We start from the raw sequence: 121,323 nt of genomic DNA, 5'->3' as shown, positions 1-121,323 counted from the left end.
TATGTGAATATTAATTGACAATATTAACTTTAATATGATGGAAGGATCATTTTTGAATCAATTTAAAAAGATGATGAACTAAAATAAACTTTAAAAAAATAAAAGACCAAAGATCAAATTAAATAAAATAAATAAGATAAAAAAACTAAATAGATCACAATAAAATATCAGTAAACTATAAGATTACTTTAAGATAAACATTAAGTTATTTTATAATAATTATAACTAAAAATACCTCTATAATTAACATATAGATTAGCCTAATAAGCTGCAAAAAAAAAAACTTTTTAAATAAAAACCTTAAAGGATATCTGGGCAATTTATTTTAGCCTTCTTATTACAAAAATTTCAGCCGAATAAATTTTAAAATCAACGAAATAAATAACAAAATGATCAAAAGTAACGTAGAATGAAAATCACTGATACAAAGCCTAAAAATTAAAGGAAACCGTCGGTATAGCATCAAATTAAATTTTAAAGAGCCTTTTGAGTAAAATTACAATCATCTCGTTCACTATTTTCCTACTTTCCCTTCATAAACACTAGGGAACAGCTAATTAGCAAGAACAAGTTTCCTACACCAGCGCAGACAAAAATAATATCTGTTGCAAAAATTTGCATTTGAAGCTCTTCAGGTAGGTCATAGCCTGTATACAGGTTCAATTCCAAGGAGATAAAAGCATTGTCTCATCACAGTCACTGTTGCTTCACATAGCAAGAGTCTACTAGTCTCCTCAGGCGACCCCACAACCTGCCAAAGGTAAAACAAGTTGAATTTCATGGCTTCAATCTAACATCATTCTTTCCCGTTTCACTGAACATTGCACCTAGGATTCTATGACACCCAACAAGAAGTAATATTTGAGAAAGTTTTAAGGCGAAGAGAGAAATTTCAGCTGATAACCCACCATCAGGTATTTATAATCAAAATAGTAATCTATCTTTAACATCTTTCGCAGTAAATACAACAGTTATGCTACTTGGCGATTTTATGCATACCACTACAACAAAACAGGAATAGGAAGTGCATAGAAAACAGCATAAAGTTATGACTTTAGAAGTATACCTGGCAATTAGTATAAAATTTTTTTGTAAAGATTTCTGTCAAATTATAGAGGTATTCACACAGCACATTGGGCAACAAATTGGTCAACGACTCCTCAAAAACCTGAAAGAATAAAACAACACAGCCGAAATATCTTCGTAAGTATCTTCTGGATTATAAAACAATATACAGAAATGTCAAGATAGCATAGCCAAAAATATCCAAAGTCTTTTATTTAAAGAAAATGGAGTTCCAGTAACAAAATTCAAAACATTACTAGCATGCAAGCGTCTAAAGCTCAAGAATAACTTGTGCTATTCACATTTCCTACCTCAGGAAATTGTATCAAATGAAGCCCCAATGCACGTTCATCTTCATGATTCAACACTATATTCCCATTCTGTCACGCAAAGTTGTTGAAAATGAAACATGTATTAAGGAATGTGCACAAGTTGATGATACTCGATATTCAGTTGACTGACTATATATACAAAGTCATGAAAATTATAATAGATGAGAACAAAATTGACTAGCAACAAGTCAACCCTAGCAGAGTGTAAACAAAGACAACTCTTATTTTGTATTGTCAAATTAAGGACAAGTTAGAAAAACAATTGAATCGAATATTAGATTATTATGACATTTAATAAAGTAGTAAATCATCATCCGGGGAAGAAAAATAACTTACTTTCTTTATTTCTTCTATATCTTTACCAGATTTCCTCATAATAGAACAGATCCTAGCATGCGCATACTGCAAATAAACAGCAGTATTTCCCTGTTTCATGACAACTTTGGATCAGCAAGTTTAGATGGGGATGAAAAGAGAGTTCAACAATAGCAAACAGAAGTCTCAACATTTCTTCTTAGCAGTTCCAACACCCATTGTTAATAAGGTGCTAACAGTTATAGTTGTAGTTAAAAAAGGCTCCTATTTCTTAGGGTGAAGGATACACTCTAGACGGAGATGTGCAACCGATAACCAGTGAAGAAAACATCCAAGGATGTGACTTCAACATATTAACGGTCAGTTATCAATCCAATATTTTATTTTTATCAAAATTATAACACAGTGCTATTTACCATCCATGGTTACCAACCACACATTAATCTCAAAGTTACCCTATACTTCATCTGATGCTTGTTACACGGGAAATAAAAGTGGCACAGCAGCCATAAATAATTGTCAATGATCTAAAAACTTCTTTACTGAACTATGCTAGCATACACTGAATGCACCTTATCATTAAGCATCTGATCAAAGCTGAATGTGTAATTCGTTAATCTGTTGATCCTCAAGTCAGCATACCTGCAAACACAAATTAAAGACACTATCATAAGGACCTGAAAGCCTACAACTCATGTTGCATTCCCATTACAGGCAAAAGTAAACTCCAAGTGAAAGATTTGTCAAGTCAAAGAAAAGCGATATGTAGAATATTAAGTTAACTATAAGCGCACCTCATAGCTGTCAAACAAAAATATAATACCCGGACTAGAATTTAGCAGGAAAATTCACAGAATCACAGAATGGTAAAAACCCAATAAACTCATATATTTAGTTCTGATTTATTTGATTTAGCACTTACCACATACAACCAGAAAACACAAATTGAAATTAGTATGCATTAACAGGATTCAGACATTAGTTCAGAATTTAAAGCACCATATATACTATACAACAGCTTAAGAAAATCCATCAACAGGAAATTATTAGCTGATACATCTCCATAAATTAACACAAGATAATACAACTACAATGAAACAACCAATGACACAGCAGGGGAGAAAGGATTGAGTTAAAGAAGCTTACTTAACAGCCCCGTAACCAACTGCTTCTGCTGTCTTTTCGATCTCTTCCTCAGACCAATCTTTAACAGCATCTAAAAGTGCATATGATTTCAAAGATTAATCATCTAAGTGTCTAGAATCTCAAAAAATGGGATTCGAAAGAACACACACTCATACAATATAGTCAAGCAAAAACTTCCTTTCGTTCATGCTTGCATGCAGACAAGAAAGAAGTAAAAATTGCAGTAGGTGACTAGGCAACTAGTACTTTACCACGCTCGAGGAGGGAAGCTTTACAACGCCTTTTGGCTTCATCAAGCAACTCAACCAATCTAACAGTTTCACTGCTGCGTGTCCGAAATCGTTTTCCATCTTCCCCAAGAACAAGACCAAAACCAATATGAGTACATTTGGGGAACTCATTTTCATGATTTGGCAGCCATCCTGCACGCCTAAAGGCCTGAAAGAAGATTTGAGGGAATGTCTAACATATTTTATCTCATCAGAAAAATGCAAAGTAGCATCAGAAATACATCATGGTCCATGAGCTTTCTCTTTTAGAAAATTGAAAAAATAATGGCAACTTAACAACAACAAATTGAAACATGTCATGGGAATAATGCACAGTAGCACCAGGAATATGTCATGGTTCAAGACTTTTCTCTTATAGAATATTGGAAAAAAAATGAAATGAACAGCAAAAGTATTAGGACAGAAAATAATTAGCCAAGGATGCTATATCCTATCAACAAAAGAAAGAGACATCAATAATCAAGGGCAACTCACTACTGAAAAAAGCAAGTAGAAAGAGCTCTGGTTACAAGAAAAAATCGTGGTAGCCAAGAGAAACCATAAAAACCAAGAACTGAGATATACCTTAAAAACCATATCAAAGTGTTGCCACTGCCCAACATCTGTAACGTATATATTCCACTCAACATTTTCCACATTTAGACGATTCCTACATGATTCAAGTAACTCAGATAATCATTACAGTTTATTTTCTGCAGTCAACGTATTTCCAGTTCCATATTCATATTACCCGCAGTTGTTATATACAGAAAGTTTACATGAAAGGCAGAGTATACAGAGATTCAAAAGATAAGTAAATTTGACATATGCATGTTTGGAACAGATTAATAATGGGGATCAAACATTCTCTCACCATGTCTAATACGTAAAATACGCAGAAGCTGTTTATATAGCTTCTGATGGATGTAGATCGGTTTTGATTAAACAAGGAAGCAAACATGCTGATGAACGATAACCAATTTTGACCACTCAAGTGATCCAGCAACTTTAACAGTATGTGTGTGTTTGTTAAAAAACTGAAAGTGCAAACTAACCAAAGTGCTGCTAGATCAGTTGAAGAATAGTTGTAGCCACCATCTCTTTTCACAGCAATAATTGGTATATTTACACCCTCAACAAATATCACACGAGCACCATCATCTTCTTCAATCAGTCCTAAATTATCCAATCTCTCCAAAGTTTGAGGGATTAAATCATTATAGTAGCTCTCTCCCTGTAACCAAATATATTATCATTCAGTACTCAGTAAAATGACACAATTATTCAATCAAACAAAAACATATAATTACAACAAAAATCTATTTATTCAATCTACACTAATTTATTGTTACACTTTATGCACGTCATCACATAATCAGCTCAAAAACAATGCTTTTTAAGCTGAAAGGTTGATAATTTTGGCTACAAATGTCAAGGCCAGTAAATGAATTGTGTTTCCTACAAAATTCTCATCTCAATCTTAGTTGACAATAAAATTGGAACAGAAAATCTAAGTTATCAAGCAGCTTCTCAGAGAAAAAATTATTCATTTTTCTTAGGCTAGTTTGAGAACAGACACAAGACTTAATAGAAACTAGAAAGAATATGGGAGATCTGGTCAAAAGACAGAAATCTAATCCAGAAAATACTAACCATGAATAGAGTTGGTAGTGCTGTAGTGCTTATATGACTCATTAAAAAATAAAATAAATATTAAAAATAAAAAAGCTTAGAATATCCCCCCCCCCCCCCCCCCGGGGAAAGCAATAGACACAGTTGAACTCAGTCAGTAAAAAAAGGAAACTAGAAGCCTTACCCTTGCTTCCAATCGAACTCCAAGACGTTGATAGACCTTTTCAAATTCAGCCTGACTAATATCACAAATTTGCTGCCATGCCCTGTGATACTTTTCTTCTCCACTCTGAAGCCAAAATTAATACATATATTAAATTTAAAACCAAGTTCGTTAAGATATTACGAACAAAGGAGGAAAAAAAGGAAAGCTCTCAATATAATTTACCTGGAGCCGGACCACTGACTGTTGTGCCCTCAACTTAAATTCAGGATCATTATCAAACCTCACTTTGGAGGCTTTATAGAATGCCTAAAAATGCACCATCTCTCACAAATTTCAGAATCACTAATGATAATTCACTTATCCAGTGAAACAAAAAGCTTCATAATAGAAATATATTTGACAAAAACAACCAAGTTAAAAACTAAGTGACAGTTGACGAGAATATTGTCCCTCAAGACCTATAAGCATTTCCATTTCAAGGTTGATGGTTCATCAGTTATAAGAATTGACAAAGAACAACATTAATAATAAAACATAACCCAAACAATTGTTCTAACTTCACTCCTTTGCTAATTAGCTTCTTTCTACTTTTAATTAAAAGAAAGGTGACTGACTATAGAGGTATAGAACTGATTTCAATCAGCAGATCCATTATGCCCAAAGTTTATTCACAAACAGAGCATAGAATAACCATTTAAAGCAATACATGCAGATAAAACAGATCACTTCTTTTTCAGGCACCGATTATTTTTCTTTCACGCTGTTGCATGTCTGAAAATAAAACCTTGTATTTCCTAGTTACGGTAAATGGCTATTATAGCAAATTAATTTCTAGATTGTCAAATAGAAATTCAAATGGTGACTGCCAAGCTTATATTTGAACTGTTAATTATATTTTGCATCAAATTGCAAGATTCATAGACAGTGAAAAAATACTTCAAAAATATCATAAAGATAATATATAGTGTTCAATGTAATAAATACTAATTTTAAACTAGAACTAGAAATAGATAAAGCAACCTAACCATAAGTCTTCTAAAACAAAATTACTAGACATATATGATATTATAATACAAACTGATGGGTAGTTGAATCATATCAAATTGTAGGATTCGAATCGTGAACCATACGATTCTAATAACTATGTTTGGATTGCATAGTTTTTACTTCCATTTTGAAATTAGAAATTAATTCAACAACTGAACTCAAAAAAGAATGCCAGGTCTGAATAAAGAAATATCAAGAAAACAATGTAGGATTAAACATCTAAATAAAAATAAGAATAAGAATAAATGGAGACAGTTCAATTCATCTATTTTCTCACCTGAAGATCCCCAATAGCTGCTTCATTAAAATCTTCTGGGTTTGGATAAGTGTCAAAGAGGTGTGCTATTAGCATCCCAAACTGTAAACAAATGCATGGACTTTGAGCCATATGATACCAATATCAAAATGAAAATTGTTTTATGATTCAAGCAAATATGTCACACAAACAACCCTATAAAAATCAATGTATATTCCATATTTAGCAACTAATTGAAATAGTTCAATATCTAAATTATTTTCTTTAGACAGAGAGAGAGCAGTGCTTTAGGACATTAATTTCTTAAAGCTACACAAGAGAGCATAGTATTACAGAACACATCTTAGAAATTGGTCTTAGGGCCCAACTCAACTTCACAAAACCAGCTTATAAGGTGAGGACTTTCCAAGTTTTATAAGCTCTATTTAAGTCATATCTCTAGTCAATGTGGGACTAAAAACCACCCTTGGGGCTGCAAATAAGGCAGCCCCCAAAGAGGCACAACTAAGGTGGACTAGGGGCAATTAAGGCATCTTTACAACACTCCCTCTCACACCCAAGGCTAATGGCCAGGAGCATGGCAATTGGGGGAGGCCAAACAATGGATCTAGATTCTAGGATAGGCTATGATACAATCTTAGTAACTAGTATTAGGCCTAACCAAACCTCACAAAACCAGATTGTAAGGTGAGGGCTGTCCAAGCTTATAAGCTCTGTTTAAGTCATATCTCTAGTCGATGCAAACTAAACAACACCCTTCAGGCTGCAACTAAGGCAGCCCCCAAAGAAGCAGCAACTAAGGTGGCTATCCAACAACACATATCATACCTTCATCAAATTAGGAAGGATGTAATACATGTTCTTGCTCATGAAGACAATTAGAAAAGCAACTTACATCAGCCACTGTCCCAAACATAATTAGTGTCAAGCCTAGTAATGCTAACATACATAATTATGTTAAATTACTGTTGCAAATATGCTACTCAATGCCACAAATTATATGAAGGGATCTACTTTTCAGTGTATGTCAAAGATTTAGTCACAACAAGTCACATAAACCATTTAACCTTGGATTAAACATGCAGGATTTTCATATTCACAGCACAGATAGCATTACTTTAGAAGATAATTCTACCTGAGTCCCCCAGTCACCAAGATGATTTCTGCGGATAAGAGTTTCCACACGTGAAAATTCAAACATGCGAGCTAATGTGTCCCCAATAATGGTAGATCTCAGGTGTCCAACATGCATTTCCTTTGCTATGTTAGGTGAGGAAAAATCAACCAGAACTGTCTTCACGGGAAGTCGAGGTGCCCACTTATCAATACCATCAATCAGCAACCTCTCTAACCTCTGCAGGAGGGATTTTTTTGTTAAGTACTAACAGAGAGTGGTGAATAAACTAATAATAAAAAAATGAGAATCTTATAGCACCCTTGCAATCAATGAACACAATGTTTCAGACACACCCGCTCCCCCAAACAATAAAAACAGACTTAAATAATGTCTACATACCATTTCTAACTAAAGATTATAAGATAGAAAATGCAATCACCTGCGCTATCCACTTCTTCGACAAGACAATATTCACAAACCCAGGACCAGCTACAGAGCATGATTCTATCATTTCAGACTGCGGAAGATGGTTAAGTATGGCCTACACAAACAAAAACACACATTTATGATCATTTTCCAAAAAAAAAAATCAAAATCAATAATTAGTAAGGTGAAATGCAAAAAAGTAAGGGAATTAATTTTGTCTCACTATATATACCTGTCCAACTGCCTGGGGACCCCTGAATCCTGTCTGCTTCCCTTTCATCTTAGCAAATAGACCCATTGCATTATTACTGCACCACCATACATGAAAATGTCCACTAGTTAGCATCTTAACTTTACCAACACAAGGCGCAACTAAATTAAAACCCTAAATGCATATCGCAATTCACACATAACTAACCATTGATAATCAGCGAATTTAATACCAGCTTTGTTGGCAGCGCAAGGATCAATAGAAGGCACAACATCGGGTTCATCAGGCACGGTTATCCGGAGAGACTCCTCAAACTCCTTCGCCAACTGCTTCTTAACACTAGCTGGACAATCTACTTCCTGCAAAATCATATCATTCCAAACAAACAAACAAACGCGTAAGCTAATTAAGAAAAAATCAAAACAACAACAACAATAAAAAGAAAAACAATTGCAAATTAGTTGGTTAGTTTGGAGATGGAAGAAGCTGAGTGAACTTACAACATACGCCATGGAAATGGAAATGGAAACGGATTGTGGTTCTTAAATAGCAACGTTCGGTGAATCTATTTGCACAAAAAATGATAAGAATCGAACGAATCGACGTTGTGTTAAAAAGTAAGGAAATGAAGAGGAAGAGAGAGGTGAGTTTACAGAAAACGAACCAGAAGCAGAGAAGAGTGAGTGTGTTGTGTTGAGGGAGAAGAAAAAGAAATGATGGGAGCGCGATAACGGCGCAACTGTGAGCGTTTTTTTTTTAACTTCCAAAACAGCCCTAACCCTAACGAACACTGTTGCCGGTGGCCGGTGGCTGTTGACGTGGACCAATATTCAGGCCCACCATTGAGAGGGACTTTTAATAACACCCTTCTTCTTTTTTTCTTACAACTATAACACATTAACACACTTCTTTATTATTAATAATAATAATTAATTAATTAAAATTTGAAAACTATTATATAATTTATCTAGTATTATTCTAAGGGTAAGATTCTCATACAATTTTTTTCAAAAAATAAAAAAAAATTGTGTTTAATTGCATCACTGTAACTAATAAAACATGTATGAATATAAAGTATATATATATATATATATATATATATATATATATATATATATATAATCTTATCCTAATTCTTACATTTACATCAACTAAAAATTATGTAATTATATTTTGTAATAATTAATTTATCATTTAAATTTTGATTTCTATTGGATAAAAAAAATAAGAGAGAGAAAGATAACATCAATGAAATGAAAGACCAAATAAATTTATTATTATTTTAATTATTGATCTCTAAGTAGGGTATTGGGAGGTTGAGTTATGTTAATTTTGTTAAATTTATGATTCAACTTAATTAAAATTGTCTAAATTAAATTGGGTTGAATTTGGATAATTTTATTGTGAAGCCTAGACTAAATTAATCCGATCATAAATAGATTGGTTTGATTGAATTAATAGGAACTGAATATTCAATATTTTTAAATTTTTCTAAAACTATATTTGAAATAAGGATGAAAAATGTATATAAATTACTTTCAAGTTAATTACTTTGACACTTATGTGATGTTATATCAATATTTAATGATCACTAATGTTTGATTTTTTAATTTAAAAGTATATATAAATAATGGTCTTAATATTTTTTATCTCTTAAATTTAGTCTAGTGTTATTTTTATCTCTTAAATTTAAATTTATTTTTTACTCCTAGAACTTTTAAAAGTGCTCTTTTTAGTGTCTCCTCTAATGAAAATATTTTGCATCCAAACTGGAAAACAACCATCAAGAGAGACTAAAAAGAATAATTTTCTAATTTAAGAAACTAAAAAAATAAATTTAAATTTAAGGGATAAAAAACAAAAATAACCCACTTTTGAGAGACCAAAAATATATTTAATAATAATAATTTTAATAACATGTCAAATCAATAGGTTGAATTCATAATTTAAAAATTAAAACTATTATAAAAAAATATCTTATTCAACTCGTACATAAACATGTTGAGTTGAGATGAGTTCAATCAAAACACTCAAAAAAGCTATTTCAAAGTCTATTAGGTCGATTTAAGTCAAATCAGTTTACAGTTATTTGTACCTAGGGGTGCCAATAAATCAAATTAACTCAAAAATAATTGAAAACTCGATTTGATAATTAACTCGTTAAGAACTTAATTCATGAATCAAATGAGTTGAACTTGAACTAAAAATCGAGATTGTTAAATAAATGAGCCGAATTTGAGTTGTGTGGTTCAACTCGTTTGCTTCGTGAATTCTCTCTCTCTCTCTCTCTCTCTCTCTCTCTCTCTCTCTCTCTCTCTCTCTCTCTCTCTCTCTCTATATATATATATATATATATATATATATATATAACGTAATTGATTGAGTTTTCTATTATTTTATATATGTAGGATGGGATAGTTTTTTTTTTTTTTGTAGACTTTAGTTGTAATTATATTTTTTTATTGTCACACGTTGTGGCCCTACAAGGCTAATAGAATACCTTGAGTTTTGCCTTCTTAATCAGATTAAACAATCGTTTTATCTAAAATCTACTAATAAATTAAGAAAATGAAATGTATATGATTTAAATTTTTTTACCATTGATTCATGTGATTTGAGCTGGACCAAGTTGTTTGTGAGTTTTAATAGAATCAAGTTCAAGCTGGAAAAAATGGTCATGTCGAATTTTGAGCTGAGCTAAATATTAACGAGCCGAGTTAAACTAAATTGAACTCAGATGAGCTTGACTTATTTTCAGCCTTAGGATGTACCCATGAACACCCCTTATCTTTAAATATATATTTTATTATTATTTTTCTTTTCATACTTTTTGTAATTATTTATCAAAGGCATTAATTTAAAACTTTTAAACTAATTAAAAATATTTATTAGTGTTGGATTAGTTGGGAATCTATAAGGGGTGAGTTGAATAGATTATTTTCAAAACTTTCACCTAATCATTATTTAGATTCAATTAAAATTAAACCCCTTGTGAAATCAATTTTTTTTCAAAAGATTTGTTGTAAAAGATTAACAACACAATGAATCAATGAATTCAAAAATCTTAGAAAACAAAATTTTATGGCCCACACATGTTAATTTCAATATCAAGATTTATCCACAAAACTAAGGATTTGACAAAGAGAGAATCACACACATATTTTATAGTCCTTAAGAGGAACTACATTTAGTTGTTTTAATTATACTATTAAAGAACTAAAGTACAAATATCATACACAAGCAATTCCTTAACAATTTACTTTTTCCTTGAACCTTGCAAGTGAAATTCCAAAACCTTGTTGAACCCTACAATACGAAATTTCAAGAGTTAAAACCCTATCAATTCAAAATTCATTGGTAATCCTAATCAAGATTAAAACCCTATCAATCCTAACTCAAAATTGCTCGATAGCGTCAAACACCAATGGATCCTTATCCACTGGAGTTTGACGCTATCAAGCATTTTTGTCGGTGGCTTGTACATTGGCGACGCCAACGAAGTGAGGAAGCTATATGAGAGCGACGAATTGCACGAGCTGATCATACGATTGCCAAGAGTCCTAAATTGATTGTTGACATGCTTTTCTTGCCAGTCATGACAGATAATGAAACTATAGGTGTGAAAAACTTTTTGACTTATAGAGGGTTAGTGTTACTTGATCAAAATAAACTTAATAAGAAATGAATATTGTTGATGCCTAATACTATTTTTATTTACTTAAAAAATGTGATGGGAGATTCTTTTCCCATATCTACTTGAACACGGAGAAAGTCATGTTTATTGATTGTCATGTTTAGTATAGTCATTTTTCCTTTTTGTCTTTTCTTTTTCTTGGCAGGTGTGTACAACTTCAACCATTTAAATTATTTATCTATTTTCTTATTTTTTATTTGCACACCTGGTTACAACATTTTTTTAATACTAAAGTTCATGTCCTCCCAAGTCCCAAGTATATAAAGATTTAAAATTTTATTGTTATTTGTGATGATGATATACAATATGCATATGATAGGATGAAATACAATATGGTGTCACTTTATATGTTTTCCAGCTATTTACTCACTGTTACCGTAACTGTGGGTGATCCCTTCATAACTTAATGACGATAATATTTCCTGTTTTCTTCAGGTTTGCATCCTCATTTCAATATTCTGATGCTTATGTGGATGAAAGGGACGTAGAACTCTTGGTAAACGGAAAACCAGGATTGTTGTTGCAGTTGATGAATTATGTACCCAAGAGATGAGAGAATACACAGATATCTTTCAACGTAAGGGATAAGATGGGAGGAAGACTCCTCAAAGTTTCCACGTAAGGGGCACATATATAAAAACCATGGTGCACCCTCATCCATTATCAGTATTCACTCACTCTTACAAGAAAAGAAACTAAAGATAGAGCATTAAGTGCATTCAATCATGACATTTTGATACAAAAGTAAGTTTAGTTAGTCTAAGTTAAAGATTAATTAATTTATCCTTTAAAAATGGATTAATTCATTTAAAGCGTAAAATTATTAGAGTGAAATTTATTTGTTCTAAATATGATTATTTTAGTTAATTCACAATTGATTATTATTTTTACCACAATATTTTGATTAACTCCCCTGTATAAAAACCTTGACATGGGACACTGGGACGGAGTGCATGAGTCATAACTGGTTCGTCGTTCATGAGTAGTATTCAAATCACTCCTTTTAAATCTGGGATCACAATCGATTAAATAAATTTAGCGGCAACAAAATTTAGATGCAGTTTTTTTAAGCCAATTTGACTTCCCATCATGGCTTTTGTGTTCATGTTTCATTTTTGACAAATGGTAACCCATCCAAATCATTAAAGGAATTATTTTTTTTTATTGAGATCGTTAAATCATATTATTCAGACTTTTTTTATGTTCTCCTAATCTCTATATTAAATAGTTTTTTTAAATTCTTTAATTTCTCAATATTTTTTTGTTTTTTATATAATCTTCTAAACAAACTAAAAAATCGTCTAATTTTTCTTTATTTATACTTATTTTTCATCTTTTTTATAATCCTTCTCTTCCCCCACTCCAAAACTAAAGATACTTACTAGTCATGATCTTAGGTGTTTAATTTAAAGAATAAAAATAAAAAAATAAAAAAATAAAAATTTAAATTAAAGTAGAACATAAAAAAATATGAATCTCATAAAAAAATACATTTTTTCCAATATTATTTCTCTTGTAAGTTTTATTTAATATAAAAAAATTTAAATATATTTTTTCGTTCTTATAATTTAATATTTTTTATTGTTTTCTTTTTAATAATTTATTTTATTTTAATCCTTGTAAAATATATTTTATTATTTTTTATCCTGTATTTTAGATAATATTTTTTTTCTGTTTAAAATATTTTTTTACACTTCAAAACGATTTAAAACACTTTAAAAATATCGCATCCTATAGAGACTGAATAAAAAAAACAACACTAAATTACTTTGAAAAAAAACATATTTAAGTTCAAAAAAATTATAAATAGTTTTGGATACGAGTGCACTTCCAACTCCAAGACGATATATGTACAAGTGCCATGCTACTACCAAATACCGCAGATAGATCAGATCTATAACAATCAATCACAGAAAACGCTTCTTCTCCGATTCGCTTCACATTATTGAACACGAAAAAACACGTTTCGCCAATTACTACTATTTACAGACCTGGCCACCGGAAACCACCGCGTTCACACGGTGGCGATCTCCACCGGATCCTCGAAGTTCGGGTCCTTGGCGTCCATAGCACCGTGCGGCATCTCAACTTGCTCGTAGCCGTGGCCGATCCACGTGAACTTCCCGCCGTGGCCTCCCTTCTTCGGCGATCCGCTCAGCCCCGTCGCCGACTTCCGAGTCTCCGGCGACAGCTTTCCGTTCGCCTTGTGGCTCTTTCCGGCGTCCTTCATTCTTCTTCTTCTTTGCTCTCACAGTGAGTTAGTGAGTAAACTGTGTGCGACTCCAAAACCGCGCTGGTGAGGGCTTTTATATAAAGGAGGTGAGGGTAATTTAGGGATTCACGCAAACAATTTTAAAAATACTTTTTCTGCCTTGTAACGTACGTTGAATCTCTGGGTGCGTGCGTGTTGGAATGCGATTGGAAAGTTGCGATCGGATAAGAACGGTGGGCAAAGATTGTGTGCGGTAAGGTGCATGGAAGGTTGTGCAGCAAAACTGCAAAATTGGCCTCGTAATCTGCATTATTACCCGGTTGGGCCGGTCCATTGAAAGTTTTTTTTTCTTTGTTTAACCAAAAATGTTTCCAATTCATGTTTTTTTTTTCTTAAATATATTTTTAATCTTTTAAATTTAGATCATATTTTTTTAGTCTTTTAAATTTAAAGAAATTGTTATATTTACTTTTCTTTTCTAAGTAAATAGAAGAGTATGTTTTTTGAAAAACAAATTAGAAAAGAGAGTAAATAAAAATTAATGAATATAACATCTGTCAATTTAAATCTGTTTTTTTTTTACTCTTCCAAACTTATAAAATATCCTTTTTCCTTATGCCATTACTAAACAAGGAATAACAAATTCATATTATATGATAATTTTTAACTGGCAAAATTATTTGTTCATCAGTAAAGGGCTTTTTAACCTTCATACCAAATCTACCAATCATAGTAACTTTAGACCACCTCCTCTCATCCAACAAACACCACATTACACATTAGCAAACATTATGATCTTGAGCATTTTTTGCTGCATTAATGAGAATTAGCTTCATCAGTTCCTGCCTACACCTCCATTGGCACCATAACAAAAACCAAAGTATCCAATAGAGTAATAACATTAATTAAATAAAAATAAAAAATAACCCACAAACAGAAACAAAGTAACACAAAATGCGTCGTTGGAAACACCGTGACGAAAAATTGTGACAAACTCTTGTGCTTTTAGTTTTTAATTTTGTTATAAATGATTCTGTGGGTTAAAAAATTGTTAGAAATCTTATTTTAAAATCCAAATTTAAAATTAAAATTTTAACAGCTAAAATGTAAACTCATTATTTCTTACTTGACATATGCTAACGCCATGAGGAAAAAGAAGTGCAAAGAGCTGCTTTTTTTTTTAATTTAAAGGACTAAGAAATATAATTAAATTTAAAGGACAAAAAAATATGATTCAAATTTGAAATATTAAAAATATATTAAAGTATTTTTTATATGCATATTTTTAGTGTGCTTTAAAATAAATGTTAATAAAATTGATTTTGATTAAATTTGATTTTGAAATGATGTGATTTATATTTGAATGTTTTATTATAAAATTAAGTTAAAAATAAGATTCAATTCTAACACATAAATTGTTCATCTCATAATTAATTATAAATTCTTGTTAAACATATAAAATTATATTTAAAATTAAATCTAAACTCAGAATTTTTTTTCTAACACCAAATTAAACACGCACTTAACCTGTAATAACATAAAAAACCTTTCTTTTTCTCATGACTTTCAGCTGTGATACCATCCTTCTAAAAAAAATTAAATTAAATTATTAACTAATATAAAATGAAATGCATTTGGAAATGTAAAAAATTGGTGCAATTTTTGTTAATATAAAATGGTCTGTACTCTGTTGAGTGGTGGTGGCCCACTGGTTATCTTCAACGGGGGTGAGCACACAGCACACAAAAACGGCTAAAACCATAACAAGAATGGTGTTTGGCTCAAAAAAAAAGAAGAAGAAGAAATGTTAGGGTTAGGATGCTTAAACCTCAATCGATTCTCTCACTTCCCATCCCCTCCCTCTCTACCATCCTCTCGTTCCGGTCAGTTTCTCTCGTTTTCTTCAATATCTACTTCAACGCCTTAACTCAATTCACTAACACGGCCTGGTTTTTTTTTGAACGACAGATTTACTTAAGGTTGCGTCTCGTAGATTCGCTTTATCAGTGACTAAAACGCAGCAATCTCCAGTCACTAAGCCACAATCCACCTCCACCGCTATAATTGCAAGTTCATTAATAAGTTCTCGTTCCTATTTATTTGATTTGATTTGATTTCATTGTTTTTTTTATTTTTTTTTATTTTTTTAGCTGCAAATGTTAGTTGTTAGCTTGTTAGTTTTTGTTATCGGGGGATTCAAACCCATGCCGTATCCCTCCCTCCCTCCCTTCACCCTTTATCACCAAGCCAACCTTATATCTCCCTCATTGTTTTCTTTGTGATAAAATGGTGTTGTGTTGTGTTCTGTTTGGAATGATATTAGGAAATAGATAACCCGGCCAGTGTCAAAAGGCAATTGGCGCAGCTGTTTGACTTGTCTCTGAGGGCAACTGTGCCCGATGAGCCAGATGTTGTGCCGTTAATTGATGCTTGTGCTGTTAAAGGTGGCGTCAAATTTGGTGATTATCAATGGTTAGTTCACTCTTCTTTTTTTTCTCTCCTTGTTGCATGTATTTGAATTTTGAAGTGAATTTCAGGTTTTGATTGGGTTTTGCATTGTTCAAAACTGATATTGTTATGTATATGTGCAAACTGAAACTAAGAGTTTTACTTGGTGCAGTAATAATGCAATGGGTATATGGTCTAAGATGAAGGGAAAGCAGACAGGATTTAGGGGTCCCCCAGCAATTGGTCAGGTATGATCACAACTAATTCACTCACTTTTGTGGCATTTTCACCACCTATGTGTGCTCTTTTTTTATTCCTCTTTATAATTATTTATTTGTGATTAGAGTTTGGTTTGTTGTTGTTAGATGGTCATCTGTATGTTTTTTGTATGTGTAGGCTATCGTTAACAATCTTCCTCCATCTGAAATGATAGATTCGTGCTCTGTAGCTGGTCCTGGATTTGTCAATGTTGTATTGTCAAAGAAGTGGATAGCTGAGGTGATGGCATTTTCTATCTTATAATTTTAAATTAGAAATACTATGTACATAGTGTGTAAGTCTTTATTTATTTATTTTTTTAATTTTCAATGGGGGTGGGGGTCGGGTCTGAGTCATAGTGTTCATTGATTGGAAGGGTGAATATGTGAAAGTTAAGGTTTTCACTTTGTTTGGATGTTGAACTTGTTAAAACATTTGTTAGTACTTAAAAGCAAGAGAATTCCTACTGCAGAGCTTACAGAGAATGCTAATTGATGGTATCAATTCATGGGCACCTCGACTTCCAGTCAAGAGGGCTTTGATTGATTTTTCCTCACCTAATATAGCAAAGGAAATGCATGTTGGCCACCTGAGATCTACCATTATCGGTGATACATTAGCTCGTATGCTTGAATTTTCACGTGTAGAGTGTGTAATCCGTAGAAATCATGTTGGTGACTGGGGAACACAGGTATAATTTAGTTCTAATATTGTGCTGTTTTTGTGCCATGAGTTTGAAAATAGTGCATGTTTAATCTGATGATAAATTATTTATGCCATTGCTCGTCACTACATCTTAGGTCAAAGCTAGGTTTCTTCATATAAGGCACAACTTTGGGTAATTCATATGCAACAGTCATTTAACTTGTCAAGCTTATGTCGTTAGCATATCTGCATGGCTTGAGAAAATTGCTGATATAAGTTGCTATATAATTCTTTTAATGATCAAGTACATTTGCATCTCACTGTGTGTCCTCTGATATTCGTCTTTGTTGTGTAACCTTGAAAAATTGATGTCCTAAGACACTGCTCCCCCCTCCCTTCCAATAAGGAAAATACTTTAGATATTGCATTATTTCAATTACTCATCAAATTAGCAATGTACATTGATTTCTTATAGGGATATCCTTATGACATATTTGCTTGAATGATAAAACATTCCATTAGGAAAGTTCTCATTTTAATATTGGTAATATAAAGCTCAAAGTACATGCATTTGTTTTGTAGTTTGGGATGCTGATTACAAACCTCTTTGAAAAATTTCCAAACCCAGATGATGTTAGTGAAGCAGACATTGGAGATCTTCAGGTGAGAAAATATATTAAAATAAATTTCATTTCAATTTTTCTTATTTAGGTGTTTATTTTGTTGTTATTTCTTCATTCTGATCTGAAAGACATTGTTGTTGGGTAAAATATGTTTAGTCCCTCAACTATTCAAGTTTTTGTTTTTAGTCCCTCTACTAAAAGTCTTGGTCCTTGAACTATTTTCCATTTGTGTTTTGGTCCCTGCCGTCAAGTTCTCCCATTAAATGATGACATGGCTACTGATTTGTGGCAGTTTTTTTTTTTGAGGGGGTTAAAAACCTCTAGAAATTATTTGGCAGATTTATTTAAAATTTGATTAACCATTTTCTGGCGGTGAAAAACCGCCAGAGACTGCTTTTTTTTTTTTTCCTTTTCAAAACCAGGGTGCTCAAAGTTTCAATAAGGAATTAAGGATACAAAAATCATTATGGTGCTCAAATTAGATTTCAGTGAGAACACAAATTTTGTTTTTTTATTTATAAAAGAAAATAAACATAAACAACCAAATATCATTATGAACTTGACGATCCTATCTTATTAACTTCAATTGGATATTAGGAGAAATTTTCTTCTTTCTCACTTCATGCCTTGCGCCTTGTGAAAAATTTAATCCAAAGAGACTTAATATAAGAACTAAGCGTTCAATGATCTTTAAGTTTTAAACAAATTGAGAGCAAAACGAACCAGCCAAATTGTATTGGCAATAATACTTATGAACACAGTATAACTTACCAAAACCTTATGAAAATATTTAGTGAAAAATATCATAATGAATAAGAACTTATGAATACAGACATCTTTTGCACTTTGGTCTCTGCAACATACGCAAACTCATCACAGGCAGAGGCTATGACGACGGGATGGGATTATCGGCGGCATCAGGGTGGAGTTTCTCAGTGGCGGTTAGGATTATCTCCCCAAACACGTGATGCCTCCTCCAATTCGTAACCCGGAGCACGTCCTCCACAAGACGCAGTGGCTGGCTATATTCGCTCTCTTCGGTGCTTGTTCACTCTTTGCACCACCTCACTGTCAGATCTGAGTGTGTTACGACCCTGTTTGATGTTGTTGGAGTCAGATCTGAGTGTGTGCTGTCACATATGCTCATCGGTGAGGTGACACAGGCGGTGGTCAGATCTGAGTGTGTGCGAGATGAGCGGCAACGATGTTCAGATCTGAGTACGTGCGAGATAGGCAGTGATGATGTTGTTCAGATCTGAGTTTGTGCGAGATGGCAGCGGCAACATTGTTGAGATCCGAGTGCGTGCGAGATGAGAGTGTGTTCCCTCTTTTTTTCAATTTCTATTTTTGATGTTTATAACTACCTTGGTAAGTGGTTTAAATTCTTCTTCCGTATTAGATTTCTTATTGTTTTGATTGTTTTTGGTGATTGTTGTTGATTCATCTGGTAGATGATACTTTTGCCATATTTTTTTTAAATAAAATAAAGTAATTTCTGGCGGTTTTTAGTTCCCAGAAAAAAATTGTCACAAATCAGTCGCCACATCATCATTTAACGGGAGAACTTGATGGTAGGGACCAAAACACAAATGGAAAAATAGTTTAGGGATCAAGACCAATCAACTTTTAGTTGAGGGACTAAAAACATATTTTATCCTTGTTTTTAATTTATTTGCTGCATGCTCATTGTAATTTGTAATTGTATTCATTTCATAATGGAAGTAAAAACTATGAATTCAAAGTTATATATAAATTATTTTGCTACAAATACCATTAAACCTAGCTAGGAATATAAATTGCTATTTTCCCTTGACAAAAACCCAAAAAAGGAGCAAATGATTTTCTCTACATGTAGTGTGCAAATAGTTGTTTCATGTTTTGTTGGTTAAATAAATTTTTTACATAATAGATTTGCTATCTGAAATAAGTTCCATTCTTCTATTGTCACCCTTTTTTTTAATGTAGAAAGAAGAAATAAATGGGATGCCAGAGATGTGGATACAAGCTTCAGAAGCACATAGCCTTCATTTAAGTAGAAGTGAAACAAAGAATATCAAATGTAAGTTTAGTAGGAGACCCACTAATTCTAGCTTAGGGGTGAAAATTAGAGACATTATCATTCCACATGCCACACAATTTTAGTATCTTGGCCTGCCATACAAAATGATGAGGGAATATAAGATGTAAACCGTAGGATTCAATCGGGGTGGGTTGAAGGGAGGAGTTTTTTGGGTTTTGTTTGTGATAAAAAGTACTGCTAAAGTGAGAACGAAAATTTTACCACATAGTTAAAAGACATGTGATACTGTATGGGATTAAATGCTGGGCAATAAAGAGCCAACAAGAAAATAAGCTCAACGTTGAACGAATAAGAATGTTATGAACTTACAATGGATGAGTGGGTGCACTAGACAACTTAGAATTAGGATGGATGCATTTAAGAGAAAGTTGGGGTAACACCTATTGTAGGAAAGATAGTAGAATCTTGCCTTAGGTAGTTTGTGCTTGTGTAGAAAATACCTTTAAAAGCTCTTGTAAAGGGAGCAGATCAAATGGAGGAAAGTCCAATAGTTAGAGGTAGAAGGGACCAAGAAAAACTATTAAGAATGATTTAGATTTAAATGGTTTGTCATTAGACATGATCCACATCAATCGATGCATGTAGCTGATCCCACTTAGTGGGAGAAAGTTTTTTTTCTTCTTTTTTTCCTATGTTGTTGTTCAATAGAAAGAAGCTAAGGAGTGAAGTTAGAAATAAGTATTTAGGTTATGTTTGGTTATGAATATTGTTTTTTATTAACTTTTATAAATGATCCATCAACTGTGAAATGGCAATGTGTACTGGTCATGAGGGATAATGATCTCATTAATTGTCACTTAGTTTCTCCATATAATGATGATGAAGCATTTGTTTTTACTGAAAAAGTTATTATTGAACTCATGTTGGTGCATTTTAAGGCATTCTATAAGGCTTCAAAAGTGAGGTTTGATAGTGATCCTGAGTTTAAGTTGAGGGCACAGCAGGCAGTTGTCCGCCTCCAGGTAAAACATATGTTAAGATTTTTCTCTTTTTGCCTCCTATTGACTAGATATTGGGGAACTTGGATTTTAAATTTTATGTATGTCTTGATTTTGATTTCAGAGTGGAGAAATCAAGTATCGCAAGGCATGGAAACAAATTTGTGATGTTAGTAGGGCTGAATTTGATAAAGTCTATCAACGCCTTGGAGTTCAATTGGAGGAAAGGGTAAGGGTTCTAGTTTCCTTTTTCACTGGCTCTTTGGAGTTTAAGTTGTTTAACAATGATGTCTATTCTTTTGTACCTTCCAGAAGGAATCTCTAAGACTTCTTTCAATGCATTGCTAGACCACTAAAAATTCTATGAAAGTATGCATGCTTAATATTTGTTGAGTTTGTTAGTGACTCTTGCAGTTGCTGTGCTTTTTATTCAATTCACAATGTAGCTTAGATTCTGTCTTTTAACCAGATCTGCCATAATCTGTCTAGTAAAACTTGTCTTTTTTTTGTTCTTCTATGACCAAATGTTTGATTGGTTTGATCAAATTGCCTTAGGATTTGGGAACCTTTGTAATTTCTCTTTGGCAACTTTGGTTTTTTGTTGGAATTATATTATCATAAGGATTTTGTGCAAAACATGACTCCTCCGTATGCTTGATTGATTTCCAGGCTTTAGCCTTTGGAGTGACAATTATCAATATCACAGATGAAAGGGCTTGTTTTCTGGCTGTCTGTCTTTTATACTATGTGTGCATACAGTTTATCGATAAATTGATTGAGCATATGTAATTTATATTGCAGTAATTAGAGGTGGTTTTACTTGAATGAGTAACCGTGATGTTTTTTTGAAGTGTACTGAATGGTGATGTATTTGGTCTCAGGGAGAGAGCTTCTATAATCCATATATTCCTGGGGTTCTGGAGAAACTAGATAATTTAGGACTGATTGAAGAGAGTGATGGCGCGCGTGTGATTTATGTTGAGGGTGTAGACATACCACTTATTGCTGTGAAAAGAGATGGTGGATACAACTATTTTACAACTGATCTAGCATCACTTTGGTTAGTTTTACTCTTTCAGTTTTTATGGACATACTTTGGAAAATCCTGTTAGAGTTGCTGGCTCACTTGAGTACCAAACTTGTTATCAATTATTATGTAAAATTTATTCATATTGGATGTTTATATACTCTGCTTTTCATGTAAAATTTGGGATACCTATTTTTATTTGTCTGCATTTTTTTCCAAGTATGGAACTGGAAAAATGAGGAAAACAGACTGTTTTGTTTATCTGAACTACTTGAACCATGTAGGTATCGTCTAAATGAAGAAAAACTTGAGTGGATTGTATATGTTACAGATATTGGGCAGCAGCAACACTTTGATATGCTATTTAAGGTATATCTCAAATTATGATTTTCATGGTATGTTATGGTTACTGCATCAAATTGTGTCAGAACCCTTTTCTACTTGTTTTTTCCAGTAGCAATTTGTCCTTGTACGTTGTGTATTGACTTGTCTTTGTTTTTCTGATATTTATGTCCAAAAATCTTTTTCATATTATTTCTTCAATTTTTAAAAGAGAAAGTCATGGACTATGATATATTACTTGAGCTGCTGTTGCCAATATTCCAGTGAATTAAAATGTCAAACTTCCCATTTTCCTTTTCAGGCCTATAGGCGTGCAGGTTGGTTACCAAAGGATGAGAATGCATATCCAAAATGTACTCATATAGGTTTTGGTCTTGTTCTTGGGGAAGATGGAAAACGATTTCGGACTCGCAGCAGTGAGGTTGTTCGATTGGTTGATTTACTTGATGAAGCTAAAAGGCGCTGTAAAATTGCCATTCTTGAACGTGGTGAAGCTCCTGTGCTCTTTTTACTTCTTCCTTGTCTGCATGCAAACATCCATGAATGAAATTTCTGTGTGATTAAGATTTATTAATGTTGCCTATTTTAAATTTCATTTAGTGAGATTCTAGGCACTAGACAATTAATTTTCCAGATCCTATGTTCTTTTAGATACAGCTAAAGATTGGTCTGAGGAGGAGATCGAGAAAACATCCGAGGCAATTGGTTATGGGGCCGTTAAGTAAGCTCCTTTAACTCACCTAGTAAAGGCCATAGATGTTGGACACTTTGTAACTGTTTTGGTGCTTCTCGAACTGTCATTAATATATGCTTTTGCTGATTTAAATAAAAAGTAAGCTCCTTTAACTCAATATTTCCCCCTACTTTAAGAAAAATCAACATTTTGTTCTGTCATGCTAAGTTGTATTTTGCTTCTCTTTGGGCATATTCTTGTGTTAATATAGACAGGTGATTTGGCTAACAAATTCCTGTTAACTGAATATTAAAAGCTGTTATATACTGGGTATTTTATATTCTGAGCCAATAATCCTATTGATATATTTTACCTTTTATCTTTTACTGAGGTTTTTGATTAAATATGATGACTGTGAGCAGTGAATACAATAAATTGCATTGAAGTAAAGCATATGACTTTGGCTAGGTTGTTAACATTTTTGTGGTTTTAGTAACATATGGTTTTGCTTTGACTTGATAAACCTTTCACTTGCAGTTTGCTTGAGCAGTTATACCTGTGTTGGGAACACTAAATGAGTTGTAGGCTTGTATTGTTGCCATTTATATTCATATCCATTTGTGTTTGCAGGTATGCTGATTTGAAGATCAACAGATTAACAAATTACACATTCAACTTTGATCAGATGCTTAATGATAAGGTGCGTTCTCTGTATACAAATTTTGAGTGTATGATTGTGAGGTTTCAGTAAAGAAGCTAGTATAGACCATTATCTATGGGTCCTGTCCTGCTTTTATTTTCCCCCTTAACAAATATCCTCTGAAGTGTACAGTAACTTCCAAGAGTAGTCTGGTTGATATGTGATAACCATGGATAGAAAATATCATCGTTCTTGATTTTGATAAAAACTTGGTAATAAACTATTGATTTGTGAGAATCAACTACCTTTGGTGTTTTCTTTAGTTCTTATGACTTGCAATTGACTCTCTAAAGCGAAACTATCCCTTCAAGGAGCCCGATCCTTTTTCTTTTTTAAAGTTTCAACTACACCACTAACTGTTTGCTGTTTGCTTTTATTAACAATTGCTGCTAAAACAGCTAAAATGCGCCTATGAAAGTCATGTTGTCTATTGTAGAACTCTTAATCCCCCAACAAAACTAACTGTTCTGAAGTTATTTTCGTCTTACTTTCCCGAGTTTGTTGTGAAACAGGGGAATACTGCTGTTTATTTGCTGTATGCACATGCTAGGATCTGTTCCATTATCAGGAAATCTGGTAAAGACATAGAAGAAGTAAAGAGAGTAAGTTTAGCTTCTTTTCTCCCTGGATGATGATGAAAACTGGTTTATTAAATGTTTATTTTTAAAAAGTATTTGATTTAATTATTTGTGTCATATGCTTAATTTTTTTTTATTTTTTTTGTCAGCTCATATGCTTAATTTTACTATATGAGATACAAGATTTGATGCCTAGGTTTATAATGTACCTTGGTTGGCTTGATAAGTATTTGATTTAATTATTTTTGTGTCATATGCTTAATTTTTTTATTTTTTTTGTCAGCTCATATGCTTAATTTTACTATACGAGATACAAGATTTGATGCCTAGGTTTATAATGTACCTTGGTTGGCTTGATGCTAGTCATTTCAGCACTGATATTTTATAAATGTGATATGACTCAATGGTCCATGTGTTTATAATCATCAGTCAGCTAAATATTGTCTTTTGCCCATTTCTTACTGTCTACATGTTTATCAACTTTTTGACAGAACGGGAAAATAGTGTTGGATCATGAAGATGAACGTGCATTGGGGCTTCATTTGCTACAATTTCCTGAGGTAGGATATGTTCTTGAGCTTTATACCTTTGTATACTAGTAATAATTTAGGCTTTGTTACCGGGGTGCCATTTTCTTTAAACAAAAGACTGAGATATCTAGATTACAGCGGTTGGGATTCCTGCATATTGGAGTGTTTTCTAATCCAAAAGATGCTTACCTCGTGGGCTATTTGTACTGTTCTATTTTTCAGGTTTATGAGGAGGCATGCACCTATTTGTTGCCCAATTTCTTGTGTGAATACCTTTACAATTTGGCAGAAATCTTTACAAAAAAATTTTATGCTAATTGTCAGGTATACTTCTAAAGCCATTAACTTATGCTATACATTTACATTTCTATGCTTTTCCCGTTCCTATTTCCTAGTAACGAGAGTATACATAAAACTGTCAAGATCAAGAGTGGTACATGTTAAAAACAACGCACTATATATATCCTAAAGAATTCCTAGGTAAGATTCGGTGAAAGAATAATGTTTAGATGAAACCACGCAGTTTAACTTCTTACCCTTGGCAGGTTGTGGGGTCGCCTGAGGAAACTAGTAGACTCTTGCTATGTGAAGCGACGGTGACTGTGATGAGACACTGCTTTTATCTCCTTGGAATTGAACCTGTATACAGGCTATGACATATAAGAGCTTCATATGCAAATTATTTATCAGATTTTTTTGGGATATACAAGTATAGGAAACTTCACAATGAAAATTGTTCAGGCAAATTCGATCACCTCTTCCCCTCTTCCATTTTGTTAATTGTATTTGAGTTGTAAAAGATCCCCTCTTCCATTTTGTTAATTGTATTTGAGTTGTAACTTTTACGAAGGAAAGTAAATAATTTATAGCAATATTGTTGACAAGGTCCCATGAAATTTATTTAGATGAGTTATATTTTGCTTTACTTGTGTTCCAAGAGAAATTACTAGAAAATGGACGTTATGGAGTCCATTGTACATTTGTACTAAAGAAAAATGCAACTGTACCTGTTCTTTTGTACTCTTAATCTCAAAAGTAACAGGACTCTTTTTGTTGTTTGGAATTATGTTTTGAGGAGTGAATGTGATTACTTTCTGCGTGTTTTGTTTCTTACTGTTTTTTCCTTTTCCTTATTTATTTATTTCATTGTTCAGTAGTAAGGCATCCTTTATTGTATCATATGCCTCCACTCTGTGTTACATCTATCCCTTACACTTAAATTGTTATATGTAGAGCGTTGGGTAAGAATATTTTCAAGTGAATCCATTGTATAAATACAGGTCGGAGTAAGGAAATTTGGGTTTGGGTAGCTGAATACAAAGATAATGATTTGTGGGCAATGGATGAACAAAACATGTTCACATAAAAATTAATTAGTCTCTTGCCACTAGCTATGAATCAATTTTACAAAACCCTTTGTCATTCTCAAGAAACTCAACAAAATACGACAACATATGGTGATTGATTTAAGTGTTTATTTTTGTTTTTATTTTTTATTTTCATTTTTAAAATTTTCAGATTTAAATAACATGTATCAAGAAAAAAATATTTTAAGGTGTGACTGCATTTTCATTTCTTTAGAAAATGAAAATAGGAAAACATTGATCTGTTATTTTTAATTTTGGATCTGTTTTTGAAAATATTTCAAAGAATATGTTTTCTAAATTTTAAACAAATTTATTTTCACTCTTATTTTTCTGTTTTCTTTAAAAATAAAAATAGGAAACAATCAAAATCAAGAGTCAGTCTAAAGTTTTCATTTTCGACACCTCAAATCAAGTTACTTCGTTTTTACTCAAGGCCTACTGTTGGATTGAACAATTACAGCGATCAAATGAACTCATGCGGTACTAAGTAGAAGATTAATTACCCTACGCGTAAAAAAAAAATACATATAAAATGAGAAGACAATAAAAGTTTGGGATGACCATACCCCTCTTCTTGATTAAGATAGTTTCAACCATGTAAATGGAACATAGAAAAGGAAAATGAATAGATCAATCGTGTTTTGTAAAAGTCAATATACCACCTTCTACACTATGTATATCAACTAAATAATTACTTTAAAAATCAAACATACCATCAATTTTGATCAATAATGTATAATAATCTTTACTAATCAGCAAATCTACGTGACAGATCATCATGCTTAAATCGCTTAGTTATTTCTTGTTCCAAATTTCTTGATGAGAGAAGTTTAATTTATCCTATCCAACTTGTTCAAATGCACTTCAGTTTTAAATTTTAAAGAACTTATCAATATACCTTACTATTAGGCTTAAAAATTGGATAAAAGGACTACAACATAAACATGGAATGGTTTAAAAATCGTATCATATGTTTTTAGAATCTGAGAACCAAAGTACACGTAATTCAAATTTAAGTGATAATATATTGGAGTTTTCCCCTAAATTTATGAAAAAGTATGTGCAAGTAACTGATAAAGTATACATCTTACGGAAAAGAGAAAACCTAAAATTTGATCTCAAAAAGGATTTGGTGTCACATGAATCAAGGCAATAACTTGGGATCATTGAGTCAGAGTAGTAATGACTGTAAAAGGCAAGGATCATACCACCATGGAAAACAAACCAATAATGAATCTCAAATATGTAGCTAACTGATCATATATGGCTTTGACTCAATAAGCTGAAGCTGCAGGACTCAAAATTTTCCGGATTTTGTACATGAAATAAGCAATAACTCTTTAACATTTTGAATTTCAAAAGTTCTTTTGTTGAACTGCAATGGAATATCTAGACCCTCCTAGGAAACTTCCTCTTTTGCTTAGTACAGATGCAAAAGACCCTCTTGAAGTTTTCTTTGATATTGTAGACTTTGGACTGCACAATAGTCTCTGACTATCCAAGCCTCCCCCAAAACTTTTGCATGATTTCATTCTCTTACTATAAGGTGTGCCTTTCTTGGGAAGATCTTCTATGCTCTCCACCCTTGCTAAAGAAGTGAAAGACTGGGCCTTCCCTTGATAGAACATAGATAACCCTCTCCTGCACAGGTCAAATATAAACTACTTAACACAACATCTTATAATAAGTATATAACAATTCTGAACATTGATAATAGATGATGATGATTTGTGTGTAATTTTTTTTTTTTTCTATAGAGAAAACAAGTATCCTCCTTCATAGGAAACAATCTTGTTCCACCTGATCTACACCTCGATCGATGGTACATGTATGTGTTTGGTTAAAGGAAATTGAATAAAATTCAGAAAGGCATGGGGGATTAATTGCTTACTTAATAGGGAGGTGGCTCATGAGGCCTGATAATTCAAACAAAGGTCCATTTGAATGTGTTGGTGAATTAGAAGATGTTGAAGATGAAGCGTCCTCGGCCAACTCTGATGAAGAAGAAGAGCAAATAGAATCTTCTGAGTTGAATCCAATGGATGATGAATCGTTGCTATCTTCTACACCATCTTCCTTAATTACCCAATTAGTGTTCCCAACTCTATCACCATCCATGATTCTCTTCACATCCATCCCCAGATAAAAATTCTGTGCCTTCTGATTCATGTATGCTAAGAAGAAAATAAGAAAACGAATGACACCCAACAAGATACGGAGCAGTTATGTTCAACCGATAAAATGTTGGGTCATATATATATATATATAGATGTAAGAAGATTTGGATAACATTGACCAATTTTATTATTTTTCAATAATATTGAGTTAGGTTTTACTAATTAATGTATATAAAATTGTCACAATCAGATCACGTTATACATGGTGTGAAATTGATAACTTGTATGAGACAGGTAGGATAGAGGATAAGGTCTAAAATTTGTAGACATCCATTTCATTCCATGTTGTGACTCACCGTTTAATATTATTATTATTTTTGGAGGGAAAAACTGAGGTCCACATCTCGCCAAGTTTGCTTCATAAAGCCATGACAGATAAGTATATTCCCACCTTTTAATGCGTCTCTATCTACCCGCAAAAATGCAAAAGAAATTCGACTATGCTTTCATTTTCAACACTTTATTAATATATTTTATCATATTATAAATTTTATAATATTTATATATTTTTTTTCTCTCACCAAGTATTTAATAGCATTTAGAGTGTTAATTTATCTTTTTCCAACGGTAAAATTATGATTGCAGTTAATCTATTCCTGGTAAAAAGTGTTATCTATAGAATGTTTCCGTTAAAAGATCCACATTTTGTACGATATAAAAGCATGGCAGTTCGTGGGACAGATTTATTTGTGTTTTTATTTGGCATGAGATTTTGATAAAATTAATTTTATGATCATGAATTCGAATTTAATTTCATTAAGACTCAATAGTATTTGAAATAAGATTGTATTATTAATTTGACTCGTTGACACAATAGAAATCTTAATATTTATATACTTAAATCGTGTTAAAGAATCTATTTTAGTTTATTTAACAGAATGTCGTGAATGATGTAAATTACTTTTATGATACTCTATATTCTCATGAATAAAAAAAAAATACTTAAATGGTAAACTTAATGATTTTTTTTTCAGAAGTAAACTTAATGAAATATATATTAACAATTAAGATATATTTTATAATATATATTTTGTAATAAATATAATATTATGTTAAATAAGACATTACTTACATTTATTAAGACAATCAATTGTATTATCAACAGTTATTATTTATTTTTTATTTAAAAAAAAACACATATATGACATTAGATTAAATTGAGAGATGATTCAAATTATATCTTGAATCTGTCCTTAAAATATACCTGATTTCATTTTTTAAACCCAGATCCCTCAATAATTCTTTCGAACTTGGTAGATTAGTGGATCGGAACTGGACTGTCATGAAACCCCCAATAAAAAGCAGGCAATTGCTTCCTGAAATTTTGTTTTATTTTTATCTTGTCAATGTTAATTAGTACATATAAATTGATAGAGAACTATGCTGGTATTTTCAAGCTAGAAACAGTTTAATTTTAAAAATAATTGATTCATAATACATATAACTAAAATGGTTTATAATTATATTTACCGCATTCATTCTTCTATCTGCATAATTAAGACTTCTGTATTTTCTAAACCAAATTTGTGAATGATAATGCTGGGACCTTAGTGCAAACTATATTGAATTGACGAGTTATTTAAAAGTGTTATTTCTTTTTCAAAACTTGTTGTGTTATGTTGCTTGCTAAGATATTCCACCCACGTGGACAAACCTTATAGATGGATTGGAATACGTCGACGTTTTGCAATTGGTTTGAAGATGTTGCCCCCATCATCCAAACATTAATCATGCATTCATGCATGTTTCTCTATCAAATCATGCCCTCATCGGTATTGGTCATATAATCTTCATCTCTAAATCAAAGAAAGAATAAGGAAAGGGGAGGAAGGGGGTGTTTTACAATATTTTTGAGAAAAAAAAAAGAATTTGAAAATTGTTAGCAATATTTGTCATACATATTTTTTATTAAGTAAAACTATAGGAGTCTTATTCTCTTTTTAGAGTATGTCTGAGACAACTTATAATTCTCTATTTCAGTTGTTTTTATAGGAAAAAATATATTTAAAAAGAAACTAATGTATTTGAGATATCAATTGAAATTTGTTAAGAATTTTTTTTATTGAAAAATAAGCTATGTTCATACATTTGAAAATTCGAAACTTGAAATTATTTCTCATTTCTTTTTCTTTTACATCATTTCTCAATTCTTCTCAAAATACGTTATTTCCCAATAGTGTCAAAATTTTCTAATACTAACTCTTTTTTCCCATTCCCATAACTTACTGTGAAAAGCTGTTTTTCTTTTTCACCTAACAAGATTAATTATCTTAAAGTTACTTTTCAACAAGCATAAACAAAAATTAATTTGAACTATAATTGATTATAATAAGCAATTATTTAAAAATGTCTTCACACAGCTATTCTAAATACATTCTTAGTGGGTTTTATTACCAACTAATAGACCTACACGAATTATTATTTTTTATGAAGAGATACATGGATCTAAACCAATAAATAAATGTCCGAATCCTTTTGTAACTAATGACAAGACAAAATCTATTGTTATATTAGAATGAGCTGTATTGGTACGATGAGAAGGATATGAAGATAAGGAGATTGACATAGTCACAAGTCACGAGTGATGTTTGGATATGGGCAATTAGATTGCCACCACATGCTTCTACATCGTATGGTTTTGGATGACACTTGCGAGTAGGCCACATACTATATTCACTATATATAGTGTTTAATTGAAATAAATAAATAAATAAACAAACATGAAATAAAATAAAGGTTTTGCAAAATCTTATTCTTATCTGTGTCCACGAGTGATTGGATTATGACGCTGTTTTAATCCATTGATTCAATAAACTCCAACTGATATATTCAATGGAAACGTTTGGTCCCCTCATTGATTGTCACCATTAATCCCATCCATTGAGTTTCTCTTTCCTTCCAAAAGTTCACAAGCAGAGAAGACAATATTAATTAGCATTATTTTATATTTTTGACCCCATTCATTATAGTAGGAAAAAAAAGAGCTTGTCACCTCACTCTAAACTTCGTCCCTCATGTTTTTAAATATAAGAAAAAAAATGTCTTGAATGTTACTTTAAAAATATAGGTTCTCATAGTTGTTGACTTAATAATTTTTTTTAAAAAAAAGAAAAAAAGGAGAGATTGTGAGTTTTAAATTTCTCTCAAAGGTAAAAATTCACAAATTAATATTTAATATTGTTTTTTTTAAAATTAAATATAAAATATTATTAATCACTGCTCTTAAGACGTCGATAAAAAATTAAAAAGAGAAATTTTTTATTAGAAATTATATGAAAGCATATTTTAAAATTATAAGAGAACACGTTTTTATTGCATTTCAACAAAAACTTTTTCCTATTTACTTCCTTAATCATTTGCCATAAATATAAATCAATTTTAGTTTATTTAATGAGACTATTTTTAAAATATCCTTTATTTTATAGATATTTTAATTTTAATATTTTTTATTTTTGATATCAAATTTCAATGAAAAATAGTTTAAAGTAACTTATTTTTTTTATAAATGCTAACCAATGCTAAGAGGGTTAAGAGAAACTAAAAACTTAATCATTTATTAGGAGATTTTTTGTTGTTGTTTTGCTTCTTTTTGTTAGTGATTTTCATAATAAATATTTTTCTGAATCCTTAACTAGTAAAAATACCTATTAACAAGATTCTTTATTTTTTAATTGATATTGATGTAATTAAGTGTTGATAACCAACTATTCTGCAAATTTTTAAAAAAATAAATTTAGTATAAAATTATGATTTCTGTCAAAATTTCTTAGGATGCTATATATTAAACATTTTTAGTTTTATTTTATTTTAATTATAACTAAAAGACTCGTTGAACCTTAAAGCTGGACTGGGTCATAAAAATTTAAAATCCAAAAGAAATTCTGGTTGGACTGACCCAATTTCACACTCTTATTCTAAATTTCTAATTGCAATCAGGAATTCTCATGGCAAGTCGATGCGAAGCCTTGTACTATACAACAAATAAAATAGACACAGACCCAATTCAACGAGATACTAATCACCAAGCATTTTAATTACAATTTTTTTTTTTGTTAACCAACTATTCTTTCGCGAAAAGTGAAAGATTAATTCCGAGATTCAGAGTTTCAACTACAATTAATGTTTCACAACAAAATCCATAGTTTGTAAGAAAGATATCGAGCTTCGAATTCAAGGTAATTAATGCTTGATAATAAACAATTAATCATTTTAATTTCCTAGTATATTTAGTTGATCACCGAATTATCATTATTTCGTTGGCAATTAAGCCACATCATTAGAAGAAATTTTAGAAGAGTGTATTTCACAAGATATTTTAAGTAGATCTTAACTTTTTTATTAATTGAAAATGTGTTTGTTTGACTATTTGATAAATACATTTTTTTATTAGTTTTTAGTGTTTTTTTAGACACTATTTGAAGTAATTTTTTTAAAATGGTAGCTTTTAGTTTTTTATATTTATTCTTTTTTTGTTATTGAATATTTATTAGATGTCTTCTTTAATCTTTTTTATTTAAGGTAAAATTTTATTATTTTTATTTTTAATGTAATTTTATATTTTTTAGCTATTCCAAGAGATAATTTTGTCAAACACTTTTTATATAATAAGATAGTTTTCTAGCTTTCACCTACCATTTAGTTTTGCCATAAATAGTATATGATTATATTTGATAAAATATTTTAGTTAATTTTTAAATTTTTTTACTAGCTGAAAACTTGTTTAATTGCTCGACAAACAAATTTTTTTAATAACTTTTAGTATTTTTTGAAGTATTATTAAAGTAGTATTTTTTTAAAACACTAGTTTTTAACTTTTTATATTTTATTTTTCTTTTATTCTTAATATATTTATCAAATTTTTTGGTTACACTTTTTAAATAAATCATAATTTTATACTTTTCAACTATTTTAATAATTAGTTTTTATCACGTACTTATAACTTAAATAACTAGTTTTACAATCTCTAGCTTTCATTTATATAATTTTGCTAAACATATATAATCTAAAGAGTTAGCTAGAAGTTAGTTTATTAAATTATAAATATTCAATAAAATTAACGGTTAAAATAATTGAAAAGTATAAAATAACATAAAAATAATAAAATTATGATTTATTTTAAAAATATAATTAAAAAAATTAATAAATATATTAAGGATAAAAAAAGAAAACATAAAAAATTATAAACTAGTATTTTTAAAAATCCTATTTTAAATAACATTTCATAAAACGTTAGAAACCATTGAAAAAAAAATTTATTTACTGACTGTCAAACGAGTTTTTTAGCTAATAAGAGAAATTATCAATTGAAATATTTTGTCTAATATAATTATAGGTTACGCCCAAATGAAGGTCCTCATTAGCAGGTTATTAAAAAGAAATTTTAAGAGGATTTAAAATCATGTGTTTGATAAAAAAGCTCATTTACCATCAAGATAAAGGGAATAACATTCAAAACAGTGACAAGAATTCTATGAGAGTATTCCTACATTGTAAGATTGTATATAATCAGAATAAAGTAATTTAAATTGCGTCCACTTAGATTTGTTTTATCATTTTTTTTTTCAATTTGATTGATTATTGTAAATGGATTTATTGATCACTTTTTTTTGTTGATTTCAAGAAAAAGTTATATTGATCCTAGGAATAATAATATAAAGAAAAATGTTTATGTATATCCTTTTCATGAAGAAAAAATGTGATTTACAAGTTAAGCAACGTAGAAAACACCATTCAATCATCAGGGCAATGAAATTTAAAAATTCAAAAGACGAAGAACTGTTAAATTCTCATATGCTTATTGTCTGCAACAACTCCCAACATGGGGTTGAAAAGATGCAGATCATAATTGTAAATAAAAAGATCTTAAAAGATCTTGGTCTACAGACCCTGATCAACAAGGTAATCTCCCAACCTCTCAACAATCATGTTGCATTGTCCAGGAGTAACAGGTTCATCATATATGCCGAAAACTAATGCTTGACCAGTTTTCTTTATGGTGATACCTCCAGATCCCTGTCCATCAAGCATATATAGGAGTCAGATATTTTAAAACAAAACAAACATAGGAAAACTACATTTACATATACATTTACATATTAAGGGAAAACCATCTAGCAGAATGTTAGGAACTTAACAAATTATACTTATAAGTAACTCAAAATTGGAGATATAATGTTGGTATAGTGATTGTGGATTCAAATTTTTCTGCAACAAAAACTAACAACTCAATAGAAAAAAGTACGCAAAATTAAATCATAATATTGTGAGGACTAGCTTCCAAGGGAAAGAAAATAACACAAATAATTATGCACCATAGCTAATGGTTACTACAATATTATTGAGTTGTCCAACTACATTCTGTTTTTGTTTTTCTCATATCATTTATATAAAAAGAGGAGAAAAGGAATACGTGCATGAGAAAGAAGTTGTAACAGGAACCATCCAAAGTTACAGTTTAATAATGAGTAATAACAAAAATTAGAAATAAAAAGGTGCCACTCCTGTGGTAAATAGGTCTGAAATTGAATAATCACTTATTCATTAAGAAGATAGACAAATTTTCATATAGTGGCCTACAAGTGGCCCTATATATGTAGTGGTTCATCATTCGTAAACATAAGTAATTTGTGTCTTTCTCTCGTAACATACACCATATTATAAGGAAAAGAAGAAATCAAAATCTGAGTATGCTGAACGGTTTTACCAAGTTTAGTTGTAACTTAGTATAGCGGAAGAAAGAAGCTTTAAATTTGTTGTTCACATAATATTCTTGGGAGCTTTGGAGGATAGGTAAAAGGAAAAAGAGAGTCATCAATGTTCATGGATGAGATCACATGAAACATGTTTCATATTGCACTAGGCTGTACTAATTCATAAAAAAACAACTTTGGTTTGCACAAAAAACCACCTCAAGAAGAATTTGCATTAATTAAAGCCAAAATATAAGAACATTGATCAATTTGCCTTACACCGTTATACAAGTTACTGCAAAACTACAAGTGTGTATTTGAGTTGGTTTACAATAACCGTAAAATACTTATTGTACTAGGTATAAGGTGGACTATGGATCACATGATAAACATTGGAGCCAGTTAAAAACCAAATTTTCAAAGATTATTATTTATTACAAGATTCATCTTAAACAAATTTTTTCAATGAGTCTTGTATTGGAAGGAGCAACAAGGATAATACATTTCGCAATTTTTATTCATGAAAAAAGGAGAAAAGGAAGATTAAAAAAGACATTGGATTATTGGAATAATGTGTTAAAAAGAAATCTCATGGAAAATAATATTTATAAAAATTTGTTCTTTCAATAAATCAAATCATATTATGTGATTCATATTGACGTTCTCACCTAATCAAATAAGGCTTTTATTACTTCTATTACTACATTGTTGTCGAATTTCATGAAAGAGTTTTAAAATATAAAGAAAATATTTATTTTTTCAAATAAACCAATACAAATATGTTAATAATAACATCACCTTCTGTGTAAGATTGATTAGTTTAATTATGAGTACGATAAGTTAGGAGTTGATTATACCTTCTTCCCACGAATGACGGCTCCTGGCTCTCCTTGTATTACCATGTATTTGGTGCCTCCAAGGTGGAGGCCAGTAGGAGCAAGATGACCAGGTTCATCAAAATCTTTCATGATACCATTGATCTCATCAGACTTAATCTGAAAATAAACACAAAACACAAATCTCACATTCACATGAAAGCAACACGTAACTCATGACTAATCAGTATATACAAACAATTCTTCGAGATATAAGATGGGTCTAATTTTTTTAAAAAAAAGAGAGAAATCATAAATTCAAATCATTCTACTAACAAAAATTAATAACACTAACAATTAACCGATAAAAAACAAAAAACATTCTCACATTATTATCCTCAATTGAATTCCATTCAAAGAAAGAGGTTTTTGACATGATTGCATATGAAAATAATGTGAAGTCAGACCTGAGGGAAGGAAGAACTCTGAGCCCAGACGGAGCCGTCGTGGCCGATGATGGCAGAGGAGGAGAGGTGGTGTCCTGTGCCATCGATATCGCACATCAAGTGGTCATCTACGTAAGTTTGCCACGACATATTTTCTTAATATTTCAATCTCTTCTTCTTCTTCTTCTTATTCTTGGATCCTTGTGGTGTAATTGTGTTGTGTGGGTTTGGAATTAATGTACGTACTAGTTTTAAATGCATGGCATGCGGTGATGCGGAATTGCTAATGAGATGACCGTCCATTTTGCTCTCCATTCAATTCCTTCCATTCAACTTCTCCTTCACTTTAGGACCCATTTTCCCCTCTCTCTTCTTTTCCTTCCCTTCCCCCCAAATAGAAAACGCCCATCCCATGCATATCTTACACTCATCACTCACCCACAACAATTCATTCCTATTTTTGTCTACTATAATATGCATGCCTAGTGAATTCATAACTTACTTTATGAATATATAAACCTTCTAGAATACAAATATTTGTAAACTCACTATCACTTTCCACAATTTATAGGATAATAATGCAACCTATTAGAATCAACTAAGTGGTGAGACTTAAATTATAAGTAGAAAGTTTTATATTCTCATTTTTATTTTATATTTTTTTTGCCGGATGTATTTGAATTTTTTTGTTTGACACCTAATTAATATTTCTTCATTGGATTGATCCATTTTGGGATGAAGAGAAAAGTATTTATATTTTTTAAATTTTAACTGAAAAACTTCACAATATCTATAACAAAAGAAATGTATTTTCATTTCGAAGAAACTCTCGACTAAAATATTAAATGAAATGATAAATGGACTTGATTATAAATGAGAGAAATCTTAAAAAATCCATATAAATTGAAACTTATGAAACTAAAACCGTAAAATCGCAATATTTAAAAAATTGAAAAAAGCAATTGAGCCAAAAATATATATTCATTTGTCAACATCGTAACAACATTACCTAGACATCCATAACACACCATACTAAAACATTTTTGTAAAATGAAGACTTCTCTTCTACTTAAAACAGTTTGTTTAAAGGTAATTTGTGTGTATCACTAGTGGTGCCAATTTAATCTCACATTTACAATATGAATAATAATTTAATAAGAAAAATTATGAAAATTTTAAAATTATCTAAATACATGATAAAAATATACTTTAAAATAAGAAATTACTTATTTCTTCCCGTTGAATAATTATTTTGTCCAACTTACAAACTATCTTTAGAAGAGTCTAATTACAACTTGATGTATAGGCTAGTCTAGTTCACATAACCCATAAATAAAATTAAAATAAGTTGGGCTAAATTGGTCTATGAAATGAGCCAAACCGTGGTTGTCTTGCTTCGGCTTGTGGGTTGGTGGATGGGGTTGCTATTGTTCCCAAGCAAATTGCTATTACCCCTACCACCATTCTAAAATATTAAATTTATCTTCACTCACAATGCACAATGAAATCATGTTAATGAATTTACGTACTAACTTGTCTTTGTACTATTTGTTAATTTTTCCCTCGCAATCCAATATAACATGTTTTTTTTCTTATTTTTGATTTTTGAATCACAATTACAAACTCATGCTCCTTTCCAAGACATCGAGCCCAATTTCACAAACCATCACACTCTCTAAAAACTTAAAAGAATCAAAAAAATTATTTAACAACAAAACACAAGACTTCACAAAACACAGACCTATAAAAATCATGAAACCTTGACTTTGATCATCCATATTTAATCATCCAGTTGGTATTGTAACCTCTTCATTTATACATGTATTCCAATCCATTAACTTACACAATCAACACAAAAAAATTAGTTATTTACAAAAAAAAATTGTTTGCTACATAATTTGTGGTCCAATGAAATCACAATTATGTAATGTAACAAGTTTTATTACTCAACATAATGGTTATTTTGTTGTGTTAAAATTTATACAATACAACGAAATCATAATTTCATTGTATAGTAATTTATGTAATACAACAAAATTATAATTTTGTTGTGTTATAATTTTTATTGTACAATGAAATCATGATTCTATTATCTTAACAAAAGTGGAAAAAAAAATATTTTCAATAGCGTAAGTGAAGAGAGGGGAGAGAGGAAAAGAGGAAATGAATGAATTAAGAGAAAGAGAAAATGATAAAAAAAATGAAGAAAGGGAAGGGGTAAAGAGTGGTAGTGGGAAAGGATGGAGTAAAAATGCTCAAAGGGTATTTTGATCTTTGCTTTTGGTTGATAAGGACCAAAAATAATTTTGTAGGGACCAATAGTATCACCTTTGATGAATTAGTATGCAAATCCAAATAAAAATATTTTAAAACTATAAAAAAAAAGGTAAACAACATTAAAAACTGAAATTTTATAAAGAAAATTGTTTAAATGAAAAATACTTATATTATCTCGCATGAGATATAATACTATTTGTTTATATAAGAAATCATAATTTGTGGTTCCAAGCTTCTGAAACAGTTTTTTTTTTTTTTAATATTACAATAAACTACGTATCTAAGAAGAAGAAAAGAAGAAATAAAAAGAGTAAAATAATTGTCGAGTGGCACCTTAATCTTATATTATTGAAGATAAACCTATCCTTTTGTGACATGAGAAGTAGCATGAGGAACGCTTCCCTAAGATATTTTTTAACACAATTTTTATTAATTAAAAATTATTAAAAATTATAAAATTAAAAGAGATGTTCATTAAATAAGACGGGAATTGTGTCTAGCGAAAATAATTAGTTTTTCACAATGACAAATCAAAGTTTGAATTTTTACTAAAAGATGTGTTCATATTAAATGTTCACTCATGTTTCAAACACTAAAGGAAGACATCCATAAAAACAAAATAAAAAAAAACATAAAATTGAATTTAGATTCTTTAAGTAATCTCTCAAAAATTCAAATCTTCCAGACAAAAAATGATAATTGAAAAAATAGACTTCACCAAAGATGATCTATTATTTTCTTTAGTAAAGATTAATGGTGAACTAAACCGATAATAATTCACACAAATAATGAAAAATAATAACCATCACATCATTATTGTTTCAAACTTGCGAAAAAAGGAATTCAGCATGCTATAAAAGCGTCAAGAGATATTTATGTGCATAAACTTGATGATTACACTTATTTAAATGTATCCAATTATATACATATAATTTCAATTTAATTCGAACTAGTACTGCTATATAAATGTACAACTCATTAGGGGTTCTTAATTACGACTTCTAACTAATGATGGTTTTAAAATATCATAGTAATGGTTGTGGTGTATGGGCATGCAATGGATTCAGTGCAAAGCTTAGTGTTAATGGTCATTGATTAATTTGATGCAAAGTAAAGAAACAGGGATGGGGGGGTCCACAGGGAAGCGTTGTGTTGCAAATTAACATCAATGTTGACCAAAGACCAAATACAAAATCACAACCCAAATGGGCCTGTCTGCCCACCAGCTTCTCCTTCATGTTTTGATGCTGGGAATGTATTAACATATGCTATGAATGAATGTACGGCACATCGATGCCAACCTGGATTCACGTATACTAAGCAAAGAGCCAAACTGTAATTGTTTATCAGACACCCAATGTATTATTCAACAAATATAATAAAATTTATGATTTGACAGAAAAAAGATTAAGATAAATAAAAAGTGTTAGTTAATTAAGTGTTTAAAATGAAAAATAATTTATATATTATTACTCAGACCAAAAATATCACTATTCATTCAATTGGTTGAAGAAATATGACCCAAAGGTGGGGCGGGGCCATTCTCATTCCTGCATCTTCCCATTCCTCTAATTAATTTCAAAACTTCATTTGGCAAAATCCAGTTGCTCCTTGAATAAATAATTTCATTATTATTTGTTAACGGGAGAAATTAAATCTCCTATCTTTTTCTTCTTTTCTTCTTCTTTAACCACTAAGTGATATATGATCATGTTTGGATAAAACTTACAAATGATATTTTTTTTAAATTTAAAAATTTCAATACTTACTAATTTTCTTGTATATATTTATTATTTGTTGCAATTGATCAAAAGTATGGTGGAGGCTGAGGTTGTGTAGGGAAGGGGGACCGGGCAACTTCGTCCCTGCGTTCTGCTTGCATTGGCTCCACAAGCTTTGATGATAACAAAAAAAAAATGTAAAGTATTATATGAATCAATCTGTCATATAGAAATACTGATCTATTTGTATACAAAATTTATATAAAAAATTCTCGTCCTCATTAAATGTACCTCCCCCTCTTTTATTTGATACAAAATGTGATTATTATCAAAAAATGGGGCAGTAGCGATAGCTTTCCAACTCTCACAAGCTGGATTTAGAAACCAACTTTCCAACTTACTCAGAGGACTAGTTTATTTGAACAATTAGAAAAAACAAGTGGAGATATATGATTCAAATTCTGGACTATAATATTTATATTAGTTATTTATATAGGTAGATTGAATATAAGTGATTTAATTTAATAATCTAATGTAATATATTTTAATGTTATTTGATATTTTATATGATTTGTTCAAATTTCAACCCAACTAACATATATTTAAAACAATGACTTAACTATTTGGTAATTGTATGTGTTAAAATTTGTTGATTTACCTTTTTATATATGCAATTGAATATATATATATATATATATATATATATATATATCATATGCTTCTTATAGTACGGTAGCTAGGTTAAAAACACTCCTCATATGCTTTTTGCTCAGAATTTTATTTCTATGTATTATTAGTGTAAAAATTTTACATTATCAAAATGTGAATGAATTAGTAATCAAGATATTATAACTTTGAAATAGTTATTGTAAAATAGTCACCGCATTGCTACATAGCGCATCTTTAAAAATTTAAGGGAAAAGTATCTTAATTCATAATATCATATATTTTTTATGCTTATAATATCATATGTTTAAAGTTCTAAGATTTGCAATGTCTTAATTATGTCATATGCTGATATGCATCAAAATGAAACGAAAAAGTTGGGAAAAGCCAAATCCATTTTTGCCTTATTCTTATCTATTATTTATATCAAATTAAAAGTTTAAAACATATTCATGTTAAAAATATGTATGTAATATATGAGAAGTCTAAGCGAGGGGCCCTTGTAATTCATGATTGTATTATTTTGTGTATAAAACGAGTAAAAATTAAAATGAATAGTTTATAAATTAATATAAATACTAAAATATATGGATTATACCAATATAAAAGACCAAACAAGTAATTAAATGTTTTTTTTTTCTTTTCATTCCCTATTACAATATTGATTTCATTTATTAATTTAATTTCTTTTTCTTCTTTTTGTTTTTACTCTGTCTCTATCCCTTTCATCACAACATCAATTATAATTATAAATCCACAGCATCATATGAATCTCAGCAAGTCCCCCACCATGTGTCATCGTGTTCTCATTCACAATTTCCCGCTAATAATAAACCTTGGAATGTTCCTACCCCAATAAACACAAAAACCACACCCTGTTAAGTTAGACTATATAGAAAAACTGATATGATTTGATATAAAAAGCAAGAGATACAAAAACAAATAAGAATATTAACTCAGTGTTTGAAATTTATTAGTGTTAAAAACATTAGGACTCGACTATATAAACAGATACTGAGAAAGCAGTGAAACTGTAACATCTTAGTCGTCCTATACATAGAGAAGAAGTAGTACGTAGTAGATGCTTTCGAAACCCTACTCTAACAAAAACCAAGACATTTAGTTTCATCACCACTGTTGAGAAACTTGGAGAAGATTTTCACCAATGGATCCCTGTCCCTTCGTGCGTCTCATGGTAGACTCTTTAGCTCTCAACCTTCCCTCCGCCACCAAACCGCCACCTGTCTCCGGCGTCCACCCTTCCTCTACCCCATGCTTCTGCCAAATCCGCATCACCAATTTCCCCTCTCAAACCGCGCTTCTTCCACTCTCTTCTTCCTCCTCCGGCGACGCCAACCCCGAAGCCGCAACCTCCGCCCCGGGCTTCCACCTCGACTCCGCCGCGCTCCGTCGCCTCTCCGCCAAACCTCTCACCCTCCGCCTCGCCGTCTACTCCGGCAGCACCGCCCGCGCCTGCGGCATCTCCTCCGCCAAACTCCTCGGCCGCCTCAACCTCACCCTCGACCTCTCCGCCGCGCTCTCCCGCCCCAACACCTTCCACTCCGGCTGGCTCAACCTGAGAAAGAACAGAACCGGCTTCGAACCGGAGCACAAGCCTGCGCCTCGGGTTCACATTGTGGTCCGGTCCGAACCGGACCCGCGGTTCGTGTTCCAGTTCGGTGGCGAACCGGAGTGTAGCCCGGTGGTTTTCCAGATTCAGGAGAATAATATCAGACAGCCTGTCTTTAGTTGCAAGTTCAGTGCGGATCGTAACTCTAGATCCAGGTCAGTGTCTTCGCAACAACTTTTCTTCTTGTTAAACTATTCTATGCTGCATTTTTTTCTTTAATTCGTTAGAATAAAAAATATCAAAAATTTATATTAATTCATAGACTTGTTGAAATAATTGAGCTAAATCTCATTACCGTAAATTTAGGTCTAGTTAGTGTAGTTTTCAATCACTCTATCTGATTCTGATACTCTCACTTCCTCAATCAACCACTCTACTACATATACTCCTTTATTTTCACCTTTTTTTTTTCCATATACATTCATTTTTCTAAAAAATATACTATGTGCTACTTTCTACGTAGTATGGCAGAGAGACACAGAGATTACACACATCTGAAATAATGAATTTACTTCTTTTTTTTTTAAATTAAAATCATGTTTTGATTAAATATTAGGACATTAACTTTGGATTTAATTACCATGTTTTGAGAGAGAGCATATAGTTTTTTTTACATTGATCAAACTTGTATACAATTTCTTTCTTTATGTATTTTTTGTTATTGTTCTACTATTGAATAGAAGTTTTGACTTTTATTAAACTTTTATTATATAAATTCTAATTATAATTGAAAAACTACACAAAAAATAATTAAGAAACTGCAGGTAAGTTTTGACTTATTTACATTCTCATTTAAGCATTTTATTCCGTTTAATTAATTGGTATTTTATTATTTAGGATTGAATATATATATATATATATATATATATAGGTAATGTTTAGTTTCCTTTGAGTCGTTTATTTTAGAAAATGCGTTACATATAGTCTTTGTCCTTCCAAAATTTTCGTCTTCTATTAGTCTTTTATTTATAGAATAAGAACAGCATAGGATGATGCGTTTTCGTTAATAAGAGATTAAAAGAAGATTTATTTCTAGAAACTAAAAAGAAAGTTTACCTTGTTTATTTGTGACTAAAAAGATAAGTATGAACTGTGACAAAGAGTAATAATGGTGGGAATCTTTTTATTAATAATATAGACAACTCGTAATAATAGGTGAAATGTAAATTTATATAAAAAATAATTGACATAAATAATAACGATCTATGATTTGTGTTTTCTAATTAACTAATCATGAATTCAACTTTAATTTCATGCCAATATAATTTGATATCAATATTATGGTGAGAAAAAAAAATACTATGTACTAAAGAAATACCAAAGTTTTGTGAAGCAAGAATTTATTGGTGTGGGTTGGCAAAGTTACTGGTGGGGCTAATATGTTTGGTCAGTTATAGTCATGAATTAAGGTGAGGGTTTAGGCATGTGTGCTGGCTTGTCGATATCATCCTTGTAGTTGGTACCTAACCATCAATCAGCACATGCTTAGTCCAGCTCACAATTCCTTTTCATGCCTTCACTCTCGTGACGTCGTGGCTTAGTTTAGTTGTTATCCTTTTCTGTCCATTTTCATTTGCTTATTGGTATCATCGGCACTTTGTTTCTGTCTATTTCTCGTGAAACAAACATGCAAAACGCCAATGGTACAACGAAAGTTTCATTTTCATGCTTGGCAAACTGCCCTTCACACTTCAATTTCCACATTCTTAACACCTTTTTTGTCACTCTCCTGCTCACAACTTTAATTCATTTTTTTATTTATAAATATTAATTATTAATTTATTAGTTTTTTTAATAAGGAAAAATCCATCTTTTTTTTTTCTTTCCTAATCATTCAACCAAATTTATATCTCTAACATTAATTTACTTAACCACTTTGCTGGTTTCTGAGTATTCATTCTTTCAGTTACTTTGTCTTTAGCAGTTTTTTTTAATACTTTAATAAGATAAACGTAAAATCATCGGCAACTAATTTAATTTAATCATAGATAATTACGAGGAATTAATTAACAACACCTATAAATGTTTGCCAAGTTCAAATTAAGCTATCTTTGCATGTGCTGTGGTATCTGGCTGCATTGCATACCCAGGTTTGGTCAAACAGACAGGCCGAGATTTTCTAAACTGTGAAACTTACCTGCCCTGGATTCCCTCCCATGTGCCAGTATCTGCCTGCAGTCGCAATATCTCTTACAATTTATTATCCTACCACGTTTGACATTTTTCATTAGGTTGTTTCCTGTTATACTAACTGAATTAATGAATATTTTTTTTATCATATGCTTTTCAAATATTTAATTATTCCTCTTATATCTGAGAATCAATACTTTCATCTTCACATATTTGTATATGCATGATAGGTATTTTTGATACTAATATCAGTGGATATGCTTCACTGATATGTATCTATAAAGTATCTTAGTCTTTAAAAAGGTTATAAAAAATTTAATACGATTAAATATAAGATATAAAAGTCTGTATAATATAGAGACATGAAAGCATTTTTCGTTGATGAACCAACAAGAGAAACTGTCCTCCTTTCTGGATGATTTCAAGAAGGAAATAGGATTGATACTATTCCTTTTTATAGACAATAAGAAGTGATTTATAATGTCAATGACTTAAAAAAGATTATTTTGCTTTTAGTAATCTCCAAGAAGTATGACTTTAATTTGGATTTGTAAAATTACAATTATATAGTTATTATGTTTTATAATCTTGTCTTTTCAATATTTTTATATGATTGATTGAAATTTGTTAAAAAAATATCATCAATTTGATAGATTTCATTTATCATTTAAAAATTATCTCTCTTAATTTATTTATGATAATGTGGCTAGTATTTCTCTTTTTTTTTTAGAGCAACCTATGATTCGCATCTATGCATGATAGGCTCTTATTCATGATTTGTTTTTCTTTTTACTTAATGAAAATTCAGGTGTCTACCCTCAGATTTTGCCAACAACCCCAGTAGATGGAGGAGAACCTTGAAGGGTATTAGAGAGCGTCATGGGAGGGAGAGAAAGGGTTGGATGATAATGATCCATGATCTCTCTGGCTCACCCGTTGCAGCTGCCTCCATGATAACCCCATTTGTCCCTTCCCCTGGTTCAGACAGAGTATCAAGATCAAACCCAGGTGCATGGCTCATTCTTCGCCCCAACAATGGTGCCTCTGTGAGTAGCTGGAAGCCATGGGGCCGTCTCGAAGCGTGGCGAGAACGAGGCCCTGTCGATGGCTTGGGCTACAAGTTTGAGCTCGTCACTGAGAATGGACCTGCCAATGGGATACCAATTGCTGAGGCCACAATGAATGTGAAAAAGGGTGGCCAGTTCTGCATTGACTACAAAGTGATGAGGGATTCTGGATTGGGTTCAAGGTTGAAAGGAAAAGGGTTTGTGATGGGTTCCACAGTGGAAGGTGAAGGCAAAGTTAGCAAGCCTGTTGTGCAAGTTGGTGCACAGCATGTGACATGCATGGCTGATGCTGCTTTGTTCATTGCACTTTCTGCTGCCATTGATCTTAGCATGGATGCATGCAAGCTCTTCTCGCATAAACTAAGGAAAGAGCTTTGCCATGAAGAACAACAAGTTTCCTTTCCCTAAAAACCTGCTAGAAGAATTGAATTGTTGTCCTTAGTTAAATTACAAGTTAGTTATCATCTGCTGCAGTGATAGCCAATGCGTTCCTAGCTTGATGGATAGTGGGAACTCTGGTTTGAGCATAGAGACAGACTTGCAATTAATTATCAAGTCTTTGCAGCTGCTATGGCGGATTCAGTTTTGTGAATGTTGTCAGGAAATTAATCAGAGTTGCTAGTTTTGTTGATTCTACCTTTTTCTGGTTGGATTTTCTAAACAGCAGAAATTAGAGGGGTGATTTTAGCAGCATTTTTTGTACTGAACATGTACAGAGTACAGACAAACCACAGGCAAATGTATGTTTATATATTTTTATTTTTTTATATATTTATTAATTTTTTTTATGTCTTTATGATGATGTTTGGTTCTGCATCTTGTGCCAATTGACGACTTTTACTTTTGTTTGTGTGTTTGGATAATCTTTAAAATTATGATAAATGAGGTGAGTTTATTTTAATTTTGATTAAATTTTTGTTTTTAAAATTATGATAAAATCAATTATGATAAAAAAACATTATGATACAACTCAAGTAAGTAGGAATACCTTCTGCCTCTATCAAAATTAATTTTATAAAATTAATTTCGTTCAAAATGAATTTTATCACCATGTGTTCGACTAGACGCTGCTCTCCAACGTAGATTAATTTTTTCTTTAACATGACCACAACCAAGTATATATGTAGATTATTTAATCTGTATTTTTAATACACTTAAATATTTTTTTTTATTTCTAATACATATTAATTTTTGTGGTGATTTTTTAATAAATTTTTTATTTTGCGTTAAGTACCTATTAAAATAATAATTTTATTTTTAATTTTTAATATTTTATTTTAATCTCCTATAAATTAATTAATTTTATTTTAATCTCGATTAATTACAGAAAAAAATCACCTTTTAAATATTTGTTTCAAAGATTCTACTACTTTTTCGGACCCGAAGTGATATCAATTCTTTTTAATATTAATTTGCATTTTCATTATCGTCTATAATTAATTGTTTCCTGCGCGAAAACCAGATATGTTCAATAAGACTTCCTTTGATGATTTGATGGACTTGCGTACAGACCCATGTCCAGTTTGCCGGCCAGTTTGAGATTGTATAACGAACTTCTCGGATTGGGTTTCAAGATATTTATCTTAACTGGAAAGAAGGAGCATCAAAGAGGTTTTACGGAGAAAAATCTTCAACCTGTCGGGTACACAAAATGGGAGAGGCTCATATTAGGGTACACAAATTATTAATTCTTGGATTATATTAGTCTAAAAAAATATAAGGAATAAGAGTCGATTTACCCTGAGTTTGGTGATATTCTCAAACGAATAAAGTTCCATTTGAGTTTATGTCCGGACTACAAAGTCTATTTTGTTGGAATCATTTCTTAGATTAAACAATTACTCATATTAGTATAGTTTATTTTTTTTAATCGGTAAATATTAGTGATAACGGTTAAATATGAGTTATTTTTATAATGAAAATAGATTAAAAATATATTTAAGAATAATTATTTAGCAGTTATTCATGCTTAATTGTTAAGAATTGATGTTTTTTCTATTCATGACTTGCAATTATAAAAGGGAGGGATTAAGAGACTTAAAGCTCAAGAAAACAACAAACATTGAAAAAGATCCAGCCCAATACGCGCATAATGCGGAGAGTGTGCTCAGTGTGAAAACAAGCACTGGTGCTAAGCGAGGGAGAGGCGAGCTAAGCGCGAATACAGGCACCTGCGCTAAGCGCGACTACGCAACCCAAATGTACCCCCAACAACTATAAAAAGAGAGACAAGTCAAGGAGAAAAGACACTTCTCAAAGCACTCTAATACACACTCAAAGCCTGGGAACTCTCTCTTAGAAAATTCTCTCTTCTCTCTCATCATTTTCTATTCCCTTTTTTCATCTCTTTTCCTCCATCAGTTCTTATACCCCTCTTCTAGTGTAAGACCCCTTATGGCTATGAGAGGCTAAACCCTTAGGGTCTGATAAGCCTAAAAAGCCAAAAAATGTATTGTATACTTCATATTTATCAATGTCACAAGTGTTTTCTTTCCTATTATCCTTTCTTACTTTTAATTTCATGCATCATTCATCTTTCCATTATTTTAGGGGTTAGGTGCTCGAGAGAGAGTAATCCTTAATAGGAACGCAAGGAAGGTTTTGCATGCATCAATTTTAGGAATTAGTCGCTCGATAAATGGTAATTTCTAATAGAACTAAAAGAAAGATGTATCTTAATAAAATCATTACTAGACATAGAGTGATTGCATTATGTCCATGCATCAAAGCAAGCATCTAGAATTAGAATTTCATGCATTTTATCTATTAAATCTTTGCAAAGACATTTGGAAGATAGATAGGTAAAATAGGTTTGTCATCATGAGACATCAGGAGCAAATAATCTAATAGATGTGGGTAGGATAAATTCACCTGATTGATAAAGAAAAATAAAAAAAATAATACATCTTAGACAAATAAAACATGCTAGATCCTAACATTCTTATCTCATTGAATTCTCTATTGTTTTTTTTTGTTTTCTATTAATAGTTATTATTTTATATCCTGTTCTTTTAAATTTATCTTTTATACATCATATTATCTTTTCTTCTTATAAATTGAAAATTATACAACACAAGTACAAAACAAAGTTCCCCTAACAATCGACACTTCAATGTTTGAGTCTTTACTACTTGGACATTTGGTACACTTGTCAAACGGTTAACAATTAATTTGTTAAAAATGTCCATTGAGAGGTTACAAATGAAATGTTGATTTCATAGGATACTTTTTAGAGAGAAAAACTAGTTGTTGTATACTAAATGCTAGCATGAGTAAAGAATCTACTTAGGATGTTAGGATCTTGTTACTAAGGAATCTCTAGGTATATATATGTAAGCACTCTTTAAAGGGATAGTTTGGTGAGCCTTCTACTCTATTTTACTTCAACCAAATCACCTTTCTTTCCATCCTATTTATCTTCTTTTATCTTCTCACCTATTCTCTTCCATTCTCTCCTCACAAACAAACAATACCTATGAGGATGATTTGGTTGAAGAGAGAAAATTACTATTCAAGAAGAATTTTTCACAAAATAGCATAGGTTCTACTTCTCTTTCTCTTTACTTTAATTCAAATATTTCTTTTCAATTATCTTTTATTACTTTCTCTTCTACACAACCAACACACACTAAATCATGACAGGTCTTGATGTGAAGTTCACCTTAACTTTAGTCTTTTGAGCATGTTTTCTATTATTGGGGGAAGAATTAATTGACAAATTACAAATTTCGTAGGCTCCAGTTTTTATTTTAAAAGTCTCACTCAATGATTGTCTAATTTTTAATAAGTTTTAACCATTAATATAAAGTGTGTTATTAACAATCCTCTCTCTATATAAGAAGCATATCAACTATATAATGTTTAAATTTATCAATTTTCTTCAGATTGTTCCAATAAGTGGTGATATGTTACTTTAGCTTTTTTGTCTTTCAGGCTTACTACATAAAAAGTGGTTTGACGCTTAATTATTTGATAAAATAATTTAGATGGATGATAATTGTTCTGAATAAATATTTATTTTGGAAGTATGTATGTATATGTTACTTTTACAGTTGAAGAAGAAATAGGAGTAAATTGGTTTTGTAAGTTATCCTGAAAATTTATTGAAATTAGTTAAAAATAGTTTATGAACGTATTATAAACCATTTTCATAAACTTTTTTTTTTAAAATAAGTCTAAATAACTGCAAATAAACTTTTCTAAATGTATCTTTGGTTTGTGATTTAAAACAGCTTATCATTGATGTTGCAGTGAGAATCTTTAGTTGAAAAGCTGCTTTTGGACAAAAGTTCTGATGGGAGTTAAAAGTTAATCAAATCCAAATACATACCAAAGGAACCAAATCCTAATCAAGTCATTGTCGTTGATGTGTAACACTGTCTTGATGTAACTAGCCCTTAAGAAAAGGAAATCTGAGTGTAACTGTATAGAAGATGGGTTTCTACAATTGTAATTGTTAAGGGTTGTGTTGTTTTGACGGATTGATTTCGTTGCCTAAAGTCTGAAATAAATAGTATCAGAATTAGGTAGGGGAGTTTATCAAATATCAATGGCTCTCACATCTATGGAAATCGGGTGATTAATGAATAGATTCTATTATGCGGTTGTTATTACTACTTGGAAGTTAATTTTAGCAGGATGGCACGTCTTCTTTATTTCAATTGCCAAAATGAATGAAACGCAAAAAGGTAAACGGACCTCACAATCACAATGGTCAAAATCTAAAATTGTTTTTTCTCAACACAGTAATTGTATATGTGAGTTTCTTGGTTTAAGTTGATTATGGTTTTCTTTTTCTAACTTTGGACTCTGCAGATTTGAGATCTTCAATGAGACTTCCTTTGATAATTGGGTGGACTTAGCTGCAGCCCCAGCTTTGCCAGCTAGTTTGAGTTTGTATAACGAGCTTAAGGAATTGGGCTTCAAGATATTCCTCTTAACTGGGAGAAGTGAATTTCAAAGGAATGCCACAGGGGCAAACCTTCTGAGTTCAGGGTACAGAGATTGGGAGAGGCTCATCTTAAGGTACATAAATTATTGGTTCTTGGAAATATAGATGTCTTGTTCTGTTTTTTTTTTTTTTTTGTTAGCAGGAGGGATCGAACCCGCGACCTTTTCTCCTTGCTTTCTCTCTTAACCATCCAACTCACCTTATATCTCCCATGTCTTGTTCTGTTAAATAATTTTCACCTGAAATTCCTTCTTAATGAAACAGGGTCTTCTGATCAAGGCAAACCGGCCACTACTTACAATTCTGAGAAGAGAGCAGAGTTGGAGAATGAAGGCTACAGGATCCATGGGAACTCTGGGGATCAGTGGAGTGATTTGGGGGGTTATGCAGTGGCTGCACGGTCTTTTAAACTCCCAAACCCAACGTACTATATTCCTTAACATAGAAATGGCTTCTCAGAAATCTGTATTCTTTTTCACAATTGCCTGTTGTATTACCTGCCCATGATTTTTCATGGTAAGATCACGCTTGTTACAACAGGGATTCTTAGTGACACTAGTTTCTAATGTGTTGCATGTTACATTAAACTTTGAGGAATAATTCTTTTTTTTCTGTTTTGTGTGTGTACAATGATGATGCTGAAATTTGAAACTAGAACCTTATACAAATTATTCAAACACTCCACTAGGCTAGCCTTGGTGGGGTCTTTGAGGAATAATTCTAAATCTTTTCTAAACAACAGTTTCATACTGTCTCACTAAACTGAAAAAGTATAGAATATTTTTTATAAGAGTTGATAAAAAAATATAATAAGAAGATTTAATACATTACTTTATTTTGTGCTTTAGCAGGTTTCACCAAATATCACTAAATAGTTTAAACTATTAGGTTGTTCAAACAACGGCATCTCTAGTGCAATCTATGCAATATGCATATTTAGGTATAACCTTGTGATGATTATCTTTTAAGTATTAACCAAGCCACAGTGGCAATCTCATGTTATCCTCACTTGTATAATTGAAGTTGGATTGGGACAGGTGGACCTCTCGAAGTAATTTAGATATAACCTTGTGATGTAACCCAGTGCATTACAGTGGGGTCAAATTTAACTGTTAAGAAGCTATCACGTAGGGCCTTATCGAATGCGATTAGTGAAGTTGTTGAATGGAATAATTGGAGAACCCGTGATAAAGCAGTACAAATTAAAGTAACCAAAATCAAACAAACATGTCACGAGAAACATAAACTACTGCACTATCCATCCATCTTTTATGATGCGGGTCGAGGTAGATTACTAGAAGCATAGCATATAATTTACACAGCTATATAATAACAATTTATTATATATTATTATGTATGGTAAATTAACTTTCAAAATAATTATTTTAAAATAATTTAAATAATAATTTGTGATTAAATGACAAATATAAAACTATTTTACATTTATGAGTATATAATCTTTTTTCTCATAAAATGTGGCATGTGTATTACCCGTGCACGCCAAGTATATATAATCATGAATATGCACAAGGAGTCTTTGAAAAATGAAATTAGCAGAATTGTGAATTAAGATTGGTAGCAGTAATTAATGGAACAGCTATGACCAACCTGTAATAATGCAACTAATAATAACCATCAAGGAGGAGATGGTGAAGTGGGATCAATGTGCTTAGACTTACTTACAGCCATTGAACCACAAACAAGAGGCCTTGGTGTGGGGATTCTGAGACAACTAAGACTTCCACCTGGGATGCCAGAGCACTCAGGTGGAGGTCTCTGCATGTCCCTATCAGGAATGCAGTTTAGTGAGAAATCAAAACCAACATTCCTAAAGAAAAGCCTTGAGCATTGCTGGCTGAACCCAGAAAAGAAATTGTAAGCAACAGTTAGATTTGCAAGGCTTCTCAAAGAGCACACTACATCTGATAATTCCCCAGAGAGCTTGTTATGAGCCAAATTGAGAACTTCTATGTCTTGCAGGCATGACAGTGTGTCTGGCAAATGACCCATGAGTGAGTTGAAGCTCACATCCAGAACTTGCATCTCTGTGAATAGCCCAACTCCCTCAGGAATGCAGCCAGTTAACTGGTTATTGAGGAACAGAATCTCCTTTATTTTAGAACCCATGAAGCCCAAACTTGCTGGGATGCTACCACTCAACTTGTTGTTGGCTAAGTTTATCACTGAGGCTGGGGAACTGCCCAAGTTTTGGGGGATTTCACCTTCAAACTGGTTGTTATTGAGGAATAATGCATCAAGGTTCTTGCTGAAAAGTTCCTGAGGGAGGGGCCCAGAAAAGTAGTTGAATCTGAGGTCCAAGTAGATGAGGCCTGGCATGTACAAAGTAGCAGCAGGGAAAGGACCTGAGAGTTGGTTGTTGCTGAGGTCTAACTCTTCCAGAAAAACCAGGTCTCTGAATGTATCAGGAACAGTGCCTGTGAATCTGTTACTGTTGAGGTGGAGAAGAGACAAATCACTGAGTAGAGAGAGCTCCTTCACAAGGGTTCCTTTCAGATTTGCATGGTTGAGATCTATGCCTGCTACAACTGGGAATGCTGATGCAACCATTTCATCTTGAGGGTTTGCACAGAAGACTCCTTTGTAAGCACACACATTAGGACCAACCCAACTTGATAAAATCTTAAGAGGGTCCTCAGTGATTGCAGATTTCCATGCCTGAAGTGCTGTGTAAGCTCCTTCAAGATTTGGCACTGAGGATCTAGGTGGCTCTGGGCTGTTAATCCCTCCACCAACCCAAACCACTCCACCACTGCCACCATCACCACCACCATTCCCATTGCCAACACCAACACCAACACCAACACCTACACCAACTCCACCACCAACACTGAAGGCAGCTTTTGTTGTACTTGAGTGGAGAATGAGGAGGAGAAAAGCTAGAATGCAGCTATTCTCCATTTTTAGCTGAAGATAGATACCAAAATGCTTATTCAAAAGGGTGTATACTTCTTAGCTAAGCTTGTCCAAAATCTAAATAAGGTTGCTGCATTGAAGAGAGAGAGTGGTGGACTGGTGGGGTTGATTTACCCTTGAATGTTCCCTAACTTTTTCCCCATTTTCTTTTAAGTTTATGTAATTGAGTTTGTTTGAGGCATACCTTTGTACAACTTTTTCTGTACAGATGTTGACTTCCTTTGAATGTAAATTTCTGTGTCAGAACAGTGTGGTGAGGTGAGAAGGTATGACTAATCACTAATCACCACAACTTTTATGGTGCTTATTATTAGTGGCTACAGACATACAAACGATCTTTCAGGTGTTGTGGTCTTATTTACAAAGCCAAACAACAATAAATAGATAATTAACAATAGATAGGTACGATATTTTTTAACAATAGATACGTACCTTGATTTTGACCACAACGTCAAGAATTTGTAAGTGTTTGTGCCTGCAACGAGACCATAATTGTGGTTGAATCGGCTGTATTTGTTTGCGATTTCTCACAATTTCAAGAAACATGACAAAATCATGATCACGACCACAGTTTAAAACCTTGGATAGATACCCCCCATCTTAGATTTATATACTTGAACTTGGTTTTTCTTATTAAAAAGGAATTGTGTTAATTTAATACTGTTGGAAGTGAGTAAGGTGAAAAAACAGGATAATTAATGGTGAAGGTTGCACATGCTATCTAAACAAGATTGAGCACTTTAATCATATTAGTGAAAGCTGTTTGACACTTCCTTAGCTCCAGAAAGCACAATAAAAAAGGCCAAGTTGAGTGTACAGGGCATATAGCTTAGTTGACACACTTTCGTTCTTTTGGAAACCCTCTAACATTTAAGAAAATTGATCCTGTGAATCTCATTTTGTACCAAGCAATAAGGAGAAAATAAAAAGATGAAAAATAGAAAGTACTTTTAACCGAGGGGCTGGTAGAGGGAAATTAATTTGTGATGAATGGTTGCCTGTTGGTAGCTACTAGCTACTAATTGTCCGTGCCTGCTCCATTGGTTCATTAGAATTTTAAAAAAAAAACTCTTATTAATTTTCATTTATATTAGAATATCCTTCATAATCAAACTATTCCTAATAAATACTACTGCTAACTCGCTATTGCTATTCCCACGTAATAATGAAAAATTAACCAGATCAAAAAGATATGGACATGACTTAAATACATTTTCGTGATTGAGAAGATAATTTGAAGGGTCACAAAAGGAGTAACAATTAGTCTATTGAAACAAACAGCCAAATTAAACATTTCCTAATTGAGAAAGTCTAAATCTTGGAGAAAAGTTGAATAATAAAAATAGTTTGATTAAAAGGCACATTGAACATCATGAGGCATACATTACAGGGTACAAAAACTTTCCCAACAGTGGACGAATTTTGTGAGTAAAGTAGTGCCTTCCAAATTTATACTACTATTGAACTGCAATTTCTAAAGTTCAACAAAAGTTAGTGACTTTCAGTGTTCAGTTCCCTTCCTTATCTAAATAATGAGGACATGCTCCAGCAACCAATCATTAGACTGAGCAAGTTTGGTTTGAAAAACTGAGGGGAGAGAAAGCTAGCGCACGCCATTTCATCAAAAGCAACTAGCTTCCGAGTTCTATGGCTGGTCATGAACATTTGTTCCAATTATATAACTAAGAAAAAGGGAAAAGAAAATCCCCAAAAGATAATGGACAAAAGGGAGAGATTCCTCTTGTTCAGTTCTTCTACAACATAAGTGGAACTCGTTGAAATTTTAATGCATAGCCACCAGAACTTCAGTATACTTTATAATGGTATAGTGCTATTCACATATTCAAATGGAGAGAGTTAACCAGTCTACCACATGGACATAAATTTGGCATTCGTCACTTGAAAAAACATCCCTCAAGAATCAAGATTTGGTCAAAGTTAGTCTCTATTTTAAAAATAATTATTTTGATTCTTATATCTTTCAAAATGTGGTGGTGGATTTCATCCCTAATTAAATCAAAATGTAGTATAGGGTCAAAAATAAAATAAACCATATTTTAGAAATACAAAGACTAAAACTACCGTTTTTAAAATGTAGGATTTTTTTTAAAGGATTTAAAATGTAGTATAGATTCCTCTTGAGAGTGTAAAAAATAACTTATCCATAAAACTTTTTTCTACTTGAACATAAGTAAGCAATAAATCCGAGCCTATTCAAGTAAAAAATAAACTGAGAAAGTGACACTCTACGGTCAGAGTCTACACAATATGTAGTTGAGTGATATGATAGGTCTTACAAACTAAGCATTAAGTAATTCCAAAATTGTGAAGCTATTGAACTAAAACTTTTTCAAAGCATCGAGGGTTATTTATTGCCAAATGCAAATAAATGGCCAAGGCATAATAATATTAGACCAGTCTATGTGCATTATATATAGGCTATCTGTTACATTCTTCACATTCTTTGTTTCAGGCTTCAAGATCTATTTTAATTAACACTTTTCAATTAATTGCAAGTTGCATGTGCTATCACCAATATCAATAGGGTTATCCGGTTAGGTGTGGTGTGGTCACGTGTAATTATTGCAACATGGGTTTGATTTAGGCCCCATCTTGAATCCTTCTGGGGTTGTTGCTGCATAAATGTTTATGTTCCTTTGCCTTTACTTCTCTATCTATGCTCATCATCAAGATACTGGTGTCCAGCATGTATCCTCGTTGGATTAGGACTTAGCGAGAGAAAATGGTACATGAAAATCTCTTGTGATTATGAAATTGCAAATTTCTGAGTTAAGAAACCATCGAGTACGAAAAGGAGAAGAAAGAACTATGTGTGTATGTATGAGATTTACTAACGCGCGTATTTTAATTAGAGTATGTTAACAAGTTACTGTACCGTACCGGTTGATATATTTTAAGAAATTAAAATTTGTTATTAATGTACTATCTCAACTGAAAAACATGTGTGTATAATATAAATTCAGTTGACTCTTAACTGGAATACGTTAACAAGTTATAAAAATTATATATTTTAAGATAAATCATTACGTTTTAATAAAATGACTAATAATGAAGATAAAGATTTTCTCTTTATCTTTATCATTTATTTTCTTAAAATTTAATATTATAACATGTAACTAATCTTAATTGTTAGATTTAAGAACTCGTAATTAAAAAAAATGTTACCTTTTATTAGTTATCCATACTTATCCATATGGAGATCATGATAATAAAGTTGAAAATTCATAATTATAGGAAGAAGAAGGTGATTTTGAAATTGATTTCTTTAAGCAAAAAATAATAATTAAAACAAATAAAGTGTTGTGCCAGTAAAACATAAGCTTAAATATAATTTTGGTATTTTTATTTTTAAAAATATGTAACTTTAATTTCTCTATTTTAAAATAGAGATATTTAGTCTTTTCATTTTTAAAATTCTATAATTTTAGTCATCTTATTTTAAGATAGAGACATTTAATTCTTCAATTATATAAAATCCACGGTTTTAATCTTTCTATCAGATTTAAAGTGTTAATCGGTAAGAAATTAACTTGATGTGATTTAAATTTATATAATAATGTAACACAAGAATTTGTTTAATCTAAGTCATAGTCAATGTTAATATCTTAATAATCAATTATTTCAGTTTGAGTGAATGATTAAAATTACAGATTTTACAAAAAGTAAGAGACTAAATATCTCTGTTTTAAAATAAAAACTAAAATTATAGATTTTAAAAAATAGAAGAATTAAAATTACATTTAAACCTACAAAATACGAGAAATATGTTGCTTTTGCACTCAACATGACATAGAACATTGATGAATAAAAACCAAGTTTATTCCATAAAGACAATTAATCGTAAAGAAGCATCACGGTGGATTTTGCCATGAAAGATGAACTTGAATCCTACCACAAGAATTAAACTTAGGAGGTTGTTAGAAAAACTTGATAAGAAGACTCTGGGTTGGAAATAGATCTTTAATGGTATCACAGTTTCCTTATGTATATATAAGATACACAATAAAATTATAATTTTATTTTGTATTATTTTAATTTTTAACAGGATAGAAACTTAGTTTTGTTATGTATTTTTACACGATAAAAATATGTTTTTGTCATGTTAGGGGTCGGGGTACATCCTCCATACCAGTGGCCAATCCCCATAAAATAATAAATTGATACTAATTTTATGCACTTTACACTTTTAAATTTGTAGAAGCTTAGGACTTTTGTTTTTTATTTATTATTATTATGAGATTGTGTATTTTGTATAAATTTTATAATATTTTTTGTCTGTGAAAATATTATAGACTACATTTGTGTCTCCACTAATGAAATTTTCTAAATCCGTCATTGTTCCATAAACAATGGAATTGTGTTTCTTTTGTACAATATAATGAAAAAACTCGAACCTGTGACTTTTGCGTGATTAACATGACGTTTTAACCAACTAAGCTACTAAGTCAATTATGTTATAAAATAATTAATGTCACTATATATAACACTAAAATTTATAATGTATATTTAATGTACATGTAAATTTACATAATAAATTTTGTGACAATTAATTTTGATCTAATAATTAATTTGTTTACATATATAAATTTTTATGAAACCTAGATTTTTATTTAAAATTTATATATGTAAAAAAAATACATTATTAGATCAAAATTAATTATAATAAAACCAAAAAATACATTAGCATATTTATGTTAATAATGTATTTTTTTACAATTTATATATGTAAAAAAATTAATTATTAGATAAAAATTAATCGTTACAAAATTTATTACGTAAACTTACATGTGCATTAAATATATATTATAAATTTTAGTATTATATATAATAACATTAATTATTTTATAACATAATTGGTCTATTAGCTTAGTTGGTTAGAGTATCGTACTAATAACACAAAAGTCATAGGTTTAAGTCCTGCGTGGGTCATTAATTTATGGATTCACAATTCGTATTAGCTTTATGTAAGGGTAATATTGGAATTGTCCATCTTATGCTGGGTGCACAAAGCAATTACGTTGTTTTTGTCCATATGTACGTATTGCTTCTTTTTGGGCCAATTCTATGACTTGTTTCAGAAATGCTTCAGATTTTGCTTATCTGGGCCTGGCCAGGAAATGCTCGTACGTATTATGCGACAAGTAGCCCTGATATGGGACTGTAAAATAAAAGTCGGTTTGAATCCATTTTTTTTTATATAGCGAAATTTAGGTACTTATTTTTCTAGCAAAACAAAAACCATTATCTCATAATATATATTATTAAAAAATTATTCATTGATGGCATGGACTACTTTATGATATCAGAAGTTATTGATAAATTTACAAAGTTATTAATTTAATGACAAATTTTACATGCTAACAATTTATCTCAGTTATGCAATTTATATATAGATTCATCTTAACTATACTACTTATAATTTTATCATTTTGTGTGCATTTATTTTATTTCTTTTTAATGAAATGAAATAAATAGTTTGTCATTACATATATACCTGTTTGTATATAAATAAATATAGCTAAACCAATTCATTTTATTTCTCAATCAAATTCTGAAAATGGAGAATTTAAAACCTTACATGGAATGGTGCAATTGGCATTTAGTGGCAACTACACTTTTTCATCATACAAATAGAACTCAAATATTAGAAGGTTTATAACAATTTATACATACTGTTAACCGGCCAATTGAGTTAGAACTCTATTGACAACTACGCTAGTGCTGAATAAGATTGTTCATATATAACATTTCCAAAAATATGTGCATTTGTTTATATATATAATAAACAATAGTTGGAGGGAAATGGAAGTAGTGAAATCAAATTAAAACCCCAAAGTGGTAGGGTCTTGAAAATGGAAGCAGGCCCAAAGCTGGGCCCATGTGGAAGAATCCAAAAAAGTTGGACAACAACCATGTTGTTATATTCCTCTTTGCACAACCACCATTTCACCTGCGAGTTCTTTATGGGACCATATCTCTGGCACACCAAGAAAACTAACCCTAACACTCACTGCTATTACCGTTCTCTCCATATATCCTCCCTTGCAAAAGCATCCAAAATCTTCCATAAAGTGAAAGAAACTGAATATCACCTTTTTAGGCCTCCTTTAAATTTTAAATGGCATGTGGAAAGAGACACTTCATCTTGCTAATTTCATGTCACCAACCCATGCCACCATCTCTCTTTTCTTTCTATTCTTGTTTAATTTATTTATATTATTAGAACATGCACACAAATCTAATTGCTTAATCCTATGGATCAATCTGAGAAACAGTGACAAGATTCTCTTACACATTATACCCTAGTGTACTTAATAAATTAATGAAATGCATATATATGATTATTATAAAGGTTCTTGCTAATTAGTGATATTAAGATATTGGTTAAAGAACTAAAAAAAATTATTATGAAATTATAGAATGTAAAAAAATTTATAGATGATACAATTTTGTGTATTTTAATAAAATATTTTATCCTTTTAATTTTTTAATCAATATTTTAAAGACCCTAATTAACATTTTTCTATTGTAAATATCTCAATACATATCTCTCTCACACACAAACCCCAATGCTTAGAGAAGGTAGGAGTTCTGGGATGATAAGTAGTTATTTAAAAAGAGCACAGAAATAAAAGCATCTAAAAAGTTTATTCTTGTCTTCTTATTCCCTCTTTATTCCCTTCAGAAATTACAATGAAGTTGCCCCCTCTTCATCTTGACTTTAGCTTTATCATGCATGTCCCATGAAAGAAAAGATAGCATTAACATGCACGTTACTCTCTCTCTCTCTCTCTGATGGGATTAGTTCATCTTTTCTCTGTAACACTGCAGGAAAAGATCGAACCTAACGCAGAATAAAGTAATAAAGAGGTGTCTGTCTCCTAGTATCACTCTCTTTCTAAAAAATTAAATGAGGAATCAAATAAAGAATCTCACCAAATAAACGTAGCTTGTATTGTTGTATTCAAAATCAAACTCAAAAAATATTTCAATCGATCAAGAAATTTGAACTACGGTTCCCTCGTTCTCTATAACAGATACAAATTTGTCGATAGATTCCTATCGAATGAAGTAATTAAAGTGAAACTTCCAAAATCATTTTAAATTAAAAGTGAATAGTATTAAACACACACACCTATACATATTTCATGTACATATATATTACATAACGTTACAGTTCAAAGAAGAGATCGTTGGTCAATTTAAGGGGACCCGCATCAAAATCTAAAAGATCTTCTTGAACTTCATCTCCTAAAGTAAGCTTTCTTTCTACTGGGAAGACATCAGCACCAGTAAAGCTTCGAGAGAGATTTAGTGCAGCTTACTGTACGTAGCTGTGGTGTGAAAAAAAAAATATGGTAACGGATGTGCATGAGATCAGATAAATGCAGAATCCAGACTAAATTAATTGGTTGCTACCATCCGGCATAAACAATTCAATTTGAGTGAGATAAGATTATTTGTTTTAAAATTCTACTTTTAAGTATTTAATGTATAGTTATATATTCAACACTCAAACTGAAAATTGTTAGTTAGGTTAAAACAACATTCTGCCTCAAATGATTCACTTGTAATTCCTCTTAATTCAAGAGTAATATTTTCTTACTTATAATACTATAAGCATATACATTTTGTTAAGTTATGAATGCTATGTAATTATTTAATTAATATAATTGTATACTCAACACTGAAATTATAAAGATTTTTAGTTAAACTAAAGCATCATCAGATAATTCACACCTTTAGTAATTCCTCTTAATTCAATAGTAATATTTTCTTGCTTGCGTTTTTATAATACTTTAATCACTTTAAATACCAAGTAATTTTAAAATATATCGATAGTTCTATATTTTTATTAGGCTATATATCTTAAATCTCGAGTAAAGTGGATTTAAACACCTTGAGACCTTGAATTAATTAGTTGTTTTTTCCCTATCCTCTCCCCCATTTACTAGATTTTATCTATTTTCATTATGTATATATAATTTTGTGACTTCTGATTTAATGTAAAGTGGAGTAATTAATTAACTGATCAGGCCACTAGAGTAACTTAACCTGTGTTCTTGCCCCGCGCCTGAGGTTCCACGTAAAGTTCTCGGTAATATACATTTTTAAAAGAGAAAGCGAAAGCTACATGATTCCCCTCTAGTTAAACCTTTCAAAAATGTGAAAAGAAGTAGAAAGTGAGGCGTAATGGCAAACTCTTTTGGACATTTCATTTTTCTATATGAATATAATTATATATAAATATAAAGAACAATTAATATTTTAGTGTAACAACAAAGTGATGAGTATCTACAGCACAAGTAACAAGGTGGTTTGCAGTTTGCACAAACTCATTGGTATATTTCAGGTATAAAAAACAAGAAAAGTGAAATTATACAAACATTTCAAAACAATAAAATAATAAGAATTATAGGAGGGATATGGTATAGTTATCAAAATAGTGATGATTTTCATGCGGTGGGATACATTTACTTTGGGTCTTTGGTTCTCCCACTCCATGTGTCAGAAGTGACAGCAGCCTTTTCTTGGGGGTTTTCTTTTCTTTTCTTTTCTTTCTCTTTGATTTACATTCTTCTACCTTTTGTTCTTTCTTTCCAGCTTGTCCCATTGCACACTGTATAGTTTCAGTGAGAGTCACCAAAGTTTTATAAAATGGCCACCATATATAGGAAAAGAAAGAAAAAAGAGAGCAAACTATGGATATTATTTCTTGGCCTTTTGTTGAAAGAAAACTTGAGGGAGGCTTCAAGCATTAATGATGATGACTATGATGCTGTCTATATGGTTTTTGTTTTTTCCCCTACAATCTCTCTCTCTCTCTCTCTTTTACTTTTTTTCGTTGGGTTCACCCTCTTCTACCCATGATGATCCTGGTTGTCAGGGTCTGGCCAATAAGAAGAGTACTTCAACCATTCAGCTTCTTGTGCATTTGTGATGGATGACTCCTGTAAGGGAATTGAATGTTAATGAAAATATTAGGGTTAGGGTTTCTAGAATATAATTTAATGATAATCTTAAACAACAAAGAGACACTATTACTATCATAATTCCAACTAATCTCCACGTAAAAATTGTTGAGTGTTATTTAATTTATTCTAACAAATTGAAATATTCAATTACATGTCTATATGACAAAACTATAAACACTATCACATAGAGATTGACTTGAACTATAATTAATGAAAATGGAAATTAACTGGTAGATGTCTTTCCACCTCGATCATGGTCAAAAGTGTCAAACGTCAATGGGCGTTTTTCCTAACATGGCCCGTAATAAAATAAAATAAAGTCTTTTTCTCTTTTCTAACCTTAATTAACTTGTTTATGACAATAAGGAAAAAAGAAAGATAAAACTATAGAATATTAGAAGTAGTTTAATGAGAAGAAAAAATGGTGTTAGTAGAAGTTTCTATCTCTTGTACACAATTGAAAAATGAAATAAAGAAAAGGTATTTTTCCTTTAAACTTCCTTGCGGCATCGATCGATGACCCACATTTTTGTTGTACTATTTTTTTTTTTTTTACCTCTATGCAATGGAAGAAAAACGTAGCCTCAAAATATAAAAAAGCAAACAAAAAAATGTTTTCGTTTTTTTTCTTTTTATTTCTTTTTCATTTCCGTGCCCTCTTTTTTCTTTTCTCTAGGCATTATGACACACAAAGTTCATATAATTCCGAGTCAAAAAGTTCTTTCTTACCTCTTTGATTTCAGTTGAAGTGCAACCCATTATGAGTTCCTCCAAACCAGACGCAGACCTTCCTCCAAGCTTATGATGTTGTTGCTGCTGTTGCTGCCAAGTGGACAAATACCATAGATGCATTTCCAAGGTCAACAATCAAATTCAAAACACACATCTTAATCATCGTGTTGAACAATATTCAAAAAGTGAAAAGACAGTTTCATGCTTGTGATTTATCAAACACTCACAAAAGCTTGCCTAGTTATTGAGTCTGACTCATGCACAATACCATGCAGACTCACTCCTTTGGATTTTCACATGCCAAGTGACTCGTCTGTTTTTTTTTTCTTTCACTACTCACCTTTCCTTTCCTTTTATTATTATTATTATTATTATTATTATTATTATTATTATTATTATTATTATTATAAGTCATACAAGGTGATAAACGTTTTTTTTAATCCTCCCATATAAACCTTTTAGGGAGCATATACAAAATTTAGCTTATTATCAAAGCAATTTAATTATAACCTTATATACTTCTTTAAAACTTTTTAAATAAAATTAACTCAAAAACTTATTATAATAAGTTCATTTTAACTATTCTTCTATTATGACTACTATTTGGGTTACTAGCTATAGTAGCTATCGATTATGAAAATTAAAAAGGAGGAAAATTATAATCATATATATAATCATGATTAAGAAGTGGGATTTGAGTTGTGATTACCTGAAAATTTTCATTTTGGAGCATTATTCTAGAGACATGGTAAGAGTTGTCATCGAGAATGATGGAAGTGTGGTGGAGGGGAGGAGGAGAGATAATGGTAGAGATGGGATGTGACGGCCTACTAATATGAAAAGCTGAGTTTGAAATTTGATGATGATGAGCATGTTGTTGTAGTTGATGATGATGAGGAGTTACTTGTGCTAGGTGCCGTTCATGCACTTCTTCACATGAACCTGATGCTTGCATTACTTCTCTTGCTGTTGAAGCCTCTCCTATTCCAACCTGCATTCTCTACCATCATATCATATTCAACTGTTAAACTGTGATATATATCTTCCTTAAAAATAAAAAATAAAAAATAAAAAAAATTGTGCATAAACGGATGAAAGTTTTTTTTAACTGTTATCTAATCACAAACTAACATGTGATAAATTTGTTATTTTATAGGATAAAATATTTTTATCCTGTAAGTTAGTGTTATTTTATGTTTGATTCTAGTGAGGTTATTTTTTTAATTTTAGTTTTTATATATTGGTGTTTTTTCAATTTTATTTTTTATTCATTTTAATTCTTGTAAGTTTATATTCTTTTTAATTTTAATTCTTTTAAATAATAATTTTTTATTTATATATGATCTCCATAAGTTTTTGTTTATAAAGATCAAAATTAAAAAAAAATTCAAATTTATGAAAACTTAAAATAAACAAAATATTTTATTATGATCAAATTTTTAAAAAAATTAATTTACTGAAATTAAAATCAGAAAAATAAACTTACATGAATCAATGGAAACTAAGCTAATTAAGAAAAAAGAATATATTAAATATCACCCAATCTTCTTAACTAGCTAGATACCTAGTCAACTATATATCAACCTCATCTTTTTCTTTTTTTTCTCGGTCTGTGAATGTACCTATTTTAGCTTTAACTTTGCTGCGTTCGTTCTATTTAGTCGTGTGGGTGTTACCTTTCAGCGGTAGGTAAACAAGCACTGGTTGGTTGAAACTGATTTATAATTAAGTCTTGCCCGTACACTTTCATGCGGTGTGTGCAAGCAATATGGTGTTATATCAGCAGCTACCTTAACCCTTTCATGTCCTAATTAATTTCACTTTTTGGTGCAAAAGCAAAACTCTCAATTTTACCAAAAGAATGTTCAGATACAGTGAATTGTGTTTCCTTTTGGTCAGCTATATAAGTGAAACATCACGTTCAATTCATTGATTTGAAAAAGAAAAAAAGGTGTCTAATTAAAATCATAACTATGCAAGTGTCAAATCAAACATGATGCTATATATATATATATATATATATATATATATATATATATATATATATATATATATATAAGGGAGCACGTTTGAATGATATATAAATGCATGATTGATATATATATGATTATATGTGTGTGTGCAGTGTATGTACCTCATCAAAGCTTTTCCTGAAAGGGATGAAGCTGAAGTGATCAGGTTTTAGCTGTTGAATATCCAAGGGATGATGATGAGTGAAACTTGTCATTGGAGGGACACCAACAACAGCAGACATCTCATCTCTGTGAGTAACAATTTCCTTAGAAGAACAACTTCCACTTCCACTGTCCCTTCTACCACTGTTGTTAGGTTCTCCACTTCCTTCACCAGTTGTTGCACTTCTATCTGACCAATTGCACTGCCTTGGCTGTGTCTGATAGAATATCTTTGACACCACAAGCTCTCCTTCTTTCTCTTCCTCATGCTGCCCCAAATGGTATTGGTGCATCACCCAGTTGGTTTTCTCAGGTTTTCTGTTCTTTCCGAAATTGGTGTAGAGGACAAGAATTTTCTTGCAACCCTTTTGTTTTCCATTCACCATCACTGGCCTGGTCTTACCAGTCTTGTGCCACCGGGTTTCTCCACCTTGCAAGTCGCATTCGTTTTGAATCTTTCTCCTCTTTCTTGTCCCAGTTGTGTAAGCCTTTGAAGGTCTATGGAAGAAGTGCCTGCTCAACCCATCTCTTGTTACTCCTGTTAGATGTATATATGAATCACCACACAACCCAAAATCAAAGTTAGGTCGACTTAGGTGAACTGAAAAATAAAACCCTTCTGAAATTATATATATTAAGTATAGTATAAGTTTCCTGAAAATACCAAAAGAGGTTTTGGTCTCCCTCTCTCTTTATATATATAATAAAACCTAGCTAAAAATTATAAAATGATATGGAATTATTGATAAGATAGTTAGAAAACAACACTAACTAACACCGTTAGAAAATAGTGAGAGTTCCCCGGCTTGTCATGAAATTGTAACCGGAGATATTACCTTATTTTTAAACAGATACATCTGGTGGGAGATGATTAATTAATTGGGTCACAAATATATAAGAAGTCTTAGATATATCTAGTTAAACCAAGAAATTAAGGGAGGTGATTTGAATTATTTTTTTTCAGTATATTTTCAGTGTATATCTCACACCTGGAAGTTTCTCCGGATGGGTATAACAAATTCCATCTTCTCCTTCAATAGTGGGAATGAACTCATCTATCAAAGGGTGTGATTTCATGTTCTTTGCCTCCACTTTGGCTTCAAGATGTTCTATTAGTTCTTGGTCTGTGGGATCAAACTTCACTCCTGCGGGCAAGCCTAGCCAGTCCTGCAGCCTCCAAGGAAAATTCAAGTGAAAAACCAAAATTAAAGTTAAAGAGAGAGAGATAAGAGGAACAAGAAGAATAATACATGGGAAACAGAAAATAAAGAGGGTGAAGCAGCAGCCTTTAATTAACAAAATATAATACTCAAACTTTAGCTATAGCATAAAATTAAAAAGGGGAAACCCCATCAAATGAATTGCACAAGCTAGAGTTCAAGAACAAAACAGCCACAATTAAGCATACTAATAATATGGCTATACTTTTTTTTTCTTGTGTATGACATGATTCTTGTTCATATTGTCAAAGGCTTTTGAGTGAAGAAAAGAATATTATTGAGATATTTTTCCGTACCGGCTTCCCTTCAAACTTGTGTCCGCAACCGGGGCACTGCTTGGATCCACACAACTGATGCTCTTCAAGCTTGGCATCTATGAGATCAGAACTGCTTACAGAACTCAAGTTGCTGATCTTACTCATCTCTGACGCGTGCGCGCGCGTGTGCTATCTCTCTTGATGAAACCAGATGCCTTCAAATACTATTTCAACTCCCTTTTTATGGAACAGTCCACAACTGAGCATGTCCGAGGTTGTTCTCTATATTACAAGAGCCGATTGAGATCCATCAAAACATAAAACTCTCCAAAATGATCAACAAATTAAGGAACTTGGATGGAGAAGGCCAGAATAACAATAATAATATGGCTAATAATTTTTCCTAAGCTTTTAAGAACTATATACATATTAAGAAATTAATTAAATATTTATTCTTGAGCAGATGCTGATCCGGTTGAGGAAACTAGCTATAGACAAGAATATATGTGAACAAAGAGAAAAATATCTTGAATATAGACAAAAAATAATGATGGAAAATATTAACCTCCTAGCATATACGCGATTGTTAAAGAGAGGAAAATCAGTCCTAAAGAGAAAAAAAAATCTGCAGAACCCAGGTGAGAATATGCAGGAAATAAGGAAAATATTCGGAGAGGATAAGATAAAGATAGAAGAAAGAAAGAGGAAACAGTTACAATAGGATTGAGCTATAAACCTTCTTTAACCATGGAAAAACACCAGAATTTCCTATCTAGCTCGCTACTTTAACTGAAGGCAGTGAGAAAAAGAAATAATAAAGGAAAAGGTGGCTATAGGAGCTGCTTCAAACACACATATAGTACCTTTACGTTTTTGCTAATTTAAAAAGTGCATGTATGTAGCGGTTTATGAGAGAGAAAGAGAAAGAGAGAGAGAGAGGAAAAAAGAGAAGCAAAGAAACAGGATAGAAAGAAAGAAAATCCGGTTGGTTTTTAATTTTCTGACTAAAGCTCAAATTCCAGACTCTCTCTTCTCCTCTATCCTACTAGCTTATTACACCTTTCTTTCAACCTTGACTACAAAAGCAAAAGGCACAAAACGGCCACATAGCTGTTACTAATCAAGGATCTTGTACCAACCCAACAATTTGTGTCTTATTTTATATATAATATTACTAGGATTAGGACAAAACTTATAGTTATTTAGGTGCTATATATATTGTTATTGTTATTTGTATTGTTTTTTATCAATAAATATTAATTTTTTATTAGTGAAAAAATTTAAACTCAAATTCCTCTTTTCCTCCAACTTTTTTTTACAATAAGATTAACATTATATGTCCCTTTTATTCTCCATTCAAAATTACCTAATCTACATGATCTTTTAATATAATTTTTTATTACATGAATTATTTAGATGGAATTCCAATTTTGATAAAAATAAAAATAATACAAACAATACCTATAGTAAGTAGTAAGTTTGGTCCTGAATTAAGCATTTATATAATACATTTATTGGTTTCTATCAACAGTTAACTACAGTTTCTCTTCTGTCAAAACAAAAAAACTACAGTTTATCTTCCATCAAAAGTTAGCAGGAAAAACAAATAGAATATAAAATGTAGATAGTCACTAATACGTGTCACAAAGTTTGGACTTTGAGTAATAACGACGACATGAGGCAGAATTACGGTCTCATTATTTAAGCATAACAGATTAATGTGAGACATATAATAAAGCCGAGATTTTTAGGGAGACAGAGGAAAGAAAGACATGGTGAGACACCCAGATGGAAATAAGGGAAAAAGGGATGATAGAAACTCACATGGGTTTTGAGCTGGAGTGCTGATCATGATGCTTTTGCCATGAATGTTTTGAACACAGAAGAGAGAGAGATGAGTGGGCAGTATTAGGGGGTTGCTTGATAAGCAAGACAAAGTTGTGTGTACTTGATGGACCACCACCTCTTCTCCTAATTACTAGAATATATATATATATATATATATATATATATATATATAGTTTACATGTTGCATGTAATAAAAATAAACTTTAATTTGTACACAGTAGCACTGATAAAAAAATTGCACTGTTAATTAATCAATAATTATATTATAAATATTTTTATGGTAGTTATTATTTATAAAAATTAATAAAGTTATCATATATATATATATATATATATAACAATATTATATTAGTTAATAGTATAAAAAATCTTCATATTGTTAATACATTTACAGATTTATCATTTATTCATGAAAATAATGGACACTAATAATTCTCGGGATAGTACTATTATTTTCCCCTTTTTTGCTAATAGATTTATAATTTACTGGTGCAGGGGGGAAAGTAAAGTGCGGTTAATAATTGTTGGGATGGTGGTATTATTTTTCACTGTCTTTTATATTTTGTCATCTACTTTAATTTGGCCTTGTGTTATTTCTATTCCGAGCTGCTTATATAAAGTATTGATCAATGGGACACAAAATTATGTATTTTTCACATATATAAGAAGTAAGAAGTAGACCCACACCACTTTGTGGGTCAAGCATGGAAATCTTATGCCCCCATAAAGTATCTTAATCAGATGATGGCTAGGTTTCACGTTTATAACAGCATTCTTTGGAGCAGTCGAGAGAAAAATGATGGAGGGTCCCTAATGATGTTTGAAGCATAGATAAATGGCCATGATTGCCCCTTTGTCTGCTGTCTTTTCCTTTTTTTTCTGTTTATCTTTCTCTTTGCAAATTGAGCCTCTTTGTTTTTATTTCATGGAGCTTATGCGAATAAGAAGGGGAAGCAGAATTTTTGCCTAAACATACAGATCGACCTAAGGAATATATCCTATCTTAAAGGTGTTTAGAAAAAGAGTTTAATGTGTGGATGACACTATTAAATTATTTTATATTATCATTTAATTATAAATTATTATAAATTACTGTTTGAATTACTTTAAAATAATTATTTTAAAAATTAATAAATTTATTATACATATTGAATTGTAATTGAAATGCATAATTCTTTTTCTCTTAGAAAAAATTGGTTTAAGGGTTCCAGAAAAATTCAACTTGCATAACATAACATCATTTCACAATTCTCATTTTGACCAATAATATTTAATTAAGGTGGGAAAAAAGAAAAAGAAATTAAGAGAATCAAATTACTTTGATTATCCATTTAAGTTGACCTTGGACGAACCAACCTAAGGAGCCCACGCTCTAACACAGTTTCATCTTCCCACACAACCTTTGTCTGCTTTGCATGAACCATACAAAAATATTCCACTGTTTAATAATATTTGTTCACCTATAAAATGGTTGGTGACACAGTTCCTAGAAACATCTCCTCTTATAGTAATGATAATTATAGTATAAAAAGAAGGGTTTAATTTTATTTAGACACACAAAAAATATTCCAAAATACTCTCTTTTCTGCACAATTCATCTTTAGGAATATTTCTTAGGGTAGTACATTGATTAGTACAATTCTTGATACGGTGTTTATGTATATTCTAGAGTGCATGCTAAGGAAGGTTTAGTTGTGAACACTTCGAAGTTTTAGCATTCTTGCATCAACCGGGATATTTTATGCTATCCCTTATAGATCGCTGGTTTACATAACTAATTCAAATTATAAAATGGCTATTATTCCAATGACCTATGGTTATTAACATCAATAATTAATAATAATAATAATAATAATATAATACGGGAGGCAAATTTGGCATCATGAGGGTTCTCATTAAATAAGTACAGAGTAATTAATTAGGAGGTAATTAAGAAAAAGAAAAACATTAATTGCAAGACAGCAGGGTATATCAATTGGGGACATATTCATCCCCATAGGCCATATAAACTTTTCCCATCTTTGGGGGATAACAAAACAGAGTTTTAGTTCCAGCTAGGACCTTCTTCATGACGTCAAGGTAGGGTTTGAATGAACTCTCAATTTTGTGATTAATCTGTCGAGTAGTTTTCAGTTTTTTCGATCACCAAAGTGTAAGCATTATTAAAAGAAAGGTAGGATATATCTATTTGCTTTCAAGAGGCAGAGGACCAGTACTTCTCTAACTTTTGTTCACTGTTGGACAATATACAACTTTTTTACCAAAGAAACCGCATTATATCTCTCATTACAATATTATTTTTTTAATGGTCAGGAATCAAACTATTAGTATCTTGTTACTACGAGCTAGCAATACAAGTGTGTTAAATACACGGGTGGGATAAATTTTGAATTGAATTATAAAGGATGCATTAAAAAAACATCATTTGTAATATATTAAAATATAATTTTAAAACTATCCTCGACTTATTGAATAAACAACAATTTAACCCTTTTGTCAATCATTTGAAGTATATTATATTTTATTTTTTCAAAAAAATATTTTTATAAAAAAAGTTCAATGTTTATCTATATTCTTATACTCAGTAGAATCCAAGACCACCGTTTAAATTTTAATATTTTAACATATACATTGCATAAAAAATATTTTATATAATTAAAATTTATATTAACTAAATATTTTTTAATATATTAATTATATTGCGTTTGAAATTAAAAATAAGAAAATATGTTTGAATATATAAATGATATTTTGGATTTACAAGGAATAATTTAAATTGTGATAGAAGATTATTTTTAATTATTATTAATTTATTTTAAAAAATTATGAAAATTCAATTTAAAGATAAAGATGAAGAGGGTAGAATAATTTAAAGGGCTTGAAAATCAAGTAAAATAAATAAATAAAAGGATAATAGTTTAGATAGTTGAGAGAAATTATCTAGCTAGTTGTGGGAGTGACATATGAAATGTATAAGGAGATGTTTAGTAGAGGAGAAATTTTTTGTTTCCTTTAGAATCATAGGTTGATAAACTTAATTTTTCATGTTTTGTATTGATTTTAGAAAAATCACATTCCTAAGAAAGGAATTTTTCCTAGAAATATTTTTTATTCAATTTTTCACAAAAACTTTCCATTGAGGGAGGTAAAAATCTTTCTCAAGTAATTTTTCTTTTACAACAATAAAAGTATCATCTTATTTTGTTATTAAGTTATTTAATATGATAAAAATATTTCGTAACTCTTTGATTCTTATGAAACTTATCTTAAGATTTCAATAGTCAAATAAACAAATTCTATTCATTCCCTTAAAACATGATTTCAAAATTCATGATTTCTAGAAATCATGATTTTCATGTATGAAAATATTTTTCCCTATCAAATATCCCCTTAAAGTAGTGAAGATAAAAAATATTAAGAATGTGTAATTGGGAAAATGAGACACTCTCTAAATTTTATATTCTAATTTATTATATAAGAGCAAATATTTTTATCCACATCTTATTTGCTTAAAAAAATAAAAAACTTAAATAATTCTTTTTTACAGGAGCTTAAATCTGTTTTTAGTTTTCAGATTTAGGACACTTTTAGTTTTAGTCTCTTAGTTAAAAAAAAATTTTGTCGTTCAAATTTGTGGAATATTAATTTTAATCTCAAAGTGAATTTGTGGGATAAAAAAGACCATATTTCTAGTATCTCTTTTGCCTTCTAAAGTGAAGTTGAGGGTTTAAAAAAACAAATTTTTAATTGGGAAACCAAAAAAATCAACGGTGTTTTAAATTTAAAAAGACTAAAAAATATTTAAGTGAAAATAACAATAGGTTAGCGCACATGTTGACCATGGACGAGAGATTTTGATTTCTGAGAGGGTGGCCCATAATTTGACCCAATTATCTTTTTTTCTGGCTTGGGCCTCAATGTAGCATTGCTTGTGAGGTGGAATTCCCTGGTGGGTGAAAGGTACCGAGAACTTCACGGATCATACTAAGCACTCAATTACTATGTTATCTTTAACATTTTTCCACATATGTCCACAAATGTGTTCCCATGAAGTATTCATCTTCTAATTAAGATATTGAACATTGGGAGGATGAGAACTGAGAACTATCTTGCGTGCAAAAGAAAAGAACATTTGGTAAGTTAAATGTACAAGTAGGTAAGACCACTGATTATCCATACAAGAAATATTTGATATTTATTAGTTTATATATATTGACATTTGTTTCCGGCTTCTATCTTACTCGTCAACATATTGTTTTGACCAACTGCAGCAAGGCTAAATACATTATTGACTCAAGCTGATCAACAATGCCATTTTGCAGTAGTTTAGTGCGCGTTTGGATAATCGTTTTTAATATACTTTTAGAGGTTGAAGGTACTTTTGAAAAATAATACTCTTAGTACCTTTTATTCTAAATATACTTTTAAATGTACCCTTAGAAGATATGTACATATGAGCCTAAGCTCATAATTTGAAGCACAGTTCTGTGACTCTTTTTTTATCAAAAAAATATTAATTATTAGTTTGTTAGTTGTTATTAATAGAAAGAATCGAACTCACTATTTTTTTTTTTTAATTTTTCAACCAATCTTATATTTCCTCTATGACTCTTCATTGTTAGTTTTAGCTAAAATTTGGATATAAGTGTTTTAACTAACATTCGTAATATCCATAAACATTTAATGATGAATAATGTGTGACTTGTATATATAGACGAAGTAAAATATGAAATTACAAATTAATCGATTATCATATGGTTTCAGGAAATGGGATTGATTAAAAAAGAATTCAGAAGTTGAGTTCATTGTAGCATCAGAACATGAATGCGAAAACCCATGAATTCTTTACCCAAAAATAATCAGACTCAGGTGTATATAGTTGGTGCTTGAGCATAATCACCAATTAATAGATTACATGAATAGTTAGAATTTTGATTTAATTTTACACCACTTGATATTATGTAGAGCCTCCACTGCAGAACATGCAGAGGAGAGAGAAGGAAATACTGTCCCCATGAGAAAGCGATGAACTTCTGAGAAATTGGAGTAACACCCTTCAAATTCTCCACATGTTTTTCCTCAAGATGTGGAAGACATATTTTAAGAAGTCAAAGACACTATATATTGTGGTCTTTTCAACCATTAAACAAATGCAAGCAACTTTAGTATGGTATGATTAACCATTAATCATGTTCTTTAAGTATGTGATCAGGCATTTAATCTCTAACTGATCCATATGAATAAAAAAAATATTCATTAAGAAAGGTCAATCTATTGGATGGGATTGGAAAACACCTTATGCACCCCAAAAGACAAATTTAATGAATTAATATTAACTCAAACTTCTGCTTCTAAAGATCAATGCTAACAATCTTCTTCATGGCTAATGCTTGACAATAAGTTCATTGTTAATTTTAATTTTTTAAATTAAAAATCTGGCAAATATTGTCACTGTCATATATGTGTAATGTGTCCTTAAAGTCACCTTGCAGAACCGGTTTGCTACACTACCCCAAAGAGAAGGTAATGGCAAAGAGGAAAAGAAAAAGAAATTCACTAAAAAAAACCAAGAAAAAGCATCCTCTAGTAGTTTATCCAGAAACATAAAAAGACCAGTGAAGTAATGGATTAATTATAACCTCAACATAATAATGAAGAATTTAAAATGCAAGGCTTAATCCATAACTATCACCATGTGTCAAAACCTGTTTTCCCATATCTTCTGAAACAATTTCATTTTTTGTATAATTGTTGGTCATAATAACTTGGTGACAATTTCATTGAAGATGGATTTGCACACTCTTGATTTTATTTATCTAAAATTCCGGATTTTGTGTCAAGATCCAGCTGTATCAGGTCAACTGTCAAGATACCAAATCAATATGTGATAATCACGAAGCAAAATGCTTGTCAAGTAAAGTAAGTTAAAAAAAAAGAAGTAAAGTAAATTAAAGCATGACAATGTACCTGGTACAAACTACACATGCAAGAAGCTCTCTAGTTGCCATACCAAAAGGCTTTAAATACAAAATCAGAACTCTCATGCAGAAACATGAATAAAATGAAAGATGATAAATTCATGAAAATAAAGAATATATAATAACATTCATTGTGCAGACACCATTAGTCCAGAAAAAAAAAAAAAGATATAATCAGGATCACATCCATTTGTTAGATATCAAAAACTACTACTAAACTTTTACAGGTTCTAATTTCAAAGGGTTAGGAGTTCAATCCTTGCCATCCCGTTTTTCAAAAACAAAGAATTTCAAGGAGTTTGTGCATTGTCTACTCTTCTTCAAGTCTAAAAATTAGCTCTGAAGTGAGACGCGTGACAAACCATGTCAAATATAAAATCCAATAATAAGACGTACAATAGATCTTCACTTAATAGCTTAACCTGATGGGAGAATTGGTTACCATTATATGCATATATATAAGTTCAATGAAGGCATTTTTGCTAAGACATGAGTTTCAGATCTGCTTGCTTACATCTTCTTTGAGGGTTTTAATTTTAAGCACCTTAATATTAATTATGGTGGATTCATTTGATGTTCAAGACAAAAAAAGATAGACTTGGATAAGCTATCTTATTCTAGTCTAATCTAATATATTGTTTGATGAGTTAACCTTATTCTACTTGTTTATATTATTTTACTCATTAGTTTAAAGATTATCTTAACTCGGGAGTTAGGTTAAGAAACCTCAGGAGGAGACATGTTTTTTATTTCCTTTCATCCTCAACTCAAAATTATACAATAACTACTTTGTACTACTATTAGCTAGAGGACTCTTGTTTTCTGCATCTCCTAGTTGCTTATTGCACCTTTTTATTTTGCTTCTGGAATGTAATTTTACATTCTGGAATGATTACAGATTTTGTCTTCCTGAATGATCAGCCTGAAAAGTAAAAAAAATGAAAAAAATTCCAGAAATGGTGCAGAAAGAAACTTGGAGTACAGAAAGCAATAGTCTAGCTAGAGTTAGGTATACTGCTCAAGGCTAGCCTGCAACTTGCGCGATCCTGAGTCCAATTTTAATCGACCTTTATAAATGTAGATCTATACAAGTAGGCCCATTCATCCCAAAGGAATACAAACCAACTTGTTCAGCCCACTTCCCACCTAATTTTTAAAAAAAAATAAAGTAATTGTTTATATATTGAAATTAGTAAAGTAAAGGAATGATAAAGAAGATATGAAAAACTAGGTATTTTCATTATCCGGTCAGTAAACTCAATTTGTATAGTAGAGTCTTTTTCATCTTTAGGAAAATTATGAATTCCCTTATTGCATATATAAACGAAATTTTATGGTTTTTTTATTTCACTCTTCCTACTTTCTCTACATTCTTTCTCAAGTGAATATTTTTCTCTCAAAGTGGTAAATTTTACTCTTCTCAAATGTATCTGATATATTCTCCTATATTTCTAATATCCATTGAATAGTTTAATAAGGTGTATTCTTGAATATCAAAAATCAATTTTATATATATATATATATATATATATATATATATATATATATATATATATATATATATAATCTTTAAAATCCAAATACATTTTTAACGTGCATTTAAGACATGACCTTATGTTTTTAATATCAACTGAACGGGTTTAACGTAACTTCTTATCTATTTTAATTTATCATTTTCAAATATTTTAGTTCTAGCTTATGTTTGAATAATTTTTAAAAGAAATTATTAATAATTAATAATAATAAATCACAATATATATTATTTATCATAAATCTGAAATATAATGTATATGTTCAAAAAAATTTAGTTATTATAAATTTTAGTATAGTTATAAATTTTAATTGTATAAAATAAACATTTATTTTGTGCAATGCACGTACTAAAATACTAGTTAGAGAAGTGTAAGAAAAGATGTTTATGATAATATTGGCTATAATTAATGTGTAGTTGATGTAATTTATTTCGGGGAGATGATATAATTTTTTTGGTTATTATTCAAGATTTTAAAAAAATACTTTCTAAATTTAAATATTACCAATTACCAACAATATTGTTTAGCACCAACCTGAGGTAAAGAATATTGAAGGTTGAATTTGGAATCTTCGATGGTCTTGGAGACAAGTTTTGGTGTGATCACCTACAAGAACTCCAAGTGCAAGCCATACTATGTAGGAGATGATGAAATAACTAAAATTAGAGATTGTGTGTGCATCGTGAGCTTGGTTAGGCTTGTTTACATGGCTTTTTTTTATTCAAAGTGGTGTTTCTCGCCTGCATGAGTCCTCATGCAATGTCAAAAAGATTGCATTGGTCCCGAGAAGAGTTAAAAACCATTAGATGTTTTGGGTATGGATCTTGATTATGGAAAAATGTCTTGAGTCACAATTAATTAAAAATCAAATAGTTAAAATTTATGAAGATAAAATTCTTCTGATGTTTATTCTCTTATTCACATATACTTAAATGGCTGATAGTCCAGATTTCAAATTTTCCCCACTCACGTGTAAGTTAAACCATAATAAAGCTAATTCAATTGATTAAACAAAATTTGAGTTGTTCTCTTATATTATCTTTAATTTCTTCATATAAAAAAATATAAGAGAACATAACATAATATATGATCATACTCATTTTTTTTTATTGGAAAAGATCAATGATTTTTCAACTAATTAGATCACATCTTATCTTTTAATTATTTTTCTTCAAATCATTATTCATTAGATAGATGTCTTTACATGAATTTGTGACCATTTTATCTAGTGAAAACTAGTGTTTAATTTTTATTGTGTATAAAATTTCTTTTGAATGAATAATAATCACACATTATAAATATGATTAATATGTGACGTAATAAATTAAGGGACATTTTGGGTGTTTGGAAAAAAAAAATTCATTGGTCCTCCACATACTTTTTTTGTCAATCTGTGAGGGGGAACCAGGTTCTGACGAATGACATGTGACCTACACGTTGTTTTCACTCCAAGTCTAGATTACAGCATAATTGTTTTTTATATTTTTCCCCACACACTTTTTTAAATTTCGTTGAACATCATCGAGTTCATATGATTCAATACTGTGTGCTGTCGACCTAGAATGCGACTTTGCATGCAGGAATATATTATTTTCTATCACACTGCAGATTCATGCCTTTATTATTCAGGAAGACGCTTGCAAATAATATAATTATGAGTTTATAATTCAATCAATAAAAAATTACCGATGGTATGCTTTTTAAAGAAAGTTAACGCAAAAGTTAATAAATGTATTATATAGAAAATAAATTCTAATTTAATGATAGAAAAAACTAATTAATTATGAAATAAGTTGTTTTTATAGGAAGAGAATTTAAACTATTTTATAAGTGTCATGTAACATGCGTGAGAAAACTTTTTTTATCGGTAAAATAGATCTTACTTTTGACAATATTACTATTATTGTTGTGTATTTTTGGTAAGATTTTTCATAATATTATTACCGAATATGCACTTTTGGACATACACCGATACAACATCCATCTAATAATGTATATTTATTAAATTAAATTTGCCTTTCTCGGATGTTTACCATGCAACAATGCTAAAATAATTATGATAATAACATCTGAAGTCAAGAATGACATCGGCTGACAGTTTTGCAGATATAAAAATTACCTGTAGCAAAGGCATTTGCAACAATAAACATAATTAATTCTTGTTACTTCGAATATATATTATTACATGTATTTGTTACATTTTTGTATATATAAATTCATGATAATTATCCTTAAAAAAGTCAAAATAATTACAATACATAAGACTTTTCTGATTGCCAATACTAAAGAGATTTTCAATATCTCCATGAATAAATTTATTTTTCAGACACAATATAACATTTATAAACATTTATTAATATGGCCAGCATTAACATATACATAAGTATAAATTTTAATTAATAACTATTTGTTAATTAAAGTCTTATACCACTAATAATTATTAGAAAGTATGCGTATTGAATTGCTAATATAAATTAAACGCTTATTGAAGTTATATTGCTAATATAATACTAGTAAGTTAAACAATAAGTTTATATTTAATTTCGATTAATTTGAAAATGAATTTATTTAAGAGGCTAAAGGATTTTTTTATTTTTTTTACAAAACTTAAAATGAAATTTTTATTTAGGAAAAACTAAGTTATTTACCACTTAAGTCATAAAATACTAATAAATTAAAGATTAATTATCTAATATGAAAGTTTCGAGCTTATATTAATATAATTGGCCGAATCTCCACTCTAATAATAAAAAATTGTTTATTTCTTGTCAATGATCTTTATCTGACGCGATGCATATATTTTATTTTTGCCCGATATAGTAGGAGAGCAAAGCCTCTGAATTAAAGGAAACTCCAGGGATGATGTGGTCATTGTGGTGTATAGATTAAGCCATAGTTTATAGTTATGTTTTATAAGATATTCAGTTAATTTTAAACTTTTTTTCCTGGTTAAAAAACTTATGTGGTATATGCTTTGATATTAAAATTAGTCATTCCCTTAAGTTGTTTTAAGCATGTAAATTAATTATTGGTGCCCATAGATTTGATACTAATTTTTCGTAATTAATAATCACTTACTTAACATGTATTTCTTTTTGTTTTTAAAAAAGATAATATGAATTGTATTTATTTCAAATTTAGCCCAATCCATATCCGATAAGGCTCAATAAGCCTAACATGAGATATACATCGATAAGTTGGCACTTAATGACAACATAAGCTATTGGTTTGGAACATAATTATTTTGGACCCAATAAGCCCTAATTGACCGCGAGCAAGCAATTTGGTGCAACAAATATTGATATGAATAAAAAGTCTCTAACAATTGGAGGAATAATTCAAAGACTCAAACTCTCCGGCCAAAAGATAATTGCATCATCTTGACTCATCCTATCAATCGTATACCAGAAAAGGCAATATGACTCCAAATACAAGGTACATCTTAAATTTTAGTTACCGTACACCTTTGACCATGACTTAAGAATTAGAATCGTTATAGGTGGCATCCCACTTGTAGCATAAAAAAAAAAAATCTTTTTACTTGATTTCCTTATTTGAAATCCTAAAATTGAAGCTCCTAAACATGAGTTATTTTATTTTCAGGTTTTGGCTAGGTTCATACTTTTAACATTTATTAAATTTGATTCTTCCACTTCTATTCAACTATTGTTGAAAGGTTGCCCAAACATTCATCCTGCTTTCCAAATTATTTGAAGTATAAATGGCTTCAAGCTCCCCTGTTAATAATTTTTATTCTTGGATCTATCATATCTTAGCCTCGGGGAATGAGGATCCTCTTAACCATTTTAACCATTTTCTAGCTGATATGGGCAATTTGGAAAAGAAGAAACACATGCATATTTTAGCATAGAGAGCTGCTAGTACCTAATGTGCTGAGTATAGCTTCCTCTCTTCAGTCAGGAAGGATAATGGTACGAGTTTTAGGGTGATCTTCAGAGATATGTTGGTAGCCCCTCTAACAGCTGCTACCAAGTGGTGTCAACATTGCTATGATCCGTTGACAGCAAAAGCTTTGGCTTTTAAATGAAGCATCGAGGTAGCTGCTGATATGTGCTTCTCAAATGCCATTTTTTAAACAAACTACCAAATGGTTCATTCTTTATGGAAGATAAAGGTGAATGATGACAATTCATATGTTAGTGAGACATTGAGATCCTGTGCTGCCATGACTACCAAGGGCTACCGAATCCCACTTTCCTTCACAAAATGTGCTGGAAACACTAGTTGATCATCTTACTAAATTACATATATTTTCTTTTAAAGACTGTTGCTGGATTGAGGACATGCCCATCTATCTAGATTTTGCCTTAACTTCAATATGATGTAATGGCCTTCTCAGGCACCTTTTCATCTTAATAAAGTGCCTTTATGATAACCAAAGAAAGTAGAAGAGGAAAACAATAACTATAGGCAATAACTACAGCCAAGCCCAACTCGCAATTCTCAGCAAATCACCCATATAACCATTTTAAGAATAACAACCCATTAATCTCCCCTCTCTAATGCCACCTTAACAAACAATTATGCCCATCCCTCCCTTGGAAGTCTGATATGGTGCATTGCACCTCTTCATCTTTCTTTCATAGACGATAGAGATTTTAGGATGCACTTTTTCCTCATTCTTTTATAAACTTAAGAGAATTTGAGCTTTGCATTCAAACCCATAATATCTTTCCCCCTTTAAAACTCACCTAAAATTTTTCCAAGATTTCCCATGAATTCCCAAACTCTGGTAATTGGTCACATTTCAACAACACCTCAACTACTCTACGATGATTGTCACTCGCGGCTAACACATCTTTAAGTGTGGGTTTCTTAGTCGATTGTAGTAATCTTGATGGATTTAGAGTTTGATACTTGTTCCTTTGTAAAACCTCACATTCATGCACATATTGTACAATTGTTAACGGTGAAATTTATGTTTTCTTCTTAACAAACATAATTTTATAGGTATATTTTGCCATAGATATATATGTAAGATTTTATATTTAGTTTGATTTTAAATATATGAAGTACAATCAAACAAACTATTTGTACCTATTAAGTAAGAGATGTTATTGAAAGGAAAAAATAATATAAAAGTGAGAAGGGAATGAAAAGATGTGTAATAAAGATAAATGAAAATAAATAAAATTATTTGATGAGAAAAGTAAAATGTTGAAATTGAAATGGTGATTAAAAACATGGTGTTGACTTGTCAATTCGTGAGGGTTGCATAGACTTATTACAAGATGCAAACTAATACTTATAAACAAAGATTCCTAATTATTTATAACTTCTTCTAATAATAACTTTTAGTAATCTCCCTCATCAATAATTTTGTCTTTCATCTTCACCTTTAATAACTTATATCTTCAATTTTTATTATTGATGTCTTCTATGATCTAGATGTTTTACAAATTTTTATTTCTTTTGTCATCCTACAATTAATTAAAAGATTATTTTTTTAATATTAGTTAAAAAATTATATTTTGATACTTATTCAAAATAGTCAATTAAAAGATTATTTTTTAATAGTTAATCAAACACTATTTTTTGATAATCCAAAAACGATGATGTTAACAATAATACACTTTATTTCTTTCTGATAAAGTATTGTTGAGAACCTTTTAAAAGTCCAGCAGTACCTTGCATGCATGTTCTTCAATGTATAAGTATCATAGGAATTTTAAGAGAGTTGCTTGGCACCACTTTTTTCCCCTTGTGATAGTTGCCACCTCACAAGTTGAAATTCAATATGTGAATCCGGATTCAACAGTTCCAATATCACTTTTCGTATTTTTTTTTCATTATTTTGCACCTTTTCCTTGAAATCATCTTATTCAAAAACAGTCACAATAAACAAGGCAAAAAAAAAAATGCAAATTTCTGCAGAATGCTTCAACAACTTTATTCTTTATTTGCCATTTATATTTAATCTCAAAATCATACCCTAACATGTTAAATCTTATGAAATTTACATGAGGTAAATAAAAGAAAAAATGATATAGAAAACGTAAAATAATTTTACAATATATATCAATTTTTTTAATGAATGATATTAAGAGAGGCTAAAAACCTCTAGGGAAACAAACTTTAGCTAGATCAGCTCTTAGTTAACGAACAACAAAGTCATGAGAGAAAAAAAAAACATGATAAATAACATCAACATTTAAAGCATGTTTAATCAGTTTATTTGCAACTTGAAGAAAAAAAAAGTTATATAAATAATGTAAAATAATTTTATAATATTTATTAATTATAAATTATCACTTGTATGATAAATTTATAAATCTTTATAATAATTATTTTAAAAATTATACCACTAATAATTTACAATGGTATGACTGTAAACAACTGTGTTGCACTAAAAATAAAAATACATACTCATTGTAATCGGAAGAAAAAATACAGTCATTAAAATCATAAATAAATCCTTAACGACCCATGTAAGCTACACATGTCTCAGCTTTTGGATCATCGCTTGAGTTTAAGTAGTTCCCAATTTTCGATGAAAACTGTATTGAGAATCCATCCCTAATTTCTATCAAATGAGTTATTCCTTTGTCACGTTATAATTTATCGTTAAATTTTTTTAATATGATATTAATTATATTTTTTATAATATTAATAATAGAATATAAAATTTATAAGTGTATTAATAATAATAATATAAGATTAATTTTATAAAATTACCATTCTTTTTTATTATTTTATCAATTTTTTTAATGTAATAATTATGGGCCCTCTTAATTCAATTAAAAAGTAATAAGATTCAAGGGGACTTCTAATGTTAACTCTGGAGAATGAAAAAGAAATAAAAATAAACAATATGCACCACTTTACAATTCAATAGCCAATTCTGTTTCCAACAGGAGTTAGGATTCATTTGATTTAATTTAACCATGTAAGAGTGAATAAAAAAAGACACGAGGAATCCGGAATCTCCAAGGTTTATTCTAGAAGAAGCCACTAGTCCACCACAGCACCACTGTGGATCATAGCGTAGACCTTTGTCCATCTTAAATGTTCTGTTCCTAAAACCACACCATATTCTGCCACCTCTTTCTAACTCCCCCAAGAAAAGTTCCTTTTTCCCCTTTCCCCTTCTCTTTTCTTCTTCAAGGTCAACTCCGTTTACTATAAATAATGACCACTCTTCTTCAACTTCAATAATACTCACCTTTGAATGGATTCTTCTTCTTCTTCTCCAAACAACAACAACCACCACAAGCTGGGTTTCCAACCTGCCAGGTCTCGATCACGTCTTGCCATGGCTTCACCTGCCAACACCTCCGAGCCTAAGATCGTCACCGGCACAGCCGGTTACATCCTCGAAGACGTTCCGCATTTCACTGATTACATTCCCAATCTCCCAGTACGTCAAAACTTTTCATCAATCTCTCTCTTACTCTGCTGCAAGGTTTTAAATATCAATCCCGATTGTGTTATGATTTTGTGGCGTTTGTTGATATGACGGTAAATCGCGCACAAATGGGATCCTAATTACTGTCACGATCCAATTAATGGCTGCGGACGCTTTCTTAAAACCTTGGTCTGCTGAAAAGCTGTTTCTTCGTTATCTGATCATCGATCATGTGTTCCTTTTGTTCTGCCGTCCCACTTTTTCCTCGAACCACTCGAATCTTTTGTCGTTTTATAAAAAAACAAGCCACCTTTTATCCTTTCTTTTTTTATTTTTTATCTGCCGACACCGAAAAATGATGATACCCAAACTTTCTATTTTTATCACTTCAACTATTTTTTTTTTAAAATTTTATCTTCTTCTTAGTGAAAAATTGCCATGCAGCTTTGAAGCGTGTATTTGGAAGAGCCTTCACACAAAATTGATTTTCAATAAAATTGATTTTACAATATTGATTTTGAAGTGATGTGATTTATGATTAAAATTTTATGATTTTGATTAGAATTAATTTTAAAATAAAATTTAGTATAATTTTTTTTATTCAAGTAAAAGTTATTAAAGTTGTTTCAGTTCATATGCTCAGAATTAATTTTGAATTTTTTTTAGTGTGAAATCAAATATGTAAAAAATTATTTAAAATTAATTTTGAAGTTGAAATAAATTCTGTAACACGAAACTAAACATGCAGTAGGAAAAACATAGATGGATAATGTATTGCCATTTTCCTTTGAGTGCAAGATTAATTAATGTCTGATTTTATGTATTGGTGTGTTGCTGCAGACATACCCTAATCCTTTGCAAGACAACCCTGCTTATTCAGTTGTTAAGTAAGTGTTAATTCATTCATTCTTGTCTTGTGTTTTGAATTATAATTTCCTTTACTTTGTTGTTTGCTTGATTGATGAATTGGATTTTACTTTTCATTTGCCAGGCAGTATTTTGTGCATGTTGATGACAGCGTTCCTCAAAAGGTTGGTTTTCCAATGTCAATTTTAATTGGTTATTTATGAATTGGTTAGGGATGGGTTTGACGCTACTTCTTCATTAAGCTGGTGTGCATCTCCATTGCTAAGTATCATTGGACATCTTCTAAATCCAAATTAATGAATGGTAACTGCATAGGGTGAAAGAATGTTTAGACTGTGATCCAAAATCTTCTCATCTAAAGGTTTTTTGTGAAGTTGGTGGGATTTTATGTTTTTATTTGCAGCTTAGACACTGTTACCTACCTACCTTAATTTACATGTCATTTATTTCCAGTTTGTTCTGACTTATGACAGGTCGTTGTTCACAAAGATGGTGCAAGAGGGGTACATTTTAGGCGTGCTGGGCCTCGTCAAAAGGTATGTTTCTATGTGTGTGGGTCTACCTGTACATTTATTGACATATGTGGTACCTTATTTTTGTTTATGGCCTTCTAAAATTTGATATTCAGGTGTACTTTGAAGCAGATGAAGTTCAGGCTGCTATTGTTACTTGTGGGGGTCTGTGTCCTGGGCTCAACACTGTCATTAGGGAATTAGTGTGTGGCTTACACCATATGTATGGGGTGAAGAAAGTTCTTGGAATCAATGTACGTGAATGTTTATGGCATTTACTCTCAATCTTCTTGCTTCTTTCTTTTTAATTCTTTCTTATTGTTAAAACTGAACAAGTTTTATGCTTGTTTCTTCCAAGTTTCACCCCTAGCTTTCATACCTTTGTCTTTTCAAACAAGCCTTAAAGCCTAAGGTTGGTTATTAATGTACTAACTTACATTTGTCCAAAGGAGACCAATGCATTATTTTTTATTTGTAGTAATTGTACAACTTTGTACTTATGAGGTGTCACTTATATATGTTATTTATCCTGGAGTTAATTTTCACCATCTTTTGTTCTCCCTTGTGTGTAGAAGTGTAAATCTACAATAACTAACATTTTGCTAGCACACTTAGTTTTGTATTGGTCTCATCAACTGATGAAAATGTTTTGATGTGAAGGGAGGATATAGGGGTTTCTATGCTCGCAATACAATCACTTTAACCCCTAAAAGTGTGAATGATATACATAAGCGTGGGGGAACTGTCCTCGGAACATCACGAGGTGGACATGACACCAAAAAGATAGTTGACAGTATTCAAGATCGGGGAATCAATCAGGTCTGCATTTCTTTCTATTTAGCAGTAGTGTATGTACATCAGATTAACATCTCTCTGAATTTCAGGTTTATATAATTGGAGGAGATGGAACTCAGAAGGGTGCATCTGCAATTTTTGAGGTATCTATAATTTATCTGACTTGTGGCTTTAGGAATGTAAATGAACTTTATACCAACATCATTTTGATATTTATGATCTGTGAAATTAATTTCATTAGAGTAGCAATTAATTAATGATTCAACCTGATTATCCATACAGGAAGTCAGAAAGCGTGGTCTCAAAGTTTCAGTTGTAGGTATCCCCAAAACCATAGATAATGATATTCCAGTAAGTTTTTTTTTTCCTTCTACATTGTGGCTTTAAACTCATAATTTAAACCCCATTAGCATCATTAATTGGTAAATTTCTTCTGCTGTCTCTTGCTTAATAGGTTATTGATAAGTCTTTTGGCTTTGACACTGCTGTTGAGGAGGCTCAACGAGCTATAAATGCAGCACATGTTGAAGCTGAAAGTGTAGAAAATGGCATAGGTGTTGTCAAGTTGATGGGTAGAAACAGCGGTAAGTTTCCTAAATGCTTATAATGCTTCCACTCACTGGCTTAAGGGTTCAATTTTTAACTATCTTCAACAGCCTAAGAATAATGAGAAGTTTATATCTTGTTTTTTATTAGACCTGACAAAGTATGGAATGCCAATTATTCTGGTTGGGGAGGGTCTTTGAGAATCCCTGTTTGACATATAAATTGGGATTCCTGGAAGCTTAATGTGAATCTTTTGTAGTTTCAATAAAATGTGAATCATTCTATAACTGTTCATCTAATAGTCTCTTAAAGAACAAGGCCATCGAGGAGGCAGCTGACTACAATTCAATCATCATCTTATATCGTCTTCTCATTGTAATATTTGAAAAGAAAAGAATTGCTGTTATAAGTTCAAAAGTTATTCCATTGAAGCTGTTAGCGAAATTGATTTTGCTTCATATATGCTTTATTTTGGACTTATGATACAGGATTTATTGCAATGTATGCTACTCTTGCGAGTCGAGACGTGGATTGTTGCTTAATTCCAGAGTCACCCTTTTACCTTGAAGGTCCTGGTGGACTCTATGAATATATAGAGAAAAGACTAAAAGAAAATGGGCACATGGTTATTGTTATTGCTGAAGGAGCAGGACAGGAACTTGTTTCTGAGAGTGTGCAGTCCATGAGCAAACAAGATGCTTCTGGAAACAAGCTTTTTCAAGATGTTGGCCTATGGATATCCCAAAAGATTAGGGTCGGATTGTTATTCATCATTCTATTTGCATTCTTTTCATCTTTCTGCATTAGTCTCTTAATTTCTTTGTTGAATTTAAACTCAAACTTGTTTATTTCCTTACACTCTTGTTTACTTATGCTATGCCCATGATAATTGGCTGATCTGTCAAGCATTGCCTACTATTTCTGCCACTGGTTTATATTCTCTAGAACATGTAGCAAAAGATCATTTAAGTGATAGAAATTAGACTGTAAAAATATGCTCTATATTTTTATTTGCCAATTTTTTCACAACTGGTTTATGAATATCATTTTGACCTCCCAGGATCATTTTGCTGCACAGAAGACACTGCCCATAACTCTCAAATACATAGGTTTGTAAAGATTAAAAGTTCATGGAATTATGTGTGTACACACACTGAAAGGAGCAATGGCTGAAAGAGTAATGCCTTCTCTTTTCTGTTTTACAGATCCAACCTATATGATCCGAGCTATTCCAAGCAATGCCTCTGACAACGTGTACTGCACACTTCTTGCTCAAAGTGCAGTTCATGGAGCAATGGCAGGTTACACTGGCTATACAAGTGGACTTGTGAATGGAAGACAAACTTATATACCCTTCTATGTGAGTTCATTGGGCATGATATTTGTTGATTCCACAGAATAAAGATGATTTATTTATTAATATTCAATAATCCTTTCTACTAACATTTCATGATTTGTTGCTTTGTTAATTGTTATGCAGAGAATCACTGAGAGACAGAACCACGTAGTGATAACTGATAGAATGTGGGCTAGGCTTTTATCTTCAACAAATCAACCCAGCTTTTTGGATGCCAAGGGTGACAATGAAGAGAAGGAGGAAGAAGAAGCATTGAATCAGTTACCGGATGGACATTGTGCCAAAGACACTTCTTTGGCTAGCAAAGAAATCAACAGCAGCATTTATCCAACAGCTTGCTAGTTATTATTGTTATTATTTGTCATTACGTGAGATCCTCTATCATGCGTTACACGTAATAGTACATAAGAGCTGTCTTTTTTGCCCTTGTTTGTCAATCAATAATATGGCTGTGGAACACAGCCTTACACAATGAACTTTATTAGTTTGAATTATTAATTACTAATTATTAATTAGTTATCCATGACTAGCTTTGCTCACTGTAGGCACTAGGTAAAATTAAAATCAGACCAAGTGGACAATAATGGAGGGTCTGAGGTAGGAAAACCATTGACTCTCCGAACAAGTGGAGCAGTTCTCTAATTGGATAATTTAAGAAAGAGTAATTAATTGTGTCACTGTTAATTAGGAGTTTACATTTTTTTTCTCCACTGAATTAATTAGGAGTTTACTGAATTAGATTATGATGGATTTTAAGAGAAAAATATCCGACTCAATTACTTCGGATTTCTTAATTCATTATTTGATCGGTTAGGTTTAAAATTCAAATTCAATTTGATTCAATCTAATCTAAGAGTGTGTTTGATAAGTTATTTTAATTGCTTATAAGTTAATTTGACAAAAGATATATTGGATTAATTTTTTATTTCAATATTTTTTTATCTGGATAAAATATTAAATAAACAATAAAATATATAATGAATATAAAAAACTAATAATAGTATAACTTTTTTAAATATAGACTATTAAAAATGAAGTAGAACTTGATTATTACATTTATGTATTTTTACTCAAGTAGTTATTAAAAATCTTTAATTAAATATATTTTATGTCATAATTCTACTAAGAAATAAAAATATAAACATGAAAGGTCTTTGGCAACGTATGGAAGGGAGAAAAGGAGTCGTGGTGTATTGGAGAAGGAGAAAATTGTGATTCCAGATCTTGATGACCATTTTCAATTTCCAACTTTGGAAGTTTTTGACTTCTAGAAATTGGAAGACGTGTGTGACCAAATATTGTCAGGTAGTCATGTTCACTGCACGGCATACCCTCCTTTTTCGTAATGAAATTTCGTGCTTGATTTAACCTTTTTTTTCTTCCTTTTCTTTTATGTTATCCCATACGGAAGTACCCAATTCAAGTAAATGAATAATATCAACACAATTGTAGATCCACCAAGTAGCCAACCAACACAGATAATACCCTCATATACAAACCAACCCACCTAAAGGGTGTTAATGCGTGTGATTTTGATTTAAAATTAATATGAATTAAATAAAAAAAAATTAAGTGTGATATAATTTTATTTAATTTAAATTATTTATTTAATTTGAATCAAATCAAATTAATATTTTATTGTTTAGTTTAATTTTTGTGATTTAAAAATTCTATTAATAAATATTAAAAAAATACTAACAAATTTTGTTATTAAATAAATAAATTTTGAATAATAATTAATTCGACAATCAATTATATAAATGAATAATAAAAAATTTAACAATTAAATATAAAGTAAAATATTAATTATTTTCAAGTTGAATTATATTTAAATAATAATCATTTAATTTAATAAGATTAATTCAGTTTAATTTGATTTGATTTTTACATGTCAAATTTCAAATCAAATCAAACCGTACGGTTTGAAAAATAAAAAAGAAAATAGATCAATCATTCCTAATTTTTCTGCAATTTTTTTTTTTTTTTTTTGTAGATTTTCGCTTCTATGCTTAAATGATTTGATTCAATTACTTCTGAACACTTCCGGTACATATAATCAATATATGTGTAGTTAAAAAAAACCATCCTTTGTTACATCGAAGGTAATGTTTTTAAAAATACACTCATTCCTTGTCTTCCATAAGAACCAAATAATAGCACACCATACCACATATCATCTTTCTTTTCCACCATGAGAATTAGCAATAGACGAGCATTGCCACATGTGTACCTCTACCTCTATGGGACAAACTATATGAACATTTAACCAAGAATAACACTTCTTCCAAATCAAATCCACTTTCGGAGATGCTTAAAGACAAAAAGGGAATAATAATTTTTTACCATCCCAATGACCCCTCTCCTATGAAGAGAATGTGAGCAAGATTCATCATGCTTAAAGACAAAAAGGGAATAATAATTTTTTACCATCCCAATGACCCCTCTCCTATGAAGATTATCTTTTGTTGGGAACCTATTTTTGAGGACTCTCCTAACAAAAAGAATTGTCTTCGGTGGAATCTTCAAATCCCAAATGAAAGCAAACTTACTTTGAACTTGTGAGATAAAATGTTTTTCTTGTATGCCGATTGCACACTATATTTGCAACTTGGTTCTTGCCCCCACCACCACCAGCTCATCTCCCTGACAAACCCATTCAACAACCCACGGTTCAATTCATCTACCAAGGCATTCTCCCATTCAAATCATGGCCTTTTTCACCTAAAACTCCTCCTCCACCTATCATTCTTCCAAAAGTCCATATTTTTTATAACTTCCCCCTTTCGCTTCGAATTTAAGAAAAGCCTAGGGCATGATTTTGCTAAACACTCACTCCATTCCAATTATTCCACCAAAATTTACATGTATCACCCTCCCCAATCTTCCACTCCACCAAGGTATCAATCCATTTCGAATGATCCTCACATTATAATCGGCTTAAGAAAGGAATGAAGGGAAGAGAATGATGTTAGATAGCAGAAAGTAAGAGGAGCTCAAGAGACAGAGAGAGAGTGTGTTTCAATCAATTCTAACAAAAAATTTGGCAAAAAATATAAACTATTAAATACTTTCTTTGGGTAGATAAAATACATAAAATTATATGTTTTATTAATTTGTATACTGTAATGGAAAAAAAAAACCATTTTTTAAGACCTCATTGGTAAAAAAAAAAAAGACTCAGCATTGAGTATTACATTTCAAGTAACAAAAGTTTTTTTCTAAGGCTTCTTAATTCTAATATTTTACTTGCATTGCTTTTTCCTGAACTTTGCCTTAGCTCTTAAAATTCTTTTTCAACGCCAGGAAGAGAATAAAAGAAAACAAATTTAACTTCACGTAAATTGAGTAGGAGTATGCAGCTGAAGCACTTTATGAAGAAATCAAGTAAAAAAAATAACCAACGGGAAGAACTTTAACACACTAAAATCCCTAATCTTATTTCTCAATGCAATAGTCTAATTGATGTAATTGGGTTTTTATGGATTTCTTAAGTATTTTTTATATTACTATAAGTTAAAATTTAGAGTTTTATTTCGTCATTTTACAATAATATTTAATACAAAAATTTATTATATATGTTTTCGGGAAAAGTTTAATTTTAGTTAAAAAAATAAAAAAAAAGCATTTAAGAAATTGTATCTTTTTTAAAAACACAATGAAATTAGCATTCTTTGGAGCTTTGTTTTTAATTTAAATTAAAATTTCACCTTTAAAATTAATGCAATAAAAATCTACATATAATATTTAATTTAATTGTTAAACTTTTTTTTTTCTTAACCTCTAATTCATCATAAACAAAAGGATCTAAATTCATCTCAAGTTTGACTAAAAAGACATAAAATCTAATATAAAATTATTTTCGTTAATAAATATTATTAGAAGAATTTAATCTTAACTTTAAAATATAAATATGTAAGTAATCATACATAAGTTTTATGATATTTTTAACTCTCATTCATTAGCAACAATTAATTAAGAAATTAAAGAACTAAAATAAATTAACTGAAGACATGTGACAGATAGAGAGGAGCAAGGCTATCTATAAACAAAAGGGGATTAAATAAAAATAAAAGTAAGTGTGTTGAAGAAATAATAAGGTGTGGTTGGGGTTGGGAGTTAGGGTAGAATCAATTGAGAATGGGGATCCGATTCGTACTGATGGTGAACAAGCAAGGCCAAACTCGTCTTGCTCAATATTACGAATACCTCACTCTCGAAGAGCGACGTGCCCTCGAAGGCGAAATCGTTCGCAAATGCCTCGCCCGCAACGAACAGCAGGTATTTCTATCACTATAATTCTTTTAGATCCAATTCAGATCCATGTTTATGCGCGATTGAACTATCTCATTTCCAATTTTCACTCACAGTGTTCCTTTGTTGAGCATCGCAACTACAAAATTGTTTATCGGCGCTACGCCTCTTTGTTTTTCCTCGTTGGAGTCGACGATGATGAGGTAAATAAATCCTTTTCTCTATGCTGTATTTTCAATTGGTTCATCAAAACACAGTGAAATTTGCACCTAGCTAAAAAAAAAACATGTCTTTAGAACGTAAAATAATTGCGTGAAATACTTCGAACTGTGAACTTATTGCTTACGGCGTCAAGTCAAGTAAGTGTTATCTGCCCCAAGACATGACTTTTGTAAATAAATTGTAAGCTTGTTAAAGCTGTGCAACTTTAATGGAATTTTATATATATCACTTGGATTTAGCTCCTCTACTAAAGTAAGGGTAAAATAAGTATTCACGTTGATGAGAAAATTAACAGATGATGCTCCAATACATTTATGATTTGTTGTGCTTGCATATGTAATATCGACAGTTAATTTTCTCATCGATGACTTGGGAGTTGGAATCTTGGATTTAGCTCGTCTCAAGTAAGGGTAGAATAAGTGATCACAGTGGTTGATAAAAAAATCTAACAGTTGATATTTCAACACATTCATTATTTGGTATACATAATATCGATAGTTGGTTTTCTCATCCATGACTGCAATCACTTAGTGTGTGTTTTTTTGGTTAACCACCGCAATTAGGGCCTTTGGCTCTCAAGTGGGACCCCGAGGTATCCCCACAAGCTTTGATCTTTTGGGCTAGTTATGGGACTAATCACTTAGTGTGTGTTGTCAATTGAGCTACACACATTGGGTACTTAGTGTGTGTTTGGATGAGCATTTGTGAAATTGATTTCATTTAAAATTGATTGAAGTGAAGTGATTCATGCTTGATTTTTTTTTTTTTTATGCAAAACTTAGTGCAGATTCTTCAATTCAACCCAAAAGCTACTCTTTATCACTTTTAGTCCAACCGAAATTTTGAGGCAAAATTAATTTTACTCAACAATAACAGAGCATCCCTGTTTTTACTAAAATCACGTTTGATAGGAAGTAAAAATAGTTCTTAAGCTTTCCACCATGAAATCAAGCTCTCACTTACTTTAGAAGAGCCAGATCCATGCCACTTTTGTAAATAATGTTGATATATTTTGATTCATCATGACTGCTTATTCTACCTTCTATGAATGATGTTGCAGAATGAGCTGGCAATTTTGGAATTTATACATCTCTTGGTTGAAACTATGGATCGTCATTTCGGCAATGTGGTGAGTTCTGCTTTCCAAACTTATCTATTTTCTTCCTTTCCTTTCTAGAATGTAGAATCTCGTGGAAGTTTTTTATATGTCTCATCCCCTTATACTTGCAGTGCGAGCTAGATATTATGTTCCATTTAGAAAAGGCGCATTTTATGTTGGAGGAGATGGTCATGAATGGTTGTATTGTGGAGACAAGCAAATCAAATATTTTGACTCCAATTCAGCTGATGGATAAAACATCTTGAAGGATAAAAAAGAATACCCTGTGATTGATGTATCATTAGTGACTCATTGCAACCTTTCTCTGTACAATAGATAAGATAATCTCCAATTTTCAGTTTGAATGGAAATACGAGTGTAACTATTTGTTTTATTTTCCTCTCTCCCTTTGTATGAATGATCATGATTATGAACTTGATTTTTCAAATGGCACCTGGCATTAGCACAATACCCTAATAATGGAAAGACTTAAATATGTTTCTGGTCCATGAAAGTTAGTATTTTTTTTTTAATTTTTGGTTCTTGTAAGTTTATTTTTTCTAATTTTAGTCCTTGTAAATTGACGCTTTTTCAATTTTGTTTCCTGTAAGATATTTTACTCATTTTTGTCCTTGTAAGTTTGTGTTTTTCCAATCTTTTCCAATAAGATTCTATTTTTTTTCATTTATAATTCTCATAAGTTCGTGTTTACAAGGGCAAAAATTGAAAAAAATGTAAATTTACAAGGATTAAAAATGAGCAAAATATGTTACAGGAATCAAAATTGAAAAGATTCAAACTTACAAGAAGTAAAATTAGAAAAATGAAGTTACAAAGAAAAAAAACATATTTAACTCCAATGAAAATTATAAATTTCAAATCAGGACCCTCCTTGACCTTAACGACCAGTTGACTTGTACCTTATGTTATTCATTTTCTAGCTGGATGGAGGTGTCTGAAGATTAACTATTTTATTTTAGGGCAAATTGCATGAACATGGCTCATGTTCACACATGGGTTTCAAAAGGACTTTCCTATATAATTGAATGTAGAACGCTGGAGCTTGAGTCCTTAAATGCAAATACCATGAGAATAGTTTAAAAGTGAAGAAAGGAGATGATTTGCATCCTAATGTGTCTTTACACCTAAACCAAATGATACGATGAATGAGGTTTTGGTTGCAGTCATTTGGTGTGTTTAGATTTATTTTTTAACTTTTACACATTAAACGTCCGCTCATCAAGAGAGAAGCTTTTCTGTTTGGGTTTATTGGAATATGTGAGATCTAATATCCGGACACACTAAGCACAGGCTCTTTGTTGTATATCAATTGGTTATCGACGATACTAGAAGCGTAGCCAATCTAAAATTTGGGGAAAACGGTTTTGCTTTGTCTTTGGTTGTAGTATTTGGTCTTGTTGTCACTAGTGTTGGTTTTCTTCTAATGAACTTCCGCTTGGATGTCTGAAAGTTATCTTTAGCTAATACTAAAATGCATATTTCTCTCGTATAAAAAAGAAAGTCGAAAAGTGTTGAAGAGCATTCTGTTTGGAATTTGGTTCCGTACTTCCTTAATTAATGATCAATAAGTTGAAGTTTTTCACACCAATTACAAATAGTGGCGGCTATATACATGTGCAAGATAATCCTATGAAACACTGACACGGATATCTGACATGTAAAAATAATTAAAAATAACATGAACACAGATATGTGTTGGTGTCGAACACAACAAAGGATTGAAGTGTCTGTGCTTCATAGAGATAGTCTATCCTTCAGGTGAGGAGGCTCACAACTTTTAAGAAATATGAAAAAAAAAATTATTAACTTCATTTACCAATGCTTCAGAGTGGCTTCACACCTTCACGCTTGCTTCACTACTTCAGAAATTTACTTTTCCTAATCTCCTCTCAAACCCATCAACTACTTCTCTCACTTCACAATCTGTAATCTTTCTCTCAAACCCATGTCAACTACTTCCAGTCACTGTACCGAAATTACACCAGCCACCACGAACTTGAGATGAGAGAAGGGGAAGAAGGCAAGATAAAAATTGTTGACATGGTTGTGGGTATAATTAGGAAGAATAAATAACTAAAAATTATAAACGTTAGATGAAGAATTTTAAGAGTCATTGCTCTTAAAATTGGGAGAGGAGAAATTGATAAATGAAGTGAGAGAAAGATTAAAGATTGAAGTGAGAGAAGTAGTTGATGGGTTTGAGGGGAGATTAGGAAAAATAGATTTCTGAAGGAGTGAAGCGCGGTGAAGGCGTAAAACCACTGTGAAGCTATGGTAAATGAAGTTAATAAATTACTTTTTTTCAGATTTTTTAAAAGTTGAGACCCCTGACAATGGGAACTCTGAACTGTCGATCACCTTGTGCATGTATATAACCCGGCAGTGCACCTTGTCCTCTAAGTGCATAAACTACGATATCAGAAAACTAAGTTTCATCGGGTTTTCAATTGTTTGAAGAATGATGATCAAATTGTTTTATTTTTTGTCCTGGATGGTGTTGATACAAAATGGCTAAAAAAATTGGATTTTGTTTCGAACAATATAATTAAACAGCAGCTGGACATCCACCCTTTCTAGGGTCACTTACTGCTGTTAGAGTACCATGCTTTGTAAGTGATTTGGTGTTTTCACCAACTTTCCTATTCATGTTCATAGGCGTTTTGAGAGTTTGGACAATAAGCTGAGTGACTGCTAGTGCTTCAGACCCACTCAGTTGATGACCTCTCTCTTCAAGGAAAAGCCTACTTTCTTTTGAAAGCTCAATGTGATCGCCATTATGAGCAGTCAAGTTCTCATAACGCACTACATTTGGCATTAGCTGCATGAGATAAAAATCCAAATTAGATTGTAGTCGGAGCATCACACATCAAGAAACTATCTGAATAAAGATTAGATTAGTTAGTACCTTGTGATAGATCCTTGGGCTCACAACTGCATCCAAGGGTTTCATTCCCAAGATGAAATGATTAAGAAATACTTGAACCACTGCTGCAATAATGTTCATTCCACCGCTCCCTCCAAGTACCCCAACCAACTGGTCATCCTGCAAGAGAATGTTCATGTGTAAGAATCCTTACTCTCCAAATGTAAAGATTTAATTATTCTTTTCTTGGTTGTTGAATACTCAGAATTACTTTGAAATAAATGTAATTTTAGGTAAATTTGCACATATTTAGCTTCATGTTGAGGAATTGATTGTGTCCATAATTAATTTTAGTTGAAGATACTTTAAATAACTTTTGTGTTGAAGAAATCTTTTTTTTTAGAGAGTTTTATTACTAACTTTGCCTTCAAAATAAAAACATTGAAAAAAACATAAATCACATCACTTGAAAATCAATTTCATTCACAATTAATTTTTTGAATGCTCATCCAAACAGACTACTAGTATAGGGAAGAACTATTATAAGCAATACCTTTGTGATGATAAGAGGAGTCATGGAAGACAATGGTCTTTTGTTTGGTTCAATAAAATTTGCTGGAGCTGGAGGTAGTTTATCAGGGGATATATCAGTGGGAGTAGAGAAGTCATCCATCTCATTGTTGACCAAGATACCAGTAGAAGTAGAACGAAACCCGGCTCCAAAATGATTGTTTACAGTTGTTGTTAGTGATACAGCATTTCTATCAGCATCCACAATGCACATATGGCTTGTCCCGTGATCTCTAAGTTGACTCCACCTGCCCAACATGGTTATGAATAACCTTTTGTTAACAACCTAGTGATTTTGCAACTTATCTAGAAAAAGGGAGTGCTTTCATTCAAATCACCACTAGTATATAACACCTGTTCATATAGTACTCTGGAGGGAAAGTAGTATTATCAAATATCATGTGCTGAATATCTTTTGCAAAAGATGGGGAAAGCATTTTGTATATAGTATCATCAATGTTTACAAAGTTGGGGTCACCCAAGTTCATTCGAACGGCCAACATGTGTTTCAGAGCTTCTATTAGTCGATGTAGACCAAGATTTCCCCTTGCAGCATCAGGACCTCCATAACTGTCCAAGATGTTCAGAACCTGTTCATAACAATTATCAAAATATACCGACATACAACTAAAAATCAAAAAGAAAAGGACATGAGAAACAATTGTGGCAACATTCTGTGTTGATATTAAATGTTGGTCCCCAGGTTTTGTTGTATTAGAAATATAAAATTCATTCACGCATTAGACTAATGAAACTAGATAGCTTAACTGCATAAGCTTTTAGTGTGACATGTTCCAATCCTAGAACCAAACCAACATACATGTATATTTCTATATATACAGTAATAGACTCATGAAAAAGAGGATAGTGACACAATTTCTACAGAACAACATGGAAATAGCATGTAGAATAGAAAAGATAGGAATCTACCCACCAGAGAAAGAGCAAGTGTTCCAGATGAAGGAGGTGGCATTCCATATACGGTGTATCCCATCACATTCACAGTCGTTGCATCTGTTACTTCCAACTTGTAATTGCGTAAATCCTCCATCATTAAAATCCCACCAGCATCTCTGACATCCTTGACTAAATTTTCACCAATGGTTCCATTGTAGAAAGCTTGTGGTCCTTGCTCTGCCACAACCTCCAAGGTGCGACCAAGTTCAACATTTCTACACACATCCCCTGCTTTCAACAAAGTTCCATTGGGTGCATATAGTTTTCTTAACCCAGGATCATCTAATATCTTATTTGCATCACCAGCCATGTACTCCCCAAGAGTAGGAGTAACTACAAAACCATTTTCAGCAAGTTCTATAGCTGGTTGGAACAAGGTTTTCCACGGCAATCGTCCATGCTTCAACCAGGCTGCATGAAGGCCAGCTAATTCACCAGGAACTCCCATTGACAATGGACCTAAGGTCTTATCTTTGGGATTGTTCTGATATATATTCTGTTTGTTGACATTCACACACATACACAAACATAAGTTGCGCTATTGTAGATTTCTGTGAATGGAAATGAATGATCAATATTATTTGCTAGCATTCAACATGTCCAAGTAATCTGTAGAAGCAAATCTTGGCTGATATCTCAAAAGCAAATGTTAATTTGGTCCAATTGCTTTAGTAATGTCAACCACGAGATTTAACAACTTTAATTGTTTGTCAGAAAGAGATAACCTCAAACCTGTGAAGCAGCTAAAGGAGCAGTTTCTCTCATGTCAAAAGCTTCAGTTTGAGAGGTTGAAGAAGATCGAACAACCATGAAAGCGCCACCTCCTATACCACTTGATGCTGAGAAAACAACACCAATGCATAATGCAGCTGCCACTGCAGCATCAACAGCATGTCCACCCTGCCTAAGCATTGAAACACCAATTGTAGAACACCGAGAATCATCAGTTGCAACAACTCCCACCTCTGATTCAACAATATCTCCCTGATTGGTTGCGATTCCATCATTATATTTTTCTGCTCTGGACAGTATTCCATAGCTAGTGTTGCCTCTGACTACTAGTCCAACAACTGGAAAAGAATTGTGCTAAGCATTATTAGATATGGTTTATCAATATTAATATGATGATCAAATTGCATCAGTGTCAAGCAGATGTTGCGGCACAAAAGTTCAATACCCTCCCTAAGATGTACATTTTCTAGGATCTATACCAGATTTTATGTTTCTTATTCTTTTTGGCAGCTGTTCAAAAAAGTTTATCTTTCTAAGTATATGTTCAGTTCACACAATCTTCATCCAGAAAATTAGTAGATTTGAACTATACTTCAAATTTTGTTCTTCGAAGTTATCTTTGGGGTTTGTAAACTTATTCTTTTTGTTTAATTTTGATACACCATCCGTGTAAAAAAATTTAGACTCTCAACCAATTACAAATTACCTTAGATATATAAAAAAAAAGTCAATAATTTCCAATTATACACCAATTCATGATTACATTGTTACCCAAAAAAAAATTCATGATTACATGACACAAGGTTTTAAATTATTACAGTTTCCTCACGATCTTTGACATTACAAAAATTACAGACAAATGCAGCTTCAGTTGCGGTTGTGATGCAGTCATGGAGAGCCAAAGAAGTCTTTGATGTTGCAGCCCAAATCGCGGTTACTTACTGTTTTTTAAAACTTTAACAACAGTATTAAAAACTTTTACACTACCGTGCTTCTAATGAAGTTCTTTGTTTTTTATTTTACCCAAAATTAATCACTTGAAAATTCATGTATCTAAATCACTCCATCCTTTTTGACATTCCCTGGCATGAATATAGTGAACAGTGTGAACGGAAGCAAGTGGGTGATTATATATTTTGATTCTAAGCCCAATCTGGTGTTGAATTGCAAGAACTAAGATGCTATAAACATCCAATTGATTCACTATAAACAACATCTTCATGTATTTCAGAATTAAGAGCATACGGCAAAATAAATATAAAATCAGAAAAGTCCCATAGAAAGAAAATAGGAGGGAACTGACTTGTGATAGCCACGATAGCACAAAGGATCATTTTCCATGTGTGTTTGTTGGGCAAAACATGGTTTTGTGACAACAAAGGAGAATCCATGATGTTGTTTTGAGGGCTCCACATGGACGATGATAATATTAATGCAAGCACCTCAGTTCAGTTCATATGAGTCGGGTTTGGGTGCCTCACTCATGAATTGGATTGGATTTGGAAGCACACCCTTAAATCCTTAATAGTTAATATTATATTGATATCATTCTCAAGTTCTGTTTTTTGTTAATGCATAGATTTCACGTGGCGTTATGTCATCAAATAAAATTTGTTTGTGTTTATTCTTCAAGATATTTTCGGATAATATAAATTTATACCATGATGAACGCAACCACCCAAAAAAGTTATCGGTGTTCAGGATATTTTTGAAATAATAGATAGTATCTAGGTTCAGGTCCAGGTTCAGTGAAGACTAATAAAAGAAAATTACACTTGTATGGAATGGTATGGTATTAGATATGTTTTTAAGATAAATTTATTGTGATCAGATGTTTTTTCAATTAACTAATTGCGTGAAAGCAACAAATTCCATGATTTCTTCGTTGGGGTTTGGAAATTGGAAGCATGATTCACTCGAGTTTGGTATAAACATATTCTTTTTTTATCAGTATAAAAAACACACAAAAAAAATTAAGGTGTGATATTAAATCATTATGATTAGGTAATTTAGAATTTGTTTTTTATTAATTATTTATATTCTTTTAAATCGAGAAACTTTTAATATCAAATATGATTTATAATATTTAATTACATTTTGCTCTTAAAAGTAAACAAATTTTTCTCTCAGAATTTTTTTCATAAATTTTACCTCCTAATTTTCAAAAGTCGTGAATTATCTTTGTTGTGAAGGTTTAAACAAAACATCAGAACAAAAATATTTTAAATGGGACAATTTAAAGAAAAACTACTAAAAATTATCTTAATTGTGGTTATTTAAATATTTTAGGATGATGTGCAAAATTTTAAAAAAATAATCTTTAAAAACAAAACTGTTCAGTTAAACCCATTTATTAAAGTTTATAACCTATTATTTTATTATTTCTATTCAACGAAGTAGTATATAAAATTACTAGCCTCTCTTTGCAATTTTTTTTCTTCTGAAGTGCATATCTTTATACATAACACATTATAGTCAAAGACTCAAAGCCACTTTCATGCGGTCAACAAATTTTGTAAATAAAAAAAAGGACAAATGTGATTTAAGGATATTGATTAAGAAATTTAAAATAAAAATATTTCATTTGAAAGTAAAATTTTATATTGTATATGATTTTTTGTTATTTTATGATTTACATAATAACTTTTTTCCTTTAATTTCTATGAATGGTTAGATTCTGTAGCACATTTTGGCATGCTCACGTACACAAGCCCGTTAGTTTAATATTACCATTATTACTAAGAAACCAAACAAAAATTGTCATCTACAACTTCCTTGGACTTTTCCATGATGCATTTACCTCAGATTTAGTGCAGAATTCATAATAAAAATTGCCCGTATCTAAATGACATAATTAATGAAAAAGATTGCATTATACATTTCTACTGTGTTTCTACACGACGAAATTATATTTTGGTTGTGTTTGTCTTTTGTTTTGAAATACCCTACAATGGAAATGTGAACTTGTTGTTTTATTCATCTAATAACACAATAAAATTGTATTTTTCTTGTGTTGTTTTTCAAAAACTAAAATGAAAATACGATTTTGTTGTGTTATTTGATGAATAACACAACATAATCATATTTTTGTTGTGAAATGATTTTTTGTTTTTTTTTTTAATTTTATTTGTTTTTTTTAGATGGCTCACACAAAGCGTATTGCATATGTCTTAGATGTTAAGGCACAAAGGCGACGTGTGATTGCATCAGCATGTCATGATGCAGACTTGGCTCGACGCAACAACCACATGTAGCAGGGGTAGAGGCAGAGGCACAACCAAAGCCATATGCACAGGCACATCCACAACCAAAGGCAGAGACACAACCACAACCATAGCAAAAGATATTGTTCAACACAATGCATTAAGCTTCCTTGGACTACTCATATTCATTATTATCTTGTATTGTTCTCTCGTGAGTCCATAATGAGTAGTGACCAAGGTTACACAGACAAAATCAATCGTTCAAATTACATCGAGCTTTACAAGGAAACTCCGAACTTGTCAAATTGTCATAAATATGGTTGTTAAAGCACAATAAAAAAACATTAAACTTTACTTTTAGAAAAGCTATTTTTTTATTAAAAAAAACAACAAAATCATAAATTTGTCATAAAGGGGGGAATTTTTACAACGGGAGCATAATTTTGTTGTAGAATTGGGGGTAGGATCAAATAACACAACGGAAATATGAATCCATTGTGTTATCTTTACTACACAACGAAATCGTGTTTCCATTATGCAATTGGGTGGTGAAAAAATTAACAATGAAAGCATGATTTTGTTGTACACTTATACAATGGAAACATAGTTTTGTTGTGATTTTTTTCACTTCCCAATTGCACAAAGGAAACACAATCACTGTGCAATTTTTAGGGGGCAGTTTCAGGATATGGTTAAAGTGCACCAACATGGATAGTGCCATTAGTAAAACTAGTAGTGTCAATAGTAACTCGCCAAGACAAAAGTCATTTACGTAAACCCAAATGTCCTGTAATTGTGCAAACTTAAGTTAAGGGTACCCTGGCCCAAATAACTCAGAAATCTTTATGCAGACAAAATTAATACCGAACTATTTTGTGTGGGCTGGTAAAACATAGTAAAATATCGTAGGTGCAACCATTAATTAATATATCAAAAACGTTAAAGTATATTTTTGGTTTCTTATTTTTATATTAAAATTCATTTTTGGATTTTACTTTTTTTTATTAAAATTCATTTTATTAACCAATATATCAAAAACGTTAAAGTATATTTTTGGTTTTTTATTTTTTATTTATTAAAATTCATTTTGATCCTTTATCTTTTAAAAATTTGTTTCAATTTTTTAACTCTTAAATTTGTATCAGTGTTTTCCTTCAAAAATAATGATCATTATCCATTTTAGGATACTATTTCAATTCCTTTTTTAATTAATTCAAGATCTAAAACTTGTTTCGTTAAATTTACTTAAATAAAAATTACGAACTACAATTTAAATTTAAATATTTTATCCATGATTTTATATCAATGAGAATTGATTCTATGAATTAAGATATTTTCGCCCTTTGACTCCTAAAAATGATACTCAAAGTTAACTCATTTTATTATTACTTGTAACGATTTCATATAGTTGTCAATGTTTCATTAGTTCCCGCTATTTTATTTGTATTGTGATCGGATGTCTTTTAGTTTCCTTTCCCCAATATGATAGAAAATGAAATTGAGCTTTGATTGATTTTTTGTGTGTACAATGACCACATTGAAGTTAAAATTTGTGTCCTCGCATATATTACTTCAATTCTCCACCATATAGCTCAAGCTCTAGTTGATCATATAAACTAGTGAATTTAATTAGAACTTTTTTCACTTATTAATTTTTTATTTTGAATTAATTAATTAATTAACTGATTAATTAATTAATTAATTAAACAAAGACTCAGTGCATAATTGGGATAAAGTTAACAAACTTAATTTTGGAGTTTTTTTTATTTTGTAAACTAAGTTTGCAAAAAGAACTTTGATCTTGTTTTTAAGAAAACTTATTTTCAGACATAATATAATTAAGTGTACAAACGAATTTTTGAAAGGAATTAAACATGTCATGAAATTATTGAATTTATTTTGATGAAGTTCGAAGCACCCCTAACGAGAATACAAGCATCCTTTAATTATATAGATATAGTTCATTTTTATCTGATAAACCCCTAGTTATAAAGTTAACCACCTATGAAGTCAATGTTCATCTTATTCCCATTCTATGGGAAAAGTAACATCATTGATGCCATACTCATAAAATAATTAACTTGCGTAAGGTTTTCCAAATTAAAACTAACTATTTTTAAAATTGAGAATAAAAATCTGAATCATCAAACGATATACTTTTACATCATGCAACAGACCACAATAGATACAACATATACGTTATTACACATTAATTGATAATACGAAATTCAATCCTTAAGGATACAATTTAAAAAAGAAGCAAATAAATGATAATTTTGATACAGTCCCTGCAGTTCATCTCCACTTTCCTTTGCCTTTAATTCAATATTTAAGATAGTTGGCAAGTAATACAATTTTTTACACACTTCTTTAAATACACGTCTATACTATTATTTCAAACTCATTATAAATTATAAATTATAAATAGAGCTCACTGAGACTCATATAATATTATAACTTTAAACAAATTTCAGATAATAGTAAAAAATGTGTTAAAAAGAAATACATTATAAAATATGTTACTAGTATTTCTAGACAGATTTACCATATGAGCTTTGGCGGGAAATACTGCAAAACCCAAGAAGAAAGAAATTAGTAATGAAGATAACACAAAAAGGATATTTTATTCCATTAAAGTATATCTAACTTAAGATACAGGCATCACACAAGTTTTGTTGCCCACCTTCTTAATGAGCGACATATAGTATGGCTTAACTTTTTCAACATCAATTAGCACATTGCTCTTGCTGTAGAGATCATACTTGCTGTGTTTCGTATCACATAATTTATAAGAAACATAATCAGTTCCATTATGTATTCATCACGTTAAGTTGAAGACAAGATATAAACTGATATGCTAAAATCTAAAGCAAAAATAATTAGCTTACTGAAATATTTCTAGCCACTTGAGGTTCTTAACATCCTCTTCACTATACAAGTGTTTGTACGCTCCTGTCTGGTACAAAGCTGCAAGATTATATGTAAATTGGAAATCACATGTTATATTATTGTTAGTTATATATATTTGACAAGGGCATATATTAGTTCACTGCAGAACGTACTGGGTAAAAATACGTACGATGAAAAGAGTGATATCGAATAATGAACAATGCCTCCGACGGTAAAGTGGTGTTATTCCCCTTAGTAACCTGCATATATAGATTTCAGTGCGTTGATATGTTTGTGCATATATTAGATCACGAATAATACATAACATGCTACAGTATTATTGTCTCAATAAAATTTTAGCATAACATTAACATTTGTATGGGATGTCGAATTGATATCTCTCCATGTTTACATAGACTCACCAAATACATGTACTCATCATGTCCCCATGACATCATTACATTGTCCAGTCCGCATCCTTCATCATATATGCCCTTTTTAGTATTATAAGCTGGATTGTTGCTATCTGGGTTGTCCTTGAAGTACTGCAATTGGAACAAATATTTGTGATGAGCTGAATATGAAATCACAAATATTTGTCACTTACAAGTTTTCATTTATTGAGAAAATTAGAAAGTATGTACCTTGAAGTGAGTATTAGCTTCATGAAAAGCACAACCAAGGGGAAACGAATCTCCTGCAACACATATATAATGATCATTTTTTTCATCGTTTGTCAGTAGCTAGATACGTGCATATCATGATTTTTCTTGTTTCAAAAGCTAGCAATGCATGGAAAACTAGTACCAAATCTGCTCTAATTTTCAAATCATGAAAACTATATATATCGTCATCGTAGCTATATTGGTTCCTCATTGACATACTAATTTTTTTATAAAAGAAGAAGAAGAAGAAGAAGAAGATTTGTACAAAGTCCATCACATAGCCGAGAAATTAATTGGAGATCATTTGTGAGTAAATATGTTTAATTAGTCAGCAACTCTCACCGACAACAGCCCATTGAGGAAGCCCACCAAAACTTGGAAGGAGAAGAACCTTTCCGAGATCTGTAAATAGACGAAAACAATCAAGTCAAGATCAATTATTTTCAAATGAAATTGTTCTCTTTTTTAAGTGGAAATTATGCTTCTTTGAACACTACGTAGGCACCCAATGCAAGTATGTAAATATAGTTGAAAGCAATATAATTAAGAATTAGTATTTATGTGTATTGTGTACGCACCATGAATGAGAGCGGTCAAATGTAACCAGTCTTCATTAGGGTAGTCATTTCTAGCAGCTTCAGCTGTCTGCAATGCATGCTGAATTTGAGATTCTTCTAAATCAGGATCACTTGCATCCACAATTTTATCAAGCATCTCACAACATTCCCATATACCCACTTCTACTTTATTCAGTTTCCCATATTCCTCTCTCATCTTCTTAGCCTGTAATAATTTAGTTACATATAAGATATTACTTAAGAAGTCATTATAAAATTAATTTGGGTATATGACATTAATTAGTTTAAAATTTTAATATTTGATAATATTATAATGTAAAGCGTTATAATTATAACATACTATAAAAATAAAAATAAACACAATTCTTTGACATTGTTGAAATCAAACACGCTTACAAATTCATATGTTTGATTCGTGTGTTGTTGTCGGTAAAGTTCCTCCACAGACTTATTCCTTTCGCTTTCATCATAATAATTTCTGTTTTTGGAGAGAGAAAATAAATGTCTTATTTGGTTGTGACCTTGCATGGGATTGCATCAAACTAGCCCATCCATGAAAATTATATAAAAAGAACTAAATCTATATATAAAAAATGTAACCAATGCAATTGAACGGAGACCTGAAGGAGTGACCATATGAATTGATATCAGGGACTGTAAATCCAACATGTGAAGGTGATTTGAGCAAGGAAAAACCACCATCCAATACCAAATCATCATTGTTCTCCTCAGCTTGCGGTCTTGTTAGCTCTGATTGCTCGATGAGAACGACCATTCTTCTTAATTATTATGGAAAGCAACTGAAACCAAAATGCTAGGAATATATACAAGAAAATCTTATGAAATTGTTATGATCACTAAATTGATTGTGAGTGGAGCTATATAGTTTCGTAACCCAGACCATGCAACTGCGTACGTAATTGTATTGGTCTTGTCACGTGGCTGTATTACAGTCAATGAATCAATCTTTATTTTCAAAGAATCCATCTCATAATCACGTGGCAAGCTCATAACGTTTGAAAAACCTTAAGAATTTGACAACTGATAATAAATTAATTTTTTAGTTTGCAGTAAAATTATTTTTTAACAAAATTTGTATAAAAATATTTTTATACTAAGGAAAAAATTTAAATTAATATTTCATTATTCTTTTTATTCTCACAAAATTATTGAATTTAATTATATTATACTGGCAATAGTTATTTTTTTTTTGCACTATCATTAATTCAATTGTGAATTAAAATTATGATCATATTTAGAGTAATTTCTAAATTATTGAGAATGTAAAAATCATTATATTAACAATGTATAAAATTAAATTCAAAATTATTTATTTAATTTTTTATGTTATAGAAATATTTAATTTTTAAATAACAAAAAAATGAAAGAATAGAGTTTTCTCTTCCATTTTACTTCAATTTAAGAAGAATTTTTTTTAGTCTAAAAAAGTCCCTTCTTATTTGTTCTCTTAAATAGGTAATAAAAATAATATTTTTATATCTTTTCCACGTCATTTTCCTGTTGTACATCAACACTCAATCGAAGCATGCTTGCGTGCACAGTTAGGATCAAATTCATACGTTGATCCAGGTCAGACAACAATCCGTCTGTGTCATGGTTCCTTATTTATGACATCAAAGTCAAATGTCTTTGCATTTGTTCCTTTTAAACAACTGGAATGGCCAAAACCTTTTATTTGCAGCTAACCAATATGCTTGCACCCTGAAATTGAATTACTAGCTAGCAACCTTTTATCAAAGTAAAATGTCTTTTCAAGATATTTCATAGTAAAAAATCATGAGACTAAACATTAAAACTTTAAGATTACTAAAGTGCGTTTTATCTTTTTTAATAATTTTTTTTTATATGTATGATAAAAAAATTAAACTCATATCAACATACTTAAGCATCTCGCTTAGTCATTTATAACATAACATGTGTATTTTGTAGATCAAGTACATTTTTCTTGTTGTTGCATTCATTGAGCCATCATAATATATATAGAATAGTTTGAGAAGATATCTATATGTAAACCAAAGTCATATATAAGAGAAAGAAGCATTATTATAATTATTATATATTATATAGTCAAATTTATTTAATTGTACTTTTAATTTCTTTATCGATCATTACTGATTTATGAATAATTTTTATTCGAATTTAAAGATAAATTCTTTAGTTATTATTTTTTACAGAACGGAAAATTCATTAATTCTTTAGTCAGCATACAACACAATCAAAACCTTTTTTTTAATTTTTTTTCTTTACTATAAAATCTCCAAATCTTTATTTTTATTTAAAACCCGTAACTTGAATAGTTGAATTGAGTAACTCTTTTTTTATCAAACTTCATTTCCATATTATGATTTATGAACTGTTTAAACAATTTCTTATTTCAATAAAAGTCCAATCATTTAATTGACAAATGTGAATTCCAAAGTTGTAAGTAAAACATATGATGAAATAATAATCATAATAATTAAAAATTGAAGTTAAGTTTTAGATAATTTCACGCATTGTGTCCATTAAAAACTGTCACCTTGAAATATTTTTTTTATGTCTTTTTTTTCCTTTTTCTCTATGTTTTATTTGTTGATTATTGTTGTGTTTCTTATATTTATTTCCCTAAAACCTCTTTAATTAATATATAAAATGAGTTAATTTAGGTGTGAAGCCTTATATTAATCCTTTGTTTTGGGACATATCGTCTTAAAACACATTTTAAAAGATAAAAAATTATTATATAGCTTGTCAAATTATTATTATTATTATATTAGTCAACTTTTATTATAGAGAGAAGATTTTGAGATTTTTTATGTTTGGTGAAATTGGATATTTTATTTCATAAAAAAAGGTTTGAAATAATTTAATTGATTCAATTTATAAGTATTTTAAATGGAAAATGAGTATTTAAGAGGTTTGGATAAAAAAAATCAACAAAAAGATCAAAGGCTGTTTGTTTAAGATTATAAAATTGATTTTAATGGTATGAAAAATGTGATTTATCTTTTAGATATTTATAAAAGTAGAAGCTAATTTTTATTTAGTTGTGAGTATGAAAATTATTTTCTATTTTAAATTTATTTATACTTATACTTTTAAATTATTCAAAATAACTTCTCAAAATAATAAAAATAAATTTATTTCTAATTTAATTTTTGAAACTTACTAAAATATTTAAAAATTTATTTTAAAAAAATCACTTAGAAAACTGAAACAAGCAGACTTTAATTAAATTTGTTTAACTTTTTTTAAAAAGAAAATACTTGATTGAAAATATAAATAAGACATTATTTTCACTTTAAAACTTTAGTTGAATCTTGTAAATTACTGTAAACTTGACGTGATATATGAACTATAGATGATAGATATAATGATAAGGTCAGTACGATCCCACGTAAGTATTGCATGGCTATTTTTGTCCTTGTATATAACGCGGTTTTTTTTATCAAAGTACACGCTCTCTCTATTCTTTTCCCAAAATACACTACTTTGGGTATTTATTCTCAAAGTACACCTATTTGGGCAAACTTCAGGTTCTCACACCCCGACTTCCGTTCTTCTTCTTTTTTTTTTTTTTATAAAAAAGTTTTTATATTATTAAAATTAAATATTATATTATATAAAATTATTTTTAAATAATTTGAAAATTAGTTATTTATTAAATTAATTTATGTAATATTATTTTATAATTTAATTTTGTTATTAAGAAAATGATATTATTAAATTTAAGTGTTTTTGTTATATTATTTAAATTATTTAAGATATTTTTTGGTGAATATATGTTTTAAAATTTGAATTTTGTATAATAATATATTTATTTTAGTAAATATTTATTTTGTATAATAATTTGAATTTTAAAATTTTTAATTTAATTATATTATATAAAATTATTTTTAATTGATTTGAAAATTATTTATTTATTAAATTAATTTATGTAATATTATTTTATAATTTTTTGTAAAGAGAAATATACATATAAAGAAAAATATAAAAATTGGATAAAATTAGAGTATAATTTTTTATTTATGTTATATGTAACTGTGTAGTTAAATTTATGTTTTGTTAATTTTTGTATGTTCTTGTAATTAAAAAATAATAAAATTAGTTAGTAGTATTAAAATACAGTAAGAAAAACACCGCAAAAAAATATATGACAAATCAGTCATAGACAAAATACTCAAATTACAGTAACTGAAATGATACTCGACAATAATGAAACATATTAAAAATTACACTTACAATGCAAACATAACAAAACTAATGAGGATATGAAATATGTTGTACAGAATACATGTCTTCTTCTATTTAGATTACTGGTTTGCTAAAAATAGCCAAAATTTCTATTGTGCAGAATCATTTCCAATAGTTGGATTGTGCTAACACTTTTAGCACGTCTTCATCATTTTTCAATTCTGTTATGTCATATTCAATCAAATTTTCGGAATACTTAGAATGACCTGGTTGTCGAAAGAATAATCGTTTAACCAATTGTGATCCGTGAATTCCATTAGGGGGAACCCCTGTAGGTGTAACTTGTTTGATTAAATCCTTGAGTTTCTCCATGCCACATCCCGAAGGAATGCTAAATCTTATTGGATTAGTTCCAGTAAAGGAGTAACCCAAAAACTCACCTTGACGTGGTATGTTCCACTTCCCGTTGTAATACATAATTGCATCATGAGTAGGAGTGATGGTTGATTGAAGCAGGTTGAGTATAGCATCCGTTGTTCTAATAATGGTACATAATAATTCTATAGGACCAACACACGAGTATTGGTCATTGCACATTAACATTGTGTAAACATCATCATCATTTTTCAATTGTAAAGATTGAAAAAAATATTGTTGACCTGCATCTATGAATGGCTGTCGGTAGTAGATTTCATCCAGTAATTGATCGTTGGTTAGTTGAAGGGTGTTGTGCATTCTACGCTTGAGTGTATCAAAAGAACAGTTGTTAGGAACTCGCATTGGTGTTGGAATGAGACTTTGAAAATAAACACCAGTTTGGTTGTAACTGATTGATCCATTTGGAAAAATGAAAGCTAATCTGGAGTTAGTAATGGTCTGACTGCTTGTTTCTCCCAAAAATGACATAGTAATAAGATTGAATTTGGTTTGTGAAATTATGTTGTGTGAGATTGTGTGTTTGTATTGTGTCTGTGTTGTGTTATTTATAGTTGTACGAGTATTCTGCCACGTTGATGTGTATTGGAATCCAATGTTTCCTTTTCCCTAGTAAGTGATGTAGCAGACGTCCATTATAATTTCAAAGTGAACAAAGAGATTATGAGTTGTCCATCTCATGTCAGTTTTGCACACGTCTCTAAAAATTAAATGTATCACCTGTAAAACTGACATGAAATGGACAGCTCATAATGCAGAGTGTTGTTAATTTGGACTGTGATTTTTCCCATGTAATTAAAGCAACAGACGTTCATGATGAATTTCAGAGTGAATAAAGAGATGATGGGCTGTCCATTTCATGACAGTTTTGCAGGTGAGACATTTAATTTTTAGAGAAGTTTGCAAATTGCAGAGTATTATCAATTTGGATTGTGATTTTTCCCTTGTAATTAAAGCAGCAAACGTCCATAGTTATTTTCAGAGTGAATAAAGAGATTATGAGTTGTCCATTTCATGACAGTTTTGCAGGTGAGACATTTAATTTTTCGAGACGTATGCAAATTGCAGAGTATTGTCAATTTGGATTGTGATTTTTCCCTTGTAATTAAAGCAGCAAATGTCCATAGTTATTTTCAGAGTAAATAAAGAGATTATGAGTTGTCCATTTCATGTCAGTTTTGTCGATGAGACATTGAATTTTTAAAAACAGTGTAGTGTAAATGACAAAGTATTGTGAATTTTGACAGTTATGTTACCATGTCAACTACTGCAGTAAAAGTGGGTAAACTGAAAATTGCTAATTTAAATTTAAAGGAAAAATTATTTCAATACGTAAAGTGATAACTGAAGACAAACATAAGACATTACATGAAAATCTCAAAGAAGAAATAACTTAGACATGAATGATCCGTAGATTACCAATCCCGTTTGAATATAGGTTCGTGGGATGGAGACAGGTTACTTCCTTCGGGCCCGGAAGAGGAGTCCGTATCACTATCATGGTTTTTGAGCCAACAAGTCTCGTATTCACCTAAGTCCTCAAGATTAGAGGTTGAGCCATGTTGGTTGCCTGGTGGGTCATTATTGTGACAGATTATGGCAAATAACTCCACAAATGGTAGTGATGGATTGTTGTCAAAAATGTTGAACATTTGTCGAACATCAGCATCATCTCGCAGAATAAAAGATGTGTACATATAACGTTGTCCTGACTCAAATATAGGGCACCGAAAATGGAGATGTTGGATATGTTGTTCTGGGTCAATGTTTAGTTTTTGGTGAACAAGTTCAAGCAATTGTGTAATGGTTATGACCTTGTCGACCATGAAAGTTTTTGTGTTGTTACTAACGAAGGTGGTGCCCTCATTAGTATTGCAAATTTGGCCGTCGTAGTAAACACAAACATATGCAGTTAGGTGACACATTGTGGTAGGGATTGAGATGAAAATTTGAAATTGTTACGAATGTCTTTAGCTGTAGTGGTATTTATAGAATTTGGTTATAATTGAGTGAGTCACTAGTTAACTGTGCATTTAGATGAACGGGTAAATGAACACTTAAGCATATTTACAAGGGTCCATAATGTGCAAATTGCTGAGTGAAAACAACAACTGAGTGGAAAAAAACTGAGTTGTCCACGTCATGTCAGTTTTACTGGTGCGACATTAATTTTTTTAGAGATGTGTGAAAATTGTCGAGTGTTGTCAATTTCAACTGTGATTTATCCTGGTAATTGATGGAGCAGAAGTCCATTATAATTATCAGAGTGAAAAAAATTGAGTTGTCCATGTCATGTCTGTTTTACTAGTGCGACATTTATTTTTATAGAGACGTGTGTAAATTGCTGAGTGTTGTCAATTTTAACTGTGATTTATCTCTGGTAATTGATGGAGTATAAGTTCATTATAATTAGCAGAGTGAAAAAAATTTGAGTAGTGCATGTCATGTCAGTTTTACTGGTGAGATATTTATTTTTTTAGAGACCTATAGAAATTGTCGAGTGTTGTCAATTTCGACTGTGATTTATCCCTGATAATTGATGCAGCAGAAGTCCATTATAATTTCAGAGTAAAAAAAATTGATTTGTGAAAATTGCAGTGTGTCACGAATATTTTTTTTTTTGAAGTTTTTGACGTTATTACCATGGAAAAAGTGTTCAAATCATAGTTTTTTTGATTTTGTACTTGTATTTTGAGGTGCTAGTCGATGGAACTGGTGCACGAAATAATTTTTTTTGGATTCTTTGACGTTCAAACTATAGAAAAAATGAGTCACAAACATCATTAATGTGTTGGACATAATTTTAAAAAAATGCAGAACATGGGCTCTTAAACATAGTTGCAAGGGTCCAAATCATAGTTTTTTTGATTTTGTACTTGTATTTTGAGGTGCTAGTCGATGGAACTGGTGCACGAAATAATTTTTTTTGGATTCTCTGACGTTCAAACTATAGAAAAAATGAGGCACACACATCATTAATGTGTTGAACATAATTTTAAAGAAATGCAGAACATGGGCTCTTAAGCATAGTTGTAAGGGTCCAAATCATAGTTTTTTTTATTTTGTACTTGTATTTTGAGGTGCTAGTCGATGGAACTGGTGCACGAAATAATTTTTTTTGGATTCTTTGACGTTCAAACTATAGAAAAAATGAGTCACAAACATCATTAATGTGTTGGACATAATTTTAAAGAAATGCAGAACATGGGCTCTTAAACATAGTTGCAAGGGTCCAAATCATAGTTTTTTTGATTTTGTACTTGTATTTTGAGGTGCTAGTCGATGGAACTGGTGCACGAAATAATTTTTTTTGGATTCTCTGACGTTCAAACTATAGAAAAAATGAGGCACACACATCATTAATGTGTTGGACATAATTTTAAAGAAATGCAGAACATTGGCTCTTAAGCATAGTTGTAAGGGTCCAAATCATAGTTTTTTTGATTTTGTACTTGTATTTTGAGGTGCTATTCGATGGAACTGGTGCACGAAATAATTTTTTTTGGATTCTTTGACGTTCAAACTATAGAAAAAATGAGTCACAAACATTATTAATGTGTTGGACATAATTTTAAAAAAATGCAGAACATGGGCTCTTAAACATAGTTGCAAGGGTCCAAATCATAGTTTTTTTTTATTTTGTACTTGTATTTTGAGGTGTTAGTCGATGGAACTGGTGCACTAAATAATTTTTTTTGGATTCTCTGACGTTCAATGACCAAGACGATGACCAGTCCCACAAGGTGGTGGACGCCGATTACGTCGAGGATTTCTTCTTTCCAGTATGACTGGTTCTTCCACGTCATGATCATGTTGTTGTTCTATGTTAGTATTTTCAATGTTGGTTGTTGCAGCTGAAGAACTTTCACCTTGTTCTCCTAACGAATGCGGTGCATCGAACTGTTGTAAAGTAGCTAAATATGATGCCGCTGAATTTGGTGTATTGAAATCGACGCCAAATAAATCGGTCATCCATTCATGGGTGGTTGCGGTGACTGACTCGCCAGTGTGGCCAAAAGTTTGATGAACAGGTGAAGGAGTAGAATACATTGACTGAGGATGTGGAATTTCAAAATGTGTTTGTTCAACACCTGACCTTGCAACATTTTGTGTAATTGTTGTGCGTGGATCATGTAGTTGTTGTTCAATAGACAAGAACAAAGTAGTGTTTTTTCTATACCATTCCATGTACGTTGGTGTATGTGTCACTATTCCTTCAACCCATTGACCAGCTAAAATATCGTTGTGTTTGTTTTTCCAGATATTAATCCACTCCGCATGATATTCCACCCAATCAATGTAATGATTGCCTCGCATGTCAATTTGGTGAAGTAAATCAAGATTCATGGGATCAACAGGGATATCTTGTTGTAGTCCAAACTGTAGCTTCACTCGATTTGTTTGATGCCATTCGACAATCGAGAAACAAATAATTGCAGTACATGCAGACCAAATCTCCATGTCTCTATATGCACATCTGGGTAGGTGTTCTTCAAATCCTCTATATGGGATCCAAGAAAACTGAAATATATGCCAACAAGGCAACATGTTAGTATGTATGTTTATATTTAAGGTGCAGATCATGATAGTATCATACCTCATGGCTCTCCATATGATCTATACGAGACCTATATCCGACTAAGTCACCATGCGGTGTGGCCCTATATTCTAATCTACCACCACTCCATCTAAAATGTAAAACATACATAATCAGTATTCATTGTAATGTTATAATACACGTCATTGAAATAAAAAAATTTACATTTCGCTATATGTAAATAACCTTTTAGCCAGTGGAAAAGTTGTTTCTGGTCGTGGGACTCTTGGTGCAATAAAAGGCATGTGGTACCAAGCCCATGGCTGCAATAGTATGACACAACCACCCATAGATTTACCAACCTCCGATGATGCTCGACATAGTTCTCTATACAGGTTTGCTAAGCAAGCCGAACCCCAACTATATTTTTTTGTCTTGTTCAAATCACGTAATAGGTTCAAATACATTAAATGAACTCTATTTCCAGATTTATCAGGAATTAAAGCACCGCCAATCATGTACATTATGTAAGCTCTACACCTGCATTGTAGTTGGTGCGTTGTTGGTTCTTCAGGCAATGGTGCGCGCAACATGTTTAGCAACCATGTTAGCTTCAGTGCGGCTCCTTTACGTGCATTTTCGGGAGGGACTTCCCCTAGTAACTCGTGGCATAACTCATCCCAATGTAAGAAGCTAGGTCCAGTCACAACACGACCATCGACTCTAATGCCTAGATGAAGTGCAACATCTTCGAGTGTGATGGTGCACTCTCCCCATGGCAGGTGAAAGGTATGTGTTTCAGGCCTCCATCGTTCAACCAATGCAGTGATCAATGCAGGATCAATTTTACACTGTTTGATTAAGGCAATATGTTGGAACCCGGTAGACTATAATAATGGTATAATTTGTGGTTCTGGTTCAGGTATTGTATGGTAATAGGAAGTGATTAACTCATTAATCGTAGTACGTGAACGATGAACATGTTGATGACGCAATAGAGGTTTATCATCCATGAGAATGATGTCAAATGGTAAACCGAATACAAATGATATAAAATTTGAAGTTGGGTGATGCACATGTGGTATTGACATGCACCTCTCATCTATTTATTATTTACACTATGTTCAGTTTTGCAAGCACAAATACACTTAAGATAACTGTAGTGCCTCGAGATTCCAAAGCACATTCATAATTTGTCTCGTTGCAAGGCCTCGAGATTCCAAAGCACGTTAACATGACTATGGTACTGTGGTGCATCGAGATTCTAATTCACGTGAATCACTAAAGTTTCGTGCACACTGTTCACCCGCATGCGTACGTTAAGGTAATTATAAATGTCTCGAGAATCCAAAGCACATTTATAAATTGTCTCGTTGCAAGGCCTCGAGATTCCAAAGCACATTAACATCAACTGTGGTACTGTCACACATCGAGATTCTAATGCACGTGAACCAATGACATTTTCGTGCACACTATTCACCCACATGCGTACGATAACCGCATTAGCTTTGTTCTCAACATTTCACATGGCCTCAACATTACACTTAATGTAATTGTAATGCCTCGAGATTCCAAACCACATTTATATTTTGTCTCGTTGTAAGGCCTCGAGATTCCAAAGCACATTAACACGACTGTGGTACTGTGATGCATCGAGATTCTAATTCACGTGAACCATGGACCCGTGATTGATTGCATATATAAACCTACCATGTCACCTAATACTTTGCACTGTTGTGTCTAATCAAATTGTGAGAGAAAACAGAGAGGGCTAGCAATGAGGTCTGAGCCTATTTGTGTGTACGTTTATATCAATGGTGAAATCATTCAAAGTTCAAGTGCAAATGCAATTTTCAGAGGTGACAACACAAAGTCGTTACTCTTGAATCCAACAATGACGCTGCCAAATATAATCACTGCAATACAGTCATCAATTACAGATAATGGTGTTACGCCTATAATTAATACCCTTTGGTATCGTTGTCCTGTATATCAATTAAATGGTGAAGTTCAATATAGGGCAATTCAAATTATTGACGAAGAAGGTGTCTCATGCATGTTTCATACATTTCTCAATATGAGAAGTGTAATATGTATGGAACTTAAAGTTGATGTTCATAATTCATTATCACCTACTCAAGTTAATGACCTAAGTTGGGCCGACATGGAGCAAAAGCTGGAGAATACCATGAAATTAGAATGAATAATTTAACATATTTTGTTGTTGTATTGCATTGAAGTTTTTCTCCGTCTTTATTATCTAGTTGTAGTTGTTGCATGCTTTGAAGTTGTTATTTTTAATTTACTTCAGTAATAATAGTCTACATATGCATCATTTCAGAGATGCTTTGAAGTTTGGTGTTGCACACTGTTCACTCACATGCGTATGTTTATCCCATTAACATGTTTCTGAACAATCCATGTGACCTTGGCATGCGATACAGAACACTGCGGTCAACAATCATGATTAAACGAACAGTCTGTCATGTATATTAATGTGTGAGGTTGCATACTGTTCACTCACATGTGTACACTAAATTACTCACATGCACTTAATGTCCCACCTAACTCTCCTACCTAACCGTCGTAACTAACTTTGCTGCCTAACCCTCCCATCTAACCTTCCGATCTAACTATCTTACCTAACCTTCCAATCTAACACTCTCACCTAACCCTCCCATCTAACCCTCGTAACTAACTCTCCCACCTAACCTTCCAATCTAACTCTCCCATCTAACCTTCCAATCTAACACTCCCACCTAACCCTCCCATCTAACCCTCGTAACTAACTCTGCCAACCTAACCTTCCAATCTAACTATCCCACCTAACATTACAATCTAACTCTGGTACTAAACTTTCTCAGCCTATATATAATATCACCATTTGACAACAACATATCATACACAACAATTTTCTCACAAAACAAAACTCGATTTGTAACTCTCACACCATTTCCACCCATATCCCATAAGCACCACCATGGCTCCACCTAAAGAAATTCCGACCCTCATTTACCACAGTGGTCACATTGTAGACGATCCAGTTCAAGGATCGACGTACCAATGTACGACCCCAATATTTTTTTACGCCAGTCGTTCTATTACGTTTACACAATTCATTCGAAAAATTAACAATCGTCTTCCTACTCGAGCAACTGAACAAGTTGCTCAATTGTTATTTCGTGTCCCTATTTCAATTCATCTCGGTCAGACACGTTTTATTTCGGCTCAACTATTCGACAATGATGATCTTAGAGGCGCGATGGAAACAATTATCCAGAATCCACAATTGAATTCTGCCGAATTCTATGCTGTTACTGAGCTTATTTCTCAACCACAACCATCGTCTCCACAACCCTCATGTCCACAACTACAACTACCGCCTCCACAACAGTTACCGTACAACAACATAGACCTCAATAATCCAGTATCTTCATACAACAACCTTGAATCACAAGACCCCTTTGACATTTATACTTCATACACACAAATATTATCCAAGAATGATTCCTTTTTTCATGGCCAACAAACCTCCTTTGACCAACAAAACCATCCTTCATCCCCCTTTACGCCACCTTCACAACTACCACAAACGCAAACATCAAACCGAGATGAACATCCCATTGCTAACGAAGATCCTATTATACGATTTCATCATGAAAACATGGATGATTTTACTGAGGATGAGGATCAACAATTCTTTGATCACATCAATCAGCAAAGCGATGACCAAAGTGATGACCAAACCGATGACGAGGGTGTTGGCAGACCAACGACACCTCCGTCACCTCCGTTGCAATATCAGCAACCTAGGTGTCCAGTAGACTTGAACTTTGACCACCTACCACACTATATTGATCGACCCCATTTTGTTCATCAGCAACACAATGTACAACCATCAGTCGGTGTACTCGAGGTTGGCATGACCTTCGATGACAAATCACAATGTATTCGAGCAATCAAAGAATACAACATCAGAAATCATTTTGATTGCAGAACAATTTACTCTGACCAAAGAAGGCTACACTTCGTCTGCAAGTTACATGAAAATGGTTGTACATGGAGCTTGGGCGCATGCAATTCAAAGAGGCATAACAAATGGATTATCAAGAGTATCAGAGGTCATCACACTTGTCTCATGCCGATGCTTACACAAGATCATCGCCAACTCGACAAACACGTCATAGCACAGATCATCCAACCAATTGTCAAAACAAACCCAACTGTCTCCATCAAGACATTGATTGCAGAGATTAAAACGTTCATGAATTATACCCCATCCTACAAGAAGACATGGTTAGCAAAGCAAAAAGCATTGGAGATGATTCATGGAAACTGGGAAGAATCATATGCCAAACTGCCAAAACTTTTCGGAGCTTTGCAATCTTGTGTTCCCGGGACTGTGGTCGCTGCTCAAACAGAATCCTTGTATGAGGGGGGAGAAATAGTACCGGGCAAAAGATTGTTTAAACGTGTCTTTTGGTCATTTGGTCCATGCATTAATGGTTTTGCATATTGCAAACCCATTGTACAAGTAGACGGTACATGGCTTTACGGAAAGTATACTGGCACACTGTTGATAGCTACCGCACAAGATGGAGCTAACCATATCTTCCCGATTGCCTATGCCATTGTAGAAGGGGAGACAACTTCAGCTTGGGGGTTTTTTCTAAAGAATTTGAGAAGACATGTTACTCCGCAAATTAACATTTCTCTTATTTCAGACCGACACCCCTCAATTATAAGTGCCTACAACAACCCAAGTAACTTATGGGTCCAGGACACATCCCATTTCTTTTGCCTGCGCCACATTGCACAAAACTTTCTTCGTGGTAACTCAAACTGCAAACATTTAAAGAAACCACTTATGTTGGCTGGTGAGAATCTATTTTATTTATTCGTTATAATTTTCTTTCAATCAAATTTTATAACATAATACATTGATTAAATATTTACAGGGTACGCATACACAGAGAAGATGCACTGGCGACATCTTGGGGATATTCGTGCGAATAAGCCAAGTGCAGCTGAATGGCTTGATCAATTACCCAAACAAAAATGGGTACAATGCTTTGATGAGGGGAAGCGTTGGGGACATATGACTACCAATTTGTCGGAGTCTGTTAATTCCATGTTAAAAAACACAAGACATTTGCCGGTGTCATCATTGGTTGAGGAGACCTATTTCAAGACCGCACAACTCTTTGCTAATAGAGGTCGACAAACTCAGGCAATGATCAACTCCGGCTCACAGTATTCTGAAGTCGTCTTCGATGCAATCAATAGTGGTCAACAAGAATCTAATACACACATTGTAAATGAATTCGACAGACACAATCACACTTTTATTATAACCGAGACTCAATCCCCACTTGAAACACCCAGACCACCTGGAAGATTTAGAGTAATGTTACAATCCCAAAAGTGTGATTGTGGTGAATTTCAGGCTAAACATTTACCGTGTTCTCACGTCATGGCTGCCTGTAAATCTGTCAATGTTGATCCCATGACCTATGTGCCGATGATATTCACTTTACAACACATTTTGCACATCTACGACAACTCCTTTGGTTTATTGCCACACGAATCAATGTGGCAAGAATATGAAGGAGATCAGTGGGGTCCTGATCCAAGGAGAAAGAGGACTGTAAAGGGTCGTCCCGTTTCAACTCGCATTCCTACTGAGATGGACGAAGACGAAAATGAACGAGCAAGTAGAAAAAAATGTGGACTTTGTCGGCAACATGGTCATAGCAGAAATAATTGTCCTAATGTATCCTCATCTTAGTTTTTCCTTAGACAAATGTCATTGTTTAAATATTTTATTGATGACGTAGTATAATGTTCTTATATAAATAAATTGTTAAAAGCTTTAGTTTTATCATTTTTAATTAAATCTAAAAACATAAACAAACTAATTATATTTAGTAAAATAGTTAAATTAAAAATTTTAAAATTCAGATTATTATACAAAATAAATATTTACTAAAATAAATATATTATTATACAAAATTTAAATTTTAAAACATATATTCACCAAAAAATATCTTAAATAATTTAAATAATATAACAAAAACACTTAAATTTAATAATATCATTTTCTTAATAACAAAATTAAATTATAAAATAATATTACATAAATTAATTTAATAAATAACTAATTTTCAAATTATTTAAAAATAATTTTATATAATATAATATTTAATTTTAATAATATAAAAACTTTTTTATAAAAAAAAAAAAAAAATAGAAGAACGGAAGTCGGGGTGTGAGAACCCGACTTCCCTGAAGTTTGCCCAAACAGGTGTACTTTGGGAATAAATACTC

General features: G+C 31.4%; 13 protein-coding genes across 17 annotated transcripts; 6 read left to right on the top strand and 7 right to left on the bottom strand.

Moving 5' to 3' along the window:
- Positions 1–405: 405 nt before the first annotated feature.
- On the bottom strand, positions 406–8,792 carry LOC114407552 (arginine--tRNA ligase, cytoplasmic-like). Of its 2 annotated transcripts, XM_028370694.1 has the most exons (18): positions 8,647–8,792; positions 8,483–8,547; positions 8,190–8,341; positions 8,004–8,079; positions 7,785–7,886; positions 7,364–7,582; positions 6,250–6,330; positions 5,148–5,231; positions 4,944–5,048; positions 4,183–4,361; positions 3,713–3,797; positions 3,110–3,296; positions 2,859–2,928; positions 2,285–2,354; positions 1,734–1,823; positions 1,377–1,445; positions 1,067–1,168; positions 406–751 (listed from the first exon to the last, which is right to left on the bottom strand). In XM_028370694.1, exons 2-18 carry the CDS (start codon positions 8,492–8,494, stop codon positions 641–643), a joined length of 1,794 nt encoding a protein of 597 aa, XP_028226495.1. In that variant the 5' UTR covers positions 8,495–8,547; positions 8,647–8,792; the 3' UTR covers positions 406–640. The 2 variants fall into 2 exon arrangements, with proteins under 2 accessions (XP_028226495.1, XP_028226505.1); XM_028370704.1 differs by lacking the exon at positions 8,647–8,792 and having other exon boundaries at positions 8,483–8,640.
- Positions 8,793–15,594: 6,802 nt separating this feature from the next.
- LOC114407542 (arginine--tRNA ligase, cytoplasmic-like) lies at positions 15,595–25,843 on the top strand. The gene is made up of 18 exons (XM_028370682.1): positions 15,595–15,771; positions 15,857–15,954; positions 16,212–16,360; positions 16,509–16,584; positions 16,733–16,834; positions 17,067–17,285; positions 17,822–17,902; positions 20,821–20,904; positions 21,005–21,109; positions 21,762–21,940; positions 22,192–22,276; positions 22,551–22,737; positions 22,901–22,970; positions 23,553–23,622; positions 24,135–24,224; positions 24,692–24,760; positions 24,953–25,054; positions 25,276–25,843. Exons 1-18 carry the CDS (start codon positions 15,693–15,695, stop codon positions 25,384–25,386), a joined length of 1,956 nt encoding a protein of 651 aa, XP_028226483.1. The 5' UTR covers positions 15,595–15,692; the 3' UTR covers positions 25,387–25,843.
- A 1,207-nt stretch (positions 25,844–27,050) lies between these two features.
- Positions 27,051–28,341, bottom strand: LOC114407533. The gene is made up of 2 exons (XM_028370670.1): positions 27,989–28,341; positions 27,051–27,738 (listed from the first exon to the last, which is right to left on the bottom strand). The coding sequence occupies exons 1-2, from the start codon at positions 28,264–28,266 to the stop codon at positions 27,453–27,455; spliced, it is 564 nt and encodes a 187-aa protein (XP_028226471.1). The 5' UTR covers positions 28,267–28,341; the 3' UTR covers positions 27,051–27,452.
- Positions 28,342–34,008: 5,667 nt separating this feature from the next.
- Positions 34,009–36,431, bottom strand: LOC114399892 (profilin-4). Its single transcript, XM_028362145.1, has 3 exons — positions 36,246–36,431; positions 35,821–35,958; positions 34,009–34,286 (listed from the first exon to the last, which is right to left on the bottom strand). Exons 1-3 carry the CDS (start codon positions 36,372–36,374, stop codon positions 34,152–34,154), a joined length of 402 nt encoding a protein of 133 aa, XP_028217946.1. The 5' UTR covers positions 36,375–36,431; the 3' UTR covers positions 34,009–34,151.
- Positions 36,432–41,721: 5,290 nt separating this feature from the next.
- LOC114407525 lies at positions 41,722–46,511 on the top strand. The gene is made up of 2 exons (XM_028370658.1): positions 41,722–42,673; positions 45,457–46,511. The coding sequence occupies exons 1-2, from the start codon at positions 42,054–42,056 to the stop codon at positions 46,121–46,123; spliced, it is 1,287 nt and encodes a 428-aa protein (XP_028226459.1). The 5' UTR covers positions 41,722–42,053; the 3' UTR covers positions 46,124–46,511.
- Positions 46,512–50,264: 3,753 nt separating this feature from the next.
- On the top strand, positions 50,265–51,308 carry LOC114406206 (acid phosphatase 1-like). Its single transcript, XM_028368851.1, has 3 exons — positions 50,265–50,290; positions 50,531–50,740; positions 50,929–51,308. The coding sequence occupies exons 1-3, from the start codon at positions 50,265–50,267 to the stop codon at positions 51,104–51,106; spliced, it is 414 nt and encodes a 137-aa protein (XP_028224652.1). The 3' UTR covers positions 51,107–51,308.
- Positions 51,309–52,202: 894 nt separating this feature from the next.
- On the bottom strand, positions 52,203–54,360 carry LOC114407518 (leucine-rich repeat extensin-like protein 6). Its single transcript, XM_028370645.1, has 3 exons — positions 54,033–54,360; positions 53,785–53,835; positions 52,203–53,591 (listed from the first exon to the last, which is right to left on the bottom strand). Exons 1-3 carry the CDS (start codon positions 54,144–54,146, stop codon positions 52,302–52,304), a joined length of 1,455 nt encoding a protein of 484 aa, XP_028226446.1. The 5' UTR covers positions 54,147–54,360; the 3' UTR covers positions 52,203–52,301.
- Positions 54,361–61,871: 7,511 nt separating this feature from the next.
- On the bottom strand, positions 61,872–68,055 carry LOC114407492 (NAC domain-containing protein 75-like). 4 transcript variants are annotated; one of them, XM_028370618.1, is made up of 8 exons: positions 67,716–67,834; positions 67,545–67,604; positions 67,019–67,261; positions 66,492–66,669; positions 65,463–66,040; positions 64,038–64,328; positions 63,326–63,418; positions 61,872–62,572 (listed from the first exon to the last, which is right to left on the bottom strand). In XM_028370618.1, the coding sequence occupies exons 3-8, from the start codon at positions 67,142–67,144 to the stop codon at positions 62,483–62,485; spliced, it is 1,356 nt and encodes a 451-aa protein (XP_028226419.1). In that variant the 5' UTR covers positions 67,145–67,261; positions 67,545–67,604; positions 67,716–67,834; the 3' UTR covers positions 61,872–62,482. The 4 variants fall into 4 exon arrangements, with proteins under 4 accessions (XP_028226419.1, XP_028226426.1, XP_028226411.1 ...); XM_028370625.1 differs by lacking the exons at positions 67,545–67,604; positions 67,716–67,834 and adding an exon at positions 67,843–68,055; XM_028370610.1 differs by lacking the exon at positions 67,545–67,604.
- Positions 68,056–83,237: 15,182 nt separating this feature from the next.
- LOC114407485 (ATP-dependent 6-phosphofructokinase 3-like) lies at positions 83,238–88,306 on the top strand. The gene is made up of 13 exons (XM_028370598.1): positions 83,238–83,715; positions 84,544–84,590; positions 84,695–84,734; positions 85,044–85,106; positions 85,199–85,336; positions 85,743–85,901; positions 85,967–86,020; positions 86,160–86,228; positions 86,332–86,461; positions 86,912–87,177; positions 87,484–87,532; positions 87,629–87,783; positions 87,904–88,306. Exons 1-13 carry the CDS (start codon positions 83,527–83,529, stop codon positions 88,120–88,122), a joined length of 1,578 nt encoding a protein of 525 aa, XP_028226399.1. The 5' UTR covers positions 83,238–83,526; the 3' UTR covers positions 88,123–88,306.
- A 3,543-nt stretch (positions 88,307–91,849) lies between these two features.
- LOC114407477 (AP-4 complex subunit sigma) lies at positions 91,850–93,859 on the top strand. Its single transcript, XM_028370586.1, has 4 exons — positions 91,850–92,058; positions 92,148–92,234; positions 93,314–93,382; positions 93,484–93,859. Exons 1-4 carry the CDS (start codon positions 91,918–91,920, stop codon positions 93,616–93,618), a joined length of 432 nt encoding a protein of 143 aa, XP_028226387.1. The 5' UTR covers positions 91,850–91,917; the 3' UTR covers positions 93,619–93,859.
- Positions 93,860–95,790: 1,931 nt separating this feature from the next.
- Positions 95,791–100,070, bottom strand: LOC114407468 (glutathione hydrolase 3-like). Its single transcript, XM_028370576.1, has 7 exons — positions 99,799–100,070; positions 98,496–98,833; positions 97,741–98,259; positions 97,161–97,396; positions 96,790–97,054; positions 96,279–96,416; positions 95,791–96,191 (listed from the first exon to the last, which is right to left on the bottom strand). The coding sequence occupies exons 1-7, from the start codon at positions 99,908–99,910 to the stop codon at positions 95,919–95,921; spliced, it is 1,881 nt and encodes a 626-aa protein (XP_028226377.1). The 5' UTR covers positions 99,911–100,070; the 3' UTR covers positions 95,791–95,918.
- Positions 100,071–103,882: 3,812 nt separating this feature from the next.
- LOC114407457 (inositol oxygenase 2-like) lies at positions 103,883–106,691 on the bottom strand. Its single transcript, XM_028370564.1, has 10 exons — positions 106,451–106,691; positions 106,227–106,308; positions 105,831–106,035; positions 105,595–105,654; positions 105,232–105,284; positions 105,010–105,132; positions 104,778–104,847; positions 104,587–104,665; positions 104,382–104,463; positions 103,883–104,266 (listed from the first exon to the last, which is right to left on the bottom strand). Exons 1-10 carry the CDS (start codon positions 106,603–106,605, stop codon positions 104,240–104,242), a joined length of 936 nt encoding a protein of 311 aa, XP_028226365.1. The 5' UTR covers positions 106,606–106,691; the 3' UTR covers positions 103,883–104,239.
- An 11,808-nt stretch (positions 106,692–118,499) lies between these two features.
- Positions 118,500–120,877, top strand: LOC114407448. Its single transcript, XM_028370553.1, has 2 exons — positions 118,500–119,873; positions 119,955–120,877. The coding sequence occupies exons 1-2, from the start codon at positions 118,661–118,663 to the stop codon at positions 120,782–120,784; spliced, it is 2,043 nt and encodes a 680-aa protein (XP_028226354.1). The 5' UTR covers positions 118,500–118,660; the 3' UTR covers positions 120,785–120,877.
- Positions 120,878–121,323: the final 446 nt, after the last annotated feature.

Source organism: Glycine soja, chromosome 1, assembly GCF_004193775.1.
Source record: "Glycine soja cultivar W05 chromosome 1, ASM419377v2, whole genome shotgun sequence".
Lineage (NCBI taxonomy): Eukaryota > Viridiplantae > Streptophyta > Magnoliopsida > Fabales > Fabaceae > Glycine > Glycine soja.
This window is presented reverse-complemented; position numbering and strand designations above follow the sequence as displayed.

Bases quoted from the DNA above. Each gene is read 5' to 3' on its own strand.
- LOC114407533 (XM_028370670.1), bottom strand. From the start codon at position 28,266: ATGAATCAGAAGGCACAGAATTTTTATCTGGGGATGGATGTGAAGAGA. The intron at 27,739-27,988 runs GTAAGCAATTAA...TGACCTGTGCAG, and splicing joins ATGAGCCACCTCCCTATTAA to GAGAGGGTTATCTATGTTCT.
- LOC114406206 (XM_028368851.1), top strand. From the start codon at position 50,265: ATGGCTCTCACATCTATGGAAATCGG. The intron at 50,291-50,530 runs GTGATTAATGAA...TGGACTCTGCAG, and splicing joins CTCACATCTATGGAAATCGG to ATTTGAGATCTTCAATGAGA. The intron at 50,741-50,928 runs GTACATAAATTA...TCTTAATGAAAC, and splicing joins TGGGAGAGGCTCATCTTAAG to AGGGTCTTCTGATCAAGGCA.
- LOC114407492 (XM_028370625.1), bottom strand. From the start codon at position 67,144: ATGAGTAAGATCAGCAACTTGAGTTCTGTAAGCAGTTCTGATCTCATA. The intron at 66,041-66,491 runs GTGTGAGATATA...TACATCTAACAG, and splicing joins CCATCCGGAGAAACTTCCAG to GAGTAACAAGAGATGGGTTG. The intron at 62,573-63,325 runs GTAAGAAAGAAC...ATTCCCTTACAG, and splicing joins CTTCAACTGAAATCAAAGAG to GAGTCATCCATCACAAATGC.
- LOC114407468 (XM_028370576.1), bottom strand. From the start codon at position 99,910: ATGTGGAGCCCTCAAAACAACATCATGGATTCTCCTTTGTTGTCACAA. The intron at 97,397-97,740 runs GTGGGTAGATTC...TGTTATGAACAG, and splicing joins GAACACTTGCTCTTTCTCTG to GTTCTGAACATCTTGGACAG. The intron at 97,055-97,160 runs GTGTTATATACT...CATGTTGGGCAG, and splicing joins CCAGAGTACTATATGAACAG to GTGGAGTCAACTTAGAGATC.
- LOC114407485 (XM_028370598.1), top strand. From the start codon at position 83,527: ATGGATTCTTCTTCTTCTTCTCCAAACAACAACAACCACCACAAGCTG. The intron at 84,591-84,694 runs GTAAGTGTTAAT...TTCATTTGCCAG, and splicing joins CCTGCTTATTCAGTTGTTAA to GCAGTATTTTGTGCATGTTG. The intron at 85,902-85,966 runs GTCTGCATTTCT...TCTGAATTTCAG, and splicing joins AAGATCGGGGAATCAATCAG to GTTTATATAATTGGAGGAGA.
- LOC114407552 (XM_028370694.1), bottom strand. The intron at 6,331-7,363 runs GTAGAATTATCT...ATTTGTTTACAG, and splicing joins TTGGTGACTGGGGGACTCAG to TTTGGGATGCTAATAGCACA. The intron at 3,798-4,182 runs GTTAGTTTGCAC...TGAATCATGTAG, and splicing joins ACTGATCTAGCAGCACTTTG to GAATCGTCTAAATGTGGAAA.
- LOC114407448 (XM_028370553.1), top strand. From the start codon at position 118,661: ATGGATGATTTTACTGAGGATGAGGATCAACAATTCTTTGATCACATC. The intron at 119,874-119,954 runs GTGAGAATCTAT...AAATATTTACAG, and splicing joins GAAACCACTTATGTTGGCTG to GGTACGCATACACAGAGAAG.
- LOC114407457 (XM_028370564.1), bottom strand. From the start codon at position 106,605: ATGGTCGTTCTCATCGAGCAATCAGAGCTAACAAGACCGCAAGCTGAG. The intron at 106,036-106,226 runs GTAAGCGTGTTT...AAATTATTACAG, and splicing joins CGAATCAAACATATGAATTT to GCTAAGAAGATGAGAGAGGA. The intron at 104,464-104,586 runs GTAAGCTAATTA...TACGAAACACAG, and splicing joins AAGTGGCTAGAAATATTTCA to CAAGTATGATCTCTACAGCA.
- LOC114407518 (XM_028370645.1), bottom strand. From the start codon at position 54,146: ATGTTTCTTGAAATTGTGAGAAATCGCAAACAAATACAGCCGATTCAA. The intron at 53,836-54,032 runs GTACGTATCTAT...GTTCTGACACAG, and splicing joins ACGTTGTGGTCAAAATCAAG to AAATTTACATTCAAAGGAAG. The intron at 53,592-53,784 runs GTATGCCTCAAA...ATCTATCTTCAG, and splicing joins ACAGAAAAAGTTGTACAAAG to CTAAAAATGGAGAATAGCTG.
- LOC114399892 (XM_028362145.1), bottom strand. From the start codon at position 36,374: ATGTCGTGGCAAACTTACGTAGATGACCACTTGATGTGCGATATCGAT. The intron at 35,959-36,245 runs GTCTGACTTCAC...GTTTATTTTCAG, and splicing joins AGAGTTCTTCCTTCCCTCAG to ATTAAGTCTGATGAGATCAA. The intron at 34,287-35,820 runs GTATAATCAACT...CTTGATGGACAG, and splicing joins CCGTCATTCGTGGGAAGAAG to GGATCTGGAGGTATCACCAT.
- LOC114407542 (XM_028370682.1), top strand. From the start codon at position 15,693: ATGTTAGGGTTAGGATGCTTAAACCTCAATCGATTCTCTCACTTCCCA. The intron at 20,905-21,004 runs GTAAAACATATG...TTTTGATTTCAG, and splicing joins AGGCAGTTGTCCGCCTCCAG to AGTGGAGAAATCAAGTATCG. The intron at 24,225-24,691 runs GTAAGTTTAGCT...ACTTTTTGACAG, and splicing joins ACATAGAAGAAGTAAAGAGA to AACGGGAAAATAGTGTTGGA.
- LOC114407525 (XM_028370658.1), top strand. From the start codon at position 42,054: ATGGATCCCTGTCCCTTCGTGCGTCTCATGGTAGACTCTTTAGCTCTC. The intron at 42,674-45,456 runs GTCAGTGTCTTC...ATGAAAATTCAG, and splicing joins GATCGTAACTCTAGATCCAG to GTGTCTACCCTCAGATTTTG.
- LOC114407477 (XM_028370586.1), top strand. From the start codon at position 91,918: ATGGGGATCCGATTCGTACTGATGGTGAACAAGCAAGGCCAAACTCGT. The intron at 92,235-93,313 runs GTAAATAAATCC...ATGATGTTGCAG, and splicing joins TTGGAGTCGACGATGATGAG to AATGAGCTGGCAATTTTGGA. The intron at 93,383-93,483 runs GTGAGTTCTGCT...TTATACTTGCAG, and splicing joins ATCGTCATTTCGGCAATGTG to TGCGAGCTAGATATTATGTT.